The 144,179-nt window shown below is 42.5% G+C and overlaps 1 protein-coding gene across 1 annotated transcript; it reads right to left on the bottom strand.

The window, feature by feature from the left end:
* Positions 1 to 27,472: 27,472 nt before the first annotated feature.
* Positions 27,473 to 83,983, bottom strand: LOC112256884 (leucine-rich repeat transmembrane protein FLRT2). Its single transcript, XM_024430440.2, is given in 3 exon segments — positions 27,473 to 29,859; positions 29,862 to 31,696; positions 83,766 to 83,983. Coding segments are annotated over 2 exon segments (2,046 nt in total). The 5' UTR covers positions 31,132 to 31,696; positions 83,766 to 83,983; the 3' UTR covers positions 27,473 to 29,083.
* Positions 83,984 to 144,179: the final 60,196 nt, after the last annotated feature.

The raw sequence follows: 144,179 nt of genomic DNA, 5'->3' as shown, positions 1-144,179 counted from the left end.
GCGCATGGGGACAAAGATCAAACTTTTTGGAGAAATGTCCTCTGGATGGATGAATCAAAAATAGAAATGTTTGGCCATAATGACCATCGTTATGTTTGGAGGAGAAAGGGGAGGCTTGCAAGCAGAAGAACACCATCCCACCCGTGAAGCACGGGGGTGGCAGCATCATGTTGTGTGGGTGCTTTTCTGCAGGAGAGACTGGGAAGCTTGTGAAAGTTAAACAATTTAAAGGCAACGCTACCAAATACTTATTTAGTGTATGTAAACTTCTGATCCACTGGGAATGTAATGAAAGAAATTAAAGCTGAAATAAATCATTCTAATCATACAGTTTTTACCCCCAAGCCATAAGACTCCTGACCAGGTAATCAAATGGCTACCCGGACTATTTGCATTGTGTTCCCCCCCAACCCCTCTTTTTAAGCTGCTGCTACTCTCTGTTTATCATATATGCATAGTCACTATAACTATACACTCATGTACATGCTACCTCAATTGGGCCGACCAACCGCTGCTCCTGCACATTGGCTAACCGGGCTATCTGCATTGTGTCCCACCCACCACCCTCCAACCCCTCTTTTTATGCTACTGCTACTCTCTGTTCATCAAAATGCATAGTCACTTTAACCATATCTACATGTACATACTACCTCAATCAGCCTGACTAACCGGTGTCTGTATGTAGCCTCGCTACTTTTATAGTCTCGCTACTGTATATAGCCTGTCTTTTTACTGTTGTTTTATTTCTTTACCTACCTATTGTTCACATATTGTTCACCTTTGCACTATTGGTTAGAACCAGTAAGTAAGCATTTCACTGTAAGGTTGTATTCGGTGCACGTGACAAATAAACTTTAAATTTGATTTGCTTCTCTCTTCTATTATTCTGACATTTCACATTCTTAAAATAAAGTGGTGATCCTAACTGACCTAAGACAGGGAATGTTTACTGGAATTAAATGCCAGGAATTGTGAAAAACCGAGTTTCATTGTCTTTGGCTAAGGTGTATGTAAACTTCCAACTTCAACTGTACATAGACCTCCACCCCTTGTCTTACCAGAGTTCTCTGTTCTGTACTGCCGAAAAAGCTTAAAACCCGCCAGCTGTATGTTATTCATGTCGTCAATCAACCGCGACTCGGTGAAACATAAGATATTACAGTTTTTAATGTCCCGTTGGTAGGATATACGTGATCGTAGTTTGCCTATTTTATTATTGATTGATTGTAATAGGTAATAGCTAATAGAACCGATGGTGAAGGTAGATTACCCTCTCGGCAACGGACCCTAATAAGTCACTCGGATCTTCGTCCACGATACCCCTGCCTCTTTCTCCTAAGGAATGACGGGGATGAGAGCCTTATCTGGCGTCTGAAGTAAATCCTTCCCATCCGACTTATAGAAATAAAAGTATTCCTCCAGTATGGGGTGAGTAATCTCTGTCCTGATATCTAGAAGCTCTTTCCGGTCTCTATTCTAAATAACTTACAAATAATGCAAAAACTACATACACAATAGCACAACTGGTTGCTGGATCGTAAAACGGCAGCCATTTCCTTCGGCGCCATTCTTTCTGCCAGTATACAAGCTACGTACAAAGAAAAGCGTTTCATGTCATACGCCTCAGAGGCATGGTATAGATCCATTAGTATTGTTGTTAGTCTTGTCTTTGTTGAGTAGAGAACACAAGCAGTGAGGTTGGACACTGAAATATAAAAAAAGAACAAGGTGCTAGACCATATTGCAATTATGTGCGGTTGGATTTTTTAATTAAAAAGCAATGCTCTCCAAACCTCTCCAATCTCTATGGCTGCTAACATTTCTATTAGACTCAATTACCATGAAATATGCTTTTCACTTCAAACCTTGTTGAAAATATAAGCGTAATAACAACAAATCATACGCATCATGCATGGAAATAATACACAAATAACGAATCCTAAAACCCAAGTCTCCAATAAAAAATGGTGGGGAGAAAAGCAGCAATATCTACTCAAAATGTGTTAATAACAAGAACACAGAAATCCGAACACCTCTCTGCAACTACTGCACAGAGTAGCCTCTTGTAAGTTGGTTCCAAACATATCTCTAAGACCGAAGCCATTACTTCTGTATGGTGACATGCAATTTATACTGAGGCCCCTGAGGAAATTAACTTGGTGGTAACAACTCACAAGATCAACAATTCTGAAAGGAATAGGCCATTCCTTAGCAAGGAGCAGTACTACAATTATAGTCCATGAACTTCTGCACGGCTCGGCTTGCTATCAGAGATTCTGGTAGACACTTTGGGCCCGTCTTTCCAGAGCTGTGATAGATTAACTTAATTATTCACCCTATTATATCTGCAATAAACCCCCCCTGTGGTGATGTTACCCATGAGGTCAATATGATAGGTTGAGATTGTGCTTTCTGTTGACATCCTGGATTTTGATGAGAATGTGTTGAAGGATGAAAATTAAGATTGTACAATGTCAGTGATGTTATGTCCAATGCTATCACAATATCATCCACTGAGATGTATTATTCAGAAATCAACATATGTTGTAGTATAAAATGCATCATGCTTTTTCTTCCATTGTCAACATTACATGAGTTTCATGAGGAATTCCATTCTGAGGAAATGATTCTTCTGAGACTATTATAAACTAGTGAGCCACTGATTGTCTGTATTGAGAGCTAAATGTAAACCGATAGCCCGGGAACAAGAACACACAAGCACTGGAGGGTCGGACAGGCTGATATTTCAGTTACTGGGCTGTTGATGCCTATTGCTGTCTTGCATTTCAAACTTGCCCCCCATGGTGGAAAATCAGAGTAAAAGCTGCAGCATATCATTCACAGAATACAATCAAAACACAGAAATTTTCACTGAAAATGAAAAGATAAATGAAGTGTCCAGTCATTTCATAAATGTCAAGCAGTCACAATGAAATATGATAGTGTCTCCGTCACACTCAGTGTCATCCTGTAACACTCAGACTGTTGGTTATTCCATGGGAGCTTTTGCAAAAATGGAATCACTGTGAAGGTTGGTGAAAACCAGGATCAGAGGTGGACTATATCAGACTTGTCTTATTTGCTCATTATCTGTGGTGGCAAAGTTCAACTGTTCACTTGGTTACTCATGAACACCAAGGGGCTAATGTTTAGGAAGGGCAAACAGACCCCATATTCCATTTGGTGGTAGTTTTTTTCTTCACATTCCATAATTTCTTTGGATGTATTTGTATTTGTGTTGGTGTTGGATGGGTCCCAAATGGCACCCAATTCTTTGTATAGTCCACTAACTTTGACCTGGGCCCATAGGGCTATGGTAAAAAGTAATGCACTACATAGGGAATATGGTGCCATTTGAGACACATATGTATATTTCTTTGTGCATGTCCAGACACCTAACTACATCATCAAAATCCTATCCATCGTTCCAGTCAGTCAGTGCTTCAGTTGGCTGGAGACTGGACAGTTGAGAGACCTGGTCGGTCCTGGACTGTGACAAGTGCCATTTTCAGGGTTGCTGTCATGGAGGACAACCACTTGGTGAAGCACCCCAGGTGATTTGATTCCTCCCTTTGTTACGTTTACTGACAGCAAATAGATTTTGCCAATCCATATTTCATTTCCTGTGTGTTCTCCAGAGATTCATCTCCTGTGGCTTGACCTTGTCAGCCGGCCTGGCCGAGTCTGTCTGCTGCTTCCCTCCAAATGGTCCTCTAAGACGTCTCTCTTGGAGTTGATGGGACAGTTTTCACAGCTTTACGACAATATGCAATAACGAAAAAGCCAATATCCAAGGGAAACATCAATAAAAAGTTAGAAAGCATTACTACATTGGATCAAAATAATTCCAAATTACATTTGTCGTTATGCTGAAACGGTTAAATGAAAGTCAGGCATCGACACCACACTTGGCAAAATAGAATGGGGCATGCACAGCCTGTGTAAGGGTTAAACGGATGCTGCAGCGTGGCTACATTTAGAAATCACTTATGTCGTCCATCAAACTTTCTTCTTTCTCTCTCTGGCCTGCATTTCCCTGGAACCTCACTCTCAGTCCGTCCACCCTGCTTCCATCTGTAAATGCATTTAACTTATCTGTTTGCTACAGGCAGCGGGCTCATTTTGTAATGTCCGATTATTTCACAGTCATTTCTGCACTGCAAACATGGCTGTTTAAACTTGGGGGAGATAGATGCTAGTGTTTCACTCCACACACAGAAAATGGGGATATTGATACACATTGAGGTAGATGGCATACATGAACAGTGGCCTTGGGTTATCTCACTGCAGCATCACTTGTGACTGAGCCATTCATTCTGTTAACACTCTCTGGTCAATTTGTCATGTCAAGTCAACCCCAACGGAGCCAATTCACTGTTGATGCTGTATTGGTGGATTCCATTCTGGACAGCTGGGTTAACTTGAGCACTTGTCATTATTGTAATTTTTGTTCATGTTGCGAGATAAATGAAATAACATTTTGTCAACGTTGTTTGTTTCACTTTGATTTAGAAACAAACATAGGCTATATGCGTTTAATGCAGATTGTTACATAGGGCGGCGCACAATTAGCCAGTGTCTTCCGGGTTATGCAGAGGTAGGCCATTATTGTAAATAAGAATTTGTTCTTAACTGACTTGCCTAGTTAAAAAAAAGGTTAAGTAAAATAAATGAAAAACAATAGAGATTACTCCATTGCAAGAATATAACAATATTTTTGCAGTGAAAAAATATTTGAGCATTGGTACATTTTGCACCTTTCCCAATTATTTATATATGAAAATGTTGCCTTATGTTCACCATAGCTCCTTAACACGTACTTGCTAATCACCCTAAAGTGAAAACCTACTGTTTTAGGGGAATCAAAAGTGTCTTGATGACACGATACATGGTGGTCAATATTTTCCACCTCGACAAGTCTCAAAACCTAAGAGTTACACTGTAGGGATAACATTCAGCCTGCCACCACTACAAATCCCTTAGAGGAGACTGTCAGAAGAGAGATAGAGAGAGAGAGAGAGAGAGAGAGAGAGAGAGAGAGAGAATAAACTGCACATTACACAACTAAGGTGCATCAACCTAACCCACTGCTAACCTAATTTACACAGACACACGTACACACACAGGTGATAAACCCCAGATGTCATATGACACTTTCACTTTCCTCAGAGCGGCTTAACACAGTGTCAGATTGTGTGTGTGTGTGTGTGTGTGTGAGAGACACCCCAAACCACTGACTGCATCACTATAATTCAGTGATACCTTGACCTTTCGCTTCTGGAGTGTCTCTCCTGGGCCCGTCCCAAATCCGATAGAGCTTATGTCAAAATTAGTGCACAATATGAGGAATAGGGTGCCATTTAGGATGCATCCTCTGTGTGAGAGCTACAGCGAGTGGAGAGGGGGGACAGGAGGTGTTGTGTGCTATTCACCTCAGACGGCCCAGTCTATTTCGGTTTGCATGGGGCTTTAAATATTCATCAGTCATTTATTTGCCGAGGCAACAGGGTCCTAAGCAAACAGTGCTTCAGGCATCTGGGCGGCTGCTTGTAGCGATCATATCGCCTATCGATGTGATAGTCAGAAGCAGAGAGAGTAGAGACCATGGGATGACCTTCACTCTCTAACTCTGCTCTCTCACTCCTACCCAACCTCATGTACATCTGTTTCCAACATTGACGTATTCATTTATTCTCTCTTTAGATATTTGTTCAGGTGAGTGTGAACTAATGGATGTGATTGTCTTGATGTTGGGAAACATATCACATGATTGTATTGTTCTAATTCTATTGTTCTAGTTCTACTGTTCTAATTCATGTGATTGTCTTGATGTCGGGAAACATATCACATGCTTATATTGTTCTTTCTTCTTTCCGTACAGTAGAGAGAGAGAGGTTCTGTGCAGGCGGTGGTGGTGGGTGGTGCTGCCTGCGGATGTTAATAATATAGTAGCACACCGACAGACCGCATTATTCACTGCCATACCAAGCAATTAATTCACTCAAATCAAATTGTTTGAATTGACATTATTTTGTGCTGTCCCTGCAGAGGCACAGAGATAACAGCAAATTGAGTTCTAGGTGCACTTCTTTCTGCATGTGGACTAATTAATTAATCTGAGGCAGGGAGAGATTCACTGCTGCTGTGGGTTGTTTGTACACGTCTTTATTCCCATTGCTGGAGAGGACTCACCTCCTGCATAGCCAATGTGTTCAGAATGTTGTTGTGACCAACACGGCTAATGGAACTGAGTGATAGGGTAGTTTCAAACGTGATGTATGCACATCCAAAAACCTTACCTTTGGATCGAAACGTTGCACAATAAACTGTGGGATCATTTACCGGTGTGCTGGTATCTTGATTGGCAGGCTAGTCATAGTGGAAAGATATTTCTATACAACAATAATATTGCTTTTCTCACATTATGGAAGTTGATGCTACTGTATTTGTGGCTCACCATAACTTATCTCAGGAAGTGTGCCAGGGAGTGTACCATGTAAGGGTGTGCTTATTGCCTAAGCAAAGACTTGAAAGTCTTTATTTGACCATTGACAAAGCATAACCGATTCTCGGAAACAGACTGGAATATCTTGTAAGGAATGACTTAAACTGGTGTTATGATCATTTTGATACAAAGCAATGTAACACTGTATGTTTCAAGACTCAATAGCTGTTAGTTTCCATAAACACGACAATTACCCCCCTCGCTCTGTGTGAAAAAGTGTAATCCCTCAAGAGAAGAGTCAGGGGTTTAGGAGAAGAGGGTATGAGTGAGCACAGTAAGTGTGTGTGTGTGTGTGTGTGTGTGTGTGTGTGTGTGTGTGTGTGTGTGTGTGTGTGTGTGTGTGTGTGTGTGTGTGTGTGTGTGTGTGTGTGTGTGTGTGTGTGTGTGTGTGTGTGTGTGTGTGTGTGTGTGTGTGTGTGTGTGTGTTTGTGTGTGTGTGTGTGTTTGTGTGTGTGTGTGTGTGTGTGTGTGTGTGTGTGTGTGTGTGTGTGTGTGTGTGTGTGTGTGTGTGTGTGCAAATGTGTAATTTTGTCTGTCTTTTTTGACTCATATCCATATGTTTGTTAGACCCTAAGTAAGGCATGAAGAGGTTGACAGACAAGGCAGAGCTGGGGAGTGGAGGCTTGAACTGCATCCAAAGTGGCACCCAATTCCTATTTAGTCCATTACTTTTGACCAGGGACCATTTGGGATGCAACCTTCACCATCACAGTGTGCAGATCCCAAAAATAACCAGACCCAACAGGAGGCAAAACGAGAGAGAGGAAATATTTTCAAAATCAACATCAATGAATTTGAAAAGAAATAAACATGTATGGATCTACAGTGCAGTTCAGAGAGTTCCTAGCAGTAAGGGATATGTGCATTTAATGTATGTATATGAGGGCATTTCTCTCTGAGAGAGCCAGGCATAGGGTTGGGGACAGGTATAGCATTGTGAGCATATGCTGATAATGTCTCAGTGATGGTTAAGGGTGAGCAGGACCTACGGGCCCTGGAGACTAGTCTGCTGGGGGGGGTTGGTTGGCTAAGGTAAACTCAGGCAAATTAAGGCTCTTATGTGGGGCAAGGAGGGAAAGGGCACCTCCGCAGCTTCCAGGTGGGTTGCAGAGGGGCTGTGAGGGCATCAAGATTCTTGGTGCGTATCTGGGCTCAGAGGGGTAGACTAGCGGTGCTGTACCTGCCTGTCCAGGAGCAGGGTGACATGGTTCTGACTCAAAGCGGAGCAGAGACTACTATATCTCTCCCTCTCTAACTCCCTCTCTCTCTCATATATATTATCCTCAGAATGGGGAATGAACTGTAAATAATTCAGTTATTTGAATAGACCCAAATGGAACCCTATTTCCTAAATAGTGCACAACTTTTGACCAGGACCCATAGGGCTCTGGTCAAAAGTAGTGCACTCTATAGGGAGCCATTTGGGAAGTATTCTCTCTCTCAAGATGAGCCTGTCGTTGACCTCCATCGAATGTAAATGAGGTCTCCTAGGTGTCCAGCCAGCCATGTTTTGTCTTCCCATGTCTGCTGGGTTGATTCTGCTGGGTTGTGATGCTTTGACACGGGGCACAGGGTTGCATCCTGTGTTCAGACACAGTATGTCCCAAATGACACCCTATTTCCTATGTAGTGCACTACTTTTGACAAGGGTCATAGGGTTTTGATCAAAAGAAGTGGACAATATAGAGGTGCCATTTGGGATGAAGCCAGAGACACTGAGCTATAATTGAGATGTTATAGCTGAAACCAACACACTGACATCATTCCAAAGGCTTTGATTAAAGCCACAATCCTGAGTCTTTGATTTTATCTTAATGGCAGCCCCATCACTTGGATCATTATGGAACAGCAGGAAATATCCCAGATTGTGCCTTTAGAGAGCTGCAGACTCACTATAGCCTTTCATTGAACATAAACACTTTCCTTGCATGCTTTTATAATATAATAGCGCTCCAGAATAACAGCTTTATGAAATGACCTCAAAACACAGCTTTAGCTTTGCCCTACGTATTTAGAGTGGCAGCGACAACAGCAAGGCAGCAGACATGAGGAATCCTCGGCCAAATCATAGGTGACATTTTTATCAGGGAGGCAGCGATGCAGCTTCTGCATTCCAATAGCATGGAGCTGTAGAGCCGACGCTCCTGAATGCTGCTGTCACCCTGATCCCACAGAGCTGCCGGGATAAAGCAGGGACAGGGAACGTAATCCGATTGGGAAGATTGCAGCCAGAAACATATTTCCCCCCTTTCTTTCATTCTGACTGGAATTAAACAACAGTGTCAGGGAGGCATTGTGATTCATCTGCGCTTTTGCCTTTTCGGGCACTTCGTTTACGGGGTCTGGAGGAACAATGATGCCTCCAAAATGGCACCGCATTCCCTACATGGTGCACTGGTAAAATGTCCCCTGGTCATTTATGGTACACTGGTAAAATGTCCCCTGGTCATTTATGGTACACTGGTAAAATGTCCCCTGGTCATTTATGGTACACTGGTAAAATGTCCCCTGGTCATTTATGGTACACTGGTAAAATGTCCCCTGGTCATTTATGGTACACTGGTAAAATGTCCCCTGGTCATTGATGGTACACTGGTAAAATGTCCCCTGGTCAAAAGTGGTGCACTTGTAAAATGTGCCCTGGTTAAAAGTGGTGCACTAAATCGGGAATGGGGTGCCGTTTGTGACGCAGTTCAAGAAAGGTCATGGCGGCATTGAAACAGCTGTTATGCATAAAGCAAAGGGAAACATGAATGTATGCATGTAGAGCAGAGCAGAGAGAGTTTTGACACATGAATCTTGCTCTGTGCTGAGTAGACCCCACGGGGGACATGGTAATCGTGGCGTTCACTGCATTTTTTTGTCTGAGAGTCGTCAATCGACTTAAAAGGCTGTGGTATTCTTTGATCATGCTCTGTGTTTTTATTTGAGATTGTTTTTCATGAAATGTTTAGATAGATATTCAGACAATCTTCTAATGTGTGCGCATTTATCCATCTAAATACATTTTCTACAACTGGTAGCTAGCTAAATACCATTTTCGAATCAACTGCATTGTCCATAACGCGTTTTATAACACGCTTCAACACATCCTATAGAATCTAATATTTAAAAAAAAAAGTTATATTATTGGACAATGATACTTTGAGATAGGGAGACAGATATAAAGACAAAGACTAACAGGGGGAGACAAAAATGTCAATGAAAAAAAGAAAGCGATAGGGCTGAGGCAGGATTGGAAACCCCGTCAACAGTGGGCATGTGTGGTCTGGAGTTGGCAGCCGTTCCACTATACTAGATTACATGCCCACAAGGTTCATAAACCTGCCTCAACCCCATCACTTTTTTTTCTTGTTGATTTTTTACAATATTTTATTCATGCCCTCATTTACTCTAAGTGTGTGACAGCTGAGGTGAGAGCACTGATTAGTTTATGACAGATAATGACAATACACTGTGTCAAGCTGTGTCAATTACTAACTTGTGGTTGGGGCCCACCCAACATCTGACTGAGGTCATATTTCAGAGAGGATTAAAGTCCAATCACCAGTTAATCTAAGATCAATTTGTCAACAGTTGGGGTCTGAACATGCACGGCATAGTGATAGCTATGTACTCTGAGCATGCACAGGATAGGGACAGGTACATTCTCTGAGCATGCACAGGATAGGGACAGGTACATTCTCTGAGCATGGACAGGATAGGGGCAGGTACATTCTCTGAGCATGCACAGGATAGGGACAGGTACATTCTCTGAGCATGCACAAGATAGGGACAGCTACATTCTCTGAGCATGCACAGGATAGGGACAGGTACATTCTCTGAGCATGCACAGGATAGGGACAGGTACATTCTCTGAGCATGCACAGGATAGGGACAGGTACATTCTCTGAGCATGCACAGGATAGGGACAGGTACATTCTCTGAGCATGCACAGGATAGGGACAGGTACATTCTCTGAGCATGCACAGGATAGGGACAGGTACATTCTCTGAGCATGCACAGGATAGGCACAGCTACATTCTCTGAGCATGCACAGGATAGGGACAGGTACATTCTCTGGCATAGTGACAAGTAAGGTACTTTGAAAATGCATTACAGTACTATACGCTTAACATATTGTAGTCCAATTTATACTTCTGGATTTATGTATTTTTTATAATAACTTTTCAAATGCTTTTTAAAAAGGGCTAAAAAAAAACTAATCAACATTGGTGTTCTACCACTAAACCCGGTCTGCTAGTCTACCAGATCAGCCTGAATATCAAACCATCACACCAGCATGTGTCACATCAAAACAACTTTCAACTTCAAACCCTCACATCCCCCATAAGGTAGATAAGGTAAAGCCAGCCTTGCTCCCATCTGCTGAGCGTAGCTGGCTGTGGTGTGATCTGTGATGCTAGGCCTCAGTACAGCTCAGGGCATCCAATCACAGGCACCGATTACACTAAGGAGCATAGGCAGTTAGTTTTGCCTCCCATCTCTCTCTTTATCTCTCCCTTCATCTCTCCCGTTCCCTCTAGCTCCCTCTTTACATCTCCCTCCACCTCTTCATCTCCCTCCATCTCTCGCTCCACCTCTCTCTCCCTCCACCTCTCTCTGTATCTCTCTCTCCCTCCACCTCTCCCTCTCCCTCCACCTCTCTCTCTCTCCCTCCACCTCTCTCTCTCTCCCTCCACCTCTCTCTCTCTCTCTCCCTCCACCTCTCCCTCTCCTCCACTCCATCTCTCTCTCTCTCTCCCTCCACCTCTCCCTCCACCATCTCCTCTCTCCCTCCACCTCTACCTCCACAGCTCCCTCCCTCCACCTCTCTCTCCCCCCTCCACCTCTCTCTCTCCCTCCACCTCTCTCTCTCTCCCTCCACCTCTCGCTCTCCCTCCACATCTCCCTCTCCCTCCACCTCCACATCTCCATCTCCCTCCATCTCCCTCCATCTCCAACTCTCCCTCTCTTGCCCTCCACTTCTTCCTCTCCTTCCATCAAGGCCTTGCTAGCTACCCCACAATTCAGGCACATTCTGCACAGTTTAATTCTTCCCTGACAGTTTGAAGGTCCATTGGTTCAGTCAATACCCATCATTTAAATGAATCCCCCAGTCCCTTTTTTAACTCACTAAAAGTTGTCGGGATCGGATGGGGCAATCATTAAACATGTTGAATTGGTTCATTTTAGCTTTCCACAGGAGAACATGTTTTGTATTAAATAATTGTTGATGTACATCTAGATAATATTATAAGAAAATGTACAGATATTTAATGGATATAATTATGTTATGGCTGATTCTCTCACAAAGCTCTCATTACACACATAGTTTTTTATTTTTTGTTTTCAATCCAAAGATGTAAGGTTTTAACCACACTGATGATAAATGCAATTGCAGAATGTATGATTAGTGAACATTTGGTCAGCCTTTAGTTAGCTACCGTTTTATCTGTTTGTTCTCATTGTTACTGAAGCAGCATTTATTTTAAAAATCTAACAAAAAACAAGTAAACACATACTGTACTATAGTTGAATTTGCTGCTTGATTACTATGGTGTAATATCTTGACTCACCTATTTATTGAATCTAAATTACTTTTTTTTCTGACATACCCTGGAAAGATTTCTCATTAAGTGGGAGCAGTGATAAATGATATGCAGGTACCAGGGTGGGGGAGGGTTGGGAGGGAGGTAGGTAGAGAGGAGGGACATCAGGCCCATATGGATGTGCTGAAGAAAGAGAAAGTCTCTTTCCTGTCCTGAGAGTCAGTGGGAAATAGATGATGAAATGGAGAATAGGAGAATAGGGTCTCAGGATCACAGATTAGCTGACGATCCTGTATGGGCCAATAAATTCTCAACCTAAATCCATGCAGTCATAATCTGGTGAATATGTTAAACACACTAAGAAGTGCTGATGAAGTAATATCCTTCCATTGGATGTATTGATAATGCAATATTAGTGCCCTCCCACTTATCTTGTGTTATTCATGTATATTGACCCGTTCCACATACATACATCACAAGAAGTGATGACTATTCCCTTAATACCAGATACATCATACCATAAATAAAGGTGTAATGCATACAGTCATTTTTTACAACACCGGACAACATAATTAGGAATGTTTATAGGAAAGGCTTGCCATTGTAATGTTTTATAGTGTTTTGTCTATGCATAGCATGCATTACGTCCACATGGTCTAGTAACTTGTCCGAGTGCTATCCTATGATAGTAATAATGGTAGATGGTGCATTAGTTAGGTGGCTAACGGGGCGCTTAACCCAGTTAGAGTGCCATCAGTGGGTTTATTGACAATTGCAGGGAGACATGAGATGCCTCTACTCCCAATGTCAATAATGTAAGTAACAGGGATCTCTCCAAAGGCTGGCGCACATGTTAATTAAAGACACTGCAACAAGCCATTAAGCCTGTTTGTGTCCCGAATAGCACTCTATTCCCTACATACTGCACTCATTTTAAGTGCACTATATTGGGAATAGGGTGCATCCCCTGAGATGGACTGAGCAGGAAATCATAGCAGCTCCCCTCCAATCCACTCACACACAGTGGAGACATGCCAGATACTAATGTAATGAATCAGAAAATATGCAGTTCTGCTACTTAAAGACAGACTGAGTGTTGTCCAGGGTCATGCCAAGGTTCTTTGCAATCTGGGAAGGCGACACTGTGCAGTTGTCAACTGTGATGGAGAGGTCTTTGAGGGGGCAGGCGTTACCCAGGAGGAAGAGCATCTCCATCCTGTCGAGGTTGAGCTTAAGCTGGTGGGCCAACATCAAAGTTGAGATATCTGCCAGGCACGTAGAGATGCGTGTTGCTACCTGGGTGTCAGAAGTGGGGGAAGAAGAAAAGTAGTTGAGTGTCCTCCGCATAGCAATGATAGGAGAGACCATGTGAGGATCTCGGAGCTGAGTCACTTGGTGTATTGAGAGAAGAGGGCCTAGAACCGAGCCCTGAGGGACACCAGTAGTAAGAGTGCATGGTGCAGACACAAATCCTCTCCATGTCACCTGGTAGGAGCGGCCTGGCAGGTAGGATGCAGTCCAAATGTGTGCATAGCCTGAGACGCCCAGCCCTGAAAGGGTAGAGAGGAGGATCTGATGGTTCACTGTGTCGAAGGCAGTGGATGGTTCTAGGAGGATAAAAGCAGAAGAGAGAGAGAGTCAGCTATCGCAGAAAGGAGAGTCTCCGTGACACAGAGAACAGCAGTCTCGGTTGAGTGACCCGTCTTGAAGCCTGACTGGTTAGGGTCAAGAAGATCATACCGAGAGAGATAACGAGAAAGTTGATCAGAAACAGCACACTCAAGTGTTTTGAAAAGAAAAGAAAGAGATACACATCTATAGTTTTTGACGTCAGATGAGTTGAGTGTTTGTTTCTTGAGGAGGGGAGCCAGGCCATTCTGAAGTCAGATGGGATGCAGCTAGTGGTCAGAGCTGAGTTGATGAGGGAAGTGAGTAATGGGAGAAGGTCTCCAGAGATGGTCTGGAGAAGGGAGGAGGAGATGGGGTCAAGCAGGCAGGTTGCCGGGCGGCCAGACCTCACTAGTCACAGGATGTCGTCAAATTGTAGGGTAGTTCTGTGAGACCAGTGGACTCAATAGGCTGAATGAATGAGTAGCGGATGTTGTCAACCTTCTTTTCAAAGTGGTTGATAAAGTCGTCCGCATAGAAGGAGGAGGGAGGGAGAGGGGGTGGAGGATTAAGGTGGGAAATTGTTTCCTGAAATTAGAGGTGTAGAAAGTGGTTTTAGCAGTGAATACAGAGGAGAAGAAGGCAGAGAGGAGGGAGTGAAAGGATGATAGGTCCTCAGAAAGTTTTGTTTCTCGAACATTTTGACTCAGGTGTCTACAGAACTTTTCTGTAAGGTTGCAATGAGTCACTCAGCCACGGAGCAGGAGGGGAGGGCCTAGCCGGAAGGGAGGAAAGGGGAAAGTGCGAGTCATAGGATGTGGAAAGGTAGGAGAGTAAGGTCGAAGAGGCAGAATCAGGAGACAGGATGGAGGATGATTTAGCAGAAGGGAGAGATGATAGGATACAAGAGGAAAGTGTAGTGGGAGCGAGAGAGCGAAGATTGCGATGACACATGACCATCTCGGAAGGGGCTGAGTGGTTAGCTTTGGAGAAAAAAAAATAATCGAAGGCATACGTCTGGAGGACGCCAAGTACGAAGAGCGGTGAGACACCCTCAGGAAATTAGATTATCAAGTGGTCAAGCTCATTGAGGAACTCTCCAAGTGCACCTGGTGGGCAATAGATGACAATAATGTTCAGCTTGAGTGGACAAGTGACAGTGACAGCATGGAATTCAAATGAGTAGATGGACAGGGAAAATCTCCACTTTGGAGAAATAAGTAGATATGTGCCACCATCGCAATGACCAGATGCTCTCAGACCTAAAGAGAAAACGTAGTCAGATGAAGAAAGAGCAGCTGGAGTAGAAGTGTTCTCCGGGGTGATCCATTTCCTCTTCAGGGAAAAAAAGGAAAGTGACTGAAAGGTTGCAAAGACTGAGATAAAGTTTACTTTAATAACCGCAGATCGATATATCCAAATGCTGCCAGAGACACGTAATTCTTCATGTGTTTTGCATTCAGGGTACACTAAATTAGAAGGGTTGCAGCCAAGGGGTGGGGAGAGTCTGTAAAGCCTACAGGTATCAAAAATAAAAATAAATAAAAAGTTGCCAAAGCTACAAAAAGAGCACCTAGAAAATAACCAGGTAAGATACTCAAGTGAGAGAGTGGTGTGGAGCCTTTCTCTCTTTCCTTCCTCGAACCACTCCACAGAACAACTCGGCAGAACCATCTTTGATTCAGCGATGGTCTTAGTTTGTGACACAACCGACACTTACAGCTGACGCTGAGAAACTAAGGGAGACTGACATACTAACACTAATTGCTAATTGCCTAGCAGAGGTGGAGAGCACACCTCCCTGTACTAATTGCTGATTGCCTAGGAGATGTGAAACTACCTCCAATACAGCCACTGATTACGAAAACAAGTCACAAATTGCCCTGCCCCTTGATCCTGGTTGACGTGTCAACAACTATCTGCAAATGATGAGCAGTCAGCAGTTCACACACCATGTAGGCTACTGGGAAGACAGGCAGCACTTAAAGTAGATGGCTCTAGCTAACAAAAAGACAGTACTAGACAACAGATAAAGACAAAAATTACACTTCTCACTCCTGGAGATATCAGGAGTCATCTAGCTATAGAATGAATCTCAGTAAGGTTCAAGATAGTTTAGCCAACAATAATGGCACACAAGCAAAAAATCAACACTGTCAGAAATCTTAAAATAAATGATGTCACATCGTTGTTCAGTGATGACTGTCACGTTCTGACATTAGTTCCTTTTTTATGTCTCTATTTTTGTTTGATCAGGGCGTGAGTTGGGTGGGTATTCTATGTTTTTCAGTCTATGTTTTGTTCTGTGTGTTGAATTTCTATGTGTTTGGCCTGGTATGGTTCCCAATCAGAGGCAGCTGTCAATCGTTGTCTCTGATTGAGAACCATACTTAGGTAGCCTGTTCCCATTTGTGTTTGTGGGTAGTTGTTTTCTGTTTTGTGTATTGCAACTTGCATAACTGTTCGTTTGTCGTTTTGTCGTTTTGTTGTTTTTTGTTCAAGTATTCTTATTGATTAAAAGATATTATGAATACTTACCACGCTGCACCTTGGTCTTCTCCTTCTCCCGACAACAGACGTTACAGAACTACCCACCAAAAAAGGACCAAGCAGCGTGGTAACAAGGAGCAGAGGGTTCTGGACTCCTGGACTTGGGAGGAGATTCTAGACGGTAAGGGACTGGGGAATATCGCCGCCCCAAAGAAGAACTGGAGGCAGAGAAAGCTGAGCGGCGGCGATATGAGGTAAGGCAGAGCAACAGGCACGAGAGGCAGCCCCCCAAATTATTTGGGGGGGGGCACACGGGGAGATTGGCGGAGTCAGGTGATGGATCGGAGCCAACTCCCCGTGCTTACCGGAAGAAGCGTAGTACTGGTTAGGCACAGTGTTATGCGGTCAAGCGCACGGTGTCGCCAGTATGCACTGATAGCCTGGAGCGCTGTAGGCCAGCCCCCCGCAAGTGCCATGCGAGAGTGGGCATCCAGCCAGGGCGTATTATGCCGGCTCAGCGTGTTTAGTCTCCGGTATGCCGTTTCGGCCCAGGGTGTCCTGCGCCGGCTCTGCGTGCTGTGTCTCCGGGGCCCTGGGAGGGTGCAGTGCTCCCTATGCCTGCGCTCCTCCCGTGCCACGCGAATGTGGGCATTGAGCCTAAGGGAGAGGTGCAAGGGGTATGCACCAGATCTCCAGTGCTCCCCCACAGCCCGGTTCAACCTGTGCCTGCACTCTGGAGGGTCCAGGCTAAAGTGGTCATCCAGCCTGGAGGAGTGGTGCCAGGCTGCGCACCAGAGCTCCAGTGCTCCCCACAGCCTGGTCCATCCGGTTCCTCATCCACGCACCAGGCCTCCTGTAGGTCTCCCCAGCCTGGTGGTTCCTGTGGCAGCCCCACGCACCAGGCTGTCTCTCCGTCTCCTCCCTCCAGGTTCTCCCACCTGTCCAGCACCTCCAGAACCGCCCGTCAGTCAGGAGCTGCCAGAGCCGCCCGTCTGTCCGGAGCTGCCAGAGCCGCCCGTCAGTCAGGAGCTGCCAGAGCCTTCCGTCAGTCAGGAGCTGCCAGAGCCGCCCGCCTGTCCGGCGCTGCCAGAGTCTCCCGCCTGTCCGGCGCTGCCAGAGTCTCCCGCCTGTCCGGCGCTGCCAGAGTCTCCCGCCTGTCCGGCGCTGCCAGAGTCTCCCGTTGTTTTCTGTTTTGTGTATTGCACCTTGCAGAACTGTTAGTTTGTCGTTTTCATATTGATTAAAAGGTACTGTATTATGAATACTTACCACGCTGCACCTTGGTCTTCTCCTTCTCACGACAACAGACGTTACAATGACAATAGTTTGTCTAATGATCATAATGCATTTTTTGTATATATTTGATGCTGGGTTCTGACTATCTTGGTAAAAGTGTTATTCTGTCATGTATATATTCAAATAGCTACAGTCTATTTAAAAACTGAACATGTGTCAGATAGAACCTTATGGTGGAAGCCAGATTGACTTTTCAGGGCCATTAGGTTCTATCTGCTATTGCACCCCTAATAATATGAATTTACAAATGTCTCAGGATACTTTATGTACCTTTAAGGTGAGGACCTTCATGGGTTATGAAAAAATTATTCACCAAAAAACAGTTCTGAGATCTGCGATGCTCAATATGTATGAAAAATGATGCTAAATTTCTCATAACTATGCTTAGTGCAGATAGAATCTTATTGTCCCAAGGTCACAAATCTTTGTCTATTTATTGAGGCTACCAGACAGCACTTTTCATTATTTTGTCTCCAACATATTTTGATTGTGTAATAATTCATTTAACAACAAATTCAAAAGGCAATCTTCATAACGCAATTATCAATTTCAAGCAATTTTGACATACCAAAAGACCAGCAGGCTATGCTAGTAATTGCCGCATGATGCCCCATTTCTGGTGATCATGCACAGAAAACAGTTAATATTGTTGATCCCCACATTGTTTTGCACCTGCATATTTATTTATGTCCTCTCTCCCTACTATCCTCTCTCCCTACATTTTTTACATTTGCACTGCACCGATTCTATAGCTGTACAGCAAATCAACAATCAGGTATGGTATTTTCACTGGTTGCCATTTTCTTGTGGCAACAGGTCACACATCTTGCTGCTGTGATGGCACACGGTGGTATTTCACCTAATAGATATGGTAGTTTATTGAAATTGAATTTGTTTTCAAATTCTTTGTGGGTCTGTGTAATCTGAGGGAAATATGTGTCTCTAATATCGTCATATATTTGGCAGGAGGTTATTAAGAAGTGCAGCTCAGTTTCCACCTCATGTTGTGGACAGTGTGCACATAGCATGTCTTCTCTTGAGAGCCAGGTCTACCTTCAGCGGCCTTTCTCAACAGCAAGGCTACGCTCACTGAATCTGTACATAGTCAAACATTTCCTTAGTTTTGGGTCAGTCACAGTGGTCAGGTATTCTGCCACTGTCTACTCTCTGTTTAGAGCAAAATAGCATTCTAGTTTGCTCAGTTTTTTGGTAAATTCTTTCCAATATGTCAAGTCATTATCTTTTTGTTTTCTCGTGATGTGGTTGGATCTAATTGTATTGCTGTCCTGGGGCTCTGTGGGGTCTGTTTGTGTTTTTGAACAGAGCCCCAGGACCAGCTTGCTTAGGGGGCTATTCTCCAGATTAATTTCTCTGTAGGTGATATGTTTGTTTTTGGAATGCTTGGGAATCGCTTCCTTTTAGGTGGTTGTAGAATGTAATTGCTCTTTTCTGGATTTTGATCATTAGTGGGTGTCGGCCTGTTTTACGTTGTACAATGAATATTTTTGCTGAATACTACATGCAGGATCTCACTTTGGTGTTTGCCCCATTTTGTGAAATTTTGGTTGGTGTGCAGACCCCAGACCTCACAACCATAAAGGGCAATGGGTTCTATAACTTATTCAAGTATTTTTAGCCAGATCCTAATTTGTATGTCAAATATAATTTTCCTTTTGATTGCATAGAAGGCCCTCTTGCCTTGTCTCTCAGATCATTCACAGTGTTGAGGAAGTTAAACAAGGCTCTGATGTTTAGGCCGTGCTATGTATCATTTTTTTGTGTGCTGTAGGGCAACGGTGTCCAGATGGAGTTTGTATTTGTGGTCCTGGCAACTGGACCTTTTTTGGAACACCATTATTTTTGTCTTACTGAGATTTACTGTCAGGGCCCAGGTCTGACAGTATCTGTGCAGAAGGTCTAGATGCTGCTGTAGGCCCTCCTTGGTTGGGGACAGAAGCACCAGATCATCAGCAAACAGTAAACATTTGACTTCAGATTCTAGTAGGGTGAGGCCGGATGCTGCAGACTGTTGTAGTGCACTCGCCAATTCGTTGATATAGATGTTGAACATGGTGGGGCTTAAGCTGCATTCCTGTCTTACACCCCAGCCCTCTGCAAAGAAATGTGTGTATTTTTTGCCCATTTTAACCGCCCAAGTTGTGTTCATGGATTTTATAATGTTGTATGTTTTTATCCCAACACCACTTTCCATCACTTTCCTTCAATTTGTATCGCTGGCCAAATTGATTTGAAAGCTTTAGTGAAATCAAAGAAGCATGAGAAGACTTTGTTTTTCAATTAGGGGGTGCAGGATGAATACGTGGTCTGTCATACGGTAATTTGGTAAAAAGCCAATTTGACATTTGCTCACTGCATTGTTTTCTGCTGTTAACGATAATGCAACGGTTGCTGTTGACACATATATCCCCCGGTAGTTATTGGGGTCATCAGTTCTTGGTTCCAAATATTGGGGAAGATACCAGAGCTTAGAATGAAAAGTTTAAAAGTTTAAGTATAGCCAATTGGAATTTATGGTCTGTATGTTTTATTATTTAATTTAGGATAATATCAACACCACATGCCTTTTTGGGTTGGAGGGTATGCATTTTCTCCTGTAGTTCATTCAGTGTAATTGGAGAATCTAGTGGGTTCTCTTGAGAAACCAGTGGGTCTTTAATTAATAGTGGATTCTAAGATTTGTATTTGATCATGTATATGTTTTTGCTGTTTGTTCTTCGTCATAGAGCCAAAAAGATTGGAGAAGTGGTTTACCTATACATCTCCGTTTTGGATAGATAACTCTTCATGTTTTTTTATTTATTTTTATTTTTTATTTTTTCCAATTTTCCCAGATGTGGTTAGATTCTATGGAGTCTTCAATTACATTGAGCTGATTTGTGACATGCCCTTCCTTCCTTTTCCATAGTGGTCTTATGTATTGTTTTGGTGATTCACCATAGTGAAGGCGTATGCTCAGGTTTTCTGGGTCTCTACATTTTTCGTTGGATAGGTTTTGCAATTTCTTTCTTAGGTTTTTGCATTCTTCATTAAACCATTTGTCATTGATTTGATAGGGAAGCTGATAGGTCAAATATACTGTTTAGGTTTTCTACTATGAAGTTTATACCTTCACTATTACAGTGAAACCTTTTGTCCAGTAAATTGTCTAAAAGGGATTGAATGTGTTGTTGCCTAATTGTTTTTTGGTAGATTTCCACACTACTTTCCTTCCATCTTTATAATTTCTTAATATTATTCAGTTACTTTGGCTTTGATGCCTCATGATTGAGTATTGCTCTGTTCAAGTAGACTGGTTTTGCTGTGATCTGATAAGGATGTCAGTGGGCTGACTATGAACAGTCTGAGAGACTTTGGGCTGAGGTCAGTGATAAAGTAGTCTACAGTACTACTGCCAAGAGATTAACTATAGGTGTATCTACCATAGGAGTCCCCTCGAAGCCTATTGACTATGTATATACCCAGTTTCTGACAGAGCTGCAGGAGTTTTTGTTGGTTATGTTGCCATAGTTGAGTCTAGGGGGGCATAGGGGGGCATATGGGGAGGGAATGCTGTCACCTCCAGGTAAGTGTTTGTCCCCCTGTGTGCTGAGGGTGTCTTGTCCAGTTCTGGCATTTAGGTCACCACAGACTAGTACCTGTCCCTGAGCCTGAAAATTGTTGATCTCCCCCTCTAGGATGGAGAATCTGTCATTGTTAAAGTATGGGGATTCTATTGTGGGGATATAGGTAGCACACATTAGGACATTTTTCTCTGTTGAGATCATTTCCTAATTAATTTCAAACCATATATACAATGTTCCTGTTTTGACTAATTTAATGGAGTGGGTTAGGTCTACTCTTATCAAATTAGCATACCCCCTGAGTCTCTTCCCTGTTTGGTAGTTTGGTGGATGGAACTACCAGCTCTCTGTAACCTTGAGGGCAACCAGTGGGTACGTCTCCTTTATACCATGTTTCTTGTAGAATGACAATGTCTGTATTTCCAATTAATTTTATGAAGTCTGGGTTCCTGCTCTTCAGGCCAAAGGCAGATGACCTCAGCCCTTGTATATTCCAGGATGAGATAGTAAAAGTTTTGTGTTCCATAGTGTCTAGTGTTGTTTTTGTGTGGTTTAAGCCCAGACCATCACAGAAGGTGTGAGCAGAGCATGTTGAGCATCTTAGGTCACAGGATGGTGCTTGGGCAGGTGTAATAGTGGGGGTTGGTTCTGTTGCTCTGCGGGTTGGTTCTGTTGCCCTGCTCATGGCCTGGTCAAATATCCTGTAGTCATGTTGAAGGCCTTGCCACAGGTGCGGGGGGGCATAGGTCTGATATGGGGGATCTATATAGGGTATGGCCAGGGTTTGCTTGGGGTGGTCTTAGCTGGTTGGGGTGTGGCTGGTAATGCTGTGGTCTGGGTGTAGGTCCTCTTGGTGTGGGTTTTCTCTGTGCAGGTCCTTCGGGAGGGTTTTTTGCAGGTCTGGGAGAGTTTCTCGCTGGTCTGGGTGGGGTGTCAGTTGCTCTGTCGCTCCTGTTTGAGGTGCTGGGGCTACGGTTGAAAGTGTCATCTTTCAGGGTCCTGGCAAAAATTGGGATTGCTCTCTGTAGAGGTGGACCTGGTCATAAAGGCTGATCAGGGTGGAGTCCAGGGTGGAGTAGTGTGCCAGGTATGCATTAGGTTTTGAGGGACAGTCTCGCAAAATGCTTTCATTCACCCGTTATATGGTGGCAGGGTGAAAGTATTTTCATGGTAGCAGGGTGGCGATAACCACTGCATTGGGGAAAGTGGAATAATCTTTTTCAATCACTCCCTTGAGTGCAATTGCCACCCTTTCCTATGTATCATTTGTGCCCGTGTGAATTATGATATGGCTGGGGGACCCTAGTCTGTCCTCTGAAACCAGCTCCACACACACACACACACACACACACACACACACACACACACACACACACACACACACACACACACACACACACACACACACACAACACACACACACACACACACACACACAAATATCTTGCACTCACAGTCTATCCAGCTGAAGAGGAGCTATCCAGAGCCAGTGATAGTGATTAACATAAACAGAGTTTGGCAAAGCATCCACCATGTTGGTGCCAGACTTCCCATAACAATAACATGATATTTTGCATTCTAACTAGAATGTGTTGTGGGACTTACGTCGCCAAGATGCCTGTCATTAGACTGAGTTTTGCTTGTATAGTGCAGCTTGTTAATCTGTGGCTCTAGTTTTATCCAGCGTTTAGTTCTATCAGGGTCTAGTTCTCTACTGGTTCCTATCTGGATCTATCCAGGGTCTTCTCTAGTTCGTTCCAGTTCTTCTCTATTTCTATCCTAATCTCACAGCACCTCTTCAGGCATTTTTACATTTGAGTCATTTAGCAGATGCTCTTATCCAGAACTACTTACAGTAGGGAGTGCATACATTTTCATTCAGTGGTCCCCCGATCAAGTGCCATGCTCTACCAACTGATCCACTCAGGACAGCTTGGTGATTAAGAGTGGCAGCCTGATGCCAAAGTCATCCATTCACAGTTATCGAAAGTCATAACACCTGTATTGAGGCACAAATATTACATACATTTTTTTTCCTAATTCATTTCTAACACACATGATTCTATTTGACTCGAGAATGAATAGCAGATACCAAGTTTGATAAATATGAGGGGTTCTAAATCCTCTCTGAAAGGTGAAGCTCAATTTGTCATGACGCCTGCAATAACGGTAGTGTTAATGAAGGAAAGGCTGAGAGAGAGTGTTGGGTGAGAGCCAAAGTTATGAGTAATGCTCCCTCTAGTCCATTATGTTAAGGATAATAAGCCACATTCTCCCAGCCAAGCATCCTACAACTAACCTCGTCCGCATGGACTCACACACACGCGTACACACAAACACGTACACAGGCGCACACACACGTGTGTACACTCACACACATACACAGACACATGCATGAATACACACACTCAAACATACACAATCTGGTAAGAAGGAACACAGTTTCACTGCGTGGGCTAAAGTTTATTAGAGGAGAGAGGCTCACTGGCAATGGTGTCAAGGTCAAATGAAGTCAAAACTGCACGGAAGTTTGGTTGACAACTTTCACAGAAGGGGCAAATAGAGGGTTTGTGTCGATGTCACGTAGGCCTATCTCAGTTAGAAATGTCTCTAAAACTCACACTCAAGCAACCCTTGTTCTTATTTACTGTATACTAATTGCAACTAGATTGAATTCACATAAAAAAATCAGATTTTTTATTTTTATTGATTTTCATTAAAACGGATAAAAAGCAGTCAATGTCATGTTGTTTTGATCTGTGCATATTCTCCATATTTTATCTCAGCGGATAGATGCCTTTCAGCTAGACCAGACGTGTCCTTGATTATGATAATTGTCTGAGCATGTTTCTGATTGACTTTCATGATTAGTGACAGTGATTATAAAACCACAGGCCTGTGGTGCTGCAAACTAACTTAAATGGTCCTCTCCCAAGGAAACCATCCGTCAGTAAAGCACAGATACCCCATAATAACTTGGTTTTAGTTCTTAATCAATGCAGGAAGACGCAAGGACAACCCCACACAGCATTTAACACAGCTTCTCTATTTTCTGCTAACGTTTGAACCTTATTTGCTCAGAACAGAGGAGGCAGTCTATCTCAGGCCAAACACCATTAGGGCTGGGAATCATATTTCATAATCCAGTGGAGCCCCTTAGATCAATAATTTTGTGTGTGTGTGTGTGTGTTTGTGTGTGTGTGTGTGTGTGTGCACGCGCGTGCGCGTGTGTACTCAATCTTTATACCTCTGGCTCAGGAAGCTGGGAGACCATCATTCAGGGGTCCCTTACTCATTAGAAACAGCCTCCAGTGTTTGTGTGTGTGTGTGTGTGTGTGTGTGTGTGTGTGTGTGTGTGTATGTGTGTGTGTGCATGCGTGCGTGTGTGTGTTCATTTAATGGAAGTTGGCCATGCTAATGACCATGAGGAATGGAGCCCAAATGTTCCTGTGAGCTGGGCACCAAAATATCCAGTTATTGCAGCCCAAATGTTCCTGTGAGCTGGGCACCAAAATATCCAGTTATTGCAGCCCAAATGTTCCTGTGAGCTGGGAACCATTATAGCCAGCTGCTGCAGCCAGGCGTTATGGACTGATTTCAGGGATCGTCCACTACTATTGTTTTCTGCACATTGCCAAAACCTCCATAGTTATTAGTCAGTTACCAGATTGAACCTCTGCTCCCTCATCCTGTTTCTAAGCTGTCTAAAAACCATAAGCGAAGCCACAGCAGGAACAGAAACTGCCAACTAGCGACTCAAATGGCATCCTAGTCACTCGAATTTGTGCACTAGGCACTATGGCTCTATTCAGTATACAGCCAACCAGCGACCCCAGCCATTTGGTAAATCTCTTCAAATCTCTTCAACTCTCCCAAGGGAACTTATCACAATGTATGTTCAATCAATCCCTTCCCTCCTTTCCTGCCCCATTCCTAAGCATCTTCTCTCTCATTGTGAGGAAAGTGTAAAATATGGTGTGTTCTGTTTCACCCTCTGGTACTAAGACCCTGTGTCCCAAAAGGCACCCTAATTCCTGCATAATGTACTACTTTGGACCAGAGTCTGAAAGCAGTGCACTATATAGGGAATAGGGTGTCAGTTGGGAGGCACTCACAGTGTCAACCGTGTGATGTCTCACCCTGCGGTGACCCTCTGGTTCTGAGAGAATCAGGCTGTCAAGTTAACAGTGGCCGGCCTATTAGTTGTCTGGCCAACACAGCTACTGTGGTTCAGGGATGACCATGGGCAACCGAGGTGATTACTTAAACATTTAATATACAGAGTCGATAGGCTAAAGACTCCAAGATTAAACTGCAATGTGAGATTCCCATGTGCTGTGGTTGTGGTAATAACCATACAAGCATAGCGCATTGGAATGCTATTTGATTGATATAAGACCAACTTAACAGATAAGTATTTTACTTATAGTAAGTAATATGCGTATAAACTAGATTATTTTCATTTAAATAGTAGTCAACCTGTACTAGAATCATTCTGGGCCATGTCTCACCCACCAAAACATCAAACACATCTTAAAACTCAACGCGATGGTCCTTGAAAACACTCAGTCTAAGCACACCCTCTGTAAGCATAGCGTACAATTGATCAATTGTAAGTAAGTATGCCATGGAAAGGGAGAATATAAAACTCCCAACTGATGGTTGCTCCCAGGCATTTATGACTGGAGAATAATGACAGTGTGTGCTTCCCTTGGTCCAGAAAATAGCCCTTGACACTATAACGTTCAAACTAGAAACAAACCTAAGCAAATAAGACAGTGGATCAATCAAGGACATAAAGTTTCAGCTGATAGACGCTCCAAAGCATAAACGATTGAGGAGAGTTGGTCACCACTGTGTGGATACAGAATGTGAGAGACTTTGTTGGTTCAGAAACTGGTTACTGAGCTAAGTCACTGGTTTAGCACATTCACCAAGAGCTAAAATCTTACTTGAGATATGCATGAAGAACTAAACATTCTGTGGATATTATTATATTAACAGCAATGCATGATTTATGAAAGTTAGATAAAGTTCACATTCATCCCTCAATGTCTCCTCCACACTAGGACATTTTATTTAACCTTTAATTCACTAGGAAGTCAGTTGAGAACAAATAATTATTTACATTGACGGCCTACACCGGCAACATTGGGCCAATTGTGCGCTGCCATATGGTACTCCCAATCACAGCGGGATGTAATACAGCCTGGAATCAAACCAGGGACTGTAGTGACACCTCTTGCACTGAGATGCAGTGCCTTAGGCCACTCGGGAGCCCAAGTATACGCACATACACTATACTGTATGTATACACTATCTTCAAATACTGTATGTCCTCAAAAACGTATCTCACTCATGGACACTAGACTCCCCAGAGAGGGAGTGTTTGTTTGGTAGTTGAACTCTTTTATGGGTGACCACATAACTGAAGGGCACAGAAGTGTGAGTCTAAAGGCTGATTTCTGTCTCCGCCAGGTCCACCAGGATCATTGGTTAAAGGTCAGAGTTTAGAGGTCATTTAGAGCGGCATACTATCTATAGGCCTCTTTTAGTTCTCTGCTCTCAGAGGAATCATATGTGTACATATACGCACCCACGCCACACACACACACACACACACACACACACACACACACACACACACACACACACACACACACACACACACACACACACACACACACACACACACACACACACACACACACACACACACACAAGACTAATGAGGACAACAGCACAAACCTGGCCTGGTTCTGTACTGGTTCATGTAATTGCATCCTTCAGTAGAAAAGGTGTCAGAGAGCCAAAGAGGACTACTAGTATGTGTGCCCTTCAATGTGGGTAGAGTCTGTGAACGAAGAAGTTCTGCCTTACAACATGTCCGTTGACCTTTAATTAGAATAGAGTCTTGGTAAATAGATTGTAAAATAGAAGCTTCATGAAACCAAATGTCAGTGGTTGAATGAATGTCTGAGGATGAGGGATGCAACTTACTACAGTACTCTATATGGTTTTGGAATGTTAGAGATATAAAAGCAACCCCTCAATGTTCTACATCCCCTTAACAAGTGATTTGATATGGGACACAATACATTTTGTAACAAACAAATTGCAGTATCATCTCCCCAGACTTGGTTCTCAAGGGTAACATTCAGTGTTTCAGACTTTTCTTAATTATTCAGCCTACACATGTAAAGTCTGTTCCAAATTGGTGAGATCTGAAGAGACATGTTGATGGAAAATAACTCAAAAGCATCATTATAGCTTCTCTACATAATTTGTGTATTTCTCCCAGAGAAGACAGTAGCATCATGGATCAAATCTCTAAAAAATGATTTCCTATTATCTTAGAAGTCAGGAACATTCTGAGATCAAATGTGAAGTGAATTTAAAGTGAGGTAAAAGAAGAAAAGAAAAAACAATACGACAAAAATAAATCATCAAATACCAGGAAATAGTTTTTTTCAACAACAATTCAATGTCAATTGTATGTATATACAGTACAGTACACGTTTGTGCAAAAACATGGATTCAAAAGACATTACATTATGAGCGGATCATTTCAAGGCACATATAATGTAATACCATAACATCATTTTTTGTTGAACAAAAACTGAAATAGTTGCTTTCCATCTTTCTGGACAGACATGCTTGTTCCAGTTAACTCTGCTATGTGTTTAACACCCATCTTTCATTCTCAACTATAACAAACAGTACAGTTTCCTTACGCTGTAATTCTACTTAAAGGAAAGCGTAAGACGGAAACGTATGACTTGTGCATGAGTCAAGTCCATTAAAAAAAAATCTTTCAACAGCTTTGGAAACAATCAAAAGGTTCAACAAAGCTTGATTACCACTACCATTTCATAAACTCTATATCCAAGTTGTGGTAAGTGACCAGTGGCCAATAATATAGGAGTGGGTTGTTATTGAGAGAAATACTTGGATCAGGGCTTGTATTCGTAAAGCATTCCAGAGTAGGAGAGGTGAACTAGAATCAGGTCCCTCCTGTCCATTGAATTCTTATTCAATATGATCTAAAATGCTAAACTGATCCTAGATCAGCACTCCAAACCAAGGAGTCCATGCAGCTTTTAGACCAACAGATCTCTCTGTTTTTTGTTGTTGTTGTGATATGTGAAGAAGAGAGAGATGTCAGTCACTGCAGCAGGACGACATCGGTAGAATCTCTGTTCAGTACTAAGCAATGTCCAAGAAATGAATGTAATGACTAATTGACCATAATGAAAAACTCTGCCCTCTTGTGGTACATTTGAAAGCACTCTCTCGCTCTCTGTCTCTCTGTCTCTCTCTCTCTCTCTCTCTCTCCCTCCCTCCTTCCCTCTGTCCCTCTCATCCTCTCTCTCTCAAATCCTTACCGTGAGAAAAGATTTCTCTCCAAATATAATTTCCTGAATGGCTGGTTTTATATTGGTTCTCTCTGTCACATTGAGTTGACACAGCAAGTCTAATTTACATAACCCCCAATTATTTCAATTCCCATTGCCAAAACATGGGATAGCCATATCTGTTATGGACACTGTGCTTGTTAGGTTTTAGCAAATTTTTTAGCAATGAGTACACTGTCTGGCTATCACACGATTTCAAAATGGCCCAGTGGTTATGGAGCTCAAATCAGAACCAAACTGAATATAAAATGGCCCAGTGGTTATGGAGCTCAAATCAGAACCAAACTGAATATAAAATGGCCCAGCGGTTATGGAGCTCAAATCAGAACCAAACTGAATATAAAATGGCCCAGCGGTTATGGAGCTCAAATCAGAACCAAACTTTATATAAAATGATGAGAGAACTCTGATTGGACAAATCTGTCTGCACAGAACTGAGTAACACAACTTCAAGAAACCAATAACTTATAAATCAATTAGCATTTTAACTAAGGGAATATAAAAGGTAGCTGAATTCAACATTATAGTCCAGCTGGTGTATAAATTACATTGTAGACACAGGGGTCTATGAAATATATACTGTACAGGGTACTGTATGTAGTTAAGTGTATGTGTTAATACAAAGGGGGTTCTATAACACTCTGTTGTGCAAAACCATCATGCACGGCAAAAGTCTGTGTCTGCTTGAACATTGTTCTTGCAATATACTGTGCTATTGTTCCCCACAGGGAAGTCTCTGAAGCCTATGCCCCCATTAGGGGTATACATGGGCTGTATGCGGTAGTCTCCCTTCAGGAGCTGCTCGTTGTTCAGGGACACTATCTGGAAGCTGGTCTCAGTCATTTCCAGTATAGAGTTATCCTTTTTGGTTCCTGCCTCTCCATAGTCATCTTTTCTCCTGCCCTTGTTGTATTTCCAATTGGTCGAGGACGACCGGTCCTTCTTGTGCATGTGCCAGCAGAATATGCTGAGGAGAAGCACCAGGACAACAATCACAGCGCCTCCAATGAGGCCAGCCAGGAGGAAGGGAGAGCTGGGGTCCTGCTGGGTGGCCTGCTCCGGCCACAACGGACCTTTATTATTATCTGGACCATAGGAGACCGGCTTAGTCACAGCCTCTGAACACACTGTATCATCCTTGGGCCGGTAGTTATTGAACACGTCTAAGGGGATGACACAGATTCGGTAGGTGGATTTAGGCTCGAGGTTGGCCAACCGTATGCCCCGGTGCTCCCCTCCCACCATCCTATCCCGGACCGTGTCTCCAGACAGGCTGGGACCCATCTTGGCCCAGGTGACCTTGTAGGCTGTGACAGGGAAGGAGGCCACCCAGCTGACGTGGATGGCTGAACCGTTGAGTATGGTGAACTTGATTTGCAGGTTCTCCCGCTCTGGGTCCAGGGGTGGCAGGTTAGTCCTCTGTTCCCCGTCTCTGGGAGGGGAAGAGGAGAAGAGAGGGGGGTGATGTGTGGGTGAGGAGGGGAGCTTGGAGGGGGAGAGAGGGAGTGCATATCTGATGGGGAGTTTGTCAAGGAGGGAGGGGAGCGGGAGGTCAGGCCTGGTGAGGTGGGGGGCAGGTTGATGGGCGGAGGGGCAGTTGTGGTGCTGTGAGGGCACTGGATCAGCTCAGTGTTCAGCTCTCTGATTACCATGCCACGGACCCTCTCAGGTTTCTGGCACATGAAGCCGCGCACGTTGAGGGAGGTTGGCAGGGACTTTAACCACAGTATGACCCAGTTAATGCTGCAGTCACACAGCCAAAGGTTGTTCCGAACAGTGAGCTGTCTGAGGCTGACGAGGCCGTCAAAGACCCCCTGTGTCAGGGACTGCAGCTGGTTGTTGGAAATATCCAGTCTCTCTAGCCTTCTCAGTCCCTCGAAAGACGTCACAGGGATCTCATTCATCTGATTATCCTGAAAGTTCAGCTTCACCAGAACGTCCCCCGGGAGCAGTGGGGGTGGGTAGGTGAGGGAGTTCCGCGCCAGAGACAGCTCCCGGAGCATTACCAGGTCCTGGAATGTTCCAGGTGCCACACCCTCGTCTGTCAGCAGGTTCCCATCCAGCAGGAGGCGTTCTAACCTCGTCACATTCCTGAACGCCTCCTCTGCGATAACCGCGATCCGGTTCTCGTCCAATCGCAGCTCTTTGAGATCTTCTGGTAGACCAATAGGGACGCTGCTCAGGTGATTCTTTGTAAGGAAGAGCATCTTGAGGCTGATTGCCTCTCTGAACGCCCCTTCTTCCACCCCAACCGTGGAGATGGAGTTATCGTCCAGATGTAGCTCTTCCAGCCACAGCAGCTGGGCCAGTGCGGTCCGGGAAATGGTCTGGATATTGTTCTCCTGCAGGTGCAGCACCCGAACATTCTTGGGCAGGTTGATGGGGAACTCGTCAAGCTGGTTGCCGTAGAGATAGACATTCTCCACGGAGGCTATGTGGTGAAACTCCAAGGGGAAGCCGGCATTGTTTATCTGGTTGTTGTGGAGGTAGAGGGTCTTGTAGCCCTCTCCGATCCCTAGAGGCACCGAGGTCAGGCTTCTCTCATTGCAGTAAACAAAGGTCCTGTCACAACGGCACTCCTCTGGGCAGCTGGACCCGGACGCCCGGGAGAACTGCATGTGCAGGCCCAGCAGTATGGGTATCCACGGCCTGAGGAAAGAGACCCAGTCCTTATTCCACACACGCCCTGACTGATGGAGCTCCATTATTAACAATATGACATACAGATGATTTGTCGTGAGAAAAATGACAAATTCCAACCAACAACCACCACAACAAAAAAAGGAACAAAAACAATAAAAATCCAAAGAGGAAAAAAATGTTCTGTAACAAGCTGTGTCTGCTTAGTTCCCTGCCCCAGCAGTCAGCACTGGTGGAGCGGCGGCAGCAGCACTGCTGGAGGAGGCCTCTGGTGGTAATCCCTCAGTAATTGCCTGTCCTAAGCCTCCCAACACAAGAGCAATGGTCTCATTAAGCAATGCGCTTCCTTCGCCGGCCTCCATCCACGCTCGCTCGCTATGGGGACGACAGAAAAGCTCATCACATTTTCACTCTCAGTCAGCCGCTGCGGAGCACTGTGAGGGCCAATTTAAAATGGTGGCTACCAGAGAGCCGTGTAACGTACACTCAGGGTTATCATTGGAGAGCCCTCCCTCCTCCTTCTCTTCCTCTCTTTCAGTCTCTCTCTTGCTGTTTCTCTCGTTTGCTTCACACAAGTTTGGGCACAGACTGATGAAGCCTCCGTTGGACTTGAAATTTGGATCCAGAGGCCTATTTCAAAGAAACAAATAGAGAAATCAGTGGGCTGTTCTTTCTTAGAATGCTTGTGTTTCCTCTATATAAACATAAAGGAATACTTTAATTTGAATAACTCAAAGACAAAGTGAAGAGTTGTCAATTGGATAGAACAGACTGGTGCATGGTAATGAGTTTGACTCTTATTTCATATTCCTCACCAGACATGTACTGCAGCAGTGGATATTATTTAAAGAAAGTTTATGTTGAACCATGCTCTTGTTGTAAAAATAATTAGATATCACTTACATTACAGTGTTCTTACAGTGTAATTACATTAGAATGAACAATGTAAGAAGTATTGTAAGTCATAATTACAAAGTTGTAAAAATGAAGTGTCTATGAAAATTTCAGTAAAGCATTGTGGGTTTAATCCCTATCAAAATCAACAATGGAAACATAATCGTGTGGAGCTGCACATTATCAATGAGCAGGTTGTACTTTTTTTAAACTTCAGCATGTGCTGAAGCTGACAAGAAATACTGAATGAACTCAACACAGAGAGAGAAATAAATACATAGAAAAACAAATGCATACATAAATGAATAAATAGATCAATAAATAAAGTAAATTGAGTCTGGAATAAAGACAAGCTGGCAAATGTCTTATGAGCGCTGAGTCGTGAAGTGAGTGATGCTGAAGAGATCACTGGCTCTGTGCACTCAAACTTGTAGAGGGCATTGAGGTGTTTAATCTGTCAAATGCCGCGGTGATGGACAGAGCTCTGCTCCACTGCACTCACAAGAAGCACAGAGCAGTCCTCCAATGGTAATGAGAAAGAGAGAGAGAGGGGGGAGATGCACATGACATGAAGAATAACATTTTATAACACAGCCCTTACACAGAGAGAGAGAGAGGCACAGAAACATCAGTGAAAACAGTTCTATTTAAATAAAAAATGTTGTGATTCAGTAGTTTTTGTTAGAGGGGGAAGAGCAACTTGCAACTGAGGCTAAAGCTGGACATGATGAACATGTGCTGTCAACAGAGATAAAACTGGACAAATGTCTACTGTTCGGAGGGAAACTAAGATCGATGTGGACTACTACTTCTCTGAAGGAAGAGGTGCTGAATGCACAAGGTCACAAGACAAGACACAATACTCTAGTGAAGTTGAATGCCCTAAATATGCAGTTAATGACGATTGTGCTTTAAAACATACAACGTCCCTGGAGAGTTGACATCTTTAATTAACTTGTTATGCAAAGAGATGTAAGAGAATACACTAAAGTGGGCCAATACAGTTTGTATTCAAGCACTCACAAATAAACTTGCAACCCACCTCCCATAATTGACAATATCACCACTATCCATTTCAGACAGTATCAATTTTTAAAGCTGTTTGGACTGATCTTCAGATATGACCACATTAATTAATTATAAAGGTAGTTAAGAGATGAAGGGGGCAGGTAATGATATTACACATGGCTGGCTGTCATTTCCTCAAATGTCATCCAAAATGGCTAAGACATTATTTGATTATGTATTGTAACTCTCCACTGTTTACACTGTCAGGGCAGGAGGATCAGAAGCCTGGCTGACAAGGAGGTTAGTTGGTGTGCCTCCCCCGCAACGAATGGTAGACTGCAAAACATGGATCACCAGTTTATATCTGGATACCTATTGATTTATCACAGGTAAAGCCTCGGCAACGTCCGTAATAACCTTGGCCGATGTCTCAATCAGAGCCATCCATTTTAAGGTTGATTACAGGTTGATTACAGTCGCCAGCAGCAGCGTAGGTAAAAGTTCCTCATCATTACCAATTTGTCACAGACCGCAGGTGAATTTCAAACGCTGCGCAAAAAGAGGGAATATAGCGAGAGACTTGCGGTACCAATATATTTAATGTCTGAAACGGCTCACTTGCAGTGTCTTATTCAAATACAATAAACAAATATAAATTGATTTTGTTGAAAATGTGCAGTTAGTGTTGTAGGCTTGTTTTCCATTTCGAAATAAACATAATATGTGTGCGTAAAACATATGCGTAAAATCCAATTAATTATATTTTAGTTAAAGCAGCAATCTGCGACTGCTACATCAATTTTTAGACTTAAAAATGTATGGTAGATGCCCATTGATACTTAAAGAATAGAACTTATGAATGCCTCATGACCTTAGTTTAACTGTCATACCACACCAAAACCCAAAACACAAGCTTGCTTTACTCTATTGCTTGTAAACAATGCAATTGTAAACAAACAATGTATAGCCTCAAAACATAGTTGAAACTACAATTGTTATATCATTGATGGTCAGTCCTTGCATCCATAGCTCTGTCTATGTAATTTGAGAGTGGTGACATTAGTCCAGCCCCATCCATCCCTCAGCTCTTTATCAAATCAGTGGCGGGGTACCACTCTGTTATTGTTTCAACTGCATATTGCCTATTTAAAGTTTTAAAATATATATGTATATTTACCATCGCAGGGCTATTATATACCTAGTGGACAGCGTAGTATGTATTTCATAACGCATGTCCAGATGTTAGCGATAAAACGTAGGATAGCCTATCGGCTACCAGTAAGACGGGCAACAACAAAGTAATGTGTCTTACTTCACCTTTTTCGGAGATGCTGAAAGCCGTTTTACTGTATATCCATTGAGCATGGTGAACTATCCCTGGTCAGATCCCCCCAGTAAATGACACCTAGCGCAGGCGTTTACAATTTCAGGCAACGCTGCGATTCCACATCTTGACGGGTGTACTCCGTAGTCCTAGTGACTCTGTCCGAGAGTCCCCGAAGGTGGGTGGTGTTGCGGGGGGCATGCTGTCCACTTGGGTCCGGGTCCAGGCAACGATTCAGTTTATCCGCAGTACGATGCCCCAGCAGCAGTCCTTTGCCTCTTGGGCTGGTTCAGAGGCGCCCCCGAGTTCCGTGTTGCCTTCAAAAGATTAAATGATTACATTAGGCGAAGAACGGGGGACTTTTGGCACCCACCCCTTCCCCGTGTACACCCGAATGCAGCGGCAGAGCGCTTTTCCCAATAAAGCGGTCCGATCTCCCAGTCACAGTGACTACCACCGGATAGTTTATTGCTAATGCAAGAATTGCCTTTTCCCCTTGAAACCCTTGGGAGACGTTTACTGCAATCAATTCAGCTGATAGCGATCTCTCCTCACTGCCACTGCTCGCTCTCTCTCTCTCTCTCTCTCTCTCTCTCGCTCTCTCTCTCTCTAATTCAATGCAAAGGAGCTTTATTGGCATCTGTTTAAATTGCCACAGCAAATGAAATAAACAATAAACAAAAGTGAGAAGAAATAAAAGCATCAACAAAAACCGTTCAGAAAACAACAGTCAACATTGCGCTCACAGCGGTTTCAAGAAGACAAAAACATTTCTAGTGTTATATTATCAGCTATCTACCGTGTTTTAGCTATCTAGCTCTGTGTTTTAGCAATGTGCAAGTCCTTGTAGTACACTAGTGGGGGAAGATAAAGAAACAGATGACTATTTGTTGTATTTACAATGTTGTTTGTATTTCTCCTAACAGATATGGGACTTTATCAATGTTTGTTTTGTTTTTAAAATCTTTGTGGGTCTGTGTGATCTGTGGGAAATATCTGTCTCTTGTCTCTAATATATTCACAAATGAAGCAGGATGTTAAGAAGTGCAGCTGTTTCCACCTCATTTTGTGGACAGTGGGCACATATCATGTCTTCACTTGAGAGCCAGGTCTATCTATGGTGACCTCTCTCATTAGCAAGGCTGTGCTCATTGATTCAGTACATAGCCAATGGTTTTCTTCATTTTGGGTCAGTTACAGTGCTCAGGTATTCTGCTAGTGTGTCATCTCTGTTTAGGGCCAGGAAACATTTACTCATACTTTTATTGGATCTAATTGTGTTGCTGTCCTAGGCTCTGTGGGGTCTGTTTGTGTTTGTGAGCAGAGCCCCCAGAACCAGTTGGCTGAGGGTCCTCCTCTGTAGGTTAAACTGTAGGTGCTGGCTTTGTGGTGGAATGTATGGGCATCACTTCCTCACAAGAGGCATCAGTGCCTGGCTATGAAACAAATTAACGAGTCAACATTGCTCCTCTGTCATTAGCTAGTTGCATACCAGATACACGTGTCTCATTTAACCATTGTTGCTATGCTATTGGGCTATATTGCATGAGGCTATAACATATAAACCACAGCTCTGCATATAATGAATGTACACAATTCATTTTTCAAAAAGACTATTACCAAGATGGAAATAAAAGAGTCTTGAAAGACTATTTTGGGTTCCTTCTAATCAGGACCTCTAAGTGGCTAATAGTTTCTTGTGAAGAGTTGGACTGGGATAGGATTACAAAATGTTACAGCAGGACCAGAATATCCCGACCACTGTTGGCAGACAGTCTCCCGCTGAGATGAAACGTGTTCATTATGACGGTTTCAGATGGGAGCGGATGCTGTTATGATTTATTGAAATGGGTAGCTAAGTCAAAATGGTCAGATGAGTTTGATTCAGGACTCCAGCACCCCCCCACTACTGGAGACCATATAATTCCATGGCAGGAGTTATTTGAATACATTCCCTCAGTATTCAAACAGTCATTTGGATACATTCCCTCAGTATTCAAACAGTCATTTGGATACATTCCCTCAGTATTTGTTCATATCCAGTTTTTCCTACAGTACATTACACAGCACTGATTCAGCCCGCTCACACACTCGGTCAGTAGAATCCCATGTAGAAGCACCACATGGCCCATTCTGAGTTCCACACAAAAACAACAGAGTGGACATCCTAATACACAGTGCAGATAATATATTATTGTCTGTGTTAGTATAATTTGTCGATAAAGCACTCAATCAACAATTCCAATGGCAAATATACACAAATCCTAATTCAAAAGCATTGTAATTGTCATTTTCAGTAAATTGTCCACTCATGTAATGTACCAGATATGAAGCTGCTATTGCCTGTGACCTTGATGCTGCTTTGCCAGCCAAATTTACATCCCCACATGACCCTGCCTGGAAATGGTTGACGTGTGCTTTTTAATTACTGGTATCAATGCAGATACAATGACAACATGTAAAGGGGTAGAGTACGTGTTAATGGATGGGCTATATGGATAGCCAATGCAAAAGGCAGACTGATTGATCAATCGGATCAATTTGTGATCATTAGTCATATGTAGATGACACACACCCGCACGCACACAGGAACGCACACACACATTTTGAATACTAACATTTTGCATCCACAAATCACATGACATAATAAAGGATTCAAACATTTCAAAGGTCATTGATGCATGGACACTTAAGGAAACAAAAAGCACCCTCTCTTCCACACAGCTAGGCTGCCCATAACGGCTGAATCAGAGCAGTACCTAGCCAGTTGTTTTCAAGCCTGCGATCTGAAGGCCACGTACCGTAATACTATGTACTGTTTGTAGCCGAGACTGACAAATATCAATGCCACCAATTTCCATCTGTATCCCAGGCTGTCCAAGCGTGATTTGATGGGCTGGTATTTAAGGAGCATTTCAGAAAAAGCCTGCTCCATGGAACAATCGAATGAGCAGGACACTTCCAAAATCAGCACCTCCCTCTGGCCTCCCACCACAACAACTATATCTGGCTTATTCACACACACGCACACGCACACACACACACACCACACATGCGTGTGTGCGCACATACACACTCATGAATAACTCTCTCAAACACACATACACAGGCCTTTAGCCTTTGAATATCATCATTAGTATTATGTGTACACTGCCTCATTGTGACATTATCTGGGGCTTATGGCTTTAAATTCAACTGCCAAATGCCACATCTGCTCTCTCTCTCTCTGACCACTTCCATAATTAAAACGATATGCAAATCTGCCAGTTGGTTATTGTTATTAATGAGATGATGGGCTATATCAGGCCCTCACTGACAATAAATTGCTCATGGTATTTTGTTTGCGTTGTGTTGGAATAACCTGTGTTATTATGAGATTATGTAGCCTACAGAATGAAGGCTTTAGGAGTCAGCTGCTAAATCAACAAATGCAGTGTCTCTAAGCACAGTCTTCAATATTCAAAGCACTGTCTGACTTTACAGAAATGGATTATTCACTCTCTAGCTCAAAAGAGGGAAGCATAATGTTTCTATAGAATATGTTTTTGTTATGTTAAGTGTGCCACAACTTTTGCATGTTTCATCTAAACCAATATTGCACTTCTGATTTGAGAGACTACAGGGTTTGAGGTTTTTAAGCAGGACAAAGGTTGTACGTGAACCATGAAATTAAACCTAGTGGATACTTTATGTGGACTATATGCACACATTCAGTGCAAGTTCAACAGGCTATATGAAGGTGGCAGTAGTGTACAGGATTGTACCACTTCTTTACAGAGAGGGGGAGTCATGGTAAGTCACATTATACACACTCAAGTTTAAGGATATAGACCTTTCCTTTGACCCCTTGAAGTGTTGTGCCATGAACAGTCTCTAAAACATATCATTGTGACCCTGCGAGTACATAGAGATGTACAGTTGACTGCTTCCATCACGTGGACTGGGAGATGTTTCGTATTGCGTCAGACAACAACATTGACGAATACGCTGATTCGGTGTGCGAGTTCATTAGAACGTGCGATTAAGATGTCATTCCCATAGCAACGATTAAAACATTCCCTAACCAGAAACCTTGGATTGATGGCAGCATTCGTGTGAAACTGAAGGCACGAACCACTGCTTTTAATCAGGGCAAGGTGTCTGGTAACATGACTGAATACAAACAGTGCAGCTATTCCCTCCGCAAGGCTATCAAACAAGCTAAGCGCCAGTACAGAGACAAAGTAGAATCTCAATTCAACGGCTCAGACACAAGAGGCATGTGGCAGGGTCTACAGTCAATCACGGACTATAGGAAGAAACCCAGCCCAGTCACGGACCAGGATGTCTTGCTCCCAGGCAGACTAAATAACTTTTTTGCCCGCTTTGAGGACAATACAGTGCCACTGACACGGCCTGCAACGAAAACATGCGGTCTCTCCTTCACTGCAGCCGAAGTGAGTAAGACATTTAAACGTGTTAACCCTCGCAAGGCTGCAGGCCCAGACGGCATCCCCAGCCGCGCCCTCAGAGCATGCGCAGACCAGCTGGCCGGTGTGTTTACGGACATATTCAATCAATCCCTATACCAGTCTGCTGTTCCCACATGCTTCAAGAGGGCCACCATTGTTCCTGTTCCCAAGAAAGCTAAGGTAACTGAGCTAAACGACTACCGCCCCGTAGCACTCACATCCGTCATCATGAAGTGCTTTGAGAGACTAGTCAAGGACCATATCACCTCCACCCTACCTGACACCCTTGACCCACTCCAATTTGCTTACCGACCAAATAGGTCCACAGACGATGCAATCTCAACCACACTGCACACTGCCCTAATCCATCTGGACAAGAGGAATACCTATGTGAGAATGCTGTTCATCGACTACAGCTCGGCATTCAACACCATAGTACCCTCCAAGCTCGTCATCAAGCTCGAGACCCTGGGTCTCGACCCCGCCCTGTGCAACTGGGTTCTGGACTTCCTGACGGGCCGCCCCCAGGTGGTGAGGGTAGGCAACAACATCTCCTCCCCGCTGATCCTCAACACTGGGGCCCCACAAGGGTGCGTTCTGAGCCCTCTCCTGTACTCCCTGTTCACCCACGACTGCGTGGCCATGCACGCCTCCAACTCAATCATCAAGTTTGCGGACGACACAACAGTGGTAGGCTTGATTACCAACAACGACGAGACGGCCTACAGGGAGGAGGTGAGGGCCCTCGGAGTGTGGTGTCAGGAAAATAACCTCACACTCAACGTCAACAAAACTAAGGAGATGATTGTGGACTTCAGGAAACAGCAGAGGGAACACCCCCATCCACATCGATGGAACAGTAGTGGAGAGGGTAGCAAGTTTTAAGTTCCTCGGCATACACATCACAGACAAACTGAATTGGTCCACTCACACAGACAGCATCGTGAGGAAGGCGCAGCAGCGCCTCTTCAACCTCAGGAGGCTGAAGAAATTCGGTTTGTCACCAAAAGCACTCACAAACTTCTACAGATGCACAATCGAGAGCATCCTGGCGGGCTGTATCACCGCCTGGTATGGCAACTGCACCGCCCTCAACCGTAAGGCTCTCCAGAGGGTAGTGAGGTCTGCACAACGCATCACCGGGGGCAAACTACCTGCCCTCCAGGACACCTACACCACCCGATGCTACAGGAAGGCCATAAAGATCATCAAGAACATCAACCACCCGAGCCACTGCCTGTTCACCCCGCTGTCATCCAGAAGGCGAGGTCAGTACAGGTGCATCAAAGCTGGGACCGAGAGACTGAAAAACAGCTTCTATCTCAAGGCCATCAGACTGTTAAACAGCCACCACTAACATTGAGTGGCTACTGCCAACACACTGTCAATGACACTGACTCTACTCCAGCCACTTTAATAATGGGAATTGATGGGAAATGATGTAAATATATCACTAGCCACTTTAAACAATGCTACCTTATATAATGTTACTTACCCTACATTATTCATCTCATATGCATACGTAGATACTGTACTCTATATCATCGACTGCATCCTTATGTAACACATGTATCACTAGCCACTTTAACAATGCCACTTGGTTTACATACTCATCTCATATGTATATACTGTACTCGATATCATCTACTGTATCTTGCCTATGCTGCTCTGTACCATCACTCATTCATATATCCTTATGTACATATTCCTTATCCCCTTACACTGTGTATAAGACAGTAGTTTTTTTTTGAATTGTTAGTTAGATTACTTGTTCGTTATTACTGCATTGTCGGAACTAGAAGCACAAGCATTTCGCTACACTCGCATTAACATCTGCTAACCATGTGTATGTGACAAATAAAATTTGATTTGATTTGATTTGATTTGATTTGATTTGATTTGATTATCAGGGCACAAATATCTGCCCAGAAAATATATTAATCTGCTGTAAAAGTAAACAATATGGATGATGCTTCATAAAATATTTTTGTTCAATGTCTATAAAGGGCAAAGTTATTACCTTCTTAAATGATATTTATTACATTCTGACTTGAAATCCAATGAAGCCAATGTAGCTATATGTCATATCATTCTCCACAGGATATTGGTGGTACCTTAACTGGGGAGGATGGGTTCATGGTAGTGGCTGGAGCAGGTATCAAAAGTATGAAACAAATGGTGTCAATGTGTTTGATGCCATTTCATTCACTCCGTTCCGTCCATTATTATGAGCCGTCCTCCCCTCAGCAGCCTCCTATGACTTTCTCATGTTTTCATGCTACCATCAGATCCATCTATCCAAGGGTACTTTTGTGAGATGTGAACAATATGAATGACATTCTTCTCTATGTCTGATGAGAGTCACAGCTATGAATGCTTCATTGTACTTTTCCGTTTTACCATATTTCTATTAAAGCATGCACGCATGCACGCACGCACACACACACACACACACACACACACACACACACACACACACACACACACACACACACACACACACACACACACACACACACACACACACACACACACACACACACACAGAGAGAGAGACAGGCAGAGAGAGACACACACGCAGAAAGAGAGAGCGAGAAAGACACAGAGAGAGAGAGAAACAGGGAGAGAGAGACATCTAGACATCTAGACAGCCATAACACCTCATCATACCCCTCAAAGGGAGAAACAATAAACAGACCCGGGGAGTAGGAGAGAAAGGGTGTCAGTGTTCAATCAGAAACTTATTTATTTAATCAGCCAGTTCTCAGTCTGAGGCAAATTAAGAGGCTAAAAAAAGATCCTGGGTACAACATACGTGATCTGGATGGCAGCACATGGATGTGGTTCGGTAATGTGTGTCAAGCTGTGAAAACACAGACTGGATTCTAACAGAGAGACGCCTGTTACTGGCCAGACCACAGACACACTGACAGACAGGAGAGCTAAGGACAGGGAGGGTCAATGAGGTAACAGGAGCTCTCTTTCGCTATCTTTCTCTCTCTCACTACTTCTCCCTCACCACTATTTTTCTTTGTCCATCCAACTCTTTCTCCCGCTCAACAAATCTCTATCCCTTCTTCTCCCTCGCTTCTCTTTTTCTTTGTCCATCCAACTCTTTCTCCCGCTCTACAAATGATCCCTTCTTCTCCCACTCCTCTCTTTTTCTTTGTCCATCCAACTCTTTCTCCCGCTCTACAAAGTCTCTATCCCCTCTTCTCCCTCTACCCTCTCTTTTTCTTTGTCCATCCAACTCTTTCTCCCGCTCTACAAATCTCTATCCCCTCTTCTCCCTCTACCCTCTCTTTTTCTTTGTCCATCCAACTCTTTCTCCCGCTCTACAAATCTCTATCCCCTCTTCTCCCTCTACCCTCTCTTTTTCTTTGTCAATCCAACTCTTTCTCCCGCTCTACAAATCTCTATCCCCTCTTCTCAACTCTCCTCTCTGTTTTATTTTCTGTCTTGAACTTTTTATCCTTGTGGCTAAGATGGCCCTGACGGAGGCCGTCTCGCCTAAAGCTCCTACTTACCGTTGCAGGTTTATACTTTCCTTTGTAAAATATACAGGTTTGAGGTTAAATAACATTTTCGATAGACTGAGAGCATTGTTGTCACGTGTGCTCCCTCTCCGGCCTCTAGGTCACCAGGCTGCTCGTTATGGCGCACACCTGTCACCAGTGTTACACGTATAGTGACACACACCTGGACTACATCACCTCCTTGATTACCTGCCCTTTATATGTCACTCCCATTGGGTTCTTCCCTAGTTGTCATTGTTGCTGTTTCATGTCGGTGTGCTGTTTGTGTTTCTTGTTAAGTTCATTTATTTATTAAATGTATTCCCTCCCTGAACTTGCTTCCCAACTCTCAGCGTACATTGTTACAATTGTGTTTGTCCAACAATAAAATTCATCCTGAGGAATACAATTTGCCTAATAATGGTGCATGCAGTGTACACACGACTGCGTGGCCTCACACAGTTCCAACTCCATCATCAAGTTTGCTGACAACACGACAGTAGTAGGCCTGATCACCAACAACAACAAGACGGCCACAGGGAGGAGGTTGCCACTCTGACAGCATGGTGCCAGGTAAACAATCTCTCCCTTAATGTCAGAAAAAAAGGATCTGATTGTGGACTTCCGGAGGAACCAGGCTGGGCACGCCCCCATCCTCATCATGTTCCTCGGCGTACACATCTCTGAGGTGCTGAAATGGTCAAACAGCACAAACACTGTTGTGAGGAAAGCACAACAGCGATTCTTGAACCTCAGGATGCTGAAGAAATGTGGCCTGTCCCCAAGGGCCGTCACAGTGTTCTACAGGAGCACCATCGAGAGCATACTGTCGGGCTGCATCGCAGCCTGGTACGGCAATTCAGCTCTACCACCGCGGATCACATTGTTGGAGCTCGTAGCTCCTCCCCCTGTCCCTCCCCTTAATGTGTATATATTATTATTTGTATTTATTCTATATTTGTAGGTTTTTAGCTGTGTACTGCATTGTTGGAGCTCGGAGTACAAGAATTTCACTGTGCCCTGTAATTACATCTGCAACACTGTATATGTGACTATCAAACTATCTAATCTAATTCCCATCTATCAAACTCTACCCCCTCTATTCAACAGTACACACATCAGTCTTTCTCATTCATCTCTCATTCTCTTCAGCTCATTATTTATACTCTTCTCTGTCAAATTCTATCTCTCCCCGGATCTCTATCTCCACCACTCTCTCCAAAAACACTCTCTATCTCCTCACCATACGTTGTCTTTGATATCAAGTCTGATTGGGGATGTTCCACTCTGAGTTTTACATCCTAAATGCTTTGTAGTTCTGCCAGTGTCTTTTCTCTCTCTGTGCTCTTTTGGCTGACCATTACCATTATTTGTGTGACCCATTTTGACATCATCAGACAACAAAGGAGTTCCCAGCAGTGTGTTCCATTTCAGATCTATCTTAGTTCAACTTCAATCTCAGATCATAGGTTCAGAGTAGAGATATGGTCTGTGTCACAAATGGCACCCTATCCCCTTCACAGCGTACTACATTTGACTATGGGGCTCTGGTCAAAAGTATTGCACTATAAAGGGAATCAGGTGCCATTTGCGATACACACCATGAACCCATGGAGGTTTGTTTACAACACAAAGCGTGTCTGAATAGATACAACTCCTACTTGTTGGAATGGAATGAGTAGTAAGCTACAGTAATAACGTCCTGAGAGACCGTCATGGAGTCCGGTTCACCAACCAACACCCTCAGGCAGGCCCACAGGCATCCATGTACTAGGACACAACAACACTCACTCAGCCCAACCTAACGCTTCATTTTTCTGTCCTTTATTGTACTTTCATTTCATCCCATGACACAAGTGATATCGTTGTTAATATTCGCTGAACATCCAGTACTGTGCTTGATGGCTGTTTTGTGATTATCGCACCAGGTTGAGGTTGAGTAAACAGAGTAAACAGATAAATAGCTTCAAGCAATAACCAGGTTTCGCTCCTAACATCAACGTAGCTCTGATCTTCTACTTCTACTCTGATCTTCTACTCTTTCCACACTTGCTCCCCCACCTCGACTCCCTTCTATGTACTGTACCTCCTCTCTCTCTCTTTCTCTCTCTCTCTCTCTCTCTCTCTCTCTCTCTCTCTCTCTCTCTCTCAGCATTCCTCCTCATTCTCTGTGCTCTGTGGAGCTTGTATCACTAGGTCTGCAGTGGCTGACCAGATCTCCTCCCTGTCTCCCCCTCTCGTCCCTCCGCTCCACCTCCTTCCTTTCTCTTCTTTCTCTCTGTCTTCTCCTCTCTTTTCCACCCCCTCCTTCCTCTTTGCATTCCTCCTCTTGCTCTGTGCCCTGGGCTGTCTGTATCAGTATGGACCCAGCCTGCAGGGGCCGACCAGATGGTCGGGGCCAGGAGAAGGCTCCACTCCACTGACTCAGAGAGGGTTCTGGCTGTGCTCTCGCCTGAAGGGCCGAGCTGAGGGCCGGATTCGGGGCTGAGGGCCGAGCTGGGGACTGAGGGCTGGACTGGGTGCTGAGGGGCTGGACTGGGGGCCGAGGGCCGAGCTAGGGCGTGCCTCGCTTGATCTCAGTTGCACCGCACCACTGAAGACACCGGCTGCTACCTGCTGCCTGCTACACATAGCTAGCTGCTGCAGCCCACACCTCCCCCAGAGAGGAGGAGAGGTAGAGAAAGGAGAAAGTAACGTCTTGAAGAGAGGAGAAAAATATGTTGCAGAAGACAGTGTAAGAAGAAAGAAAAATGGCTTCTAGTATTTGAGTGAATCTTCACATGGATTAATTAATCCGCCTGAAATGTATGTTGATAGGACAGAGCCTTGCCCTTGGTCTGTATGACAATTAAGGCTCTCTAGATTACATTCACATACTTTTCTTCATGTGCATCAGCGTCATATGCATGCTTCATACAGAAAGGAGTTTTTGTCAAAGTAAACAGCGCTCCATCATGTTCCCCCTTGTAAACAGCGCTCCATCATGTTCCTCCTTGTAAACAGCGCTCCATCATGTTCCCCCTTGTAAACAGCGATCCATCATGTTCCTCCTTGTAAACAGAGCTCCATCATGTTCCCCCTTGTAAACAGCGCTCCATCATGTTCCCCCTTGTAAACAGAGCTCCATCATGTTCCTCCTTGTAAACAGCGCTCCATCATGTTCCCCCTTGTAAACAGCGCTCCATCTTGTTCCCCCTTGTAAACAGAGCTCCATCATGTTCCTCCTTGTAAACAGAGCTCCATCATGTTCCCCCTTGTAAACAGCGCTCCATCATGTTCCCCCTTGTAAACAGTTCTCCATCATGTTCTCCTTTATAAACAGCACTCCATCATGTTCCCCCTTGTAAACAGCGCTCCATCATGTTCCCCCTTATAAACAGAGCTACATCATGTTCCCCCTTATAAACAGCGCTCCATCATGTCCCCCCTTGTAAACAGTTCTCCATCATGTTCCCCCTTGTAAACAGTTCTCCATCATGTTCCCCCTTGTAAACAGAGCTCCATCATGTTCCTCCTTGTAAACAGAGCTCCATCATGTTCCCCCTTGTAAACAGAGCTCCATCATGTTCCCCCTTGTAAACAGAGCTCCATCATGTTCCTCCTTGTAAACAGTTCTCCATCATGTTCCCCCTTGTAAACAGTTCTCCATCATGTTCCCCCTTGTAAACAGCGCTCCATCATGTTCCCCCTTATAAACAGCGCTCCATCATGTTCCCTCTTGTAAACAGAGCTCCATCATGTTCCCCCTTGTAAACAGTTCTCCATCATGTTCCCCCTTGTAAACAGCGCTCCATCATGTTCCCCCTTGTAAACAGCGCTCCATCATGTTCCCCCTTGTAAACAGCGCTCCATCATGTTCCCCCTTATAAACAGAGCTCCATCATGTTCCTCCTTATAAACAGCGCTCCATCATGTTCCCCCTTGTAAACAGTTCTCCATCATGTTCCCCCTTGTAAACAGTTCTCCATCATGTTCCCCCTTGTAAACAGTTCTCCATCATGTTCCCCCTTGTAAACAGAGCTCCATCATGTCCCCCTTGTAAACAGAGCTCCATCATGTTCCTCCTTGTAAACAGCGCTCCATCATGTTCCCCCTTGTAAACAGTTCTCCATCATGTTCCCCCTTGTAAACAGTTCTCCATCATGTTCCCCCTTGTAAACAGAGCTCCATCATGTTCCCCCTTGTAAACAGTTCTCCATCATGTTCCCCCTTGTAAACAGAGCTCCATCATGTTCCTCCTTGTAAACAGCGCTCCATCATGTTCCCCCTTGTAAACAGAGCTCCATCATGTTCCCCCTTGTAAACAGCGCTCCATCATGTTCCCCCTTGTAAACAGCGCTCCATCATGTTCCCCCTTGTAAACAGAGCTCCATCATGTTCCCCCTTGTAAACAGCGCTCCAACATGTTCCCCCTTGTAAACAGAGCTCCATCATGTTCCTCCTTGTAAACAGAGCTCCATCATGTTCCTCCTTGTAAACAGAGCTCCATCATGTTCCTCCTTGTAAACAGCGCTCCATCATGTTCCTCCTTGTAAACAGAGCTCCATCATGTTCCTCCTTGTAAACAGCGCTCCATCATGTTCCCCCTTGTAAACAGCGCTCCATCATGTTCCCCCTTGTAAACAGCACTCCATCATGTTCCCCCTTGTAAACAGAGCTCCATCATGTTCCCCCTTTGTAAACAGCGCTCCATCATGTTCCTCCTTGTAAACAGTGCTCCATCATGTTCCCCCTTGTAAACAGCGCTCCATCATGTTCCCCCTTGTAAACAGCGCTCCATCATGTTCCCCCTTGTAAACATTGCTCCATCATGTTCCTCCTTGTAAACAGCGCTCCATCACGTTCCCCCTTGTAAACAGCGCTCCATCATGTTCCCCCTTGTAAACAGCGCTCCATCATGTTCCCCCTTGTAAACATCGCTCCATCATGTTCCCCCTTGTAAACAGAGCTCCATCATGTTCCTCCTTGTAAACAGAGCTCCATCATGTTCCTCCTTGTAAACAGAGCTCCATCATGTTCCCCCTTGTAAACAGCGCTCCATCATGTTCCCCCTTGTAAACAGTTCTCCATCATGTTCTCCTTTATAAACAGCACTCCATCATGTCCCCCCTTGTAAACAGTTCTCCATCATGTTCCCCCTTGTAAACAGTTCTCCATCATGTTCTCCTTTATAAACAGCACTCCATCATGTCCCCCCTTGTAAACAGTTCTCCATCATGTTCCCCCTTGTAAACAGTTCTCCATCATGTTCCCCCTTGTAAACAGAGCTCCATCATGTTCCTCCTTGTAAACAGAGCTCCATCATGTTCCCCCTTGTAAACAGAGCTCCATCATGTTCCCCCTTGTAAACAGAGCTCCATCATGTTCCTCCTTGTAAACAGTTCTCCATCATGTTCCCCCTTGTAAACAGTTCTCCATCAAGTTCCCCCTTGTAAACAGCGCTCCATCATGTCCCCCTTGTAAACAGCGCTCCAACATGTTCCCCCTTGTAAACAGAGCTCCATCATGTTCCTCCTTGTAAACAGAGCTCCATCATGTTCCTCCTTGTAAACAGAGCTCCATCATGTTCCTCCTTGTAAACAGCGCTCCATCATGTTCCTCCTTGTAAACAGAGCTCCATCATGTTCCTCCTTGTAAACAGCGCTCCATCATGTTCCCCCTTGTAAACAGCGCTCCATCATGTTCCCCCTTGTAAACAGCGCTCCATCATGTTCCCCCTTGTAAACAGCGCTCCATCATGTTCCCCCTTGTAAACAGAGCTCCATCATGTTCCTCCTTGTAAACAGAGCTCCATCATGTTCCTCCTTGTAAACAGAGCTCCATCATGTTCCCCCTTGTAAACAGCGCTCCATCATGTTCCCCCTTGTAAACAGTTCTCCATCATGTTCTCCTTTATAAACAGCACTCCATCATGTTCCCCCTTGTAAACAGAGCTCCATCATGTTCCCCCTTGTAAACAGAGCTCCATCATGTTCCCCCTTGTAAACAGAGCTCCATCATGTTCCTCCTTGTAAACAGTTCTCCATCATGTTCCCCCTTGTAAACAGTTCTCCATCATGTTCCTCCTTGTAAACAGTTCTCCATCATGTTCCCCCTTGTAAACAGAGCTCCATCATGTTCCCCCTTGTAAACAGTTCTCCATCATGTTCCCCCTTGTAAACAGTTCTCCATCATGTTCCCCCTTGTAAACAGTTCTCCATCATGTTCCCCCTTGTAAACAGAGCTCCATCATGTTCCTCCTTGTAAACAGTTCTCCATCATGTTCCCCCTTGTAAACAGCGCTCCATCATGTTCCCCCTTGTAAACAGTTCTCCATCATGTTCCCCCTTGTAAACAGCGCTCCATCATGTTCTCCCTTATACACAGCGCTTAATCACGTTCCCCCTTGTAAACAGCGCTCCATCATGTTCCCCCTTGTAAACAGTTCTCCATCATGTTCTCCTTTATAAACAGCACTCCATCATGTTCCCCCTTGTAAACAGCGCTCCATCATGTTCCCCTTATAAACAGAGCTCCATCATGTTCCCCCTTATAAACAGCGCTCCATCATGTCCCCCTTGTAAACAGTTCTCCATCATGTTCCCCCTTGTAAACAGTTCTCCATCATGTTCCCCCTTGTAAACAGAGCTCCATCATGTTCCTCCTTGTAAACAGAGCTCCATCATGTTCCCCCTTGTAAACAGAGCTCCATCATGTTCCCCCTTGTAAACAGAGCTCCATCATGTTCCTCCTTGTAAACAGTTCTCCATCATGTTCCCCCTTGTAAACAGTTCTCCATCATGTTCCCCCTTGTAAACAGCGCTCCATCATGTTCCCCCTTATAAACAGCGCTCCATCATGTTCCCTCTTGTAAACAGAGCTCCATCATGTTCCCCCTTGTAAACAGTTCTCCATCATGTTCCCCTTGTAAACAGCGCTCCATCATGTTCCCCCTTGTAAACAGCGCTCCATCATGTTCCCCCTTGTAAACAGCGCTCCATCATGTTCCCTCTTATAAACAGAGCTCCATCATGTTCCTCCTTATAAACAGCGCTCCATCATGTTCCCCCTTGTAAACAGTTCTCCATCATGTTCCCCTTGTAAACAGTTCTCCATCATGTTCCCCCTTGTAAACAGTTCTCCATCATGTTCCCCCTTGTAAACAGAGCTCCATCATGTCCCCCTTGTAAACAGAGCTCCATCATGTTCCTCCTTGTAAACAGCGCTCCATCATGTTCCCCTTGCAAACAGTTCTCCATCATGTTCCCCCTTGTAAACAGTTCTCCATCATGTTCCCCCTCGTAAACAGAGCTCCATCATGTTCCCCCTTGTAAACAGTTCTCCATCATGTTCCCCCTTGTAAACAGTTCTCCATCATGTTCCCCCTTGTAAACAGAGCTCCATCATGTTCCCCCTTGTAAACAGTTCTCCATCATGTTCTCCTTTATAAACAGCACTCCATCATGTCCCCCTTGTAAACAGTTCTCCATCATGTTCCCCCTTGTAAACAGTTCTCCATCATGTTCCCCCTTGTAAACAGAGCTCCATCATGTTCCTCCTTGTAAACAGAGCTCCATCATGTTCCTCCTTGTAAACAGCGCTCCATCATGTTCCCCTTGTAAACAGCGCTCCATCATGTTCCCCTTGTAAACATCGCTCCATCATGTTCCCCCTTGTAAACAGAGCTCCATCATGTTCCTCCTTGTAAACAGAGCTCCATCATGTTCCTCCTTGTAAACAGAGCTCCATCATGTTCCCCCTTGTAAACAGCGCTCCATCATGTTCCCCCTTGTAAACAGTTCTCCATCATGTTCTCCTTTATAAACAGCACTCCATCATGTCCCCCCTTGTAAACAGTTCTCCATCATGTTCCCCCTTGTAAACAGTTCTCCATCATGTTCCCCCTTGTAAACAGAGCTCCATCATGTTCCCCCTTGTAAACAGAGCGCAATCATGTTCCTCCTTGTAAACAGTTCTCCATCATGTTCCCCCTTGTAAACAGTTCTCCATCATGTTCCCCCTTGTAAACAGCGCTCCATCATGTTCCCCCTTGTAAACAGCGCTCCATCATGTTCCCCCTTGTAAACAGAGCTCCATCATGTCCCCCTTGTAAACAGCGCTCCAACATGTTCCCCCTTGTAAACAGAGCTCCATCATGTTCCTCCTTGTAAACAGAGCTCCATCATGTTCCTCCTTGTAAACAGAGCTCCATCATGTTCCTCCTTGTAAACAGCGCTCCATCATGTTCCCCCTTGTAAACAGCGCTCCATCATGTTCCCCCTTGTAAACAGCGCTCCATCATGTTCCTCCTTATAAACAGCGCTCCATCATGTTCCCCCTTGTAAACAGTTCTCCATCATGTTCCCCCTTGTAAACAGAGCTCCATCATGTCCCCCCTTGTAAACAGTTCTCCATCATGTTCCCCCTTGTAAACAGTTCTCCATCATGTTCTCCTTTATAAACAGCACTCCATCATGTTCCCCCTTGTAAACAGTTCTCCATCATGTTCTCCTTTATAAACAGCACTCCATCATGTCCCCCCTTGTAAACAGTTCTCCATCATGTTCCCCCTTGTAAACAGTTCTCCATCATGTTCTCCTTTATAAACAGCACTCCATCATGTCCCCCCTTGTAAACAGTTCTCCATCATGTTCCCCCTTGTAAACAGTTCTCCATCATGTTCCCCCTTGTAAACAGAGCTCCATCATGTTCCCCTTTGTAAACAGAGCGCAATCATGTTCCTCCTTGTAAACAGTTCTCCATCATGTTCCCCCTTGTAAACAGTTCTCCATCATGTTCCCCCTTGTAAACAGCGCTCCATCATGTTCCCCCTTGTAAACAGAGCTCCATCATGTCCCCCTTGTAAACAGCGCTCCAACATGTTCCCCCTTGTAAACAGAGCTCCATCATGTTCCTCCTTGTAAACAGAGCTCCATCATGTTCCTCCTTGTAAACAGAGCTCCATCATGTTCCTCCTTGTAAACAGCGCTCCATCATGTTCCTCCTTGTAAACAGAGCTCCATCATGTTCCTCCTTGTAAACAGCGCTCCATCATGTTCCCCCTTGTAAACAGCGCTCCATCATGTTCCTCCGTGTAAACAGCGCTCCATCATGTTCCCCCTTGCAAACAGCGCTCCATCATGTTCCCCTTGTAAACAGAGCTCCATCATGTTCCTCCTTGTAAACAGAGCTCCATCATGTTCCTCCTTGTAAACAGAGCTCCATCATGTTCTCCTTTATAAACAGCACTCCATCATGTTCCCCCTTGTAAACAGAGCTCCATCATGTTCCCCCTTGTAAACAGAGCTCCATCATGTTCCCCCTTGTAAACAGAGCTCCATCATGTTCCTCCTTGTAAACAGTTCTCCATCATGTTCCCCCTTGTAAACAGTTCTCCATCATGTTCCTCCTTGTAAACAGTTCTCCATCATGTTCCCCCTTGTAAACAGAGCTCCATCATGTTCCCCCTTGTAAACAGTTCTCCTTCATGTTCCCCCTTGTAAACAGCGCTCCATCATGTTCCCCCTTGTAAACAGCGCTCCATCATGTTCCCCCTTGTAAACAGCGCTCCATCATGTTCCTCCTTATAAACAGCGCTCCATCATGTTCCCCCTTGTAAACAGTTCTCCATCATGTTCCCCCTTGTAAACAGTTCTCCATCATGTTCCCCCTTGTAAACAGTTCTCCATCATGTTCCCCCTTGTAAACAGAGCTCCATCATGTTCCTCCTTGTAAACAGTTCTCCATCATGTTCCCCCTTGTAAACAGCGCTCCATCATGTTCCCCCTTGTAAACAGTTCTCCATCATGTTCCCCCTTGTAAACAGCGCTCCATCATGTTCTCCCTTATACACAGCGCTTAATCACGTTCCCCCTTGTAAACAGCGCTCCATCATGTTCCCCCTTGTAAACAGAGCTCCATCATGTTCCCCCTTGTAAACAGTTCTCCATCATGTTCCCCCTTGTAAACAGCGCTCCATCATGTTCTCCCTTATACACAGCGCTTAATCACGTTCCCCCTTGTAAACAGCGCTCTATCATGTTGCCCCTTTCCACTAAAACTGCAGAGGAGTTGCAGTAGTTGCTCAGCCCATAATTACAGTAGTTCAAAATGTCAGTTGGTGACATTCATTGATTTTGCTGCCCTAAGTGAAGTGTTGGTGAAATTAAGTTTGGACACACCTACTGCTGCCAGGGTTTTTCTTTATTTTTACTATTTTCTACATTGTAGAATAATAGTGAAGACATCAAAACTATGAAATAACATATATAGAATAATGTAGTAACCAAAAAAGTGTTAAACAAATCAAAATATATTTGATATTCTTCAAAGTAGCCACCCTTTGCCTTGATGACAGCTTTGCACACTCTTGGCATTCTCTCAACCAGATTCACGAGGTAGTCTCATAGAATGCATTTCATTTCAGGTGTGCCTTGTTAAAAATTAATTAGGGATCGGCATCCCGTCAACGGGACAGCTGTAAGTTATGCAGCGCCTTGTGTCGCCGTTGCAGATTTTAGAGAAACAACAAATATTGGTACATAGAAGTGTCTCATATCGGCTGAAAGATTAAATTCTTGTTAATATAACTACGCTGTCCAAAAAAATGGCATGACATTGTTTGAGGAGAGATCCTAACAACAAAAAACACTTTTTTCACCGCGATAGGTTTGATAAATTCACCTCTGAAGGTGAAATGTGTACTTACGTTCTGAAATATCTGATATATCATCCAAAGGGTCCCAGATACAACATGAAGTGTCGTTTTGTTGGATAAAATCATTTTTAATATCGTAAAAAGGTCCATATAGCATGCACAATCAATTTTGTATTACCACTCGTTCAATTTGCAAAGAAAGGAATCTGTAAAAATCTAACTCTAAATGTTGTTTCAAAGAGTGAAATCACATTTGTATGTACTCCTCAGAGATCCTAGAACGTAACGAGACTTCACTCTATCATTAGGGGTGTAGTATATCCTATAGGACACCATATTTGGTCAGAGAGCGACGCCTTCATGGCACGCCAGTGACAAAGCTAGCTAGATAGTCAATGAGCTGGGCTTTACGGGATTATGTGGAAACCTTTTATGTGTCGTAAAATGTAGCTACTAACCTTGTATGACAGCATACCTTTTGGACAAAAATTATAAGAATATTCAGAGTTATGAAGATATGAAAACTAGTTGTTTTGCAAATGTTGAACTTATAATATGACTAATAAGTCCAAGTATACAGATTTGACGATATTCTTGCAGAAAAAGTTCATATGAATGCAAATGTCTCCTTCACAATTTGCCCAAATGTATCTGGGTGACTTCACGCTAATGTCATGTAGTTCCCTCATACTTAGTTATCTTAGTTACTCATACTTAGTTATCCATCTGAAACTTTGCACATGCACTACTGCCATCTTGTGGACACCCTCGTAATTACAACCAGAGTGATGGCTGGAACACGGACCTTTCTGTTGCATTTCAAAGATGGTGGTAGAAAAAAAGTTGTTTTTTTTCTTTGTATTTTCTTCTACCAGATCTATTGTGTTATATTCTCCTACATTCAATTCACATTTCCACAAACTTCAAAGTGTTTCCTTTCAAATGGTACCAAGAATATGCATATCCTTGCTTCAGGGCCTGAGCTACAGGTAGTTAGATTTGGGTTTGTCATTTAGGCGAAAGTTGAAAAAAAGGGAGCTATCCCTAAGAAGTTTTAATTTGTGGAATTGCTTTCCTTCTTAATGCGTTTGAGCCAATACGTTTGGTAAAAGTCCATACAATGGCAAGAACAGCTCAAATAGGCAAAGAGAAATGACATTCCTGCATTACTTTAAGACATGAAGGTCAGTCAATAGGAAACTTTCAAGAACTTTGAAAGTTTCTTCAAGTGCAGTTGCAAAAACCATCAAGAGCTATGATGAAGCTGGCTCTCATGAGGACCGCCACAGGAAAGGAAGATCTGGAGTTCTCTGCTGCAGAGAATAAGATTTACCAGCCTCAGAAATCGGCAATTAACTGCATCTCAGATTGCAGCCCAAATAAATGCTTCACAGAGTTCAAGTAACAGACACATCTCAACATCAACTGTTCAGAGGAGACTGCGTGAATCAGGCCTTTCTGGTCGAATTGCTGCAAAGAAACCACTACTAAAGGACACTAATAAAAAGTAGAGACTTCTGTGGGCCAAGAGACAAGAGCAATGGACATTAGACCAGTGGAAATCTGTCCTTTGGTCTGATGAGTCAAAATTTGAGATTTTTGGTTGCAACCACCGTGTCTTTACGAGACGCGGAGTAGGTGAACGGATGATCTCCGCATGTGTGGTTCCCACCTTAATAAAGCATGAAGAAGGAGATGTAGAGGTGCTTTGCTGGTGACACTGTCAGTGATTTATTTAGAATTCAAGGCACACTTAACCAGCATGGCTACCACAGCATTCTGCAGAGATACACCATCCCATCTGGTTTGAGCTTAGTGGGGCTATCATTTGTTTTTCAACAGGACAATGACCCAAAACACACATCCAGGCTGTGTAGGGGCAATTTGTCCTAGAAGCAGAGCAGATGACCTGGCCTCCTCAACCCAATTGAGATGGTTTGGGATGAGTTGGACCGCAGATTGAAGGAAAAACAGCCAACAAGTCCTACGCGTATGTGGGAACTTTTTCAAGACTGTTGGAAAAGCATTCCAGGTGACTGCCTCATGAAGCTGGTTGAGAGAATGCAAAGCTGTCATCAAGGCAAGGGGTGGCTACTTTGAAGAATTTCAAACATAACATATATTTTTGGTTACTACGTGATTCCATATGTGTTATTTCATAGTTTTGATGTCTTCATTATTATTCTACAACGTATAAAATAGTTCAAATAATGAAAAAGCCTGGAATTAGTAGGTGTGTCCAAACTTTTGACTGGTACTGTCAAAATTTAACCCCTTATCTTTGTCTGCACAAAACTACCTCCATACTTCATTGATTTGTATGGATTACCTTCAGACAATTCACATAGTGTTACGAGATTCTTCCTGGGAAGGAGAGGCGGACCAAGCTGCAGCATGGTTATCTTTATACAGCTTTAATGAAGATGATAAAACGAACAATATACAAAAACCGTGAAAACCAGAAACAGCCCTATCTGGTGCAACAAACACAGAGACAGGAACAATCACCCACGAAACACTCAAAGAATATGGCTGCCTAAATATGGTTCCCAATCAGAGACAACGATAATCACCTGCCTCTGATTGAGAACCACTCTAGGCAACCATAGACTTACCTAGACAACTCTACTATACCACAATCCCATAACCTACAAAAACCCCAAGACAAAACACACCACATAAATAACCCATGTCACACCCTGGCCTGACCCAAAATAATAAAGAAAACACAAAATACTAAGACCAGGACATGACACATAGAGCAAAATGGAGAACAACATTGTTTTTGTGACTGTCTCCCCTATCTAAAGAATGGTAGAATTAGTTTGCAGGCCGCAGATGTTTCCGTGAGAAGACTTTGTCTGACAGACAGCGCTGTAGCTCTGCCACTTTCCACCTCAGATGCAGAACGGCGACATCGGCGGATGCTGTTGATTGAGTTGCAGCCCATGCAATAAAACAGATATCTCTAGCTGACAGATTTTGATGGGGATTTTTTAAATTATATTACTTAGATTGATGCACCAGTTCATCAATAGACTCTAGATGGGGTTTTATCTTCTCTGACATCAAATCAAAATCAAATCAAATCAAATGTATTTATATAGCCCTTCTTACATCAGCTGATATCTCAAAATGCTGTACAGAAACCCAGCCTAAAACCCCAAACAGCAAGCAATGCAGGTGTAGAAGCACGGTGGCTCGGAAAAAACACCCTAGAAAGGCCAAAACCTAGGAAGAAACCTAGAGAGGAACCAGGCTATGAGGGGTGGCCAGTCCTCTTCTGGCTGTGCCGGGTGGAGATTATAACAGAACATGGCCAAGATGTTCAAATGTTCATAAATGACCAGCATGGTCAAATAATAATAATCACAGTAGTTGTTGAGGGTGCAACAGGTCAGCACCTCAGGAGTAAATGTCAGTTGGCTTTTCATAGCCGATCATTAAGAGTATCTCTACCGCTCCTGCTGTCTATAGAGAGTTGAAATGTCCCAAAATCTGCTATTCTTTCCTTTCTTCTTGATCCAGTCTGATTCATATGACTGGTTTGTTCTGAAACTAGTGTACTATACAGGGAATAGGGTTACATCTGGGATGTAGTCCTCAGATTCCAGATTCCATTGAACTGTTACAACTCTCTCACGCAACTGTCCACCACGTTTCCTACTTCCAAATCTATCCTCACTATAGTGCAATGAAACGTGGAGCTCTTCAGAACTATGTTGTTACAAAGAGTCAGAGGGACGACAACCTGATGGTTTGTAAATAAATATTTTTTAATTCCATGTTCCATATGACGTCAGTAGAGCAGTAATAGCTTGCTCAGTCTAACCCAGCTGGGCAGTTGGAAGGACAGTTTGTGTTCTGACTGACACTATACCTTCACCAGCATGAGAGAGAGAAAAAAGAAACATCAACAAACATATTGCTCTCTTCTCAGCCCAGCTCACAATTAATTAATTTAACCACACACAGTTAGAGTAATACAGTAGATCCATTAATCAAAGTTCTACAGTAACATTCTTGGCTGCGTTGGTCTTAACTTCCTAAAAATGCTGAGTATCACAAGACGATCCAGGATCAACACAGCTACATGATGATCCAGGATCAGCACAACTACATGAAGATTCAGGATCAACACAACATAAAGATGATCCAGGATCAACACAACCTGTAGACGATCCAGGATCAACACAGCTACATGAAGATTCAGGATCAACACAACATAATGATGATCCAGGATCAACACAACATGTAGACGATCCAGGATCAACACAGCTACAGTGGGGAGAACAAGTATTTGATACACTGCTGATTTTGCAGGTTTTCCTACTTACAAAGCATGTAGAGGTCTGTAATTTTTTATCATAGGTACACTTCAACTGTGATAGACGGAATCTAAAACAAAAATCCAGAAAATCACATGGTATGATTTTTAAATAATTAATTAGCATTTTATTGCATGACGTAAGTATTTGATACATCAGAAAAGCAGAACTTAATATTTGGTACAGAATTCTTTGTTTGCAATTATAGAGATCATACATTTCCTGTAGTTCTTGACCAGGTTTGCACACACTGCAGCAGGGATTTTGGCCCACTCCTCCATACAGACCTTCTCCAGATCCTTCAGGTTTCGGGGCTGTCGCTGGGCAATACGGACTTTCAGCTCCCTCCAAAGATTTTCTATTGGGTTCAGGTCTGGATACTGGCTAGGCAACTCCAGGACCTCGAGATGCTTCTTACGGAGCCACTCCTTAGTTGCCCTGGCTGTGTGTTTCGGGTCGTTGTCATGCTGGAAGACCCAGCCACGACCCATCTTCAATGCTCTTACTGAGGGAAGGAGACTATGTGAATCAGGCCTTTATGGTCAAATTGCATGTAGACGATCCAGGATCAACACACCTACATGACGATCCTGGATCATCTTTATGTTGTGTTGATGCTGGATCGTCATGTAGCTGTGTTGAACCTGGATCGTCTACATGTTGTGTTGATCCTTGATCGTCTTTATGTTGTGTTGATCCTGGATCTTCTTTATGTTGCGTTGATCCTGGATCATCTTTATGTTGTGTTGATCCTGGATCTTCATGTAGCTGTGTTGATCCTGGATAGTTTTTATGTTGTGTTGACCCTGGATCGTCTTTATGTTTTGTTGATCCTGGATCATCATGTAGCTGTGTTGATCCTGGACAACATAAAGATGATCCAGGATCACCACAGCTACATGACAATCCAGGATCAACACAACATAAAGACGATCCAGGATCAACACAACATAAAGACGATCCAGGATCAACACAACATGTAGACAATCCAGGATCAACACAACATAAAGATGATCCAGGATCAACATAACATAAAGACAATCCAGGATCAACATAACATAAAGACGATCCAGGATCAACATAACATAAAGACGATCCAGGATCAACACAACACAAAGACAATCCAGGATCAACACAACATGTAGACAATCCAGGATCAACACAGCTACATGACAATCCAGGATCAACACAACATAAAGACAATCCAGGATCAACACAACATAAAGATGATCCAGGATCAACACAACATAAAGATGATCCAGGATTAACACAACATAAAGACGATCCAGGATCAACACAACATAAAGACGATCCAGGATCAACATAACATAAAGACGATCCAGGATCAACACAACATAAAGACGATCCAGGATCAACACAACATAAAGACGATCCAGGATCAACACAACATGTAGACGATCCAGGATCAACACAGCTACATGACAATCCAGGATCAACACAACATAAAGACAATCCAGGATCAACACAACATAAAGATGATCCAGGATCAACACAACATAAAGGCGATCCAGGATCAACACAACATAAAGACGAACCAGTATCAACATAACATAAAGACGATCCAGGATCAACATAACATAAAGACGATCCAGGATCAACACAACACAAAGACGATCCAGGATCAACACAACATGTAGACGATCCAGGATCAACACAGCTACAAGACAATCCAGGATCAACACAACATAAAGACAATCCAGGATCAACACAACATAAAGACAATCCAGGATCAACATAACAAAGTCTATACAGGATCAACACAGCTAAATAACATACTGTATATATTTTTTAATCTTCTGCAAGGATCGATCAGGACATAGTCTGCGACAGTTTGGCCTGCTGTACAGTATACAGTAAACAGTAAGTAGGCCAGTGAGTGACGGTAATGTCAGGCATAAAGAACAGGATTCTTTTTTTGCTTTATATCATTATTTACTAGAGGGTTGGACCTGAAGAGATACACTACATGGACAAAAGTATGTGGACGCCTGCCACCAGTTTTTCCCGATTGTTTACACACTAAAACTGGCCCATGAGGCACAATGACCCAAACCTGTAACTCATTTAGCAGAACCATACACTAAATCTGCAATACAACTAGCACATGTTTTGCTTTACACTCAGATTGCAATTCTATAACAAACATTTGGCAAAACACAACACACAATTCTCTACCTTTGGCACAACCTTCACGACCAAAATCTCTTGTGTGCAAATGAAAAGCAACACTCTTCAACAAGCTAAGCTCAATGTCCAATTGATCACTTTCACCCTGCACATGTGCAAACACTAATTGCATAAATGTTCACTTTGTAATCAGACCTTTAGTATGGATAAAAAGGCCACAGGTGAGTACTCCCGTGTTTGGAAGCAAACTTGGTGGAGAGAGGTAGGGGTAGAGGTAGAGGTGTAGGAAGAGGTGGGGGTGGAGGTAGACCAAGAACAAGGAGAGTAATCTCTGATGAAATTTGGGCGACTGTGGTGGACCATTTGGTCACCTGTGGTTTGACCTTGAGAGTGCAGCCCAATCTGAGCCGCTTCACCGTAGCCGGATGTTCCAAAATGAAAATAGGTATGTACTGCAGACATTGGACCTCTCTACTACTTTTACTACTTGACAGTAGAACAACATGAAGCACAGGAAAGACTGTAGATTCCAATACATACTGAAAGGAGAAACAAAGTAAATGTTTAATGTCTTACTGTATGAAATTGGGAGCTGTACTACTTTGTAACATGTTTATCTAGTATACTGTATTACTGTAGTGTTTACTGTACTGTATGCTATTTTTTTTGCAGAACTGAAAGACGACCACCACGTCTATTTACAGACAAACTGGAGGCTGCCATTGTGCAAATGGTAGTTGAAAATAATCCAATAAAACAGCGAGAAATCCAACAACAGATTATTGAAAACCCTGCCATCTTTCATAACATCACAGTGAGCTTATCAACCATAGCCCGCATCCTTAAGAAACACCATCTCCGGAAGAAAGGAATTCCCAAAGAGTGAAGGATAAACAGTACGAATATGTGCAAGTAAGTAATGTAATATTATTACACTCTTGAAACATTAGAGACTCATTGATGTTGCCAGTGAACTTTACTATACAGTAATTACAGTATTTACTCTCATTTCAGAGAATCATGGTGACAGACATAATGGTGCCAGAGGGGACGGCAGCCGTTTTACGTGCTCCTAACCATAGTGTGGTCTACAGCTTATTATGAGGTACTCTACCTCAGGAGAGCATAACCTCAAGACTTTCTTAATATTAGAGATGGCACACCAGCTGTTATTGACAAATAAACACAGACCACCATCCCTCGTCTTTCCGGAAGTTGCTGTTCTGTCTTGTCAATGGAGGGAAAACCCAGCCAACTGTATATTATCCATGTCCTTGTTCAGTCACGACTCAGTGAAAAATAGGATATTACAATGTTTTAAAACTTCTTAGGGTTATATCTATTTTCCTGAATTTCAGCCTGACTGACGTGCCCAAAGTAAACTGCCTGTTACTCAGGCCCAGAAGCCAGGATATGCATACAATTGGTAGCATTAGGTAGAAAACATGTTGACGTTTGTAGAAATGTTAAAATAATGTATGAGACTATAGCACAATTGATATGGTATACTAGAATCCAAGGTCCCAGGCTCTTGTAATGGAAAGCTATGGGTCCTATGCAATTCTAGCTCCCAGATTGCAATTCATATGGCTTCGACTAGATGTCAACAGTCTTTGTTTCAGGCTTGTTTCCTCCAAAACGAGGAAGAATTTGGAGTTTTGGTACAGAGTCCCAGTGGAAAATCAGTCTGTCGGAGCACGGCGAAGAGGAGCGCCTGCTAATTTTACTTTTCTATTGAACATACTTCTTTCCGGATGAAATATTATAGTTTATTTACATTTTAGGATAGCTGAAGATTACATAGAAATGTAGTTTGACTTTTTGAACAAAGTTTAGCAGTAGCTTTTTGGAATCGTTTGTCTGCATGTTGAACGAGTAGATTACTGAAATCGATGGCGCCAACTACACTGACTTTTTGGGATATAAAGAAGGATTTTATCTAACAAAACGACCATTCATGTTGTAGCTGGGGCTCTTGGGATTGCAAACAGAGGAAGATTTTCAAAAGTAAGTGATTTATTTAATCGCCATTTGTAATTTTATGAAACCTGTGCTGGTTGAAAAATATGTTGATGTGGGGCGCCATCCTCAAACAATCGCATGGTATGCTTTCGCTGTAAAACCTATTCTAAATCGGACAACGCAGTCAGATTAACAGGAATCTCAGCTTTTGAATGATATAAGATAATTGTATGTTCATAAATGTTTAATATTAAGATTATTTATTTGAATTGCGCACCATTCAATTTCACTGGACGTTGTCGACAGGTCTCCCGCTAACGGGACGACTAGTCTTAAGAAGTGTGTCCCATTGATAGTCTGCTTCTCTGAGACCAGGCCCAAACCCCCCTTCATTCGCATGAAGAAAAGACGGAAATACAGGGGTCGGAGATCGGGGTGCCTTGTGAGAATTCCACTTTTGTGTGCCTTAATAACAACCTTGTATGCCATCTGTAAATATGAATACAATTGTTAAATTCCGATCCTGTAAATATGAATACAATTGTTAAATTCTGATCCTAGCCACAGAAAAAGACAGCAACTGGTTCATTGACTACAGCTCAGCATTCAACACAATAGTGCCCACAAAGCTCATTACTAAGCTAAGGAGCCTGGGAGTAAACACCTCCCTCTGCAACTGGATCCTGGACTACCTGACGAGCCACTCCAAGGTGGTTAGGGTAGGCAACATCACATCTTCCATGCTGATCCTCAACATGGGGGCACCGCAGGGGTGTGTGCTTCATCCCCTCCTGTACTCCATGTTCACCCACGACTGCGTGGCCAAGCATGATTCCAACACCATCATCAAGTTTGCTGACAACACAAAAGTGGTAGGCCTGATCAGCGACGATGATGAGACAGCCTATAGGGAGGAGGTCAGAGACCTGGCAGTGTGGTGCCAGAACAACAACCTCTCCCTCATTGTGAGCAAGACAAAGGAACTGATCGTGGACTACAGGAAAATGATTCACATCGATGGGGCTGTAGTGGAGCGGGTCAAGAGTTTCAACTTCCTTGGTGTCCACAGCTCCAACAAACTGTCATGGTCCACATACCAAGAAAATCATGAAGATGGCATGACAACACCTTTTCCCCCTCAGGAAACTGAAAAGAATTGGAGTGTGTCACCAGATCCTCAAAAAGTTCTACAGCTGCACCATCGAGTACATCCTGACCGGTTGCATCACCGCCTGGTGTGGCAACTGCTCAACATCCGACAGAGGGTAGTGTGTACGGACCAGTACATCAATGAGGCCAACCTTCCTTCTATCCAGGACATATGTATTAGCCGGTGTAAGAGGCAGGCTAAACATTTTTTGTCAAAGACTCTAGTCACCCAAGTCGTAGACTGTTCTCTATTCTACCGCACGGCAAGCGGTACCGGAGCGCTAGGTCAAAAAGGCACCTTAACAGCTTCTACCCCCTAGCCATAAGACTGCAGAACAATTAATCAAATGGCCACCCTGACTATTTACATTGATACCCCCCCCCTTGTTTTTACACTGCTGCTGCTTTACCCCTACCTACATGTACAAATTACCTCGACTAACCTGTACCCCCGCACATCGACTCTTTACCGATTTCCCCTGTATATAGCCTCGTTATTGTTATTTTTTTGTGTTACTTTTAATATTGTTTTTTACTTCAGTTAATATAGTAAATATTTTCTTAACTCTATTTCTTGAACTGCATTGTCGGTTGAGGGCTTATATGTAATCGTTTCACATTAAGGTCTACTACACCTGTTGTATTCGGCGCATGTGACATATACAATTTGATTTCATATGATTTGGATGCACGTCCCATCCCACATGAACTCATATTCATAGAGAAGGCAGGACTCAATTTAGCGAAGACGAGGAGGAGAAGAGGGAGCATCATTGCTCAACGTGCCATTATTGAGTTACCTGGCCAGCGCGGGGGTAATGTCACCAAATGTGCAGCTATGAGCCACAATGGGGTCCTCCACCTCCATGCCACCCTTGGACCATACAGCACTGCCCATCTCCTTCATTTCCTGAACTCCTTACATGACAAGCTTTTTCAGACAGAGCAGAGATGGCCAAGTGATCCTAAGCAACAAATGTATGTTCTAATTTGGGACAATGTGAGTTTCCATCTGGCTGCTCAAGTCCGCAACTGGTTCCATGACAATCACAGGTTTACAATTCCCTATCTCCCACCATATTTCTCAACCCCATTGAGGAGTTGTTTTCAGCATGGCGGTGGGAGGTGTATGATCGCAAATCCCCATGAACCTATGGCTCTTCTCCAGTCAATTGAGGAGGCCTGTGGTGACATTCCAGCAGAGTCCTGTCAGGGGTAGGTGCATCATGCCAAAATATATTTCCCCGCTGTCTGGCAAAGGAGAATATCGCCTGTGATGTTGATGAAAATCTGTGGCCGGACCAAAACGACACATGTCTGATTTAGTTTTCGCAGTGGAGTATTTGTTACTTGATGATTTTGATTTTACTGTATTTCGACAGTTTTTAAAAATATATTCCCTACAATTCATCTAACATACAGTAGAGTAGTACAAATAGGTATATTTTTCGTCCTTTGCATATGAAAAATATATTTACTATATGTTTGCAGTGTTACTGTATGTGCGCTTGCTGTTTGACATGTATTGAATGATGTTGAAATATAAAACGTAGATTTTTGCATTTGTGTTCCTTTCTTGTTTGAGTACAAAAACAATAAACAGTTTAACAACACAATCTTAGTCTTTACACTGAAATAGATTTTAATAGTAGTGTTTTGAATGTCATATTAGTGTGATCTCGGTTGTCACTAAGTTGGATTCATTTGATGTGTGTGTGTGTGTGTGTGTGTCTCATTGCTATCCAGAGTTAAATTTTGAACAGAGAGTACATGATTTTGATTGTTGTGTTTCATTATGCAAGATGTCTGTGGGGTTTAGGAAAATTGGCTAACTGTTTTGTGTTTAGAGTGTTGAGGACATGAGACGTAGTTTCAGCAAAACGGGTGTTAAAAAATTGGGAAAACTGTAATATGGATATGGTCCCCCCTTTGCTGCTATAATAGCCCCCACTCTTCTGGGAAGGCTTTCCACAAGATGTTGGAACATTGCTGCAGGGACTTGCTTCCATTCAGCCACAAGAGCATTAGTGAGGTCAGGCACCTATGTTGGGCGATTAGACGTGGCTCGCAGTCGGCGTTCCAATTCATCCCAAAGGTGTTTGATGGGGTTGAGGTCAGGGCTCTGTGCAGGCCAGTCATGTTCTTCCACACCGATCTGGTCAAACCATTTCTGTATGGACCTCGCTTAGTGCACGGGGGCAAGGACCAGCACAAAAACATCCTGTGGCGTTCTGCATTAGCTTCGAATAGCCCTTGTGATATGCAACTTTTCAGGGAAGTTAGGAACAAATATACACAGGCAGTTAGAAAAGCTAAGGCAAGCTTTTTCAAACAGAAATTTGCATCCTGTAGTACTAACTCAAAAGAGTTCTGGGACACTGTAAAGTCCATGGAGAATAAGAGCACCTCCTCCCAGCTGCCCACTGCTCTGAGGCTAGGAAACATTGTCACCACTGATAAATCCGCTAAAATTGAGAATTTCAATAAGCATTTCTCTACGGCTGGCCATGCTTTCCACATCGCTACCCCTACCCCGGCACCCTCCACAGCAACCCGCCAAAGCCCCCAGCATTTCTCCTTTACCCAAATCCATATAGCCGATGTTCTGAAAGAGCTGCAATATCTGGACCCCTACAAATCAGCCGGACTAGACAATCTGGACCCTCTCTTTCTAAAATGATCTGCCAAAATTGTTGCAACCCCTATTACCAGCCTGTTCAACCTCTCTTTCGTATCGTCTGAGATTCCCAAAGACTGGAAAGCTGCCGCGGTCATCCCCCTCTTCAAAGGGGGTGACACTCTAGACCCAAACTGCTACAGACCTATATCTATCCTACCCTGTCTTTCTAAGGTCTTGAAAGCTAAGTTAACAAACAGATTACTGACCATTTCGAATCCCACCATACCTTCTCCGCTATGCAATCTGGTTTCAGAGCTGGTCATGGGTGCACCTCAGCCATGCTCAAGGTTCTAAACGACATCATAACCGCCATCGATAAGAGACATTACTGTGCAGCCGTATTCATCGACCTGGCCAAGGCTTTCGACTCACAACATTCTTATTGGCAGACTCGACAGCCTTGGTTTCTCAAATGATTGGTTTACAAACTACTTCTCTGATAGAGTTCAGTGTGTCAAATCGGAGGGCCTGTTGTCTGGACCTCTGACAGTCTCTATGGGTGTGCCACAGGTTTCAATTCTCGGGCCGACTCACTTTTCTGTATACATCAATGATGTTGCTCTTGCTGCTGGTGATTCTCTGATCCACCGCTACACAGACAACACCATTCTGTATACTCTTGGCCCCTCCTTGGACACTGTGTTAACTAACCTCCAGACTAGCTTCAATGCCATACAACTCTCCTTCCGTGGCCTCCAACGGCACTTAAACGCAAGTAAAACTACATGCATGCTTTTCAATCAATTGCTGCCTGCACCTGCTCGCCCGTCCAGCATCACTACTCTGGACGGCTCTGACTTAGAATACGTGGACAACTACAAATACCTGGGTGTCTGGTTAGACTGTAAACTCTCCTTCCAGACTCACATTAAGCATCTCCAATCAAAATTAAATCTAGAATCGGCTTCCTATATCGCAACAAAGCATCCTTCACTCATGCTGCCAAACACACCCTTGTAAAACTGACCATCCTACCGATCCTCGACTTCGGTGATGTCATCTATAAAATAGCCTCCAACACTCTACTCAACAAACTGGATGCAGTCTATCACAGTGCCATCCGTTTTTTCACCACAGCCCCATACACTACCCACCATTGCGACCTGTACGCTCTCGTTGGTTGGCCCTCGCTTCATACTCGTCGCCAAACCCACTGGCTACAGGTTATCTACAAGTCTCTGCTAGGTAAAGCCCCGCCTTATCTCAGCTCACTGGTCACCATAGCAGCACCCACTCATAGCACGCGCTCCAGCAGGTATATCTCACTGGTCACCCCCAAAGCCAATTCCTCCTTTGGTCGTCTTTCCTTCCAGTTCTCTGCTGCCCATGACTGGAACGAATTGCAAAAATCTCTGAAGCTGGAGAGTCACATCTCCCTCACCAGCTGTCAGAGCATTTTACTGATCACTGCACATAGCCGACATAGCACACTTAGCCTATCTGTAAACAGCCCATCTATCTACCTACCTCATCCCCATACTGGTATTTATTTATTTATTTTGCTCCTTTGCACCCCAGTATCTCTACCTGCGCATTCATCTTCTGCCGGTCTACCATTCCAGTGTTTAATTGCTATATTGTAATTATTTCGCCACCATGGCCTATTTATTTCCTTAACTTACCTCATTTGCACTCACTGTATACAGACTTTTTGTTTTCTTTTGTTCTACTGTATTATTGACTGTATGTTTTGTTTATTCCATGTGTAACTCTGTGTTGTTGTATGTGTCGAACTGCTACGCTTTATCTTGGCCAGGTCGCAGTTGCAAATGAGAACTTGTTCTCAACTAGCCTACCTGGGTAAATAAAGGTGAAATAAAAAATTTTAAATAACAATTGTCATGCTGAAAGAAGAAAGGGCCTTGCCCAAACTTGCCACAAAGTCGGAAGCACAGAATCGTCAAGAATGTCATTCTGTGCGGTAAAATTAAGATTTCCCTTCACTGGAACTAAGGGTCCTAGTCCGAATCACAAAAAAACAGCCCCAGAACATGATTCCTCCTCCACTAAACTTTACAGTTGGCACTATGCATTGGGGCAGGTAGCTTTCTCCTGGCATCTGCCAAACCCAGATTTGTCCGTCGGACTGCCACAATGTGAAGTGTGAATCATCATTCCAGAGAATGCGTTTCCACTGCTCCAGAGTCCAATGATGGTGAGCTTTACACCACTCCAGCTGAAGCTTGGCATTGCGCATGGTGATCTTAGGCTTGTGTGCGGCTGCTCAGCCATGGAAACACATTTCATGAAGCTTCCGATGAACAGTTCTTGCGCTGATGTTGCTTCCAGAGGCAGTTTGGAACTCGGTAGTGTTGCAACCAAAGACAGATGATTTTTACGCATTACTTGCTTCAGCACCAAGCGGACCCGTTCTGTTAGCTTGTGTGGCCTATCACTTTGCAGCTGAGCCGTTGTTGCACCTAGACACTTACAGTTGACACTTACAGTTGACCGGTGCAGCTCTAGGAGGGCAGACATTTGATGATCTGACTTGTTAGAAAGGTTCCATATTGAAAGTCACTGATCTCTTCAGTAAGGCCTTTCTACTGCCAGTGTTTGTCTGTGGAGATTGAATGGCTGTTTGCTCAATTTTGTACATCTGTCAGCAACAGGTGTGGCTGAAATAGCCGAATCCACTTAATTGAAGGAGTGTCCACATAGTTTTGGCCATGTAGTGTAACTCTTCTTCAGGTAGCACAATGCCAAGCACCAGGCTGCCACCTCGCACGCCAGATTAATGGAAGCATACCGCTGCAAATGGGTCACATGTGGCTCATATCCTTCTGCACAAGGAAAAGTACAAGTATTATAACTAATAATCAACAAATATTGGACATAGGACTAGTCGCGTCTTCTAGAAAAGGGAGATAAAGGAAACATTTCTTTCATGGAGACACAAGGTTTATCTACCTGTGTGTGTGTTTGCGTGTGTGTGTCTACATGTGAAATTGTTTTTAGTGCGATTTTTAACCGTTGTATAATTCATGCGTTCTGGGCTGTTCTGGGCTGTTCCGGCCTCTACCTGGGCTTTAGGTTAATCACATGATACATGAGATTAATTACGGTGGCATTAGGAACCTGAGGAGCCAGCACCTGTCCCGTCAGAGCCATACATCAGCATTAAAAAATCAGCCCTCCGCGATCATTATTTATCAGGCCCGGTAAATGCCCCTAAGGCCCCCAAAGTGCTGCAGGAGCTGAGGCGAGAGAGACCATTGAAATGTGTGTTTAAAGGCCCCAAGCCTAACTTAATCGCAAGAGAATGGGCTCCTGAAAGGGCCTCACAAAGTTTTGTTTTTTTGTAATTATTTACAGATGAAATATATTAGCTCGAGAGCAATATTACAGTCTGTTCAATGACTGCAAAATTCAATGTAAAAATGGATTCAAGGACAACCAACTAAAATACAAAAGGACTTCTTTGGAACCATAATGATTTTCATGGTGGTGAATTAGGGGGTGAGGACTTACACTGGGATAGTCTTGTCAGAACATTGTGAATGACTTTATCTGTTAATGTGATGTTGACATTTGAAACATGGACAGTCCAACGCCAACAGAAAGCGAGCCATACATCAAAACAATCCAGGCCTTTCATATTAAAGTCCAGCCAACAGAGAAATTGACTCATAAATCAAGATGTACAGTATAACACTGTCCAATTCATTGCATGTGGCATGTGGCATGTGGCATACTGTATTTCAAGGCTAGCAGAGTGGGCACTGTTTCAGATATGCATTAGCCATGTTCGGGAAGGAACACAGCGCCGCCCCTCAGGCACGGCCTGCATCTCAAATGGCACTCTATTACCTTACATAGTGCACTACTTTTGACAAGATACCTATGGGCCCTGGTAAAAAAAAAGTAGTGCACTATATAGGGAATAGGGTGCTATTTGATGTGTTCCGTGTGTTCTATGTTCCATGTGTCCTTGAATTCTGTGCATTCCGTAGAAATGTCAGATAACTCCAGTTGGGGTATTCTAGAACTCCACATTCCCAGTCAATGCACATTCCTGGGACATGCTAAAATCCCCCTGGGGTCAGGGATTGGCTTGTGTCCAATCCAACTGATAGCTAGGCTTAACAAGGACATTTTAATGAATGGCCTTTTTCTTGTGTCTTTGCAGGCTGAGTGGGAACATAACATTTGGGCTCTCTGACAGTAGGCATCAAAGGCAGACAGGTAGACAGGCAGGCAGACAGGTAGACAGACAGGCAGACAGACTGGCAGACAGACTGGCAGATAGGCAGGCAGGCAGACAGGCAGACAGGCAGGCAAACAGGCCCCTCATATCTCTCTCGTTCTCTCATTCTCTCTCAATTCAATTCAAGGGGCATGAATGGCATGGGAAACATATGTTAACAATCGCAAAAGCAAGTGAAGTAGATAATATACAAAAGTGAAATAAACAATAAAAATGAACAGTAAACATTTCATTCACAGACGTTCCAAAAGAAAAAAGACATTACAAATGTCATATTATGTATATACAGTTAAAGTCAAAAGTTTACAAACCTGACTCAGTTACACCAGCTCTGTAAGGAGGAATTGGCCAAAATTCACCCAACTTATTGTGGGAAGCTTGTGGAAGGCTTACCAAAACATTTGACCCAAGTTAAACAATTTAAAGGCAATGCTACCAAATACTAATTGAGTGGATGTAAACTTCTGACCCACTGGGAATGTGATGAAAGAAATAAAAGCGGAAATAAATCATTCTCATTATTTTCTTTCGGCATTAGGTCACAATTTCTGCTGCTGTGATTGCACACTGTGGTATTTCACCCAAGAGATAGGGGATTTTTATCAAGATTGGATTTGTTCTCAAATTCTTTGTGTGTCTGTGTAATCTGAGGGAAGTAGTTGTATCTAATATGGTCATACATTTGGCAGAAGGTTAGGAAGGGTTGCTCAGTTTCTAATTCATTTTGTGTGGCATTGTGCACATAGCTTGTCATCTCTTGAGAGCCCGATCGATAGCAAGGCTATGCTCACTGAGTCTGTACATAGTCAAAGCTTTCCTTAATTTTTGGTCAGTCACAGTGGTCAGATATTCTGCCACTGTGTACTCGCTGTTAAGGGCCAAATAGCAAATTCTTTCCAATGTGTCAAGTAATTATCTTTTTGTTTTCTCATGATTTGGTTGGGTCTAATTGTGTTGCTGTCCTGGGGCTCTGTGGAGTTTGTTTGTGTTTGTGAGCCGAGTCCCCGTACCAGCTGGCAGAGGGGACTCTTCTCCAGGTTCATCTCTCTGTAGGTGAGGGCTTTGTTATGGAAGGTTTGAGAATCACTTATTTTAAGTGGTTGTAGAATTTAACAGCTCTTTTCTGGATTTTTATAATTAGTGGGAATCGTCACAATTGTGTTCTTTATGCATCATTTGGTGTTATAGATTACATTATACACAGGATATGTTTTTGCAAACCTCTGCATTCAGAGCCTCAGTTGGGTGTTTGTTCCATTTAGTGAATTCTTTGTTGGTGACTGGACCCCTAACCTCACAACCATAAAGGGCAATGGGTTCTAGAACTGATTCAAGTAATATCCTAATTGGGACGTCGAATTTGATGTTCCTTTTCATGGCCTAAAAGACCCTTCTTGCCTTGCCTCTCAGATCGTTCACAGCTTTTTGGAAGTGTCCTGTGGTGCTGATGTTTAGGACCAGGTAGATATAGTTTTTTTGTGTGCTCTAGGGCAACAGTCTCTCGGTGGAATTTGTATTTTTTTGGTCCTGGCAACTGGACTTTTTTTGGAACACCATTAACTGTCAGGGCCCAGGTCTGATAGAATCTGTTCAGATGATATACAGTGCCTTCGGGAAAGTATTCAGACCCCTGGACTTTTTTCACATTTTGTTACGTTACAGCCTTATTCTAAAATGGATTAAATGAAAAAAATCCTCAGCAATCTACACACAATACCGTTGACAGTTTATTTCAGAGCAAAAAACAAACCATGAGGTCAAAGGAATTGTCTGTAGAGCTCCAAGACAGGATTGTGTTGAGGCACAGATCTGTGGTAGGGTACCATCATTCTTAAATGGAAGAAGTTTGGAACCACCAAGACTTCTTAGAGCTGGCCGCCAGGCCAAACTGAGCAGTCAGGGGAGAAGGACTTTGATCAGGGAGGTGATCAAGAACCCAATGGTCACTCTGACAGAGCTCTAGAGTTCCTCTGTGGAGATGTGAGAACCTTCCAGAGAGAAAACAATCTCTGCAGCACTTCACTTGAGTGGCCCTGCCAGAGCCAGGACTTGAACCTGATCGAACATCTCTAAAGAGACCTGAAAATAGTTGTGCAGCAACACTCCCCATCCAACCTGACAGAGCTTGAGAGGATCTGCAGAGAAGAATGGAAGAAACTTCCCAAATACAGTTGTGCCAAGCTTGTAGCATCACACCCAAGAAGACTCGAGCCTGTTTTAGCTGCCGAAGGTGATTCAACAAAGTACTGAGTAAAGGGTCTGAATGTTCATGTAAATATGATATTTCCACTTTTTTTTATATACATTTCCAAAAATGTCTAAAAACCTGTTTTTGCCTTATCATTATGGGATATTGTGTGTAGATTGATGTGTAGGAATTTTTTTGGGGTCAATTTTATAATAAGGCTGTAACCTAACAACATTTTGAAAAAGTCAAGGGATCTGAATTCTTTCCGAAGGCACTGTAGGTGCTGCAGTAGGTCCTCCTTGGTTGGGGACAGAATCACCAGATCATCTGCAAACGGTTAACATTTGAGAGTCTAGTAGGGTGAGGCCGGGTGCTGCAGACTGCTAACTAGTGTTCTACAGTTGTTCTCTCTCTCTCTCTCTCTCTCTCTCTCTCTCTCTCTCTCTAACCCTCCTGTCTCCTGTCTCTCTCCACATCAACACAAGCGGCACTGGGCTTAGCCGTATTTGTATTATTAATCCACACGCTGGCTGGAAGCTAGATCCCTCAAACAAGAAGAGGTATTGTGCTTTTTTTTAATGGAGGGAAAGGAGGAGGAGGGAGTGTATGTGTGTGTGGGGGTACCAGTCACATTTCCCATCACGGTCCATCTTGGCAGAGGTGGGTAGTAATACCCCAGGGCATGATGGTCATCTTTCAACAGGATCCACTAATGAACTGTTTTTATTTGACAGCATGCAATTACCAACTTGGCGATGTCATAAAACTATCCCTTGCTCTCTCCTTCTCCCTGTGACTCATTTTCTCCTCTCCCTCCCTTTTTCTCACCCTTCTAAATTATTTATCTCCAAATTATTCCATCTCTTATCTTATTTTACTAGCAACATCTGAGGTTGAATTCATTCTCTTTGCCAGTTTGTGCATCCACATTTGGAATCAAATTTTTGCACCTGACAGTATGGATGTTGTCAGATTGCCCATACTAACATTTTAACATAAGCAGTCTGAGAGCAGTCTGGGCCAGAGGAGGCTGGTGAGAGGAGCAATAGGAGGATGGGTTCATTGTAATGGCTGGAATGGTATCAATGGAATGGTACCAAACATCAAACACATGGAAACAACGTGTTTGACTCCGTTCCGATGACTCCATTCCAGACATTTTAATGAGCCCATCCTCCTATAGCTCTTCCCACCAGCCTTTTTGTCTGTGCATGGCACTACCTTCCTCCTACTTTATAGAAGGATTCAGATACAGCCTCACATACCAAACATCTGTCAGTGGGTAGAAACACTGACATTTGTTTCATGATCATCTGTAAATGCTGCTAGATATGCTGAATGGTGGGTTTGTTGGAATTGTTGTCCCCCATAATGAAGTCAGGGAGGGGACTGTGGATCTGTCTCTGTCCGTTTGTACGTTAGTCACACGTGATATCTCAAGAGAGCACTGGACGATTTTGACGAAACATACTGTAATTTAATGTGAAACAGTTTTATCCCACCAAAATTTCCCAAGAGGGGAAAGAGGGAAGAAAATGTACAAATTCCAGAGAGCTTATTTTCTAGTCTCAGTACTGTCCCTGCTGCCCTTGAAGTTCTCAAAATGTCAAACAAATCTATTGTCCACTTTTAGCTTGTTTTTATACCACTTCTGACCTTAGACAACACAACACACTCCAAACCAAACACTATGAAAACCTGCACATAAACACACAAACACGCATGCACATACACACACACACACACACACACACACACACACACACACACACACACACACACACACACACACACACACACACACACACACACAGAGAGAGAGAAAAGCACTACCACACAGAAACAGAAAGCACTCTTTTTGAATATCCCTCTCCCTACCACAGTTTATGTTGATGATAGATTACCATGCTGTTTACAGGTAGACTAGATTATCATGATGTTTACAAGTGGACTAGTTGATGCCTTTTTTGTCTCCAGTCTGAGAGACTTCCAAGGAGTTCAAGGTCCATGGCCAAGCCCTGAGCCTCTCTTATCAGTATGCCGCGCAGCAGAGCAGACAAAACACTTTCATCACAATGCAAAGAATGAGCTCGGAGATGATACTTTGCAAATGTCTATTTTCCACAACGAGGGTGAGATTGGGATCTCCCGCTGGCGGAGAGAGAATGGCCCTCTCTCTGTCTGTTTTTCAACTCTCTCTCTCTCTCTCTCTCTCTCTCTCTATGTATCTTTCTCTCTGTATCTCTCTCTCTGTACCTCTGTATCTCTCTCTATGTATCTATCTCTCTCATTTTCTCTTCAGCCATCTCACTCTCTCTCGCTTTCTCTTTCTCTCTCTCTCTCTAAGAACACAGATAATATTAGGATTATACTTGCTTGTGTCAATGATCATACTGATTAGTGGGGGTATTTCATTCCACAGGAACAATGAGTCATCTGGCTGACTTTGAGGTGATCAATGAGCTAGCAGACACATTTTGAGTTTTACAGTGAGTTACCAGACATATTTTTAGTTAAACAGTGAGTTAGCAGACTAATTTTGAGTTGAACAGTGTATTAGCAGAATATCTGTCACGCCCTGATCTGTTTCACCTGTCCTTGTGATTGTCTACCCCCCCAGGTGTCGCTTATTTTCCCTGGTGTTTTTATCCCTGTGTTTCCTGTCTCTCTGTGCCAGTTCGTCTTGTATGTTCAAGTCAAGCAGCGTGTTTTTCCCGTGCTCCTGCTTTTCTATTCTCTTTTACTAGTCCTCCCGGTTTTGACCTTTGCCTGTTTTTATGGACTCCATTCCCGCCTGCCTGGCCATTCTGCCTGCCCTGACTTCGAGCCTGCCTGCCATTCTGTACCTCTCGAACTCTGAACTGGTTTTGACCATTTGCCTGTCCACGACTATTCTCTTGCCTTCCCCTTTTGGATTTTTAATAAACATCTTGGACTCTAACCATCTGCCTCCTGTGTCTGCATCTGGGTCTCGCCTGGTGCCCTTAGCCTATCTTTGAGTTGAACAATGAGTCAGCTGTCTAACTTTGAGTTGAGTCTGCCAGTATGCATATTCATGTATCTCATGTATGTCACAGTAGAGCTTTTTCCAGGACATGGACTAAGTGCGGTTGGGTTCGTTTTTAATTCAATATTGCTACACTATGTTCTACAAAAACGGTTGACTTATTTAAATGGTGGGTTGTCTCTACAGAAAACTTGTACTTGGTTTTGACAGCTACTGTGATATGCAAAGAGTATTTATTGTTAAAATGTATTCTCTTTTAACCCCTAAACCAAACTCATGCTGAGCTAAATCCCTTACTCTTCATCTGTCAAAATGTAGACTTGTCTTCCCACTTCTTCAAGGTTATATATTTTTAGTTAGCACATGTGCAGACAGCACACAGAGAGCTGGCCTGTGTTTTGCAAGCTAGCTCATTTGTGTGAGTGTACATTACCTGTACATAAAACTGCTGACTTGACCCCTGTGTTATAATTTACGACACAGTCTGTAAAGCCATGCTAATGGGCACTCCCTACCTAAAAGACCATGACTCAAAGAGGCCAACATATGCCATGCCACGTTGTCTGTCAAAGCATTCTAAATGGCACCATAGTCCCTATATAGTTCACTAATTTTGATAGGGCTCAAGCTAAAAGTAATGCACTATTTAGTGAAAAGGGTGCCATTTGGGACGTATGCTGTGACTGTGGCATGAACACTCATTTCACTCCATCAAGCGTAAAGGAAAGGGAAGGAAAGAGGAGACCCCCACTGAAAAAACTAATGGGATTACCAGAGCACTCTTACATATGACCACTCCTGGACCCACATATGACCACTCATGGACCCACATTTTTTTCAGCTTAGTTAATTTGTATTTATTGTATGTATTTTATAAGCCCTATGCCAGGGCAGAGCAGGGTCCTGGCAGTGGAAAACCATAGAAGGAGGCTGTGCCAAGCTGTACTCACAGTAATCAGGAACCCCCAGCCAGACAGTATTAGGAACATTCCTGTGATAGCCTGTGTTGACAGTGAGGTCAGATTACTGTACGGTACATCTCTCCAACATTAACTACACACCTCTGCTTTGATCCCTGACAGCCCAGCCATCACTCCGGCTGGTGCCTGGGAGAATTCACTGGAGGTCCGACCGAACGGCCCCGGGATCTAGAGTCCGGGGTCCAGATTCCAGGGTCAAGAGTCCAGGGTCCAGGGTCAAGGGTCCAGGGTCAAGAGTCCATGTCCAGAGTCCAGGTCCAGAGCCAAAATCTTCCTGAGATATTTCAGCAATATCTAGATTAATTCATATTGTTTTTGTGGCCATATCATTCCATGGCTGATACAGTGTATACTATGAAAATAGGCTCGTGGTGTAGCCTGTAACTTGGACGGTTGCCTTGCCAACACAAACTGACTCACTTCTTGGAATATTTCAATTTGCAACAATAAATCAGGACAGGGAGCAGCAGCCAGCCAATCTACCCAGGGTCTGAAACTCAAGCCGTCACATTGTGTGCGTGTTTGTGGCTGGTATGTGTGTGGCTGGTGTGCGTGTCGTGTGTGTTTGTGTGTGTGTGTGTAGCTGGTGTGTTGTGTGTGTCTGCGTGCATGCTTGGATGCGCATGTGTGTATTGAGTTTAGGGGGCTCAGAGCGAGGTGTCTCTCTGGATCATATCTGTGCCACTTAATCATGTCTCCCAGCAGCTGAACAAATGGAGATAGATGTTGTTTCCACTTCTGCTCTTATCCCTGTGAGTGTCTTACACACAGGCATGACCAAGCCCAACACATGCGTGTCACAAGATAATCGAGCTGCTGCACATATAAACTACTTCACAAAACATTTGTTTTAAAGGATAGAGTGGAAGTGTGAGCTACCTCAAACAGAGGACAGGATAGCAATAGGAGAGACTGAGGCAGCACGGCGTACACAAGGCTTTTGTGACTTGTGTTCTGACAAGCCCACCCCAGCTAGCACTAACTACATGGCTAACAAGCCCTCCCTGGCTAGCACAAGCTACGTAGCTAACAAGCTCTCCCCGGCTAGCACAAACTATGTGGCTAACAAGCCCTCCCCAGCTACCACAAACTACGTTTTTAACAAGCCCTCTCTGGCTAGCACAATATACGTGGCGAACAAGCCCTCCCCGGCTAGCACAAACTACGTTTTTAACAAACCCTCCCTGGCTAGCACAATATACGTGGCTAACAAGCCATCCCCGGCTAGCACAAACTACGTGGCTAACAAGCCCTCCCCGGCTAGCACAAACTACGTGGCTAACAAGCCCTCCCCGGCTACCACAAATTATGTGGCTAACAAGCCCTCCCCAGCTACCACAAACTACGTGGCTAACAAGCCCTCCCCAGCTAGCACAAACTACAAGGCTAACAAGCAATGCAGTGCAACTCACAGCATATTTTCACAATTTGACCAATCCAGTTAGATTCAAACTTGGGTACACATACAACCACTAATTTGTAGTTTATACGTATGTGTATAAGTAGTTAAATAGGCCTTTATTATGTCTTATTAGCCATATATTAGTTCTTCATTATTTTCTCATTCAAACATTATATGTCATGTATAACTGGCCATAGCTTAGCTATAATAAAGGCATATTAATAGTTAATAAAGAGCAGTGGCAGATAGCCTAGCGGTTAAGAGCATTTGACCAGTAACCATAAGGACGCCGGTTCGAATCCCTGACCCGACTAAGTGAAAAATGATTAGTGGTTAATATATGTACATACAATTAAAATGTTGTCCTTGATATTTACACTGTGACATTGGCTTTTATGTGATACTTAACATGACTGAATATTTCTGTCCAGACAACAGAATTTATAGGCTTAAAAAAACAATGATTTTCCCCAAAACATTTTCTGTGGTATGTCATTGTACTGTACATGTGGTTGTGTGTGTGTAAACGTGTATGTGCATTCCAGGTTGCTTGTTTCTTGTGTGTGTATAAATAAATAAAATGACCGAACACTGCAGAAAGAGTGACATTTAACCAACATGCACACCCACATAATACATCAGATTTCTCAGATGGTGCTTTATATTTACATGTTAGCCAATCACCAGACACTCTTATCCAGAGCGACTTACAGTATAGTGACTGCATACATTTTTGTACTTTTTCGTATTTTTTCGTTCTCTATCAACATAATCGTCTTCACATCCCATACGGGGTGTGTAATGTTATGTACATGTTGCTCCCTAACCACTGTCTTCAGCTACAAATCACAATCCAAATGATTACATCTCAGAGTTGAATGTACTACATGACCTGCCATCATACTAATCTGATGTCGTGATTGTAAGGAGAATAAATAATAGGCTACACATGTTATTTTGTTCAAATGGGTAAAAAAATGCACAAAAACGGAACTGGAATAAGTATTGTTCTATTGTTAGCTGCACTATAACCCTCTTATTAAACCACTGAGTGCCACCCACTGCCTGAACCATTACATCATACCCAGGGCTGGACCATTCGTGTGCCACTCTCACAGCTGACAGTTAAATCTCATTGGCTATTCTCAATTCAAAAAAACATTCAACCCTGATGAGAAGAGAAAAGGAGGCCGGAGCGAGACATCCCTGCCAGAGATTTAGTGTCTGTGTGTGTGCTTGTGTGTGTGTACTTGTGTGTGTGTGTGTCTCTCTATTTCTATACATGTTTGCGAGAGAGCCTTAGCAACGGTTTATTTTTCTCGCACTTTTTCCCCCCAGCTCAGTTGAGGTCGATGCTTTGCCTTCTGCCTGATCTGCCGCCAGCGCCAGACCTCTTTAATGTGAAAGACACAAGGTTAGGGGATCCACTTACTAAACAGCAGCAGCCCCCACCAGGTAATCAACTGAGCATGGCATTGCAATTTGACCTGGGTCAACTGGGCCCACACCTCCCCTTTAAGACAGGAGGAGAAGGCCCTTTGTGTGTCCCAAATGGCACCATATTCCCTATTTAGTGCACTACTTTTAACCAGATCACTATGGGCCCTGGTCAAAAGTAGTGCACTGTAATGAGAGAGGAAATGTTGAGTGACCTAACGCTAATACAGCAGCTCGTCCACATCAGTCGATGGGAATTTGCATGAGATGCTTTCTCTTTAGTGTGGTCTCTACTGATCTTATCATGGCTAACTCCAAATCCTCTTTGTCTCCCAATTTCTTAGTGGTTGTTGTGTCCATTTTTTCTTGCCTGGGAGTACAATATAAAGTGTGTTATAGTAGATTTATTTAGATTGTTACATAGAATTGTTTTAAAGGGATCATTTTTAATCTGTTTTCAGCTAGCCTACAAGCCAGATGTACGTAGGAGTTAGACCTAACCACTAATTGGGGTTAAACAATTTAACATGCGGAAACAAGGTCTTATCCAAATGGAGCTGATTGGGAATCAAGAATTAAATAAAGAGGCAGAGCATCACACCCACTTGGCAGACCTTAACTTTTCCACTTTTCTTTTTAAGCTTTGTTTCTTGGCAGCACCATGTATAAAAGTAGAATACAAGCCACCATGACCATACTCTGCCAGACCTCCTTGAAATACCAATTAAAGTGAATTTAGTCACATTCTCCTGTTCTTATTCCCCTCCTCCTCTGCCTCTAGTATGATGCGTATATGTTCTTCTGGCCAAGTGCTTTGCAGCACAACACACTCTTTAGGAGCAAAGCGAGAGATTAATGTTACCATCTTGGAACCAGTTGTGAGTACATGTTCTTGGAAAATCTGAAACACACCAGCTATCAATAACAATGCTACATGTTGCCCAGTTATTACAGAGATAATTCTACATTGATTGGTTTGATCTCCACTCCCGTTCTACAGCCCTGGCTAATGTAGCAAAAGTTCTGTAACTTTCCCAAAAGGTAGATATCTCCTCCACGGGATAGATCGAAGCTGATTCAGTTCGATTCAGCAACAATCTTGTATTTTTTAAACGCTCTATCTAACCTGATCATAAGGTGTAAAGACCTACAGTGCCTTGCGAAAGTATTCACCCCCCTGGATTTTTTCAATTTTTTTGCCTTCCAACCTGGAATTAAAATTGATTTTGGGTGGGGGGTTTGTATCATTTGATTTACACAACATGCCTACCACTTTGAATATGCTAAATATGTTTTGTTGTGAAACAAACCAGAAATAAGACGAATAATCTGAAAACGAACTATTCACCCCCTCAAAGTCAATATTTTGTAGAGCCACCTTTGGCATAATTACAACTGCAAGTCTCTTGGGGTATGTCTTTATAAGCTTGGCACATCTAGTCACTTGGGATTTTTGCCCATTCTTCAAGGAAATATTGCTCCAGCTCCTTCAAGTTGGATGGGTTCCACTGGTGTACAGCAATCTTTAAGTCATTCCACAGATTCTCAATTGGATTGAGGACTGGGCTTTGATTAGGCCATTCCAAGATTTTTAAATCTTTCCCCTTCAACCACTCGAGTGTTGCTTTAGCAGTATGCTTAGGGTCATTGTCCTGCTGGAAGGTGAACCTCTGTCCCAGTCTCAAATATCTGGAAGACTGAAACAGGTTTCCCTCAAGAATATTCTTGTATGTAGCGCCAACCATCATTCCTTCAATTCTGACCAGTGTCCCAGTCCCTGCCGATGAAAAACATTTTTTATTTAAGAAATTGCTTTTTTCTGGCCACTCTTCTGTGAAGCCCAGCTCCGTGGAGTGTACGGCTTACAGTGGTCCTATGGACAGACACTCCAATCTTCACTGTGGAGCTTTGCAGCTCCTTCAGGCTTATCTTTGGTCTCTTTGTTGCCTCTCTGATTAATACCTCCTTGCCTGGTCCGTAAGTTTTGGTGGGTGGCCCTCTCTTGGCAGGTTTGTTGTGGTGCCATATTCTTTCAATTTATTATTAATGGATTTAATGGTGCTCGTGGGATGTTCAAAGTTTCAGATATTTTCTTATAACCCAACCCTGATCTGTACATCTCCACAACTTTGTCCCTGACCTGTTTGGAGAGCTCCTTGGTCTTCATGGTGCCGCTTGCTTGGTGGTGCCCCTTGCTTTGTGGTGTTGAAGACTCTGGGGCCTTTCAGAACAGGTGTATATATACTGATATCATGTGACAGATCATGTGACACTTAGATTGCACACAGGTGGACTTTATTTAACGAATTATGTGACGTCTGAAGGTAATTGTTTGCACCAGATCTTATTTAGGGGCTTCATAGCAAAGGGGGGGAATACATATGTACACACCACATTTCTGTTTTTTATTATTATATATTTTTTTCACTTCACCAATTTGGACTATTTTGTGTATGTCCGTTACATGAAAACCAAATAAAAATCTATTTAAATTGCAGGTTATAATGAAACAAAGTAGTAAAAACGTCAAGGGGGTGAATACTTTTGTAAGGCATATTAAACATGAGACCAGTATTTTTGCTTCATATAACGATACCTACTCACTACATACTCTATAGAGAAACCCAGACAACTCTCTAAAATTAGGTGAAAATGTATTCAGTCTCATACTCTTTGTTCGTGTAGTTGTCTGTACGTTTTAGAGATCTGCTGAGGTGTAGGAAAATCTGCCCCAAAATAACTAAATACGGTAAGCAGGACACGAGGACAAGGCACTTGGTGAACAGCTAACTTGAGAACCCCCCAAAAACATCCCATGCCCTGATATTGTTCACAGTTTGGGAGTTGAAGACCCCAAGCTACTGCTTAGCCTCAATACGTCTCCCCTCATTTGTGTAAGAGAATACCCCTGGAACCATCCAGGACTTGCTCTCACTTTCATTTTCCTACAGAGTGTTGTTGCTGCATATTTTAGCTCTGCCCTGGGGCTGGAAGCCACTTTAAACTGTCTCCAAAGCCAGGGAAACCAGCATCCAACCAGCCCTGCAGCCCAGGGAGAGGAGATCTACAGATATACTGCACTATGAGTCTTGTAGTCATTAGGTACCCAATGACTGCACTGTCAATGGTCATGTTCAGTATGTGTGTGTGTGTGTTTGTTTCCAGTGTTTTATCTCTCCACAAACCCAGCGGCATTTGCCACCTGTCCACAGCGACCCGGCCAGCAGTGAAGCTGGTATGTCAGCAGTCTGCCACTGCCACATGTCTCACAACATAACAATCCACAGTGACTTTTGTGACATAAGCGAAGCATAAACCCTAGAAGGGATTGTTGCTTTTGTCAACATACAGAGTAGTAGCAAACATAAATGCATTTTCATCACATTATAAATGGCTGGGAGCCATAGGATCCATTTTAAACAGTGACTTATTTTTTGTAAAAAAAACAACATTTCCAAAACTTCTTCAGGCACTAGATATAACTGAAATGTAGAACTCTAAAACAATAACTGCAGGTAAAAGTTTCCATTCTATTCTATCTAATTTTTGTTGAAAAATATTAAATATGCAAACAACGTTATAAATTACCTAGATTGTTTTATATTGTATTAACATAATTAAATTAAATCAAAAATTGGGAGTTGATCCGGCTCACCAAGAAAGCGCATTTGACTTGTTTTGCGTTGATTTAGCTTAATCAGAAAATGTATCAAGAGATTTTGTATTGTTTTCAGATATTCTGACTTGTTTCAAGACTTTTTTAGCTTTAAGTAAAAAAATAAAAAGCATCTGCCAGTGCAATAAGGGAATTTGTCTTGTTAAGATCAAATAACTTGAAATTAGATTAATGATCTTACACCACTTGTGTAAAGCTTTTAAAAAATATGCTGTATATTTTATTTTTTAAATAAGAAAAATGATCTGCTAGTGCACTAAGATTATTTACCTTGGTAAAAGGGCAAGTCAATGCATTCTAATGGTAAAATATATCTACAGTAGGTAAGATTTAAAAAAATTGCAGTGTAGTTTTCATTGTTATCTTTCACAAGTTCTGAGATGTATTTCTTCACAATATGGACCATATGAATTTGACTATTCCTCTGAACAGCTCTGTCCAGGATGTAATGATTGAGTTAGTATGTGAATTCATTAATCAATGTCAGTAAATAGAACTGCAGGGCAAACAGCTAAACCGAGGCACTGATGGGATAGAAACCATTACTGTGGTTTCACCTGCGATCAATACACTGTAAAACACAAGTGGATGGCTGCAAACACAATAGGAAAGCAGAGATGTGCAATACACACGTACAAAGGCACACACACACACACACACACGAGAGGCATTGTAGTGAAGCCCCACCCAATTATACTTTAATTTGATTTATATTCTGATGAATGAAGCAACTAATGTAACAACGTGATCTGGTTCTATCTGTGTTGTTTTGAATCTTTTATTCGCAGCTACAAATTCCCAGTAGTGGAGAAACGGTGAACCGCTTCAGGGATTTCATGGACGGACGTCCGTCAGTAGTTATTCTGACTTCTTGTTCTTCTTGTTCAGATTCAATCCATTAGATCAGACTAGATGACATCCATGTGTTTTCAGTGAATTACATTTTGTGGTAGCACAGTATTTTACACTACTGCTTCCAATAGGCGATTGTATGATAGTAAGGGTACTCAAATGTGCAACTACATGGCAACCCAGAACCAAATGGTGTAGTAGTCAAGCAGTGCTTGATTAAACAAGCAAATAATTTATATGTTAATACTGTGTAATTACAATTTTAATAAGTATTCTGTCTGTAAATACCTAGTAATTATTTAATTAATTCATAATTTTTGCATTAAATAAAATAAAATACCGCAATATAAATTCACCCAACCAAATAAATAATGTGACAGTATAATACTGTATTTCCAATAGATTCCCTTACAATATACTAAGACACATTTGCAGAAGTGCAGTATGTGTTCACGATGTGTCTTTGGGATATAATAAATGACAGCCCAGCAAGATTTCAAACCATCTATAAAACTACTCTTACATGTATATGAGCACTTTCAGCTTCAGTTCTTCCTTGTACTATACAGATTTTACATTTGATCTCAATATAACTTTGAATATAACTTTCAAAATAACTATGAATATGGTTTCTCATTTCACATTTGATCTCAACTTTGAATATAACTGAATATATTTTTGTTGTTCATCGTCTGCTCATAGCCTACTACTATTTAACCTCTAGCGAAATTGTCTTAAACATCAACATAATACATGTTATTTATTGCCCAGCCTTAAGTGCATGCAGCAGCAATTTAACAGTGCCCCGTAGGTACACAGTCATTACAGCAGGTAATTAGGAGACTGGCTCTATACCTTCTCTAGCGCTGCTGATTGGTACACAGTCAGGGACCCTGAATTCCTGGGGTCTCACGGTCCTCTGCGGTGTTTCCCAGTCCCCGTCCTGAACGGATGACTTGTAAACGTTCAGAGAGAGAGTGGGATACCCGGGGCACTGCTCGGCACAGGCGACTTCCCAGTGAGATCAACACCTCAGCCTTTCCTTCTCTTCCACTGGTGTAACTTAACCCTCTCCCTCCCTACCTCCGTCAACTCCCCCTCAGCCCTGGACCAGCCCTCCATAGGCAGGCAACCTACATCCAGTTGGATTCTCAACTTCCTTTTTATTTAACCTATAAGCCCAGCTAGCGATGAGCTCACAGGCACAGTATGACTATAGTAGGGTCGGGTTTCCAGGCCTCTTGAAGGAAGGAGAGCCTGGGGAACACCATAGAACAAAAGCGAGAGAGGAGAAATAGAGAGTGGCCCGGATGGTTGAGGAGTCAGGAGACTGAGGTTGGCTCGGTAGTACAGCGACCCCCTCTCTCCACTGTCTCTCACGGATGAAGACCATGTGATGATCCATCCAACATGCTAAAACTCCCCAGGCTTTAGAACTGAACCACAGCCTCCTCAGAGATAGATCAAGGAAGGGTAAACGCTACTCTCGAGAACAATGAGTGGTTCCCAAAAAAGAGGAAGAGAAGCTTGTAGTGGAAAGGTTTTATGAGGTCAAAGTGAACCATTTATTATGTAGCTAGCTATGGTGTCTGTATTGGTTAGAAGGGGCTCTCCACAGGTTCATTACAGTGTGATGTATTTAGAAGGGGCTCTCTACAGGTTCATTACACTGTGATGTATTTAGAAGGGGCTCTCTACAGGTTCATTACACTGTGATGTATTTAGAAGGGGCTCTCCACAGGTTCATTACAGTGTGATGTATTTAGAAGGGACTCTCAACAGGTTCATTACAGTGTGATGTATTTAGAAGGGGCTCTCAACAGGTTCATTACAGTGTGATGTATTTAGAAGGGGCTCTCCACAGGTTCATTACAGTGTGATGTATTTAGAAGGGACTCTCAACAGGTTCATTACAGTGTGATGTATTTAGAAGGGGCTCTCAACAGGTTCATTACAGTGTGATGTATTTAGAAGGGGCTCTCCACAGGTTCATTACAGTGTGATGTATTTAGAAGGGACTCTCAACAGGTTCATTACAGTGTGATGTATTTAGAAGGGGCTCTCCACAGGTTCATTACACTGTGATGTATTTAGAAGGGGCTCTCAACAGATTCATTACAGTGTGATGTATTTAGAAGGGGCTCTCAACAGGTTCATTACAGTGTGATGTATTTAGAAGGGGCTCTCAACAGATTCATTCATTACAGTGTGATGTATTTAGAAGGGGCTCTCTACAGGTTCATTACACTGTGATGTATTTAGAAGGGGCTCTCAACAGATTCATTACAGTGTGATGTATTTAGAAGGGGCTCTCAACAGGTTCATTACAGTGTGATGTATTTAGAGAAGGGGCTCTCAACAGATTCATTCATTACAGTGTGATGTATTTAGAAGGGGCTCTCTACAGGTTCATTACACTGTGATGTATTTAGAAGGGGCTCTCTACAGGTTCATTACACTGTGATGTATTTAGAAGGGGCTCTCCACAGATTCATTACAGTGTGATGTATTTAGAAGGGGCTCTCCACAGGTTCATTAAAGTGTGATGTATTTAGAAGGGTCTCTCCACAGATTCATTACAGTGTGATGTATTTAGAAGGGGCTCTCTACAGGTTCATTACACTATGATGTATTTAGAATGGGCTCTCCACAGATTCATTACAGTGTGATGTATTTAGAAGGGGCTCTCCACAGGTTCATTAAAGTGTGATGTATTTAGAAGGGGCTCTCCACAGATTCATTACACTGTGATGTATTTAGAAGGGGCTCTCTACAGGTTCATTACACTATGATGTATTTAGAAGGGGCTCTCCACAGATTCATTACAGTGTGATGTATTTAGAAGGGGCTCTCCACAGGTTCATTAAAGTGTGATGTATTTAGAAGGGGCATTCCACAGGTTAATTACAGTGTGATGTGTTTAGAAGGGGCTTTCCACAGGTTCATTACACTGTGATGTGTTTAGAAGGGGCTTTCCACAGGTTCATTACACTGTGATGTGTTTAGAAGGGGCTTTCCACAGGTTCATTACACTGTGATGTGTTTAGAAGGGGCTTTCCGCAGGTTCATTACACTGTGATTTTTTTATATTTTTTTTAAACATTTATTTTATTTCACCTTTATTTAACCAGGTAGGCTAGTTGAGAACAAGTTCTCATTTGCAACTGCGACCTGGTCAAGATAAAGCATAGCAGTGTGAACAGACAACACAGAGTTACACATGGAGTAAACAATTAACAAGTCAATAACACAGTAGAAAAAAAAGGGGAGTCTATATACATTGTGTGCAAAAGGCAAGAGGAGGTAGGCGAATAATTACAATTTTGCAGATTAATAACACTGGAGTGATAAATGATCAGAAGGTCATGTACAGGTAGAGATATTGGTGTGCAAAAGAGCAGAAAAGTAAATAAATAAAAGAGTATGGGGATGAGGTAGGTAAAAATGGGTGGGCTATTTACCGATAGACTATGTACAGCTGCAGCGATCGGTTAACTGCTCAGATAGCAGATGTTTGAAGTTGTTGAGGGAGATAAAAGTCTCCAACTTCAGCGATTTTTGCAATTCGTTCCAGTCACAGGCAGCAGAGAACTGGAACGAAAGGCGGCCAAATGAGGTGTTGGCTTTAGGGATGATCAGTGAGATACACCTGCTGGAGCGCGTGCTACGGATGGGTGTTGCCATCGTGACCAGTGAACTGAGATAAGGCGGAGCTTTACCTAGCATGGACTTGTAGATGACCTGGAGCCAGTGGGTCTGGCGACGAATATGTAGCGAGGGCCAGCCGACTAGAGCATACAAGTCGCAGTGGTATAAGGTGCTTTAGTGACAAAACGGATGGCACTGTGATAAATCCAGTTTGCTGAGTAGAGTGTTGGAAGCAATTTTGTAGATGACATCGCCGAAGTCGAGGATCGGTAGGATAGTCAGTTTTACTAGGGTAAGTTTGGCGGCGTGAGTGAAGGAGGCTTTGTTGCGGAATAGAAAGCCGATTCTTGATTTGATTTTCGATTGGAGATGTTTGATATGAGTCTGGAAGGAGAGTTTACAGTCTAGCCAGACACCTAGGTACTTATAGATGTCCACATATTCAAGGTCAGAACCATCCAGGGTGGTGATGCTGGTCAGGCGTGCGGGTGCAGGCAGCGAACGGTTGAAAAGCATGCATTTGGTTTTACTATCGTTTAAGAGCAGTTGGAGGCCACGGAAGGAGTGTTGTATGGCATTGAAGCTCGTTTGGAGGTTAGATAGCACAGTGTCCAAGGACGGGCCAGAAGTATATAGAATGGTGTCGTCTGCGTAGAGGTGGATCAGGGAATCGCCCGCAGCAAGAGCAACATCATTAATATATACAGAGAAAAGAGTCGGCCCGAGGATTGAACCCTGTGGCACCCCCATAGAGACTGCCAGAGGACCGGACAGCATGCCCTCCGATTTGACACACTGAACTCTGTCTGCAAAGTCATTGGTGAACCAGGCAAGGCAGTCATCCGAAAAACCGAGGCTACTGAGTCTGCCGATAAGAATATGGTGATTGACAGAGTCGAAAGCCTTGGCAAGGTCGATGAAGACGGCTGCACAGTACGTTCTTTTATCGATGGCGGTTATGATATATTTAGTACCTTGAGCGTGGCTGAGGTGCACCCGTGACCGGCTCGGAAACCCGATTGCACAGCGGAGAAGGTACGGTGGAATTCGAGATGGTCAGTGACCTGTTTGTTGACTTGGCTTTCGAAGACCTTAGATAGGCAGGGCAGGATGGATGTAGGTCTGTAACAGTGATGTGCTGTCATATAAAATCAAATCCATACAGTAGTCTATCAAATCCATCAAATTGTATTTGTCACATGCACCTAATACAGCAAGTGTAGGCTTTACCAACAAATGCTTACTTTATGAGCCGTCCACCAACAATGCAGAGCTAAAAAGTAAGAACATTTGCAAATGTCAGTGTGCAGGTGTACGTGGTAGTTGAGGCAACATGTACATGTAGGTTGGAGTTACAGTGACTTGGCAATCAGGATAGATAATAAACAGACTAGCAGCAGCATATGTGGTGTGGAGAGAGAGAGTGTGTGTGTGTGTGTGTGTGTGTGTGTGTGTGTGTGTGTGTGTGTGTGTGTGTGTGTGTGTGTGTGTGTGTGTGTGTGTGTGTGTGTGTGTGTGTGCGTGCGTGTGTGTGTGTGTGTGTGTGTGTGTGTGTGTGTGAGAGAGAGAGACAGAGATCAGTGTAAGAAAGACAGTTAAAAAAAAGGGTCAATTAACGGTCCTCTTATATGACTTGCTATGACCTATTTCTACATCATGTGTCTAATCAGAATGCTGTGGAACACATCTGCGTTGCATCGTTAACGGTAATGACATCATCTCATAACCTCTCCCAGTACCGACGGTAATGGAACTGTTTGGAGAACGCTAGCTAGTCATTATGCTGTATGCATAACATAGAAAACTCCAGCCCCAAACTCCAAAGGGTTACGCCGTAGAAGTATATTTGCTGCAGTTTCCTAAAACTTTGGATTTACTGTTTGCCAAACCAACCTATTTACACAAGTCCTTTTTGAGTCCGTGTTGCGAAACTCATTATCAACTTGTTAGTAGTTGTGGAGAAAATGTATGTTTTTTCTTCATGGAAAATCACTGTATATCTGTTGTGTACTGGGATTAACTGTAATTCAAATCAACAGGAATGGACGGTGAAGGCAATCTGCCCTAGAATCTCTCCTCTTGGTGTTTATGCTGCTTGGCCCCAATTCCGGCCCCGATTCCAGACCCAATTCTGGCCCGAGTTAAGTACCTGTAACTGGAACTTAATTTCCTTCTTATGCGTATTCTGACCTTGCTATTCGTTCGCTATTCGTTCAGGTGTGGAGATCGAATAAGTTAAACTTTGGTGGAGGTGTGTCCACAGATAAGCCAAATTCTGACCCTGACTTAATTCTCTCATAATTCCACCACCTTTATTCGCATGGAAACCATGAATAAGGTCGAGCAAACAAGTGGAAAAAGCATCTACTTTCTTTTTTCAGATTGAAATAACAGCATTATCTATGCACTGTAATTTCTAAATGGATAAGAGCTATTGATAAGAGCTTGGTAAATGAGTAATCCGATTGGAGAAGGGGATTGTAAATACACATAGCAATTGTTTTAGATAATTGCTCCTTATGATCCCTGAAGATGAATGTGAAACCAGTCACATCGAAGCAAACGGAAAATCAAATGAACATGACATGTATTGAGGCCCTATTTGAAGGCACCTTCTTCTGGTAAAAAAAATAAATCATAATGCCCCAGGGCAGTGAAAGGGGACATTGCCCTGTGTAGGGTGTCGTCTTTCGAATGGTATGTTAAACTGGTGTCTTGAATCGCTGTGGTCATTAAAGAGCCCATGGCACCTTTCGTAAGAGTAGGGGTGTTAACCCTGGTGTACTGGTTAAATTCCCAATCTGGCCCACATACAATCATGGCAACCTAATAATTTCAAGCATCCAATTGGTTCATTCATCCCCCCTCCTCTCCACTGTAACTATTCCCCAGGTCGTTGCTGTAAATGAGAATGTGTTCTCAGTCAACTTACCTGGTAAAATAAGAGTTCAAATTCCACACTGAAGTAGGCTATAAATAGCTGTGCCGCTATTCTGGATGTTAATTCTGTGCTCTCATAATTTGCGTGGATAAAGTTTAGACACCCAAGCTTTAAGCTTCTGTAGGGCTGAACCTGCCGAGTTGATGTATGTGCTATTCGTGGGATTTTCTCTGTTTCATTTGACAATTTATATAATGTTAAATATTAGCCACTATCCGGAGCCACTGTCAGTAATACCCACATACATTTATAACTGTCACTTTAGTGTTTGCTTTTTTCAATTTGTAGCTTACATTTAGCATCATTCCATTCCGTTTACCTTTCTTTCCTCTGTCACGTCCGTGTAAGGGTAAGTTGTTCCTGAGGGTCGCTACCATTAGTGGATCAAATTAGGTTCACGTTGTGCAATCATTTTGAACATGTGAATCATTATGGAACTCAGACCACACGTAGCAGGTTAAACCTAGAGTCTGGAGCATGGATGAATATTATTTTTTAATCAATATATTTTGTGCGTAAAGACACTCCAAACCTGCTTTTTTATGCTTCTTACATACTTTCTTAACCATAACATTTGCCTAATAATCTACAAGATCAGAGTATTTTTAAATCTACCAGTTGGTGCTGAAACAGAGATGAAAGAACACAGATTACACACGTTCATTGATCCATATATTCTGAACACGTTCTCTCAATGTATTCTATTGATTCTGTCGACAAAATTATAATTAAAGTTACAATGTATTTAAAGGGAAATCTTAAGATAAATGTCCTGAAAACCCAATTGAACGGTTGAATGATATTTATTCAGAGAGCTCGACGTAGCCACACCTGCAGAGCATGTTACCAGACTGAAAAAGGTAAGTCTGAATAGCAAATACTGAGAAGTGTGCAGGAAAGGCGTGTGTAGGATAGGTGAAAATTCCTACATCGGAATCGGCCCCCGATAATGGAGCCGTGTGGATCCACAGATGCAGTATAAGCACATTTTCATTGTTTATCGGGGTGAAAGTGCTTTGATAAGGTCTAGCTAGCTCAGGCTTCCACTGGTCTATATCTGCATCCCAAATGGCACGCTATTCCCTGTGTAGTGCACTACTCTTGACCAGAGACTTTTGGGCCTGGGTCAAAAGAAGTGCACTACTGTACATAAGGAAAAGGGTGTTATTTAGGACACAACCTTTAAATCCTCTCATTTAAAACCACTGGGATGTTTTAACCCAGAGGTAGGGTTGTAACAGATTACTAAACATGTTACTAATTGTAATCTGTTACGTCACCAGAAAACATATTTTAATCAGATTACAGATACTTTGAAAGACTAGATGATGACTTCTAGGATTACTTTTAAATTCAGAAAGGATGTTTTGAAAAAAATATATATTTGACACCTTTCTGTTTTCTCAATGACATTACAATCAGCATTGAAGAAGAGGCACAGGTTTATGTTTGTTTCCTGAGCTTGTCTGACCACAAGTCAGAGACCACTAGAGCAACACAAAAATGTATTTGATGGATTGCGGGAAAAAAGCAGGAATAGGTTTTTGTAGGCTACAGTCCAAACTATGTCTTCCAATGGTGCGACTGCTGTCGGGATCCAAAGATTATCCAACTAGAATAAACGCTTGGAGGTAAGGACGACAGCAGTGGTGTAGCCTACGGGCTATACATATATCACTTATTTTTTAATATCTACAGTACATAGCACATTGATGTGAATCACGCTGATGCTTTCTCATTCAGCTATTTGTGGTTGTTCTGGATGGCTGTTCACAAATGTACACTCCCATTCTAAAGTTTGGGGTCACATAGAAATGCCCTTGTTTTTGAAAGAAAAGCACACTTTTTTGTCTACTAAAATAACATCAATTGATCAGAAATACAGTATAGACATTGTTAATGTTGTAAATGACTTTTGTAGCTGGAAACAGCTGATTTTTCATGGAATATATACAGTACATAGGTGTACAGATGCCCATTATCAGCAACCATCACTCTTGTGTTCCAATGGTATGTTGTGTTAGCTAATTCAAGTTTATAATTTTAAAAGGCTAATTGATCATTAGAAAACATTTTTGCAATTATGTTAGCACAGCTGAAAACTGTTGTTCTGATTAAAGAAGGAATTAAACTAGACCTGTTGAGTAGCTGGAGCATCAGCATTTGTGGGTTTGATTACAGGCTCAAAATTGCCAGAAACAAAGAACTTTCTTCTGAAACTTGTCAATCTGTTCTTGTTCTGAGAAATGAAGGCTATTCCATGTGAGAAATTGCCAAGAAACAGAAGATTTCGTACCACGCTGTGTACTACTCCCTTCACAGAACAGTGCAAACTGGCACTAACCAGAATAGAAAGAAGAGTGGGAGGCCCCGGTGCACAACTGAGCAAGAGGACAAGTACATTAGAGTGTCTAGTTTGAGAAACCGACGCCTCACAATTCCTCAACTGGCAGCTTCATTAAATAGTATCCCCAAAACACCAGTCTCAATGTCAACAGTGAAGAGGTGACTCCGGGATGAGAAAAAGCCATAAAAAAAAAAAAAGAAAAAGCCATATCTCAGACTGGCCAATAAAAAGAAAAGATTAAGATGAGCAAAGAACAGACAATTGGACAGAGGAACTCTGCCTAGAAGGCTAGTATCCCGGAGTCGCCTCTTCACTGTTGACGTTGAGACTGGTGTTTTGCGTGTACTATTTAAAGAAGCTGCCAGTTGAGAACTTGTGACACTTCTGTTTTAGGTATTAAAATAAATAAATCGGAGTGACTGGAAATATGCCAGACTTTGGTTTTAATGTAAAGATTTAACCTAATTGTATTATTATGTGTAGTAGAAAGCAATGGGTTAGAAGAAGCTTACATAACCAACCTATAAAGTCAAAAGTAACATCTTTCAAATGTTCTCCCTTAAAACTATCAACGTTTCCCATTACTGTTGGAAATGTGATCGAATCAACACAGTATTAGCCACTTTCAATGCAACATAACAAAAAAATAACAATAATAACTATGCAAGACTAACTATGCAAGAGATTCTGTGGTCGGCAGAATGCATCAGAGTAGGATTCTATTACATTGACAGCCATGGGTCAGGCCCATACTCTACACAGACCGGTGCTCATGAACAAATCAGAGATGCAATAACCTACATGCAACTTGACCATTGCCATATATGGATCTGTGCCATTCACTTTAAACTGGACTGTGTTTACAGCATGAGTCAGTAGATGTGCTTGTTTTGAGATCAAAGAGAGAGCTACATGCAGCGACGTGCAAATTTGTACATCTGTTCATATACTTTGCTAGTTAGTGAATTATTAGCCCAGTTAAAGATACTTTGTAGTCAGCAATGATGGGAGTGATTGCTTCCTACAAGAGCACAAAACGTGTGCATTTCTACCCATCTTTGAAAAGTGAATCGGGTAAAGAGTTTTTTTTGTCTTAAAGGGGCAGTGTTGTATTTTGAGAATAACATGATTTGTCTGATTTTCTGTAATAATGTATGGGAATAATAATGCATTTTATTTGTAAAGTGGTTTCTTGCATCAAACAACACAACACCATTTTAAGTAACCTCCTTGCCCGAAGGACAAGTGGATAAACAGGCTAATGTCAAGCGCTGCATGTTCTTTGCATTAGTCTCATGGAATGTAGGCCTATATTGAAGGCCTATATCACACATGGACTGCTACTGTAGGCTGAATGATCGAACAGCTACTGTATCTCAGAAAGTATAACACCAACTGAAATGGACAGTATGATTTGTCAACAAATGTGTTATGTCATACTGTCCAAAACCAATAAACCAACTGGTCATAAACACCTTAAAGTAAAGAACTGGAATATGTATCAGCGTTCCATCCTACCGACTACGGCACAATGCCCAATCTGTTAAATAAAACATATTTTTATGTGTCTGCAGGAACCCTAGACATTTAGGAAGGCTGTAGTGTAACCTGCATTGTACAGAACAAGTCATACCTTTGAGATCATCTATACAGGAAATACAATAAAACAAATAGCACTCTGTCACTATTCTAAAACACCGTAGGAATGTGTGTGACTGGTATGTGTGGGAACATCAATGGCAGTATCCCATACTGTACATTATGCATTTCAATGAACAAGCATTCAAAGGGAAGACTCTCGGTATGTTGTACATTATGTATATCAATGAACAAGCACTCAAAGGGAAGACTCTCGGTATGTTGTACATTATGTATATCAATGAACAAGCACTCAAAGAAAAGACTCTCGGTATGTTCTGCTCGAATGTGAAAATTATTCATAGGAATCCCCCTTCTCTCCCCCCAGGAGGTAGGACATTAGAGTGTAACACTCGATACATCACCTGCTCTAACTGTTCAGACACAAATATAGTGTTGCATCTGCGGATTGCAGGAAATTAACCCTGTTAGGTGTTATTGGATTGTGTGTTGGGCTGGTATGTGCTGTTATTGTCTGTCTAGATACATCCCACCGCAGGAATGTGTGTGTGTGTGTTTATAACATGGGAACCTGTTGATAGCCTGCAACTTTTTCCCAGCCCTGATGACACTGCTGCGGCCTGATGTGTGGTTCCCTGTACCTCTGAATATTCTGCATGGAACCACACTGGGAAAAGGAATTCAAAGAGTGTCAACAGTATTTTTATGTCACATATTTTTGGGGAAATTGACCTATTCAATTGTCATTGTAATTGTGCACACGTTGATGTCAGACATGCAGCTACCCCAATTTTCTGTTGCTGATGACTGGGAGGAATGCAGAAGCAGGACAAGTCTCCCTCTTTTTGACTGATGACTGATATATGGGCATGTACGTGTTAGGCCTATCTAGCTTACATGATTACGATGTTCATAATGCTTCTTGACAGTGTTATAAAGTGTATTTTCTAAGTCCATATAAAGTGACACAAGATGGTAATAATGCGTCTTGACAGAATATTTTACAAGTTATTTAAAATATGATGAAAATCACATGACTGTAAAGAATTCATTACAACAACAAAGAATTTAAGAAACAAACTTTTCAAATGAAAGGAAACTTCTCAGCAGGGATAAACCACATTTGTAAGTGTGTCATAACCAGCCAGAAAATAACTCGATATATGTCACAAATACATGTCATGACAGTGTTATGAACATATTATGAGAGGTTATGGCAAGTTATGTCAGCTGTTATGACATATTATGACATGATTGTGACCATGTCATACCATGTTATGACACTTGGTGTCAAGTGTTAACAAATGGCCATTATAAAGCCAAAAAAGGATTGTTCAAATTCAAAGCTTCAACATTGTGAATGGTAACAGTACGGAAGACGGCATTGGAAAAGTGAACCGATTTAGACCAAAAGCAGTGCTGTTGTTATAGTGACAAGGGATATCTGTGTTATAGATGCTGAGAGAAGTGACACTTTAAATGGTGTTCATGGCCCTGTTCATGTGTGCAGCTAAAGGTTGACGCATTGATTGGGAGAGTCTGTTTGCACAAACATATTACGATAACCATTTTGGCGTCTCCGCAACATTTGTACATCACTGTAATCCTTTTTTGTACCAAATAACCCTCTTTTGCATCACAACAGTTGTGCCAACTGCCTTGTACATCAGTTGTACAACTGTAGCATTTGCTGGACCTTGTAGTGATTTCTATGACAGTTTGTCAACATTCACTTCCTAGCAATGAACACATCTCTAGAAACATAGCATATTTCTTAAATGTGTTGGTCCTGGATTTTCAGCTGATGCCTGACTGTTGGTCAAGCCATAAAATGTAGTTGCACAATAAAAACCAACAGAGGCAATACTAACATCACGTGGCACGGTAAATCAAATCAACTCATCAAGCGGTATTGATTGATATAAACTATATAACACACTCCAGTGCCCATCTTAACTTTTCTAAATAAATGTCTACATTTTCTTAAGAAGTTGAGAGTGGTGTCATTGGGGGTGTTGTCTAACTCGCTGTGTGTCTGTCAGTATCACACTGAGCCAAAATAGGTGTTATGGGTGTTGTCTAAATCACTGTCTGTCCGTTAAGTATCACTGAGCCAGAAGAGATGTTATGGGCCTTATGATCTCTCTTGTCACGGATCATTTCTCATTAAATATGTGGGCGAGACAAAACAATGTCCTTGTGCTCATTCCGAAACATTAGCCAAGTGGATAACAAGCGATTAAAACCCCATTATTTCTAAGCACCCTAAACAGGCTTAAAGGGCTAGTTCACCCAAGATGCGCAAACAATCCTGGTATCCATCCTATGACTTGAATAGGATTTGTGCCACAAATGCTGAAACATTAGCATGTGGAAACGGTGCCACAGAAACTAACCAAAACATGGATTGCTGTCATACCTTGTCTATGGGCTGCTTAGAGGGTAAGAAAACCCATGTGTAATTCTACAATTTGAGTGAACTATCCCTTTAAGTGTTTGTTCTGCTATGTATTGTTTGGGGGACTCTGTATGTGAAGTATGCCACGTTATTAATCCCAGTAAAATGGAAAATTAAACAAGAAAATGCAATATAGCTACACGTCCTGGAAACTAATCTGCATTTCACAGCTGCTGAACCCTAAATGGCATCATTTTTTGAAAATTTCTAGTGAAAAATAATATGATTCATATTTCTTCAATTGATGATTTCCATAGTTTATTTTTCCACATCTTTTCATGGCTTTGGAAACTATTTAAGACTATTTAGCTGTACTATTCAGGAATATTCTGTACCCTAGCTAAATGCATGCATTATGTATGTTTCCCTTTACCTATGTAGCCATTCCTGGAGTGTGTGCAACAGAAGAGACAGGCATGCATCCTTTCGTCAACATCGGGAGGTAAGCCAACAGTAGTAGGGTCATTCACTGGGGAGATACTGCCACGGGGCATTTGCTTCCATTAATTACAATCAAATTAAATAAATAAAATCCATAAAAGCTGGTTCAGTATGGCAATAGTCCAGTTTGCATACAGATGTAGGATCTTAATTTGATCACTATTTTGTTGTTGAGAAGTTTCCAAAGCAGGAAAGGCAAAGTTGTGGTGTATTTGAGTTTTTAAAAGGCTTTAAAGTTTGTAATTTCCACTTTGAAAGTCATACTTGATTTTCCCTAACAAAACATGTAATCAATCCCTACAAAAATGTTCATGAATTACAATCCACATAATAACTCATATTTCCTGTTGCTGCAGGATTATTTTTCTGCTGCCTCAAATTAAAATCCTACATCTGAATTTTTGAGGTGGTAAAAATGAAAAACACCTCTCTTTTTGTTGTTTTTATTGGCCTTAGCAGTGGGGCCCTGTAGACCTCCCAGAGAGCTGGTTGGTAACGAAGGACCATATTTATGAGGGCTTGAATAGCCAGGTAATACCATCATTTGGGACTGGATTGACAGTTCTTTACTAGCATAGAAAAGCGTATTTATTACCTGCAATATGAACCGTGAAATGCAACACTTGTAGAATAGGGAACAGTAAGTGACAGCCAGCCTCAATCATTTGTTACAACATCTGAGAGGTACTGTCATTAACCGATAAGTGGACCCCAAACATGGCCATGCCTTCTCTCACATAATCTACTATATATATAAAAGTGCAAAGAAGATATGGGCCGATAAATATTTTGTTGATACATGTTAGTAGCATTGCCTGAGTCATTAAATGTGTAAGAATACAATGCTAAAGCACAAAACCGTTGTATTTAGTGCAGTGTTCCAAAGCTTTGATTGATGAGAAGTGAAAATATGTTTATAAAAGGACAGGTTAATATTTGTTAAAGGTATAATTTGTGGGAAGGGGAGGGTATCAGGACTGAGTACTCTAATGTGCAATTTCCTCAGGTTAGTGTCGGTGGAGAGACTTCATGTATTAACAGTGGGTGTTTTTTTATCACACACATAAAGACTTCATGTTCCCGGAATAACATGGAGTCAGGACCACAAAACGGACTGAAAAAAGCCTGGAGATAATGGTTTCAGAATGATTCATACACATAAAACATGTTGTTTCTAGAAAGTTTGTTTTGGGATAGACTCAACAGCTGTTTTGACTCTGATAGGAGCCTTAAACGTATTCAATAAGTTCATCACTTCCAGTATTCAATTTTTCTTCTAGTTGTGTTTTCATATCAGCCCTCAGATATTTCGCAACCATTTCCCATTTCTCGTTACGGCAGGAAATATATCAACACTTTGGACTAAATCAGCAACTTTCTCACATATATAACATTTGGTTTTATTCACCTTGATTTCAGTGTTCTGTTCAAACAGTTTAAGCAGCCAAGGCCATTCTAGACATGCAATCCAAACCTTTTGATAAATATTTGACTGCATGTTAGATATTTTTACAGTCTACCTATAATCATATCCACCAAGCATTTCAAAATGGCTACAGAATTGTGTTTTCAGAGTATCCAAGAATATCTTACTTTTAAGCACATTCATCTGTTACCTTTTTTTCTATCATTGAACGACATGGTACATATTGTATTACACAAGTTAAGATTGTTCATGGAATATATAATGATTGCTCAACACAATTCTGTTTACAAACCCGAGGGATGCAATTACATGTCACATCAGTAACTCAAATAATTTGTAACATGGTAATTCAGAATCCTCAGAGGACAATATGCTCAGGGGAATGAGTCAAGAATAACATAACCTGTAGGAACAACCTAATAAATAAGACCTCATTACTGTACGTCCTATTTCCATATTTCAGATAGCTGTTTTTAGTCATCTCCAATAAATTACTTGAATACATGATTAGTCTTCACGCTCATTGAAGGGAGAAATTGTGCCCAGACTGAGTTTCAAATGGTGAATGGAATATCACCATTTCCCACCATGATCATTGCATAAAACTGTGGACAGACTTCAGCTCAATCAGCTCAATGTCTAGTTTTGATTTATATTTGATTGCGTTAATTAATATCAATAACAACAAAAATACCATGTTATTGGATTTAAGTTAAAAGTTGGGTGAAAAAAAGGTAAATATTCCCGAAATTCCCTTACATTGATGACTTTTTTTTGCTAATCCAATCAGTTTCCCACGCTGATTCATCGTCATTACATAGCATTTTTATGATGTGGAAACAACATTGATTGAACCAGTTTGTGCCCAGTGGGAAGGTACAAGCAACTCAAACTAGTTAAATAGTGTAAATAGTCTCCAATGGCCCTTTTCCTCCTCCCTCTTAGTTGGTGATCAACAGTGGTATGTTCTATTCCTGAAACCGCCAGTCATCTCCCCTGTCGGTTTGATCAAAGGTACCTAGATGACTAGGCGACTAGTCACAAGGACTGTCAGCTCTGCTCATCATTACTGGAGCCTTTATGTGCTTCAGGCCTGTCTGGAGCCTGATGCTGACAGAGGCAAATACATCAAGAGTTGTCTGGTGCCAAGCTCCTCCAGCTCCACTCCGCACCAGGCCCAGTGTCGAGCCCAGCACTGGGCGTATCAGCTGCTCCTGTAGGAGGTATCAGGCCCTGGATATCTGGGTCTTGCTCTGTGCTTCAGACAGTGATAGCTGATGCTGTCTGTGATTGGTTGTCCAGACAAGTCACCTCCAGGCGGTCTGACCTCATACCCTACAATCACATTCCTGACTCTGTTTGTTCTGGCCAAGCAGAGTTTATTTCTGGCTTCTTTGTTGAGATAAGACAAACACAACAAAGTACAAAGGTTATTTAAGGAACAATGACAGATGTGGTTTTGGTTTCCGAGCAAGAGGAAGGATAATTTTGTTCCCATTTTCTTGTAGTGTTCTTTATACTTTCAGGCCATCTTGTTATTATACAATTATCTTCTGTTCTATTGATCTTTCAGGTAACTTGGATGCCTATTCATGATTCTCCAAGAAAAAGTCATGCTCTTACCCAGCGAATGGTTAGATTTGCTTGTGTATCTAAGCATTCCATGACCCAAAATGCTGTACAAGCTGCCTTTACCAGTGCTTGAGAGAGGCTTCATTCAATCCCCTATACGCTGATTTATAATGTGTACATTTTTGTCCACGTCAGTGCATATGCACACTGTAGACTGTGGTTAACTTAAAGCCCCCCGAACCCGTACAATTCAGGAAGCTCAGCATATTGTTTCAAAGTGCTCATAAAGAAACCTGGAAAATGACAACATTAGGGTGAGCTCAACTTAAGCCTATGGTGGAAGAAGTGTATGGCATTGAAAAGGTCTCTACAAAAAGGTTTCCCCTTTTTCTGCTGGTGGAGGGAAAAAAAGAATGAAAGAAACAAAACTCCTCTTAAAGTGAGAGCATACATCAGCCACCAATGAAGCAGTAGAAAAGCTTATCCTATTTCATCAAAAGTCCAGTTGAATATTTATACATAATATTGACTGGAACCTTATCTATAATGTATATATTAAATAAATATATATAATAACCTTGCTGGCTGGTTGGGGCCATGTTTTGTTTCCCCCCTGAGGGTTCTGGTGTTATGATCTGCATCCCCTATTCTCTATTGTAGTGCATTACCCATAGGGGTCTGGTCAAAATGAATGCCCTATATAGGGTGCCAATGGAGCCGCAGTCATGGACTTCTTCCAGCACTGCTCAGGGTTCATTCCAGCCCTGCTCAGGGTTCATTCCTGTACACATACTTTGCAGATGTTGTCGCAGATGTAGCGAAATGTTCTTACCTCCAACAGTACAGAAAAACCTAACAATGCAAAAAAATACACGGAAATTTTTAAAAATGTAAAAAAGGGAATGAAGAAATATAGAAATATTACAACAAGCAAATTCAGAGTCTGGAATAGAAATATATACATGTATGTATAATGATTGTTTGTATAGACATGAATTGTATATGAATAGAAAAGGTGTGTACTGTAGTACATAAATAGGATGAGCCTTGACTATAATACAGTACATACAGTTTAAGTCAGAAGTTTACATACACCTTAGCCAAATACATTTAAACTCAGTTTTTCACAATTCCTGACATTTATTCCAGGTAAAAATCCTCTGTCTTAGGTAAACTAGGATCACCACTTCATTTCAAGATTGTGAAATGTCAGAATAATAGCAGAGAGAATTATTTATTTCAGCTTGTATTTCTTTCATCACATTCCCAGTGGGTCAGAAGTTTACATACACTCAATTAGTATTTGTTGGCATTGCGTTTAAATTGTTTAACTTGGGTCAAACGTTTCGGGTAGCCTTCCACAAGCTTCCCACAATTCCCACAAGTTGGGGGAATGTTGGCCCATTCCTCCTGACAGAGCTGGTGTAACTGAATCAGGTTTGTAGGCCTCCTTGCTCGCACACGCTTTTTCAGTTCTGCCCACAAATTTTCTATAGGATTGAGGTCAGTGATTTGTGATGGCCACTCTAATACCTTCACTTTGTTATCCTAAAGCCATTTTGCCACAACTTTGTAAGTATGCTTGGGGACATTGTCCATTTGGAAGACCCATTTTCGACTAAGCTTTAACTTCCTGACTGATGTCTTGAAATGTTGCTTCAATATAGCAACAACATTTTCAATCCTCATGATGCCATCTATTTTGTGAAGTGCACCAGTCCCTCCTGCAGCAAAGCACCCCCACAACATGATGCTGCCACGCCCGTGCTTCACAGTTGGGATGGTGTTCTTCGGCTTGCAAGCGTCCCCATTTTTCATGGTCGTTATGGCCAAACAGCTCTATTTTTATTTCATCAGACCTTTCAGGTTATGTCGATATAGGACTTGTTTTACTGTGGATATAGATACCTTTGTACCTGTTTCCTACAGCATCTTCACAAGGTCCTTTGCTGTTGTTCTGGGATTGATTTGCCCTTTTCGCACCAGAGTACATTCATCTCTAGGAGACAGAACGTGTCTCATTCATGAGCAGTATGACGGCTGCGTGGTCCCATGGTGTTTACACTATTGTTTGAACAGCTGAACACGGTACCTTCAGGCTTTTGGAAATTGCCCCCAAGGATGAATCAGACTTGTGAAGGTCTACAATTTTGTCTGATTTCTTTTGATTTTCCCATGATGTCAAGTGTAGAGGCACTCAGTTTGAAGTTAGCCCTTTAAATACATCCACAAGTACACCTCCAACTGACTCAAATTATGTCAATTAGCCTATCAGAAGCTTCTAAAGCCATGACATAATTTTCTGGGATTTTCCATGCTGTTTAAAGGCACAGTCAACTTAGTGTATGTAAACTTCTGACCCACTGTAATTGTAATAGAGTTATTTATCAGTGAAATAATCTGTCTGTAAACAGTTGTTGGAAAAATGACTTGTGTCATGCACAAAGTAGACTGACTTGCCAAAACTATAGTTTGTTAACAAGATATTTGTGCAGTGGTTGAAAACGAGTTTTAATGACTCCACCCTAAGTGTATGTAAACTTCTGACTGTACATATGAAGTGGGAAAACAGTATGTTAACATTTTTAAAGTGACCAGTGTTTAATGACTCAATGACATGGGGCACTAGCCTCTAGGGTGCAGGATTGAATACCTGGTGGTAGCCGGCTGGTAACAGTGGCTAAAGTTCCAGGCAGGGTACTGGGTGAAAGCTGGCTAGTGGTGACTATTTGACAGTCCGGTGGCATGGAAATAGAAGATGTTTTTCAGTCTTTCAGTCTCAGCTTTGATGCACCTGTACTGTCTCCGCCTTCTAGATGATAGCGGGGTGAACAGGCTGTGGCTCGGGTGGCTGAGGTCCTTGATGATCTTCTTGGCCATTTACATTTTTAGTAATTTATCAGACAGTCTTATCCAGAGAGACTTACAGTTAGTGCATTCACAGTCATAGTAAGTACATTTCCTCTCAATAAATAGCTATCAGCAAAGTCAGAGCTAGTAGAAGGTGTGACACTGGGTGCTGTAGATGTCCTGGAGGGCAGGCAGTGTGCCCCCGGTGATCTGTTGGGCAGACCGCACCACCCTCTGGAGAGCCCTGCGAATGCTGACAGTGCAGTTGCCAAACCAGGTGGTTATACAGCCCGACAGGATGCTCTCAATGGTCTATCTGTAGACGTTTGTAAGGGTTCTAGGTGCAAAGTCACATTTTTGCAGCCTCCTGAAGTTGGAGAGGAGTTGTTGTGCCTTTTTCATCACACTGTCTGTGTGGATGGACCATTTCAGGTTGTCAGTGATGTGCACGCTGTAGACTGTCTATACATTGTTGGTAATCAAGCCTACCACTGTTGTGAACAGGGAGTACAGAAGGGGGCTGAGCACGCACCCTTGTGGGGCCCACGTGTTGACGATCTGCATAGCAGAGGTGTTGTTGCCTGCTATGTTTAAAGGTTGACCTGTCTCAGAGGGCCTCAGCTTTGTGAAGGTGCTTGGAGAGAGAAATATTCAATAGGTAGAAGAATGAAGAGCAGTCAGTGTACAGGAAACAGGAAACAGGCCCGTTCTCTAGTCAATCAATCAATCAAATGAATTTCTTCTACATCTTACATCAGCTGATGTCAGAAAGTGCTGTACAGAAACCCAGCCTAAAACCACAAACAGCAAGCAATGCAGATAGAGAAGCATGGTGGCTAGGAACAACTCAATGGAAAGGCCAGAACCTAGGAAGAAACCTAGAAAGGATCCAGGCTATGAGGGGAGGCCAGTCCTCTTCTGGCTGTGCCGGGTGGAGATTATAACAGAACATGGTCAAGGTGTACAAATGTTCACAGATGACCAGCAGGGTCAAATAATAATAATCACAGTGGTTGTAGAGGGTGCAACAGGTCAGCACCTCAGGAGTAAATGTCAGTTGGCTTTTCATAACCGATCATTCAGAGAATCTCTACTGCTCCTGTTGTCTCTAGAGAGTTGAAAACAGCAGGTCTGGGACCGGTAGCATGTCCGGTGAACAGGTCAGGGTTCCATAGCAGCAGGCAGAACAGTTGAAACTGGATCAGCAGCATGACCAAGTGGACTGCGGACAGCAAGGAGTCATCAGGCCAGGTAGTCCTGAGGCATGGTCCTAGGGCTCAGATCCTCAAAGAGAGAGAGAGAAAGAAAGAAAGAATGAACGAAAGAAAGAAAGAGAGAAAGAAACAGAGAAAGATAGAGAAATAGATAGAGAGAATTAGAGAGAGCATACTTAAAATCACACAAGACACCGGATAAGACAGGAGAAATACTCCAGACATAACAGACTGACCCTAGCCCCCCGACACATAAACTATTGCAGCATAAATACTGGAGGCTGAGACAGGAGGGGTCGAGAGACACTGTGGCCCCGTCCAATGATACCCCCGGACAGGGCCGAACAGGCAGGATATAACCCCACCCACTTTGCAAAGCACAGCCCCCACACCACTAGAGGGATATCTTCAACCATCAACCTACCATCCTGAGACCAGGCCGAGTATAGCCCACGAAGATCTTCCCCACGGCACAACCCTAGGGGGGGGGGTGCCAACCCGGACAGGAAGATCACGTCAGTGAATCAACCCACTCAAGTGAAGCACCCCTCCTAGGGAAGGCATGGAAAAGCACCAGTAAGCCAGTGACTCAGCCCCTGTAATAGTGTTTGAGGCAGAGAATCCCAGTGGAGAGAGGGGAACGGCCAGGCAGAGACAGCAAGGACGGTTTGTTGCACACTCCTGGGCCAGACTACACTCAATCATAGGATCTACTGAAGAGATGAGTCTTCAATAAAGACTTAAAGGTTGAGACCGAGCCTGCATCTCTCACATGGATAGGCAGACCATTCCATAAAAATGGAGCTCTATAGGAGAAAGCCCTGCCTCCATCTGTTTGCTTAGAAATTCTAGGGACAATTAGAAGGCCTGCGTCTTGTGACCGTAGCGTACGTGTAGGTATGTATTGCAGGACCAAATCAGAAAGATAGGTAGGAGCAAGTCCATGTAATGTTTTGTAGATTAGCAGAAAACCTTGAAATCAGCCCTTGCCTTAACAGGAAGCCAGTGTAGAGAGGCTAGCACTGGAGTAATATGATTAAAACATTTGTTTCTAGTCTAGATTCTAGCAGCCGTATTTAGCACTAACTGAAGTTTATTTAGTGCTTTTTCCAGGAAGTCGGAAAGTATAGCATGGCAGTAGTCTAACCTAGATGTGACAAAAGCATGGACAATTTTTCTGCATCATTTTTGGACAGAACATTTCAGATTTTTTCAAAGTTACGTAGATGGAAAAAAGCTGTCATTGAAACAGTCTTGATATGTGCGTTAAAAGAGAGATGGTCAAGAGTAATGCTGAGGTCCTACACAGTTTTATTTGAGATGTCAAACATCAAGATTAATTGTCAGATTTAACAGAAGATATCTTTGTTTCTTGGGACCTAGAACTAGCATCTCTGTTTTGTCCGAGTTTAAAAGTATACAATTTGCCGACATCCACTTCCTTAAGTCTGAAACACATACTTCCTGGGAGGGCAATTTTGGAGCTTCACCATGTTTCATCAAAAGGTACAGCTGTGTGTCGTCCGCATAGCAGTGAAAGTTAACATTATGTTTCCGAATGACATCACCAAGAGGTAAAATAAATAGTGAAAACATTAGTCGTCCAAAAACAGGGCATTGAGGATCACTGAATTTTTCCAAATGGTATCCATATACAGTGCCTTGCAAAGGTTTTCACCCCCCTTGGCACTTTTCCTATTTTGTTGCATTGCAACCTGTAATTTAAATATATTTTATTTTGATTACATGTAATCCACATACACAAAATAGTCCAAATTGGTTAAGTGAAATGAAACAAATACCTTGTTTAAAAAAATGTAAAACAATTAAACGGAAAGGTGGTGCGTGCAAGTAGCGCACTGTGAGTAGTGGGTGCGGAGTCAGACACAGGAGGCAGAAGATACAGAGTAGCGCTTTAATATGCACCGGGAAAAAGTACTCTCCAAGAAACTGGGCGCACATAAACAATCACCCAAAACCAGGACCACACCAGTCCGGAGGGAAAATCCAAAACAATCAACACGACTACAGAAAATACACAGTGGGAAACGAAATAAGCACAAAGAGCAGGCGGGCCTACCGGTTTAAATAGCCCAACTAAAGCTAAACAAGAAACAGGTGTACAAAAACAACAGAAAAGGGATCGGTGGCAGCTAGTAGGCCAGTGACGACGACCGCCGAGCGCCACCCGAACAGGAAGAGTGGCCACCTTCGGTAGGAGTCGTGACAGTGCATGGATATTTCCCCCCTTTGCAATGAAGCCACTAAATAAGATCTGGTGGAAACAATTACCTTCAGAAGTCACATAATTAGTTAAATAAAGTCCACCTGTGGGCAATCTAAGTGTCACATGATCTGTCACATGATCTGAGTATATATTCACCTGTTCTGAAAAGGCCTCAGATTCTGCAACACCACTAAGCAAGGTGCACCACAAAGAAAGCAGCACCATGAAGACCAAGGAGCTCTCCAAACAGGTCAGGGACAAAGTTGTGGAGAAGTACTGATCAGGATTGGGTTCTAAAAAAATATCAGAAACTTTGAATATCCCACAGAGCACCATTAAATCCATTATTAAAAATGGAAAGAATATGGCAACACAACAAACCTGCCAAGAGAGGGCCGCCCAGCAAAACTCACGGACCAGGCAAGGAGGGCATTAATCAGAGAGGAAATATAGAGACCAAAGATAACCCTGAAGGAGCTGCAAAGCTCCACTGTGTACATTGGAGTTTCTGTCCATAGGACCACTTTAAGCCGTACACTCCACAGTGCTGGGCTTTACGGAAGAGTGGACAGAAAAAAATACGCAAACATGTTTGGTGTTTGCCAAAAGGCATGTGGGAGACTCCCCAAACATATGGAAGAAGCTACTCTGGTCAGATGAGACTAAAATTAACTTTTTGGCCTTCACGGAAAACGCTATGTCTGGCGCAAACCCAACACCTCCCATCACCCCAGGGGCTCCATCCCCACAGTGAAGCATGGTGGGGGCAGCAGCATCGTCCTGTGGGGGTGTTATTCATTGGCAGGGACTGAGAAACTAGTCAGACTTGAAGGAATGATGGATGGCGATAAATACAGGGAAATTCTGGAGGGAAACCTGTTTCACTCTTCCAAAGATTTGAGACTGGGACGGAGGTTCACCTTCCAGCAGGACAATGACCCTAAGCATATGGCTAAAGCAACACTTGAGTGGTTTAAGGGGAAACATTTAAATGTCTTGGAATGGCCTAGTCAAAGCCCAGTCCTCAATCCAATCGAGAAACTGTAGTATGACTTAAAGATTGCTTAACAGCAGCGGAACCCATCCAACTTGAAGGAGCTGGAGCAGTTTTGCCTTGAAGAATGGGCAAAAATCCCAGTGGCTAGATGTGCCAAGCATACCAGTCCCTGGTTCGAATCCAGGCTGCATCACATCCAGCCGTGATTGGGAGTCCCATAGGGCGGCGCACAATTGACCCAGCGCCATCTGGGTTTGGCCGGGGTAGGTAGTCACTGTAAATAAGAGTTTGTCCTTAACTGACTTGCCTAGTTAAATAAAATATAAAAATTATAGAGACAAGAGACTTGCAGCTGTTATTGCTGCAAAAAGGTGGCTCTACAAAGTATTGACTTTGGGGTGGTGAATAGTTATGCATGCTCAAGTTTTCTGTTTTTTGTCTTATTTCTTGTTTGTTTCACAATAAAAATATTTGGATCTTCAAAGTGGTAGGCATGTTGTGTAAATCAAATGATACAAACCCCACAAAAATCAATTTTATTTCCAGCCTGTAAGGCAACAAAATAGGAAAAATGCCAAGGGGGGTGAAAACTTTCGCAAGCCACTGTATAGTCCACTACTTTTGTCCATATCCCTGTGAGCCTTGGTCAAAATGAATACACTATAAAGGGAAGAGAGTGCCATTTGGAATGCATTCCTTGTGCCCTGCTTCCCAGGGACAGAAAAGATTTCAGAGGGCAGAGAAGGCCGGCAACGCGAGAGGAGCAAGACGTGCCTCTTAAGATTTGCAATGTGCAGCCTTTTCGTTTCCCCGACTAGACGGGAGGTGGTTCAGCTCTCTCTGACTTTTAGGAATCTTGTGGGACTAATTAATTAGTTGTCTGTGTGTTTTAAAACTGATAGAGGGAGAAGGGAGAAGGCGTGTGGTGTTGAAACCGAGGGATGAGAGGGAAGGAGTTAAAAGGAAAACCTTTGGTGCCTGAGAGGTCACGGCATGTGCAACGGTATGCACACCTTCCGTCATCTCTGTCACATGGTCCTTCCTATATTTTCACATAAAAAGAGAGAGAAAAAAGAGAGAGAAAAGGAAGACTGAACCAAATCAGTGAATCCTGTACAGCAGATAAAACATTTGTACAATAAGGGGAGAGAGACACTGAAATAGGCTCATGAGAAAAGCTTCTGCCTTCACTTACTGACTTCCATCTGTTTGCCTCAAAGCAACACACCACAACACAAGGCAAAGAGAATTATTGATAAAGAACAACAGATCTTAGTTGAAGCCATGTGAAGTCAGAACAACAAGATCCATCCATCCCCGTACAGTGTTTCTCCTTTCCCACTGACCACTCAATCAATAGTCATTAGCGACACAACATTACAAATGAATGGAACCGCTACCAGACCTGCAGTTAGGGGCGATTTTTATGAAACATTACTTATCCGGGGACAATTTTAAGTGTGATTAAACATAGTTAGCTAATTACAGTAACAGCATGAATTATGATTATAATAATACTCTCTGTGATTTATCTGGAATTTGATTGTTTGGGGGTGAAAGAGAAAAATTATATTAGCATATGCAAAACATATTAATGTATGGTTAATGAACCTTTCCCCAAGTAGCGTCAGTCAGCCTCAATGTTAATGTTGCATGGCATTCAGAGGAAAAATGTAATTCTAACGCTATAATTAACATTGCAATTAAAGATGAGCTCAACACCTAGCAGCAACACCACAGGGGCTCATGGTAAGCAGGGGTACGACCAAGGCTCCAAGGTTGAGCTGCACTAGAGTGGGAGCCAACCAAATTATCCACAATAAAATACATATGTAATGAAGAGTGTAGTCATGCACAACTATGTATATACCTAAGAGACAGGGTTGAAGAAAAAAAACAATTGTGACCTGAGGTGAAAATATAGTTGAAAATATAGGTGAAAGTAAGGTGAAATCATCAGGAAAAGCCTAGTGGTTAGAGCGTTGGACTTGTAACCAAAGGGTCCCCGAGCTGACAAGGTAAAATCTGTCGCTCTGCCCCTGAACAGGCAGTTAACCCACTGTTCCTAGACCAGTTAACCCACTGTTCCTAGGCCGTCATTGAAAATAAGAACTTGTTCTTAACTGACTTGCCTTGTTCAATAAAGGTTTCAATTAAATTTAACTTGAAGTTGAGAATGTTTTATTCCTCTGTTGCTAGTCAGAAGTGTTGTTTGTGGACACCCTGAAATAATGATGATGACTGTGTTGGTGTTTGGATGCTATAGACCGTTGTTTCCCAAATGTGGTCCTCAAGTTCGCCCAACTGTACATATTTAACCCTACATACAGTATTTAACCTCAATAGCACATATTGAACCCTACATACAGTATTAAACCTCAACAGTACATGTTTAACCATACAGACAGTATTTAACCTCAACAGTACATAGTAAACCATACATATTTAACCCCAACAGTACATATTTAACCCTACATATTTAATGCCATCAGTACATATTCAACTCTACATAGTGTTTAACCTCAACAGTACATATTCAACCCTACATACAGTGTTTAACCTCAACAGTACATATTTAACCCTACATATTTAACCACAACAGTACATTTTTAACCTTACATATTTAACCTCAACAGTGCATATTTAACCCTACATATTTAACCCCAACAGTGCATATTTAACCCTACATATTTAACCCCAACAGTGCATATTTTACCCTACATACAGTATTTAACCCAAGTCTTTTACAATTTTTGGGGCCTTTCTCTGACACCGTATGTAGATCCTGAATGTCAGGAAGCTTGGCCCCAGCGCATTCAAAACATGAGGCACTTCCGGATTGGATTTTTCTCAGGCTTTCACCTGCAACATCAGTTCTGTTATACTAACAGACAATATTTTCACAGTTTTGGAAACTTTAGAGTGTTTTCTATCCTAAGCTGTCAATTATATGCATATTCTAGCATCTTGTCCTGACAAAATATCCCGTTTACTACGGGAACGTTTTTTTTTCTCCAAAAATGAAAATACTGCCCCCTAGTCACAACAGGTTTTTTAATGTATCCAAATAATGTATCCAAATAATGTATTGTAATAACATTGTGCAGATTCCTGCAAGACATTGTATAGTTTCACACACTACAAAGGGTAAAGAGAGCGAGAAAAGCGCAAGACAGGCAGACAGGCAGGGAAACAGACAGGCAGACAGGCAGGGAAACAGACAGGTTCTTGGAGCTATGTTGAAAGAGCAGGCCCAGGGAGGAGGAAGACAGAGTGAAGGAACACAGCAAACCTTTTTGTTTCATTTGTATTTGTTTTCACCTACACACTTTCCACACTTTTATTACGCTCGGGTCCAGTGGACCCGAACACCACATATGTAATATAAATGTGTAGGAGGGTGCACAGTGTGCACTCAATGAAAAGGTGTTATTTCACATGTGCACAGAAAATGAGCCAAGGCAAATGAGTCTCAGGTTGAAAAAATGATTCATTGTATAATTTTTATTTTAGTTAACATTGAAAATGGGTCCCACAGACCAGAACTCCACACAAGGGTTAAACAGCATGATCATTACACAGGTGCATCTGGTGCTGGGAACAATAAAATGCCACTTTCAAATGCGCAGCCATGCAATTGACATGCTGACTGCATGAATGTCCACCAGAGCTGTTAACAGAGAATTTAATTAATTGTTAATTTCTCCATCATAAGGTCCCTCCAACTTCATTTGAGAGTATTTGACAGTATGTTCAACCGGCCTCACAGCCATAGACCACTTGTATGGCGTTGTGTGGGTGAGAGGTATGCTGACATAAGCTACAGACAACAAACTATAATTGCATTTTATTGATGGCAATTTGAATGCACAGAGATACCGTGATGAGATCCTGAGGCCCATTATCGTGCCATTCATCCGCCACCATCACCTCATGTTTCAGAATAATAATGCACAGCCCCATGTCTCAATGATCTGCACACAATTCCTGGAAGCTGAAAATGTTCTAGTTCCTCCATGGCCTGCATACTCACCAGACGTGTCACCCATTGAGCACGTTTGGGATGCTCTGGGTCGACATGTTCCAGTTCCCGCCAATATCCAGAAACTTTGCACAGCCATTGAAGAGGAGTGGGACAACATTCCACAAGCCACAATCAAAAGCCTGATCAACTCTATGTGAAGGAAAATGGTGGTCATACCAGATACTGACTGGCTTTCTGATCCACACCCCTACCTATTTTTTAAAGGTATCTGTGACCAAAAGATGCATATCTGTATTCCCAGTCATGTGAAATCCATAGATTAGGGTCTAATGAATTTATTTCAATTGACTGATTTCCTTATATGAAATGTAACTCAGTAGAATCTTTGAAATGGTTGCATTTTGCATTTATATTTTTGTTCAGTAGTTTTCTCTCTAGAGAAACGGTGGGTTGGGATCACAAAAAAACTGAACTAAATGGAATTTAAGTAATTGACGTCAGTCAATCAGTTGTTTAGTAACTGAAGAAAATAAATATGAAAATGTGGTTATTCGCTCAGCACTAATTACAATACTACAATTTGTGTGGGTTGAGTACAAAACAAGACATTAGACTTTATCATCTTCGTTCTTTTTGATTTGTCATTCAACATGTTTCTACTGATCACTGAGAATGTAGCAAGAGGGTGGTGAGGCCTGGGGTTTTCTCTTTTTAGTAGTGGAAAAAAGAAAAAAGGAAACTTATTGATGTTTGTCTTTAAGGACTGGGATCATGAAGTCTTCATATGATGGAATGATGGGTGTAGACTACTGGTTATAAATTATACAGGGAACTCAGTTAAGCACAATTAAGTATTATAATTACATTTTGAGATTGTGTATATCTATCTTATTCAGCATTTGTTGTACGGTCTGCTTTCATTTTTTTGTATTGTACTTGATGGTCTTTGCATTGACTGAAATAGTTTTCTTCTAGAAATGATCTTGGCCGTACCGTATTTAAACTGTTCAGGATGTATTAAAAGTCCATTCTTTATCACCATCACAGACTACTCTGTATCCTTCTGTGTCTTTGTCTTCGTAAATCCCTCTCATTGTTCTCACTGGCAGAGATGTTTTCAAGCATGCAATGGCTTTCTACTGTCGTGAATAATTAAATAGTATGTTCAGTAGCTTCTTTTGGCAGGGGAAGCTAACAACTTATTCAAACAGTGTTCAGGAGGGAATCGTATACTGCTCAGTTAACACCGGTTGATGTTTGGTTGCAGCACTTTTGTCTGACAAAAATGTTGCATACATATTGAATACATATTGAATTCAAAGAGTGAACTCTTTTCTATAGTCAGTATATGTTTAGATATATGACTTTAAAAAACACCTTCTTTATTTTGCCCTATCAAGGACATGATATACTGTAGCTCTTCTGTCAACATACATATTGTGGCATTCAAAGGAGACACAAAACATAGTTGACATACATTTTATTGTATGTAAGGTGAGAGTAAACACAAATCCCCCACTTCCTACTATAGTAACAAATGCTCATAGTTAAGCTGTGTGTTATGTGGGCAACAATCCTAATCCCACATGCAATCTATAGGCCTATATGCCATTATTTGTGATGGCCATTTACGGGGGTCCTGAACACCCAGAGATATATGTCCAATACATCCATTGTACCTCAGAGCACTCAATTCCTTATGGAGAGCAGTTGTGCATTCATAAAGTTAGATAGCCCTGCTGTGGCCTGTGGGTCTCGTAATACTGCCTGCTGAGAGAGTGTTCGGCAGCCTTCACGCCCGATCAGTGCGAGGCAATGAACCCGATTGATGACAGTTTGGTTTCTGTCTGAAGAAAGCGCCTTAACGGGGATGCAGCCTCATAGTCAGAAGCAAATTCATTTTTTTCTCCATCGCTCCCCACCATGCTTTGGAAGATTTAATCGCCAGCAAGTTGTCTCCTTTAGGCAGGAGAGTATTACTCAAGAGAACACTTGCTGTGAAGAGAAGGAAGGCACCGCTGCCGCCCGCCACCCGAAAGCAAGTCTGAGATAGTGGAAATGTGAAACAATGCTGTCATGGTGTTGAAAACATAGCTGCATATGGTGGAAATGGAAATATTTCCTTTTTTTAAATGTGGCATGTCTTTGCTGAGCCACCTTTCCATTAGTCTCATAATTAAATACATGCTAATTTCTCTTTATCATGAGCTGAGTCCTAGTTTTGTGAACTGACGAAGATCCTCTGGACCAAAATGTTGTCAATTAAGGTGATAAGTGGGATCACACAGTGTGTGGGCCTTTCTGTTCTTTTCATTTAAATATCATTAGCCCAGTACCTAGGTTATTTTAAAGATTTGCAAATTACTGTAAATAATCCCTGAGTCATAGCTGAGTCAGATTTATATTCCCACACGACTGGAGTCTGGGGAGATCCAAGGGCTATTATCTGCTCTTAGTTCTACATTTTGTGAATGGGGCATGCTTATTTATGATGTGATGAAAGCACTTTTAAAGAGCAACCAGGCATCCTTTACTGATGGGATGAGGTCAATATACTTCCAGGATACACGGGCCAGGTTGATTATAAAGGCCTGCTCGCTGAAGTTTTTTAGGGAGCGATTGACAGTGATGATCGTTTAACCGCAGACCCATCACGCACGCAGGCAATGAGGCAGTGAATGCCGAGATCTTGGTTGAAGATAGCAGAGGTATATTTAGAGGGTAAGTTGGTCAGGGTGATATCTAAGAGGGTGCCCATGGTTACAGATTTAGGATTGTACCTGGTAGGTTCCTTAATAATTTGTGTGAAATTGGGGGCATCTAGCTTAGATTGTAGGATAGCTGGGGTGTTAAGCATATCCCAGTTTAGGTCACCTAACAGTACGAACTCTGAAGATAGATGGGGGCAATCAATTCACATATGGTGTCTAGGGCACAGTTGGGGGCTGAAGGGGGTCTATAACAAGCGGCAATGGTGAGAGACTTGTTTCTAGATAGGTGGAGGCAATCATTTTATAAAGACCTCTTCATATGTGTTCTCCTGTTCTATTGGTTTTCTTTCATTGTCTATCAGCCAAAGGCATTAACATATTAGCAACCCATGATAGTTGTTGCATCTTTAGATCTCACCTCTTTCTACATTTCTAACGGATATTTCCATCTCTGTCCATGAAACCGATCGTATGTGCCTTGTGCATTTTAGAACGGTGCTTTCCCCACAAATTGCATTTTGGAACATTCGCACGTGGGCCTAACGCTGTGTGCACACTGCTGCTCTTAAAAAATATGAAGAAATGATAGTTTATTTTAAGCTAAACATTCTGATGTGTTCCATCAGCCATACTAATTCATACGTTGAATACTTCCACGACACTACTTTGATATGCATCATGGAGATTAAGAGTTGAGTATATGCAATGTCCACTGAAAAAAAGTGTGTACACAGCGTATACCTGTATACCCTCCACTACACCACTGATAATAAATGACAAACAAACCAAATGATAGGTGCTTGATGCATCATAATATACCCACCAGGATCAATCAAGGTCATTAAAAAGCTACACTTCTTATAGAGCTTTTTTATACATCAAATTAAACGTAACACTGAAACAAGAAAAAAGGGTATAATCTTCCAATTTATTGGGACCCTTAACTAAATAAAATATGAAAGATTAAGAATCTTATTTTGTAAATGGTCAATCCTCCAGATAAACCAGTACATAAAAGCTGTACTGGCTCAGGGGAGATAAGGATTTGTCCTTTTGTCCCCCAGGGCTTAACTTTCTATTTGTGAAAATTAATTAGGTTCCCAGTCAATATTGCAGCATTTCATTTTAAGAGGGATACACCTGGAACACGACGTTCTTCCTCCCTGAGTCATTTAGTTAACATTTAGTTAACATCTGTTTTTAGATGAAAGAGGCAGAAACTGAGAAGAATTATGATGCACCTTTGAAATGTTATACTTCTGAGGTATCTTGGCTACAGCACGGTTAATCTGATTATTTTATGAATGTATGTATGGCTGAAGACAGACATTTACACGTTGACATTTGTACTGTACATTGGTATCTCTCTATCTCTCTGAATAGGCCTCCTCTCTTCTCACTACAGAGCAATCTTAATTTAATTGACATTAATTAATAATCTCCCTTACTGAGAGAGCAGTGAATCTGCTCCAAGCACCTCAATCAATACACACACTGATTTTCATCATATCTGGGGTCAGGGAGGCTAGAACAGAGCCAGCGAGGGCAGTCAATAAGGCAACCCGACACCAGTGGAGGCTGATGACATGGAGAATGGAGAGGGATAGGAGACACACGGTAGAGGCGCAGACCGCAAGGAGAAGACAAAGCCTGTTTCCAAATTCGACAAATGATATGACAAATTATTTTTACCTAAAACTTTTATCAAAGACATTACCAGTCAAATATTATGGGGAATGGGAATTAGAAGGCTACTTACACAGTGTTGGGAATGCATCACAGCAGTGATTGATTGAGAGTATGAGAAATTAGTTGCATTGTTCAGAGACTTGACTTTAGTGTAGCACAGGCTAATCATGGATGGATGGTGTTGCTCAATTTTTCCACTGAGGGCAGGAACAATAACACAACCCAGGTAGACAAAAGAGCTAAGAATGAGTTAGCCAAAGCAAAGACAAAAATCACATAGATGTGCAATAATGTGATTTCTTGTGTATGTGTATGTGATCGACTTGATGTATAGTAATGAGACATTTGACAGGGCTACTCACAGTGTTTGGAGAGGACACATTCGATGGGCCAGTGGATGAGAGGGCACATGAGACGCGTCTTCAATTCATGTCAGGAGAGAATTGACACTGGTAGTGGAGTGGAGGGGTCATCCCCTCTTATTAATTAAGGAACAGGAGGGGACTTAGATGTAAATACAAATAGTAACATTCAGAAACATCAGTAACATTTCAACTAACTATCTACTAACCCTTACCCTATCTCTAACCTTAACCTTAACCCTTACTCTAAACCTAATTCTAAACATAACCGTAACCTTAGCAAGCAGTTGCTTATCAACAAATAGTTTGTTGATAGTAAGACCATTTGTAGAGCATCTGCAGAGGGAAAATCCATACTATCCAAATAAAGTGTGACCTCAACAAGTTTCTCCATGAAGATAAACTCAGACACCTCAGAATTCATAAAGTCAAACACAGACTGCCCGTCTCGCCCACTTGACACATCAAAATAGCCAAAGAATAAAGCCCTGATCATCCACATACTTCACAATAACAACCTCTCTTTTAATCTCACTTTCAATGGATGATGCCATGGAAGCTATCAAATCATTCTGAAATGATTTCGACATCCCAGAGAAGACAGTAGAAACTTCCACAGAAAACAATATATTATCTACCTTCTCTGTCTCCTGTGCTTGGAAGAAACTCATTTGAATTGAATATGCTCAACTATCACTATTCACTACCTCAATCTCAATCTATGCAACAATGTCACCAACTCACCAAGCTTCTAAATCACACATGCGTAACACAAGGTTAATTATCTTCCTCCAGAAAACGCCATAGTTACCATGTAGGTCTATGGAAGAGGGTGAGGAGCACGAGCCACCTAGGTTTTGTATTGAAGTCAATGTAGCCAGAGGAGGATGGAAAATAGCTGTCCTCCGGGTAAAACCATGGTGCTACCCTAGAGGTTGCTGTGGAGACTGCTTTAGACCTTCATTGCAAAACAGTGTGTTTTAATCCGGTATTTGTTGATGTGAATTTGGTGACCTGAATATATTTACTATAGTTTTATCTAAACACGCTAACTGTTTCATCATTTGTATTGTATTTTTATTCACTGACTAGCATGTTCCCCCCCTTCCTCCTCTGAGGAACCTCCACTGCCTGATTCTGACCGAATGTAAATAAATGTCTTTCACTACCTATTTCTGAATATATGGGTATATATTTAAGATAGAAACAGTTATATCAACGAAGGTCCATTCTCTTACTAGTCTGTCGCCATGCATTAGTTCAGAGTAAGAGGTTGTTCCTTTTCAATCACATAATCTTCAAATTATTCTTTATACAACATTGAATGCTGCATTTAAATATCCACTTATCGTTGACCTTTCAACAGATTTACGGTAAGAGTGAGAGAAAGAGTAAAAAAACAACAACGTTGTGCCGATTGAAAATCTCCTCTCAGGGAAATCTATGGGAAGCACTCTGCGTAATTGAGGTCATTCTTGTTTTTCTTTGTTCATAAGATGTTTTTTGGAGTGGAGATCGTTAGCAAATTGAAATGTATCGATTTTGGATGGTGAAACGTTGACGTGCCAATTGCCATGCTGATATGATGAAAGTTAAGCTTATATGTACTGTGTGTATCAAGACCATAACATGGACACATTTACATCCCCTTTTAGGTTTTCTCCTACGCTCTTACAGATCATAAAACTAAAGCTCCCCAAAAAGTCCATAAGGTACAGCTACAGAAAGTTGTTTTGCCAGGAGCTCACACGCACTAGATGGCCAAAAGTATGTGGACACACCTTCAAATGAGTGGATTTGTCTATTTCAGCCACACCCATTGCTGACAGGTGTATAAAATAGAGCACATAGCCATGCAATCTCCATAGACAAACATTGGCAGTAGAATGGCCCGTTTTGAAGAGCTGGTCAACTGTAAGTTCTTTAATTGTGAAGTGGAAACGTCTAGGAGCAACAACGGCTCAGCTGCAAAGTGGTAGGCCACACAAGCTCACAGAAAGGAACCGCCGAGTGTTGAAGCGCATAGAGCGTAAAAAAAACAGTGAGCTCCAAACTACCTCTGGAAGCAATGTCAGCACATGAACTGTTCATCTGGAGATTCATGAAATGGATCTCCATGGCCGAGCAGCTGCACACAAGCCTAACACCACCTTGCACAATGCCAAGCATCGGATGGAGTGGTGTAAAGCTTGTTGCAATTTGACTCTGGAGCAGTGGAAACGCTTCCTCTGGAGTGATGAATCACGTTCCACCATCTGGCAGTCCGATGGATGAATCTGGGTTTGGCGGATGCCAGGAGAACACCACCTGCCCCAATGCATAATGCCAACTGTAAAGTTAGGTGGAGGAGGAGAAATAATGGTCATGGTCTGTTTTTATAATTGGGACTAGGCCCCCTTTGTTCCGGTGAAGGGATATCTGAACGCTACAGCATAGAATTACATTCTAGACGATTCTGGGCTTCCAACTTTGAGGCAACAGTTTGGGGAAGACCCTTTCCTGTTTCATCATGACAATGCCCCCGTGCAGAAAGTGAGGTCCATACAGAAATGGTTTTCAAGATTGGTGTAGAAGATCTTGACTGGCCTGTACAGAGCCCTGACCTCAACCCCATTGAACACCTTTGGGATGAATTGGAATGCCGACTGCGTGCCAGGCCTAATCGCCCAACATCATTGCCCGACCCCAACCAAGCTCTTGTGGCTGAATGGAAGCAAGTCCCCGCAGCAATGTTCCAACATCTAGTGGAAATCCTTCCCAGAAGAGTGGAGGCTATTGTAGCAGCAAAGGGGGGACCAACTCCATAAACATTTTTCATGAGATGTTTGACAAGCATGTACTTTTGGTCATGTAGTAGTATGTCCTTGCAAGGTAATTAACAGAAGTTTTTTGTTTGTTTTTTGACATGGAGCTCTTGAACACTACTGGTTTCGATACTGTGAAGAGAGCTCATTATTCCATCAATGTTGTGACAGGGCGGAAAATTGGGTCCTCTCTGCCAGTCCTTAACAGTCATAACTAATGTGTCAACATTAGTTACATGGTCCCTTTTGCTGGTATGTAACTGTGCTTCTCAAGTTATGATTGTGTTTTTATTGAAACAACTCTCAGATTATAACCTAAAAGTAGCCAAGCCAAAATGGATGACTGTAATGTGCGTTGGGCATTGTGATCAAAGATAGATTGAAGTGCTAGTTTAAACCAGCTATTTTTATATTTATTATTATTTTTTAGGGGGCTGATCAGTTTTAATATTGCAGATAGATTGTTGCTTCCATCAATGTAATTGTCTGCATCATTTCCAATCCCCCATATATATTTTTTGGTAAATATATATACTGTATCTATATACATTACATACATACATACATACATACATACATACATACATACATACATACATACATACATACATACATACATACATACATACATACATACATACATACATACATACATACATACATACATACATACATACATACATACATACATATGCATATATACAATCTATTTTACAATAGTCATATTCTGTTTGTTTTTAGTCCTGGCCTTCCTCTATTTCTGATGTACATCCAGTTTGATTTATATTTGCCATATATTTGTAACTGTGCTATTTCACAAAAGTTCTGAACCTATGTACATTTTACAGACCCTGTATGCTTCACATTTGTTATTTTGTTGTTATTAGTCCCACCCTTCAGCTCCAGTCAACCCCTCCCATCTATCTTCATCCATATTGGATTTCTATTTGCCATATTTTTTACACATTTTTATTTCACCTTTATTTAACCAGGTAAGCTAGATGAGAACCATTTCTCATTTACAACTGCGACCTGGCCAAGATAAAGCAAAGCAGTGTGACACAAACAACAACACAGAGTTACACATGGAATAAACAAACATACAGTCAATAATACAATAGAAAATGTCTATATACAGTGTGTGCAAATGAGGTAGGATAAAGGAGGTAAGGCCATAGTGGAAAAATAATTACAATATGGCAATTAAACACTGGAGTGATAGATGTGCAGAAGATGAATGTGCAAGTAGAGATACTGGGGTGCAAAGGAGCAAAATAAATATATAAATAACAGTATTTGGATGAGGTAGTTGGATGGGCTGTTTACAGATGGGCTATGTACAGGTGCAGTGATCTGTGAGCTGCTCTGGCAGCTGGTTCTTAAAGTCAGTGAGGGAGATATGAGTCTCCAGCTTCAGTGATCTTTGCAGTTTGTTCTAGTCATTGGCAGCAGAGAACTGGAAGGAAAGGCGGCCAAAGAGAATTGGCTTTGGGGGTGACCAGTGAAATGTACGTACTGGAGAGCGTGCTATGGGTGGGTGCTGCTATGGTGACCAGTGAGCTGAGTTAAGGTGGGGCTTACATATTTTTCAACTGTGCTGTGATGCTTCACAAAAGTACTGAACCTTTCTATTCTCATAGTTTCTACAGATTATAAATGAAAGAAAAACGTTTTTGCTAAAATAATTATTATATTATTGTTTGATTGACTATGACTTTTCAAATCACCCGGTATTGCTATCTGCTGCCTTAGCTCTAGGTAAATGTTGCAATTATTTAGCCATTCATGGACCTGTGACCAAAAACGAGCTGCATATGGACAGTATCAAAATAAATGATCTAATGACTCTGCATCCTCACAGCACAATCTGCAGAGCTGGGAAGATTGTATCCCCCATATATATATATAACATTCCATTGGTTGCAAGAATTTAATACAATAATTTCAATTGAAAACATTGAATCCTGCATCGTTTTGTATGTCATTTCATAAACCATGTGCCATGAACTCTGGACATCAAAAATCTCTTCCCAACTATTTTGCAATTGATATGGAACAGCTGTCAGTATTTTGGTCCTTAAAGGAAACTGTTATATATTTTTATTTGGCACAGTTTTCTTTAATCAATTTTGGTCTTTAATGCAGGGCTGACAGACAAGTTCCTTACTTTTTGCTCCTTCCACTTGCCTCTTCCATTTTTGTGGTATGCTGCAATTAGTTGGTTGTAATTTTGGGTAGAGTAGACATTTCCATATGTCTGTTTTAGCTTCATGTGTGACAGAACTCCACCAGTCCTATTTATGATATAATTTACAAAGATTATACTTTAAAAAAAAGGATTGATAAAAAAAAAAAATCAATTAGTATATTTGAGTTTAACAACATTTGTTGTATTACTTGTTCTGTCTTTGCAGGTGGATTAAACTGATATTGCAACCAACTTTCTATAGCTTGTTTAAAAAATAACTATATTTTGGAAATTATTTTGTTTTCAAATAACCAAAAGTGAGTGGTTGTAATCTGAATAAAGGGGAAAAGGCCATTCTTGAAAATGGGAACCATTTCGGATTTAAGTGTAACTTTTGTATGAACGTTAGAGGTAAATATATATTTAATATTCATTATATAAATAGGCCTTTTTAATTTTGTCTGGTTTGCCATTCCAAATAAAATTGAATATTTTTTACACATATAATTTAAAAAGCACGTTGCTAGGTGTTAGCAAAACCATAAGCAAATCGCGCACTAGTGACTCATCGCGCACTAGTGACTCCTGTGGCGGGCCGGACGCAGTGTGCCCTAACCAGGTTGCCAGGTGCACAGGGTTTCCTCCGATACATTGGTGGGGCTGGCTTCCGGGTTGGATGCGTGCTGTGTTAAGAAGCAGTGCAGCTTGGTTGGGTTGTGTTTCGGAGGAAGCATGGCTTTCGACCTTTGTCTCTCTAGAGCCCATACGGTAGTTGTAGCGATGAGACAAGATAGTAACTACTAACAATTGGATACCATGAAATTTGGGAGAAAAGGGGGTAAAAATAAATAAATAAATAAATCTATTGGAGTTGGAGATAATTTCTTTCTTTCGGGATATGTATACCGAGTATGTCCACATCCCCATTCAGAACATTTTATTGGTAAACTACACGGTAATGTAAAGTATAATATTTTTGTGATCCAATACGTAATATCATAATTTGGTTTTAATCTAGAGAGGTTAGAAAATGTATCTAGATCCTCTATTAGGCTGTGGAGGGATTCTAATTGTGGATTTAAAAGAAAACTTGAATCATCAGCGTACAATGACACCTTTGTTTTTAAGTCATGGATTTCTAATCGTTTAATATTATTGTTTGATCTAATTTTAACAGATAACATTTCGATGGCAATAATAAACAGATATGCCGATAGTGGTCAACCTTGCTTTAAACCTGTTGACAGTTAAAAATTTTCTGAGATGTTTCCATTATTTACTATTTTACACCTAGGATTACTATACATAACTTTAATTAGAGATTCTCCTAAACTGAAATATTCCAAGCATTTATATATAAACTCCTGTTTTCAAAGAAGAATCATAATTATGTGGACCGTTAATGAGCCATATACAGTTGAAGTTGGTCGTTTACATACACTTAGGTTGGAGTCATTAAAAAATGTTTTTCAACCACTGAAAAGAACTGAAAAGGCGTGTGCGAGCAAGGAGGCCGACAAACTTGTCTCAGTTACACCAGCTCTATCAGGAGGAATGGGCCAAAATTCACCCAACTTATTGTGGGAAGGTTGTGGAAGGCTACCAGAAACGTTTGACCCAAGTTAATCAATTTAAAGGCAATGCTACCAAATACTAATTGAGGGTGTGTAAACTTTTGAACCACTGGCAATGTGATGAAAGAAATAAAAGCTGAAATAAATAATTATCTTTACTATTACTCTGACGTTTCACATTCTTAAAATAAAGTGGTGATCCGAACTGAACTAACACAGGTCCTTTTTCCACAAAACTTCCTCTAAAATTGTTGAATGAGTTTCTTGTAAACAATAGATATTATATTCCTTCTCTTTTAGCCAGGTAAATACTGATAGTCTTTTCAAATTATCTGCTGAAACATTACAATTATAACTGGCTATACTTATTTCAACAATTACCATAATGAGATAAATCAAATCAAATTAAATGTATTTATATAGCCCTTCGTACATCAGCTGATATCTCAAAGTGCTGTACAGAAACCCAGCCTAAAACCCCAAACACAGACACAGGTTTCAATTCTATTTATCATAATATATGTGTGTAAACATACCATTAAGTAACATGATGATTGAGTGTCCATTTAGCTGTACCATGATATTTGCATTGCTACTAAGTAAAGCTCCAATTGGTCCCCACTATTCCAGCTTCAATAACCCCTTGGGTTGTCATCCAAATGCAAGGCAGACCACCCCCGACCCGCCGGATCCCATGGCCCCCGGAGAGATGAGACACATCCTTCGATATCCTTCCTGTTTGGCCCTGTCTGGGAGTATCATCGGATGGAGCCACAGTGTCTCCTGAACCCTCCTGTCTCAGCCTCCATTATTTCTGCTGCAGTAGTTTATGTGTCAGGGGGCTAGGGTCAGTTTGTTATTTTCAGTTTGTCTCCTGTCTTATCCGGTGTCCTGCGTTAAGTATGCTCTCTCTAATTCTCTCTTTCTCTTTCTCGGTCTCGGAGGACCTGAGCCCTATGACCACGCCTCAGCAATGATGACTCATTGCTGACCCCAGTCCACCTGGCTGTGCTGCTGCTCCAGTTTCAGCTGTTCTGCCTGCAGCTATGGAACCCTGACCTGTTCACCGGCCGTGCTACCTGTCCCAGACCTGCTGTTTTCAACTCTCTGGAGACAGCAGGAGCGGTATAGATACTCTTAATGATCGGCTATGAAAAACCAACTGACATTTACTCCTGAGGTGCTGACTTGCTGCACCCTCGACAACTGCTGTGATTATTATTATTTGACCATGCTGGTCATTTATGAACATTTGAACATCTTGGCCATGTTCTATTATAATCTCCACCCGGCACAGCCAGAAGAGTACTGGCCACCCCTCATAGCCTGGTTCCTCTCTAGGTTTCTTCCTAGGTTTTTGCCTTTCTAGCGAGTTTTTCCTAGCCACCGTGCTTCACACCTGCATTGCTTGCTGTTTGGGGTTTTAGGCTGGGTTTCTGTACAGCACTTTGAACTATCAGCTGATGTAAGAAGGGCTATATAAATCAATTTGATTTGATTTGATAAGCGCACATAGTGCCACCCACAGAACAGAAGCAGATCAACCACCAAATGCATTTCAATCGCCCTCAACTTGATTTCAAATATATATAGCTATTAAAAAAGTAATATATATATTTAACCCTCCTGTTGTGTTTCGGTCAAATTGGACCGATTTACACGTTTTCTCTCTGAAAAATGTAGTTAATTTAATCTGATTGTCTTAAGGTTCCATGACTTTGTCCACACAGGGCATCTGAACACACAAATACATTTGGATGATTTTCATTACATTTTGGGTGTTTTATTTAACTTTTGATCACTTGTGGTGTTCCCGGTAAAAATGACCGGTCATTAGAAATGAATGGGTGAGACTACAATTAGTGTATAAAACTGAGTTCAGGTACATGCCCATTCATCAGATGGACACACTTCTTCTCCCAGGCCCCCACATGCATGTGTGTTTGAGCACACACAAACACACAAACACCTCACTCGCCTTCTTGGCTTCCATGGCAACCCCCACGGGAACCTTTCCCCAAGTAGTCTGTGATAAATAGCACAATATGTTTAATCTGAGTATTTGTTATAGTCAAAATAATTCATACATCATGCTTTTTTTACTCAAAAACTAGTTCTATGAGCTTAGGTAATTGAGGCCTACAGGCCATACATAGCAAATAGAAGTTCAAAACTAGTAATGTTCACAAGAATTTAAGTTTATAAAAATATCTAACACAACATTAGGTGGTAATATATGTGTTATTATGGATTTATAATCCGCTATAATGAGGCGGTCATTATGGAAAGGGAACACATAATTAATTCACATGAAACGAACACAACAGGAGGATTAAAAAACCAGTTTATCTTAATTTCCAAATTTGCTATTCATATATAGTAATGTAGACAGTTTATGCAAAGGATTGTTACCTCTTACCAGTATTGCCATTAAAAAAAAATTGGCAAGCAATTATTATTTTAGCAAACAATTATTGTGATTCATCCTATATTGTCCCTAACATCTTTTACACCCTAGCGACAGTTGTGGGACACACACACACACACACACACACACACACACACACACACACACACACACACACACACACACACACACACACACACACAGCCCCTTTCCCCCACAAACAACTATACACTCAGATGCTCAACACTTGCATCATCCTAGAGCCCAACTCAAGAAAGGTCTTGATTTACGAATGCATATACAGTTGTAGCTGTATGAGAAGCCCTGGAAAACTGAGCAAAAATGGGCAGAAATGGGAAGATTTTATTAACCATTGTCACGTCCTAGGTGATGGAGATCAGATATACGCCCTTCTCCCTAAACACCCACACGTGGTCCCCCATCTTGACCATATTTCCAAGCATCTCCGTGCAGTCAGACCTGCCACCAGGGCCACAATAATATGCCGATATACAACCATTTCCTTTCTCTCTCACTTAACGCCACACTTTCCCAAACACCATAAAACACACACCACACATTCCATCACAATACAGCCACACATACCCACATAGTGTGCTTTCTGCCTGCTGTGTTTTTATCTCCACCATGTTGAATTAGTACTTTTGTGTTCCAATTAGTTATATTCGAAAATTGCTTTTCTATCTATTTTTTTGTATTACTGTAATACGATCCCTACCATGGCTAGCATTGTATGTTCCATTATTCACCTCCTCATTGAGAACTTAGTAATTTTTATAATAGCGATGGAGTAGTCTTTGTTTCTCTGAACATTTGGTTGTCAATATATACAGTTTATCGACTACGAGAGCAGCGCGTTTCCCATTCAATCTATTTTTCTTGAAGATTGGGTAAAGATTTTTGCGCCATTCTGCAATTTCCTTCGGGAACTGATCATTCATGACTATTTTCATGCCAGCAAGTCTTTTTCCCAGGCTTTTAACCATTATTTTATCTTTAAAGAAAGCAAATTTGGCAACGATTGGGCGTTCATGCCTCTGCCCTCTCTGTCCGAAACGGTGTACACATTCCAGTGGATTTTGTGGATAGCTTCGTGTGGGATAGCTTTGTGTGGGATAGCTTCGTGTGGGATCTGAAGGGCTCTCAGGAGGAACTCTATAACTACACTTTCAGGAACTTCTCCTTCTTTCTCTTGGATACTTGTAAGTAACCGATTTACTCTCATGGATCTAGTCTATATGTCAAGTAAGGCTTCTGTCAGAGCGATGTTCATTAACTTCGGTTTCAATCCTACTAACTGTCCCTTTTAGCTTGTTTGTATCATTCTCCAATGTCGCAGCTTTTTCGTCACTCATCTCGACCTCAGTAAACAATGGACCTGATCGGACAGCTCAGAGCTTCTGCTCTTTTCTGTCCATAAGAAACAAATGGATTGGTGGAAGAGGCAGGGCAGGCCAGGAGCAAGGAAGGAGGGTGTGGTCAAGCAAGGCATCCCCCGAGGCTAAATGCCCTAAGGGCTTTAACTCTTTTATATCCTTACTGACTAGTTTAAATATGCCCAGTTTGTCATTTATTGATTTTAAAAGATCGGTTTCGACCTTTACCCTTCCTGGTTGTGAAAATAATAAATTGTCTGTAGAAGAGTCACATTTTTGTTTTGAGATTGGTTCACCTGTTTAACTCTCTGTCATGTTTGGGTGTTGCTTGTTTTCGTAACATTTGTTGATAATTTCTCTAGTCTTATGAATTGTTTTGTGTTGTTATCCAGATTGACGGTTGTTACCCACCCGTTTGTGAAGTGCTAATATTTAGTCTAACTTACTGATATTGACTATTACGTTTTTATCTTGAGGTGATCTACACTGCTGTGTTCAGTCCGCCATCTTTTTTTTTCTGAAACCAACTCATTTTTATTTGCCAAACTGTGGCAGTGTAGATCATTAGAAGTGTCATGTTTGCAATACAATCTCCAGATGGAAACAAACCCATGGTTTTTGCAGGCAAGAGGAAAATGTTGACATTGAAACAAATTACACTTCTTCTTGAATGGAATATAGTTAACAATACAGTGCCCATGGTGGCGCATGTGTATTCTCTGCCTGGACATGTGGAAGTTTGTTACAAGGAGACTCCCACGTACAGTGCATCACAGGAGGTTGGTGGCACCTTAATTGGAGAGGACGGGCACGTGGTAATGGCTGGAGCGGTATCAGTGGGAAGGTATCAACAACATCAAACACATGGTTTCCATGGTTTCCATGTGTTTGATGCCATTCCATTTTCTCCATTCCAGCCATTATCATGAGCCATCCTCCCCTCAGCAGCCTCCACTGACGTGCAAGTCCGACTAGGTGTGTGACCTCAATCTGACATCGGCAAGACAACGTCTGACTTGTTCTCAACCGGATTGTTCTGACGCAGCTCTGAGATGAGCCACAGCAGAGCTGACTTTAATATGAGAATCCCGTTATTAAGGAAGGTTCTTCTTCTGTATAATAACCCATCCGATAATTTTTATTCCTCACTGTCCTTCAGACCTTGGTTCAAATACTATTTTAAATCTTTAAAATACTTTTAGCATTTTCTTTAGCTTGCCTGGACTGGCAGATGACTGGGGTTGGCACCTTTGCAACTATTCTATTGGTTCCATTTCGCCAGACAAGCTCAATTAAGCCCAGCTAAAGTATTTAAAATATGTTTGATTTGAACCCAGGTCTGCAAAGTAATGGTTTGACTGAGAAGATAATGAAACAGGTCTTATCCTTTAAAATCATCTGTTGAATATTTTTATTAAACATGCATTGCATTGCATCGTCTTTTGAGAAATTTAGATATTTTTTCATCAAAGTTCTTGATGAGACCTCATGTATATGTGCCTTCAGAAAGTATTCACACCCAGTGGTGGAAAAAGTACCCAATTGTTGTACTTCAGTAAAGGTAAAGATACCTTAATAGAAAATGACTCAAGTAGATGTGAAAGTTACCCAGTAAAATACTAATTGATGAAAGGTCTAAAAGTATTTGGTTTGGAATATACTTAAGTATCAACAGTAAATGTAACTTCAAGAATATACTAAAGTATGAAAAGTAAAAATATAAATCGTTTCAAATTCCTTATATTAAGCAAACCAGGCGGCATCATTGTCTTGTTTATTTTAATTTACGAATAGCCAGGGGCACGCTCGAACACTCAGATATAATTTACTAACGAAGAATGTGTTTAGTGAGTCTTTCAGATCAGAGGCAGGGGATGACCAGGGATGTTCTCTGTTTAGTGAGTCTTTCAGATCGGAGGCAGTAGGGATGTGTCTTGCTAAGCATTCAAAATGTAACGAGTACTTTGGTTTTCAGGGAAAATGTTTGGAGTTAAAAGTACATTATTTTCTTTAGAAAATGTAGTGAAGTAAAAAAATGGTTGTCAAAAATATAGTGTAGATACGCCAAAAACGATTTAAGTAGTACTTTCAAGTATTTTGACTTAAGTAATTTACACCACTGTTCACACCACTTGACTTGTTCCCTATTCTGTTGTGTTACTGCCTAAATGTAACATTTATTAAATTGAGATTTTTTGGGGCACACAGTACCCCATTATATCAATGTGGAATCCAGTTTATTTTTAATTTTTATAAGTTGCTTAAACTCAATCTGTGTGCAATAATAATGTTTAACATGATTTTTGAATGACTACCTCATCTCTGTATCCCACACATGCAATTATCTGTAAGTTCCCTCAGTCGTGAAGTCAATTTCAAACACAGATTCTACAACAAAGACAAGGGATGCCTCGCAAAGAAGGGTACCTATTGGTAGATGGGTAAAAAAACAGCCTTTGAATATCCCTTTGAGACATGGTAAAGTTATTAATTATACTTTGGATGGTGTATCAATACACCCAGTCACTACAAAGAAACAGGCACCCTTCCTAACTCAGTTGCAGGAGAGGAAGGAAACCGCTCAGGGATTTCACCATGAGGCCAATGGTGACTTTAAAACAGTTACAGAGTTTAATTGCTGTGATAGGAGATAACTGAGGATGGATCAACAACATTGTAGTTACTGCAAAATATTAACCTAATTGACAGAGTGAAAAGAAGGAAGCCTGTACAGAATAAAACTATTTGAAATCATGAATCCTGTTTGCAACAAGGCACTAAAGTAATACTAAAAAAATGTGGCTGTCATGTTCTGACCTTAGTTCTTTTGTTATGTCTTTGTTTTAATATGGTCAGGGCGTAAGTTGGGTGGATTGTCTATGTTAGTTTTTCTATGATTTGGTATTTCTGTATTTGGCCTGGTATGGTTCTCAATCAGAGGCAGCTGTCAATCGTTGTCCCTGAATGAGAACCATACTTAGGCAGCCTGTTTTTCACCCTTGAGTTGTGGGTGATTGTTTTCTGTTTTGTTGTGACGCGGGACTAGGTGGGTGAAGGAATCAGGCACAGAGAGTTCCACTGGGGAAAAGTGCTCTCTAATACGGCACACAAAAATGACAAGCCCAACAACACAGGGCGCGGACAACAAAGTGACTACCCAAAAACACAGGGTGCCAAGTCCAGAAAATATAACCACCTCTACCTAAAACGCACACACGTAACATAAAGACAATCCCGCACAAAACAAGGGCGGACCGTACCCCTCCCAGTCCATGAGGTACTGTCGGCCCCTCACCCGGCGTCTCGAGTCCAGAATGCCACGTACTGTGTACGCCGGGGACGCCTCGATGTTCAGAGGGGGCGGAGGGACCTCAGGCACCTCACCTTCCTGCAGGGGACCAGCCACCACCGGTCTGAGGAGAGACACATGAAACGAGGGGTTAATACGGTAATACCTAGGAGGTTGTAACCTGTAACACACCTCGTTTATTCTCCTGAGGACTTTAAATGGCCCCACACACTGCGGCCCCAGCTTCCGACAGGGCAGGCGGAGGGGCAAGTTTCGGGTCGAAAGCCAGACCCGGATCCCCGGTGTGAACACGAGGGCCTCACTGAGGTGCTGGTCAGTGCTCCTCTTCTGCCGTTCTCCCGCTAGTCTTAGCAACTCCTGGACGGCTTTCCAGGTGTCCTTGGAGCGCTGTACCCATTCCTCTACCGCAGGAGCCTCGGTCTGGCTCTGATGCCATGGGGCCAGGACCGGCTGGTAACCCAACACACACTCAAAAGGGGACATGTTCGTTGAGGAGTGGTGGAGGGAGTTCTGAGCGAGCTCAGCCCAAGGAACATACTTCGCCCACTCACCAGGCCGGTCCCGGCAATATGACCGCAGAAACCTGCCCACATCCTGGTTTACGTGCTCCACCTGCCCATTACTCTCGGGGTGAAAACCTGAGGTCAAGCTGACCGAGACCCCCAGTCTCTCCATAAACGCCTTCCAAACTCTGGACGTGAATTGGGGCCCCGATCAGAAACGATGTCCTCAGGCACCCCATAGTGCCAGAAGACATGGGTAAACAAGGCCTCCGCAGTCTGGAGGGCCGTAGGGAGACCGGACAACGGATGAGACGGCAGGACTTAGAAAACCGATCCACAACGTCCAGGATCGTAGTACTTCCCTAGGATGTAAGAAAGTCCACCGATAAGTGTGTCCACGGCTGTTGTGGAACGGGGAGGGGCTGTAACTTCCCTCTAGGCAAGTGCCGAGGAGCCTTGCTCTGAGCGCACACCGAGCAGGAGGAGACATAAAATCTCACGTCCTTAGCCAACATGGGCCACCAGTATCTCCCTCTAAGACTCCGCACTGTCCTTTCGATGCCAGGATGACCCGAGGAGGGGAGAGTATGAGCCTAACTGATTAGCTTATCCCGGACCTCCCTTGGCACGTACTGAGCCCCCGCTGGACAGTTAGGGGGGGCCGGCTCTAACTGTGAGGCCCTCTCAATCTCCACGTCCACCTCCCATACCACCTGTGCCACGAGACATGAAGGTGGAATGATGGTACGAGATGGTCATCCGAAACCGGGTAAAAAAAACATGGCCCATCTAGCTTGTCGCGGATTTAGTATCCTCGCTGCCCGGATATACTCGAGATTACGATGGTCAGTCCAGATGACAAAAGGGTGTTTCTCCCCCTCAAGCAAATGTCTCCACACCTTCAGAGCCTTGACTACAGCTAACAACTCATGGTCCCCCACGTCATAGTTCCGCTAAGCGGCGCTTGGGTGGCATGCCCGAGTGCTGGGACAGCATGGCCCCGACCCCCGCCTCGGACGTGTCCACCTCCACTATGAACGCTAAAGAGGGGTCCGGATGCGCCAACATGTGCGCATTGGTGAACAGCTCCTTCAGACGACTGAAAGCTCTGCCCGCCTCTGCTGACCAACGCAAGCGCACCGGTCCTCCCTTCAGCAGTGAGGTAATGGGAGTAGCCACCTGACCAAAACCCTGGATAAACCTCCGGTAGTAATTGGCAAACCCTAAAAACCGCTGCACCTCTTTCACCGTGGTCGGAGTCGGCTAATTACGCACGGCTGTCACACTCCATCACCACCCCGGAGGTGGAAATACAATAGCCCAGGAAGGAAACGGCCTGTTTGAAGAACACACATTTCTCCGCCTTGCAATATAGGTTATGCTCCAGCAGTCGCCCAAGTACCTTACGCAACAGAGTCATGTGCACTGCGAATAGATGTCATTGATGACCACTACTACTCCCTGCCCGAGCAGGTCTCGGAGAATCTCATCCACGAAGGATTGGAAGACGGCTGGAGCATTTTTCAACCCATATGGCATGACGCGGTACTCATAATGGCCAGATGTAGAACTAAATGCGGTTTTCCACTCATCTCCTCCCAGGATACGCACCAGGATACACACTCCTCAGGTCCAGTTTTGTGAAGAAGCGCGCCGCGTTAAATGATTCCACCTCCGTATCGATGAGAGGTAGTGGGTAACTAAACCCCACTGTGATGGAATTTAGACCTCGATAATCAATGCATGGACGCAGACCTCCCTCCTTCTTCTTCACAAAAAAGAAGCTCGAGGAGACGGGTGATGCGGAGGGCCGAATGTACCCCTGTCCCAGCGATTCAGCAACATATGTCTCCATAGCTACTGTCTCCTCCTGGAACAAGGGGTACACGTGACTCCTAGGAAGTGCAGCGTTCTCCAGGTCTATCGCACAGTCCCCTCGACGATGGGGTGGTAATTGGTCGCCTTCCTTTTACTGAAGGTGATAGCCAAAATGGCATATTCAGAGGGAATGCGCACGGTGGAAACCTGGTCTGGACTCTCCACCGTAGTCGCACCAACGGCAACTCCTATACACCTGCCTGAACACTCCTCTGACCACCCCTTAAGAGCCACCTGTCGCCAGGAAATCACCGGGTTGTGCTGAGCTAGCCAGGGAATTCCCAACACCACTGGAAACGCAGGTCAATCGATAAGGAACAGACTAATCTGCTCCTTATGACTCCCCTGCATTACCATGTCCAGCAGCACTGTGGCCTCCCTGACCACTCCTGACCCTAATGGTCGGCTATCTAAGGAGTGCACGGGGAAAGGTAGGTCTAACGACACAAGGGGAATCCCTAGCCTTAACGCGAGTCCCCGATCCATGAAATTCCCAGCTGCGCCTGAATCGACTAGCGCCTTATGCTGTAGAGAGGGAGAAAACCCAGGGAAAGAGGTTAAAACATACATATGACCGACAGGAAGCTCTGGATGAGTCGGGTGCTGACTCACCTGGGGTGATCGAGTAGTGCTCCGCCTGCCCTCCCGACTCCCAGACGAGTTCCTCCAGCACCGGTCGGCTGTGTGTCAACTGGTGCAGGAGGAAACTCCTCCTCCGGTCCCCCTCGAAGCCGCCTCCCCTAACTCCATAGGGATAGGAGCAGGAGGGCCGGGAGGTGGAAACGACAGGACCTGTTCCGAACGCCCGCGGGCAGCGAGCAGGTTGTCAAGACGGATGGACATGTCGATGAGCTCATCCAGCATGAGGGTGATGTCCCGACACGCTAGCTCCCTGTGGACATCCTCCCTGAGGCTACATCGGAAATGGTCTATCAAGGCCCTGTCGTTCCACCCTGCTCCTGCGGCCAAGTTCCTGAACTCCAGGGCAAAGTCCTGCTCGCTCCTCGTCTCCTGACGCAGGTGGAACAGCCTTTCACCTGCCGCACGACCCTCTGGTGGGTGATCAAATACAGCTCGGAATCGGTGGGTGAACTCGGGGGAGTGATCCCTCGCCGAGTCTGGGCCAATCCACACTGCGTTTGCCCACTCTAGGGCTCGTCCAGTCAGACAGGAGACGAGGGCGCTCACATTCTCCTCTCTGGAGGGAGTAGGACGACTGGTCGCCAGGTAAAGTTCAATGTGTAGGAGAAACCCCTGACACCCTGTCGCCATTCCATCATACTCCTGTGGGAGCGCCAGGAGGAGGTGCTAGGGGGGGGTGGGAAGGCCACTCCTCTCCGATCGATCCATCCTCTCCATCATTAGATCCATCGCTGAACCAATCCTGTGGAGAACACTGGTATGATGGAGGACCCTTTCCTCCATCGATGGGAGAGGAGGTGCGGCTGCTCCTGCTGATTCTATGTTGTTAGGTGCGGAATTCATTTGTGTCTACACCAGACAGGACTGTTTCGTTTTGTTCATTCTCCTTTGTTATTTTGTTTAGTGTTCTCGTGATAATAAATTATCAATATGGACACTTACCACGCTGCGCATTGATCCTCACCTTCTTCCACCAACAACGGCCATTACAATAGCAAGACAATAAACTTTTTGTCATGAAAACAAAGTGTTATGTAAGGGGAAAATCCAATCCAATACATTACTGATTACCAGTATTCATTTTTTCAAGCATGGTGTTAGCTACTTCATGTTATGGGTAAGCTTGCAATTGTTAAGGACGGGGGAGTTTTTCAGGATAAAAAAGAAACTGAATGGAGCTACAGTAAGCACAGGCAAAATCCTAGAGGGAACCTGGTTAAGTCTGCTTTCCATCAGACACTGGGAGATGAATAAAACTTTAAACTTAACAATAAACTTAAACACAATGCCAATCTACACTGGAGTTGCTTACCAAAAAAACAGTGAATGTTCCTGAGTGGCCAAGTTAGAGTATGATTTAAATCTACTTGAGAATCTATGACAACACCTGAAAATGGTTGTCTAGCAAAGATCAACAAACGATTTGACAGAGCTTGAATAATTTTGACAAGAATAATGGGCAAATGTTGCACAATCCAGGTGTGGAAAGCTCTTAGAGACTTACCCAGAAAGACTCATAGCTGTCATTGCTGCCAAAGGTGCTTATGCAAAGAATTGACTCAAGGCAATACTTATGTAAATATCATATTTCATTTTCACTACATTTGCTAAAAAAATAAACCTATGTTTTCACTTTGTCATTTAGGGCTATGGTGTGTTGAATGTGTGTCGAATTCCATGTTGAATTCAGGCTGTAACACAACAAAATGTGGAATAAGTCAAGGGATATGAATACTTTCTGAAGGCACTGTATACATTAATATTTTATTTTGCTACAGCAAATATTGTGTCTTATAAGCACATGTGGGCTGGGCATCCTGACAATGACACTTTAATAATACAATAAAATGAATCAAAATCTTGATTTTCATATAAAAATGAGAATATCAAAATTACTTTGTGTGGGATGTGTATGAATTTTCTTTGCTGAACTGTCAATCTGTATCAACTGTAAACATATTGCCCTGGTCTAGAAAACATCACTCTTTGAGATCAGATGTTTTATTTGATGAGATGTTGTTTGATACAAGATTCTGTTGACATTTTCTTGAATAAATGTTTAACTTTGCATCTCCAAAAATGGTAGATGCAGCACATAGACCAATTAAAGTATATTGGTATTGCTATCTGTTGTCCGTACTTCAAAGCTACAGTGTATGCAGTAGTAACAGTCCTTTCTTGGAAAAATGTTTACATCTTGTACATGAAGAATTACCAACATACACATACCACAAAGTAAAACTTCAATGGTAACATAGTAATTGCTGATAGTTACATTTTAATTAGCATTATGACCTCACATTAGCATTTCATAAATATATACTCAACCTCTTACCCCTACAGCAGTAGTCAGTGCATCCTGCTGAAAGGCTGGTAATCTACAGCTAGTCTACTGCATGATGTTGGCACGTCAGATATCCCAGGCTTTGGAAGGAAATAAAGAGGGTATGATGTAACCCGTTTGATTAGTATAAAAGCATTACAGTCTAAGTCTTCATACCAAATGCAAACCCTATTCCCTACATAGTGCACTACTTTTAACCAGAGCCCTATGGGCTATGGTAAAAAGTAGTGTACTACATAGGGAATAGAGTGCCATTTGGGATGCAACTTATTACACTCCAACACAGAGTGGTGGTAGACTGTACATCATCTGTTAATGGAATGATTATTAATTAAATGCTTTAACTCTATTACGACTTCTTTCATGTGTAATGCAGCCTTGATTCCACGATGGAATTTTATCAATTACTTTATAATTCCACATGGAATGTATTTCTATTATTTTCTTATTATCTGTAAGATGCCCTTTTTAATTCAGTTGGGTATGTTTGTCAGAGATTACTACAGAAAATACTGGGTAGCTTATACATATACATTCTGAACCATGACAGGCATTAGTCTTGAGCAGCAATCCAGATGGCAATGCTTTGCAGAGGACAGAGGAATCAGTTTCACACATCAACTGTAAAAACAGAGGGACTAGCGAAAGGAACACCGTGGTAAACTGGTTTTCTGAAATCCCAAAGCATCGTATAATCTTTCTCAAAATAGATACTGCTCTGATAAAACAGTGGGACTGATGGAATTTGATAATATAATGTTGGCTCAGTGGATTGTTTGTCTGTTTCTCATCACCGCCAGGGTCAGGGGTCTGTGTTTTACAGGTCTTATTGTCTGACACGTGTACACTGACTTAGAGTCAGAGTAATAAAGCCAAACTTTCTTTGTCTTCTTCTCTAAAATATATGCAGTAAAGTTAGCTAGATATTTCATCATCTCTCCAGCCTTGAGCTATTGATACACATTAAAAGCTTTGTTTGCATCAATTTGACAAATAACAGTTAGTTCTCATTGTTCAGTTTTGAGAGTAAGTTCATTCTTAACCCTTGTGCAGTCTTAACATTCTGTATACTCCCCTTGTCCTAAAGGTCAAAAATGACCCGCCTTCACTCAACCCCTAATATGAAGCAAATTTATTTAATTTTAAACCCCAAATCTATTTTGCATGAAGAAACAACCTGTCATTCATCGCAAACTTGTGAATATCTGGGTTTTCCCTCTTCACACACAATGTAGAAAGACTGTATTTAATCAGTGGACACCACTCGTTTTTATTACAAAACACCTGTCACAATTGTTTTCTTTGCTAAAGTAGAGGTTTATTATTATTGTTATTATTGCTAAAGGTGTAAACATTATTTTTTTAGCAAGAGATTACACTTGTATAGCCTAAGAAAGTAACAGAAATGTGCAGAAAGTAGTTTTGAATGCATTTTATTGAAGGGAAACAATAAGTCTTTAACTTTTTTGGCAAGATAGTGATATATTCGTATATACTGTACAATAGGGAATTCAACTACAAAATACTAGTCTTCTCTCATTTTTTGACACACTACCCCCCACAAGGTGTATAAACAACAACAATAAATAAGAATAAAATAAAATAAGATAATAGATACAAAAGAAACACGTCAAGAATATAAATCAATCAACTCTAATTAGCACATGTAGGATGGTATGCAAGTGTGTGTGCATGGACTTTGCAGATGTATTTCTCACATGTGCAGCACATAGTATATGTTTTACAGTACTTCTTTGGGGGGAAGAATTGGCATCTCCTCCTATTGCTTGCCCCAGCTGCAGCCTCAGGTGGATCAGGACAAGATTCAGCCCCCTGAACAGCTTTCACAAGTGCTGCAGAGGCTGCAGTGCGGGGGAGGCGCTCCCTTGTTTGAATGTGTGGGATTACAAGTGCCTTTCCCAGCTGCTCCAGGAACACACTCCTCTTGTTCTGTTTATCAGAAATCCAGGTAGGATTGATCTCGTTCCATATCACAAAGGTATTGCATGAGGAAACATCAATGATGTTATGGAAGATGACCAGAGGCCAGCGGGCAGTTATCCTCCTGCAGCTGTAAGTTCCAATCACCTTGTCCATGTTGTCCATGCCTCCTTTGTTGTGGTTGTAGTCTAGGATGACGGCTGGCTTCCTGTCCTCACTATCACTGATCTCAGACATTTTGTGCAGTGTGCTCAGGAGGGCCATATTCTTGTTCCTCTTTGGGAGGTAAGAAACTAGAGTGGTGGTGGGGGTGAAGGCAAACTTTGATGAGAAGGCCTCTCTCCCCCTTGTTGTGAGAAGTGCAGGGGGGAGCTCAGACTTGTTCTTTCAACCATGGTGATCTTCCTCTTCAGGAGCTGCTGGCTGAGTTCATAAGAGGTGAAGAAATTGTCACATGTGACATTGTGCCCCCTCAGTCCATCTGTGGCATCAAGCACAACCCGCATCCCCTGGTACTTCTCTGGGCCTCCATTGGTTGGCTTCCCTGTGTAGACCTGCATCTTCCAAGTGTAAATCAATGATATTACAGCAATACATAATACAATTAACAGTGAAAATCATTTACATTACAGATATGAAAATAAAAATTGACCTCTGAATGGAACCAGTTGCTCATCCACTGTTACTTCAGGCCCAGGGTTGTAGAGGTATGGCAGACGCTCCACCCACTTCTCCCAGACCTCTCTTATGGCCGCCAGTTTGTCTCTCACACGTCTTGCAGGTCTTGACTCACGGTTATCAAATCGTAGCATTCCTGAGAAAATGTGAAAGACTTTCAGTGGAATCATTAGCACGGAAGATCTCCCTTCCACTCTCTGCATCCCAGAGACTACATGTAGCCTTGCCTTGGACCATACACAACCTCTAAGATTAGCAGCCCTATGTAAGCACGCAGGTCAATCACATCATATCCTTTTCCAGTTGTCTCCATATTTATGAAAACCTTCCAAATTTGTCATCTCCAGGATGATTTTTTGCATGGGCAATTGCATGTCTTGTGGACCCTGGGGTCATCCGTATGACATTTTGTGCTGCCCTCCTGCCCTGGTTGTCATATGGTGACAAGGACCATGTTATTTTGCTGTTCTTTGAAAAAAAATCTCCCTTTTAGCTTGGGGGATTTCTTATTCATCTGAAGATGATGCATCGTGCTCTGGGTTGTGTTCTTCCCCATCTTCCATTTCAGATACCTCCTCCTCTTCTAAATCATTGTTCTCTTGTTCCTCCTGGACATCTGGGAAATAAATAAATAAATAATAATCAGATCTTCGACCTGTTGGGCACTGAAACGTGCACTCATGGCTTCAGCAAAGAGAGAGCTGGGGGGACTGTCATCTGCAGCACCTTTAAAGCCTCTGACTGCATTACCCATTGGTAAACAATGCTTTGAAGAAATTTTTATTTTGTCTAAAATTTAGTTAATTTTGTCTGAAATTGTTTTTATTTTGTCTGTGAACTTCATGTATGGGGTCGTGGAGGGAAGATGCTGCACATGCACAAGAAAGATTTAGTTCAATCAGCAGCACACAATCTCAATTTCTCATTGTGTGTGTGTGTGTGTGTGTGTGTGTGTGTGTGTGTGTGTGTGTGTGTGTGTGTGTGTGTGTGTGTGTGTGTGTGTGTGTGTGTGTGTGTGTGTGTGTGTGTGTGTGTGTGTGTGTGTGTGTGTTTGTGGAGTGTAAATTATTTTATAACTGCAGGGTAAAAAATTACCCTAGACAATCTTTGTACCCCGGTGGTGTACAGCTTTCATGGAAATATAAACAAAGGCGATGGAAATATGATGTTTCACTTTTTCTAATGTTGGGGTCACTCTAGGAAAAGTCATCAAATTTCAAGTTCAACAACAATCATTTAGGGGTGTTTCTCTGCTGTTAAACGTAGTGGAGGGTCATTTTCAACCCTTAAGATAACACACATTTGTTCATCTTAGTTCCAAGATGGAGTAGCAGTCAGATGTCTTTGTCCTCGTCTTTGTCAAGTCCCATGTATATATCTTTTATATATTTTTTCTTCGCATAGCTTTTTAATATTTTTTCTAAACCTCAACTTCAAAATACTCTCCTGCAACCCGCCTCACCCAATGTGGTGTGGATCTGCTTTTATCTAAAGTGTTTTCAAGTAGTCAGCTAACCACTGTTAGCGGTCATCAGCTAGCTGTTAGCTCAGTAAACTCTCGTCAGTTTGCACAACGTCATTCAAACCAGAGCATATTGGACCTATTTTATCTCCATATCTCTGGACTCTCATCGCAAGCTCTGAACCTTTTCACCTGGATCATCGCAGCTGGCTAGCTGCAATCCGAGTGTCTACTCCTGGCTAACGTCTCTGTCCTAGCTACTAGCTAGTAGTCAGCTAATCACTGCTAGCGGTTGTCAGATAACCTTTATCTCGGAAAACTCTTGCCAGTTTGCACAACACGATTCTAACCAGAGCATACCGAACCTATTTTACACTCCATATCCCCAGATTCCCACAGCTAGCTCTGAACCTTTTCACCTGGATCATCAAGCTAGCTAGCTGCAAGCCGAGTGTCTCCTCCTGGCTAACGTCTCTGTCCCGAAGCAAGCACCAACTAGCCTGGAGCTAGCCCATGCTAGGCCCTTCTCCCGGCTAGCTGAAGAGTTTCATCAGCCACTCCCGGGCTACAATACCTATTTTGCCATTTGGCCTGGACCCATTTTACTGCCAGTAGGGAGCCCCGCCGGTCCTTCACGACTGGACTACCGACGTAATCTGCCCGAGGGGGTTAGGCCACCATTGTCCCTGTTCCCAAGAAAGCTAGGTAACTAAGCTAAAAGACTACCACCCCATCTCATATGTATATGTATATACTGTACTCTATATCATCTACTGCATCTTTATGTAATACATGTATCACTAGCCACTTTAAACTATGCCACTTTGTTTACATACCCTACATTACTCATCTCATATGTATATACTGTACTCGATACCATCTACTGCATCTTGCCTATGCCCTTCTGTACCATCACTCATTCATATATATTTATGTACATATTCTTTATCCCTTTACACTTGTTTGTATAAGGTAGTAGTTTTGAAATTGTTAGGTTAGATTACTCGTTGGTTATTACTGCATTGTCGGAACTAGAAGCACAAGCATTTCGCTACACTCACATTAACATCTGCTAACCATGTGTATGTGACAAATACATTTGATGTGATTTATTCAACTGGCTCCTCCGTCGCGACCTCCCCTGAGTGCCCAGCTGCTAGCCTGCTAGCCGCGGCCCTCTAGCTGCCTCGAGCATATCGGCTGTTAGCTGAATAGGTCCATCTGACAATTTCTTGGGCCACTATACCTATTTTGCCAATTGGACTGGTCCCCTTAACCACACGGAACCCTACTAATCCATCACGACTGGTCTACCGACGTAAATGTACGAGGAGGCTCCGCACGACGAGGCTATAAACAGACTTCCCCCGTCGCAACACCCCTCTGAGGACCTTCTGCTAGTTTGCTAGCCCTGGCCCGCTAGCTGTCTGAATCGTCATGTCTCCAACCAGCCTCACTCCTCACTGGACCCTTATGATCACTCGGCTACGCATACCTCTCCTTAATTAATGACAATATGCCCTGTCCATGGTTGTTTTGATGATTATTGTATTATTTCACTCTAGAGCCTCTAGCCCTGCTCAAAATACCTTAGCCAACCCTTTAGTTCCAACTCCCACACATGCAATGACATCACCTGGTTCTGGTTCTGGTTTCTAGAAACAATATCTCTCTCATCATCACTCAATGCCTAGGCCTACCTCCACTGTATTCACATCCTACCGTACCTTTGTCTGTACATTATGCCTTGAATCTATTATATCACACCCAGAAACCTGCTCCTTTTACTCTCTGTTCCGGACGTACTAGACGACCACTTCTTATAGCCTTTAGCCGTACCCTTAACCTACTCCTCCTCTGTTCCTCTGGTGATGTAGAGGTTAATCCAGGCACTGCAGTGCCTAGCTCCACTCATATTCCCCAAGTGCTCTCATTTGTTGACTACTGTAACCGTAAAAGCCTTGGTTTCATGCAAGTTAATATTAGAAGCCTCCTCCCTAAGTTTGTATTATTCACTGCTTTAGCATACTCTGCCAACCCGGATGTCCTAGCTGTGTCTGAATCCTGGCTTAGGAAGACCACCAACGATCCCTGAAAAGTTCATCCCTAACTATAACATTTTCCAACAAGATAGAACTGGCAAAAGGGGCTGTGTTGCAATCTACTGCAGAGATAGCCTGCAGAGTTCTGTCTTACTGTCCATGTCTGTACCCAAACAATTCGAGCATCTACTTTTAAAAATCCACCTTTCCATGGTTCTCTCCAGACCTGACTGCCCTTGACCAGCACAAAAACATCTTGTGGCGTTCTGCATTAGCATCAAATAGCTCCAAGGATGTGCAACTTTTCAGGGAAGATAGGAACCAATATACACAGGCAGTTAGGAAAGCTAAGGCTAGACGTTTCAAGCAGAAATTTGCATCCTTTAGCACAAACCCCAAAAAATTTCTGGGACAATGTGATGTCCATGGAAACACTGTCACCATCGATAATTCCACTATAACTGAGTGTTTAGATAAGCATTTTTCTATGGCTGGCCATGCTTTCCACCTGGCTACCCCTACCCCGGTCAACAGCCCTGCACCCCCCACTGCAACTCGCCCAAACCTCCCCCATTTATCCTTCACCAAAATTCAATTAGATAATGTTCTGAAAGAGCTGCAAAATTTGGACACTTACAAATCAGCCGGGTTAGACAATTTGGACCCTCTCTTTCTAAAATGATCTTCCAAAATTGTTGCAAACCCTATTACAAACCTGTTCAAACTCTCTTTCGTATCGTCTGAGATTCCCAAAGATTGAAAAGCAGCCGCGATCATCCACCTCTTCAAAGGGCGAGACACTCTAGACCCAAACTGCTACTGACCTATATCTATCCTACCCTGCCTTTCTAAGGTCTTCGAAAGCCAAGTTAACAAACAGATTACCGACCATTTCGAATCCCACCGTACCTTCTCCACTATGCAATCTGGTTTCCGAGCTGGTCATGGGTGCACCCAGCCACGCTCAAGATACAAAACGATATCATAACCGCCATTGATAAGAGACAATACTGTGCAGCCGTATTCATCAACATGGCCAAGGCTTTCGACTCTGTCAATCACCACATTCTTATTGGCAGACTCAAATTTCTCAAATGATTGCCTCGCCTGGTTCACCAACAACTTCTCAGATAGAGTTCAGTGTGTCAAATCGGAGGGCCTATTATCCGGACCTCAGGCAGTCTCTATGGGGGTGTCACAGGGTTCAATTCTCAGGCTGACTCTCTTCTCTGCATACATAAATGATGTCGCTCTTGCTGCTCGTGATTCTCTGATCCACCTCTATGCAAACAAGACCATTCTGTATACTTCTGGCACTTCTTTTGACACTGTGTTAAACTAACCTTCAGATTAGCTTCAATGCCATACAAGTCTCCTTCCATGGCCTCCAACTGCTCTTAAATGCAAGAAAATCTAAATGCATGATGATCGCTGCCCGCACCCGCCCGCCCGTCCAGCATCACTACTCTGGATGGTTCTGACTTAGAAAAGGTGGCGCAGTGGTTAAGGGTGCTGTACTGGTGCTGTACTGCAGCGCCAGCTGTGCCACCAGAGACTCTGGGTTCGCGCCCAGGCTCTGTCGTAACCGGCCACGACTGGGAGGTCCGTGGGGCGACGCACAATTGGCATAGCGTCGTCAGGGAGGGTTTGGCAGGAGTCGCACACCTGTGGCAGGCCAGGCACAGTGTGCGCTAACCAAGGTTGCCAGGTGCACGGTGTTTCCTCTGACAGTGTGGTGCTGTGTTAAGAAGCAGTGCGGCTTGGATGGGTTGTGTTTCAGAGGACACATGACTTTCAACCTTTGTCTCTCCCGAGCCCGTATGGGAGTTGTAGCGATGAGACAAGATAGTAGCTACTAAATAAATGGATAACATGAAATTGGGGAGAAAAAGGGGTACAATTCAAAAAAAGAAAAGGTGGACAAACTACAAATACCTAGGTGTCTGGTTAGACTGTAAACTCTCCTTCCAGACTCACATTAAGCATCACTCGTGCTACTAAATCTAGAATCAGCTTCCTATTTTGCAACAAAGAATCCTTCACTCGTGCTACCAAACATACCCTCGTAAAACTGACTATCCCACCGATCCTTGACTTCGGTGATGTCATTTACAAAAAAGCCTCCAGCAATCTACTCAACAAATTGGATGCAGTCTATCAAAGTGCCATCAGTTTTGTCACCAAAGCTACCCACCACTGCGACCTGTACACTCTCGTTGGCTGGCCCTCGCTTCATTCGTCGCCAAATCCAATGGCTCCATGTCATCTACAAGTCTTTGCTAGGTAAAGCCCAGCCTTATCTCAGCTCACTGGTCACCATAGCAGCATCCACCCGTAGCACAAACTCCAGCAGGTATATCTCACCGGTCAACCCCAAAGCCAATTCCTCCTTTGGTCGCCTTTCCTTCTAGTTGTCTGCTGCCAATGACTGGAACGAACTGCAAAAATCACTGAAATTGGAGACACATATCTCCCTCACTAGCTTTAAGCACTAGCTGTCAGAGCAGGTCACAGATCACTGCACCTGAACACATAGCCAATTTGTAAATAGCTCATCCAACTACCCCATCCCCATACCGTGTTTATTTATTTATCTTGCTCCTTTGCACCCCAGTATCTCTACTTGCACATTCATCTTCTGCACATCTACCATTCCAGTGTTTAATTGCTGTATTGTAATTACTTCTCCACCATGGCCTATTTATTGCCTTTACCTCCCTTATCTTACCTCATTTGCACACAATGTATATAGACTTTTTCTACTGTATTATTGACTGTATGTGTGTTTATTCCATGTGTAACTCTGTGTTGTTGTATGTGTCGAACCTCTTTGCTTTATCTTGGCTAGGTCGCAGTTGTAAATGAGAACTTGTTCTCAACCAGCCTACCTGGTTAACCTCTCTGGGATATGTGGGAATTTGCAGAGCGCCAAATTCAAATAAATTACATTAAAAATCCAACTTTCATTAAATCACACATGCAAGATAGCAAATTAAAGCTACACTTTAATTTAGAAGTTAAATAAAGGTGAAAAAAAATAATAAACAAGAGTTAAATAAAAGTACAGTTGGCTGTATCTACAGTATCAGTGTATTTAAGACAAAACATTGTAATATTACAACACGATGTAATGAACAGGATTTTGATATTCAAATAAAATAAAGTTTTATTGGTCACATGCACCGAATACAACAGTTGAAGACTTTACAGTGAAATGCTTAATTACAAGCCCATAACCAACAATGCAGTTTTAAGAAATAGACTTGAGAAAAGATATACAAAATAAACTAAAGTAAAAAAATAAGTAAAAAAGAGAACAGTCTATGACTTGGATGACTCCTCTGACACAGCCTAGTATACAGTGGGGCAAAAAAGTATTTAGTCAGCCACCAATTGTGCAAGTTCTCCCACTTAAAAATAATTTTCATCATAGGTACACTTCAACTATGACAGACAAAATGAGTTAACAAAAACCCAGAAAATCACATTGTAGGATTTTTAATGAATTTATTTGCAAATTATGGTGGAAAATAAGTATTTGGTCAATAACAAAAGTTTATCTCAATACTTTGTTATATACACTTTGTTGGCAATGACAGAGGTCAAAAGTCTTCACAAGGTTTTCACACACT

Source organism: Oncorhynchus tshawytscha, linkage group LG08 (genome assembly GCF_018296145.1).
Source record: "Oncorhynchus tshawytscha isolate Ot180627B linkage group LG08, Otsh_v2.0, whole genome shotgun sequence".
NCBI lineage: Eukaryota > Metazoa > Chordata > Actinopteri > Salmoniformes > Salmonidae > Oncorhynchus > Oncorhynchus tshawytscha.
Note: the sequence above shows the minus strand (reverse complement) of the source record. Positions and strands in the feature narration are given on the sequence as shown.